General features: G+C 38.3%; 19 protein-coding genes across 27 annotated transcripts in view; 15 read left to right on the forward strand and 4 right to left on the reverse strand.

Annotated features, from left to right (window-relative positions):
- The window catches only part of LOC122003051 (uncharacterized monothiol glutaredoxin ycf64-like), a 2,111-nt gene extending 1,818 nt beyond the window's left edge, over positions 1-293 (forward strand). Inside the window, exon 3 of the mRNA XM_042558482.1 lies at positions 15-293. Within this exon, the coding sequence (XP_042414416.1) occupies positions 15-70 (56 nt within the window). The 3' untranslated portion in view covers positions 71-293. The remainder of the gene's footprint in view (positions 1-14) is intronic.
- A 2,975-nt stretch (positions 294-3,268) lies between these two features.
- On the forward strand, positions 3,269-9,534 carry LOC122003052. Its single transcript, XM_042558483.1, has 11 exons — positions 3,269-3,448; positions 3,767-3,955; positions 4,079-4,320; positions 4,405-4,551; positions 5,713-5,929; positions 6,152-6,283; positions 6,350-6,493; positions 6,672-6,752; positions 6,837-7,010; positions 8,927-8,986; positions 9,065-9,534. The coding sequence occupies exons 1-11, from the start codon at positions 3,365-3,367 to the stop codon at positions 9,137-9,139; spliced, it is 1,545 nt and encodes a 514-aa protein (XP_042414417.1). The 5' UTR covers positions 3,269-3,364; the 3' UTR covers positions 9,140-9,534.
- Positions 9,535-10,811: 1,277 nt separating this feature from the next.
- LOC122003053 (mitochondrial uncoupling protein 1-like) lies at positions 10,812-17,166 on the reverse strand. 3 transcript variants are annotated; one of them, XM_042558484.1, is made up of 9 exons: positions 16,886-17,166; positions 15,850-16,068; positions 15,682-15,760; positions 15,401-15,534; positions 15,223-15,321; positions 15,032-15,136; positions 12,753-12,827; positions 11,846-11,932; positions 10,812-11,098 (listed from the first exon to the last, which is right to left on the reverse strand). In XM_042558484.1, exons 1-9 carry the CDS (start codon positions 16,955-16,957, stop codon positions 11,063-11,065), a joined length of 906 nt encoding a protein of 301 aa, XP_042414418.1. In that variant the 5' UTR covers positions 16,958-17,166; the 3' UTR covers positions 10,812-11,062. The 3 variants fall into 3 exon arrangements, 1 of the variants encoding a protein (XP_042414418.1); XR_006117763.1 differs by lacking the exons at positions 10,812-11,098; positions 11,846-11,932 and adding an exon at positions 13,994-14,085 and having other exon boundaries at positions 12,772-12,827; XR_006117762.1 differs by lacking the exons at positions 10,812-11,098; positions 11,846-11,932 and having other exon boundaries at positions 12,772-12,827; positions 13,994-15,136.
- Positions 17,167-21,076: 3,910 nt separating this feature from the next.
- LOC122003054 (LIM domain-containing protein WLIM2b-like) lies at positions 21,077-23,879 on the forward strand. Its single transcript, XM_042558485.1, has 5 exons — positions 21,077-21,412; positions 22,429-22,528; positions 22,620-22,651; positions 23,249-23,338; positions 23,486-23,879. The coding sequence occupies exons 1-5, from the start codon at positions 21,272-21,274 to the stop codon at positions 23,699-23,701; spliced, it is 579 nt and encodes a 192-aa protein (XP_042414419.1). The 5' UTR covers positions 21,077-21,271; the 3' UTR covers positions 23,702-23,879.
- A 997-nt stretch (positions 23,880-24,876) lies between these two features.
- On the forward strand, positions 24,877-26,786 carry LOC122003056 (proliferating cell nuclear antigen-like). The gene is made up of 4 exons (XM_042558487.1): positions 24,877-25,365; positions 25,836-25,988; positions 26,074-26,171; positions 26,352-26,786. Exons 1-4 carry the CDS (start codon positions 25,047-25,049, stop codon positions 26,571-26,573), a joined length of 792 nt encoding a protein of 263 aa, XP_042414421.1. The 5' UTR covers positions 24,877-25,046; the 3' UTR covers positions 26,574-26,786.
- Positions 26,787-26,937: 151 nt separating this feature from the next.
- LOC122003055 lies at positions 26,938-31,140 on the reverse strand. The gene is made up of 3 exons (XM_042558486.1): positions 30,798-31,140; positions 27,501-30,007; positions 26,938-27,426 (listed from the first exon to the last, which is right to left on the reverse strand). Exons 2-3 carry the CDS (start codon positions 29,859-29,861, stop codon positions 27,148-27,150), a joined length of 2,640 nt encoding a protein of 879 aa, XP_042414420.1. The 5' UTR covers positions 29,862-30,007; positions 30,798-31,140; the 3' UTR covers positions 26,938-27,147.
- Positions 31,141-49,614: 18,474 nt separating this feature from the next.
- On the reverse strand, positions 49,615-52,038 carry LOC122003057 (60S ribosomal protein L7a-2-like). The gene is made up of 7 exons (XM_042558488.1): positions 51,969-52,038; positions 51,720-51,767; positions 51,418-51,619; positions 50,430-50,599; positions 50,185-50,313; positions 50,006-50,098; positions 49,615-49,926 (listed from the first exon to the last, which is right to left on the reverse strand). Exons 1-7 carry the CDS (start codon positions 51,969-51,971, stop codon positions 49,795-49,797), a joined length of 777 nt encoding a protein of 258 aa, XP_042414422.1. The 5' UTR covers positions 51,972-52,038; the 3' UTR covers positions 49,615-49,794.
- Positions 52,039-52,262: 224 nt separating this feature from the next.
- Positions 52,263-54,447, forward strand: LOC122003058 (60S ribosomal protein L34-like). Its single transcript, XM_042558489.1, has 4 exons — positions 52,263-52,442; positions 52,669-52,748; positions 53,957-54,066; positions 54,174-54,447. Exons 1-4 carry the CDS (start codon positions 52,364-52,366, stop codon positions 54,268-54,270), a joined length of 366 nt encoding a protein of 121 aa, XP_042414423.1. The 5' UTR covers positions 52,263-52,363; the 3' UTR covers positions 54,271-54,447.
- Positions 54,448-56,716: 2,269 nt separating this feature from the next.
- Positions 56,717-59,022, forward strand: LOC122003061 (60S ribosomal protein L7a-2). The gene is made up of 7 exons (XM_042558492.1): positions 56,717-56,763; positions 56,982-57,029; positions 57,131-57,332; positions 58,055-58,224; positions 58,336-58,464; positions 58,545-58,637; positions 58,721-59,022. Exons 1-7 carry the CDS (start codon positions 56,761-56,763, stop codon positions 58,850-58,852), a joined length of 777 nt encoding a protein of 258 aa, XP_042414426.1. The 5' UTR covers positions 56,717-56,760; the 3' UTR covers positions 58,853-59,022.
- A 292-nt stretch (positions 59,023-59,314) lies between these two features.
- Positions 59,315-60,896, forward strand: LOC121999802 (60S ribosomal protein L34-like). The gene is made up of 4 exons (XM_042554433.1): positions 59,315-59,412; positions 59,752-59,843; positions 60,491-60,593; positions 60,776-60,896. Exons 1-4 carry the CDS (start codon positions 59,315-59,317, stop codon positions 60,894-60,896), a joined length of 414 nt encoding a protein of 137 aa, XP_042410367.1.
- Positions 60,897-61,332: 436 nt separating this feature from the next.
- Positions 61,333-64,144, forward strand: LOC122003060 (mitochondrial dicarboxylate/tricarboxylate transporter DTC-like). The gene is made up of 6 exons (XM_042558491.1): positions 61,333-61,527; positions 61,667-61,750; positions 62,369-62,430; positions 63,055-63,416; positions 63,552-63,766; positions 63,844-64,144. The coding sequence occupies exons 1-6, from the start codon at positions 61,408-61,410 to the stop codon at positions 63,898-63,900; spliced, it is 900 nt and encodes a 299-aa protein (XP_042414425.1). The 5' UTR covers positions 61,333-61,407; the 3' UTR covers positions 63,901-64,144.
- A 404-nt stretch (positions 64,145-64,548) lies between these two features.
- On the forward strand, positions 64,549-68,770 carry LOC122003059 (dol-P-Man:Man(6)GlcNAc(2)-PP-Dol alpha-1,2-mannosyltransferase-like). Its single transcript, XM_042558490.1, has 10 exons — positions 64,549-64,892; positions 65,942-66,029; positions 66,140-66,299; positions 66,512-66,732; positions 66,811-67,106; positions 67,304-67,415; positions 67,489-67,627; positions 67,985-68,181; positions 68,266-68,355; positions 68,423-68,770. Exons 1-10 carry the CDS (start codon positions 64,615-64,617, stop codon positions 68,570-68,572), a joined length of 1,731 nt encoding a protein of 576 aa, XP_042414424.1. The 5' UTR covers positions 64,549-64,614; the 3' UTR covers positions 68,573-68,770.
- Positions 68,771-97,617: 28,847 nt separating this feature from the next.
- On the forward strand, positions 97,618-102,597 carry LOC122003062 (stearoyl-[acyl-carrier-protein] 9-desaturase, chloroplastic-like). Of its 3 annotated transcripts, none has more exons than XM_042558494.1 (7): positions 97,618-97,785; positions 98,237-98,744; positions 99,001-101,101; positions 101,181-101,535; positions 101,803-101,862; positions 101,954-102,016; positions 102,184-102,597. In XM_042558494.1, the coding sequence occupies exons 1-3, from the start codon at positions 97,670-97,672 to the stop codon at positions 99,565-99,567; spliced, it is 1,191 nt and encodes a 396-aa protein (XP_042414428.1). In that variant the 5' UTR covers positions 97,618-97,669; the 3' UTR covers positions 99,568-101,101; positions 101,181-101,535; positions 101,803-101,862; positions 101,954-102,016; positions 102,184-102,597. The 3 variants fall into 3 exon arrangements, with proteins under 3 accessions (XP_042414428.1, XP_042414427.1, XP_042414429.1); XM_042558493.1 differs by having other exon boundaries at positions 99,001-101,083; XM_042558495.1 differs by having other exon boundaries at positions 99,001-101,083; positions 101,181-101,479.
- Positions 100,861-102,087, forward strand: LOC121999803. Its single transcript, XM_042554434.1, has 6 exons — positions 100,861-100,877; positions 101,019-101,083; positions 101,181-101,479; positions 101,803-101,862; positions 101,954-102,016; positions 102,061-102,087. Exons 1-6 carry the CDS (start codon positions 100,861-100,863, stop codon positions 102,085-102,087), a joined length of 531 nt encoding a protein of 176 aa, XP_042410368.1.
- A 4,677-nt stretch (positions 102,598-107,274) lies between the features above and the next one.
- On the forward strand, positions 107,275-111,720 carry LOC122003063 (stearoyl-[acyl-carrier-protein] 9-desaturase, chloroplastic-like). Of its 2 annotated transcripts, none has more exons than XM_042558496.1 (6): positions 107,275-107,645; positions 108,118-110,229; positions 110,309-110,663; positions 110,931-110,990; positions 111,082-111,144; positions 111,312-111,720. In XM_042558496.1, exons 1-2 carry the CDS (start codon positions 107,418-107,420, stop codon positions 108,682-108,684), a joined length of 795 nt encoding a protein of 264 aa, XP_042414430.1. In that variant the 5' UTR covers positions 107,275-107,417; the 3' UTR covers positions 108,685-110,229; positions 110,309-110,663; positions 110,931-110,990; positions 111,082-111,144; positions 111,312-111,720. The 2 variants fall into 2 exon arrangements, with proteins under 2 accessions (XP_042414430.1, XP_042414431.1); XM_042558497.1 differs by having other exon boundaries at positions 108,118-110,211; positions 110,309-110,607.
- Positions 109,989-111,215, forward strand: LOC121999804. Its single transcript, XM_042554435.1, has 6 exons — positions 109,989-110,005; positions 110,147-110,211; positions 110,309-110,607; positions 110,931-110,990; positions 111,082-111,144; positions 111,189-111,215. Exons 1-6 carry the CDS (start codon positions 109,989-109,991, stop codon positions 111,213-111,215), a joined length of 531 nt encoding a protein of 176 aa, XP_042410369.1.
- Positions 111,721-114,660: 2,940 nt separating the features above from the next.
- On the forward strand, positions 114,661-117,472 carry LOC121999805 (stearoyl-[acyl-carrier-protein] 9-desaturase, chloroplastic-like). Its single transcript, XM_042554437.1, has 3 exons — positions 114,661-114,785; positions 115,677-116,184; positions 116,685-117,472. Exons 1-3 carry the CDS (start codon positions 114,661-114,663, stop codon positions 117,243-117,245), a joined length of 1,194 nt encoding a protein of 397 aa, XP_042410371.1. The 3' UTR covers positions 117,246-117,472.
- A 10,235-nt stretch (positions 117,473-127,707) lies between these two features.
- Positions 127,708-131,044, forward strand: LOC122003064 (probable glucan endo-1,3-beta-glucosidase A6). The gene is made up of 4 exons (XM_042558498.1): positions 127,708-127,816; positions 127,920-128,052; positions 128,153-129,475; positions 130,796-131,044. Exons 2-4 carry the CDS (start codon positions 127,992-127,994, stop codon positions 130,831-130,833), a joined length of 1,422 nt encoding a protein of 473 aa, XP_042414432.1. The 5' UTR covers positions 127,708-127,816; positions 127,920-127,991; the 3' UTR covers positions 130,834-131,044.
- Positions 131,045-131,995: 951 nt separating this feature from the next.
- Positions 131,996-133,866, reverse strand: LOC122003065 (RHOMBOID-like protein 13). 4 transcript variants are annotated; one of them, XM_042558500.1, is made up of 3 exons: positions 133,684-133,866; positions 133,258-133,306; positions 131,996-133,088 (listed from the first exon to the last, which is right to left on the reverse strand). In XM_042558500.1, the coding sequence occupies exon 3, from the start codon at positions 132,981-132,983 to the stop codon at positions 132,171-132,173; it is 813 nt and encodes a 270-aa protein (XP_042414434.1). In that variant the 5' UTR covers positions 132,984-133,088; positions 133,258-133,306; positions 133,684-133,866; the 3' UTR covers positions 131,996-132,170. The 4 variants fall into 4 exon arrangements, with proteins under 4 accessions (XP_042414434.1, XP_042414433.1, XP_042414435.1 ...); XM_042558499.1 differs by having other exon boundaries at positions 131,996-133,159; XM_042558501.1 differs by having other exon boundaries at positions 133,194-133,306.
- Between the last annotated feature and the right edge of the window lie 4,541 nt (positions 133,867-138,407).

Consider the following 138,407-nt stretch of genomic DNA (forward strand, 5'->3'; position numbering starts at 1 on the left):
ACCTCCTGTAACAGAATCTTACAAGGTCGGGCAACTGCAAGAGGTATTAGAGAAAGCTTTGCAATCTTGATGTCTGTCTATCAAGTTAAAGATACATTTCATACCCTGTTTTGCGCTTGAGTTTAGGTTTTGTCTCCAAAAAATGAATATTTCTTTGCCATCGTCGAGTATTACTTGTCTTAATGTAATATCAGTTTACCGGATCATTTTATGTTTGTATCTATTACAATTGTGTGTTCTATGTGACAATCATAAAGCAGTGAGCTATACGAAAACACTATATTTGGTTTGTATGAGATATTTGTTCTGCAGGATATGGTGAATCTGTTCGATACAGACTCAAAAGATAGCGATATATCAATTTGCTTTCGACAAGTTGGTCTCCTAGCAAGGTATTTACTCATCCATAGACTCTAAATAGGTCGAAATGGTATAGTCATTTCGAAAGGTGAAAAATGAATTTATCATCGTCTTATGCTTCTATGAGTTGTGTTTGGGCAAGTGCTTTATCAAGTTAGCCATGAGTACGAGATTAAGGACTCGATATTTGACACGATCTTACGAAGATAAGTTCTTCGATATTTGAGATGATGTTATAAACATAGGTTCTTCGAGTCGTGTAATTGTAAATAGAAAATTTTAGTTTTAAATTTTATTCGCTTTCTAGAAATATTTCGTTTGAAATTTTAAAATCTTTGAAATGTGCTATTTCCTGATTTTAAAAATTAATCGCATGCTAATTTTTAAAGTCAATAAATTTATGAAATTACAACTATCATTAAACTCTAGAGAGGCATTTTACTGTCTTAGGCTATACTATCATGATAGAATATTCATATTGTCATCATTTAGATATTTATGATTTAAATGTCATATATAGTATATTTATAGGATTTTTTTTATTTAAATGGAGGGCATAATAAAAGAATACTGGACTTTTGGATTGACTGTCCCGTGCTTCTTGATTTATCTTGATGACTAGTGGAAAATTTTAATGGAATCGGATCGATTTTTTTAGAGATAGTCAATAAAATTAATTAAGATTATTATTATTTTTAAAAAGACGTTCTAAGGGGCAAGGCATAGTTGAGATAGTAAGTGTGAGATATATCAGTAGAATTAAACAATGATTGATTTTCTTAAAATATCTTTTTAATTGATGATTTATTTGATTTTTTAATTTACCTATCTATATATAGCTGGACAACTTATTTGAGATATGAAGTGTTGCCACATAAAATTTTGAGGTCAAAATTCGACGTTTTCGAGCTATCTTTCTTTATATCTTGGCCACCTATATTAATGATTAGTAGTTATTCATGATTTATCTCCTCTGTGTTGACTTAGGAACGAATTGATATAGACGTTATGGACAAGCAAATCTTCTTTTACCCTATGTGAGGTCAATCGTGTGAGGTGCTTGAAGTCAGCATGTGACCTTTGCATAATGGTGAGGTATTTTGAAGGGCATGACTTCTCAGATTAATCACTTAGCCAGATGGATGGATGTCCATAAAATAGAAAGGCATTTTGAATCCTTTGGAGTAAAATAAAATTTATCAAATATACAACATGCTACCGAAAACTCTCTAATTCAGATTTCTAGTTTAACAATAATTATTTGGAAAAATTTAAATGACTCTTTATTTTCATTATAATAATTTGAAAAAAATAACAAAAGAATATCCTATTCTATTTTTTTATCACAACAATATTATTATTTTAGCATTGTTATGGTTAATACGAACTAAATGGTTGCTATATTTTATAACAGTTGATTGTGATTAAATTAAAATATTTTTAATTTAATTTAAAATAATTGAGGGCCCTTTTATATTTATATATATTTTTTTAAAAAAAACAAACTGTTCTTTTTTACTACAATATTTTTTTTTAAAAAAAAATTTTGGTCCATGATTAGTTTTGAATCTTGGAATTTATTGTTGAATCTTTTAAATTTGTTTTATCAAGAAACAAAAACATTTCTTATTTTGTAGGAATCATCTTCGTTGAGAAACCCGATTCCCGATTCAATGGGAGAATTTATACCGCTTTAAATCCTCGCATTCCAGGAATTCGTCCGGATTCGAAGAAATATTCAAGCTGGCTCTGCAATCGCTCCCGCTACATGCTCGCCAAAGGATCTTCCACTTTTGGCTCTTTATTTACTGCCAAAATCTCCAGATTCGGCGGCGGAAGCGCGCGAAACGACCTCGTTATAGAATCTGAGCTGTTGCTGCGGGTGCATTTTGCTACTCCTGGTTCGTCGATTTATTTCCAGAGGATAAACTTGGTATCTTGACAGCTAATGCGCTCTCGATCGCCTCCTCCAACCCACTGGCGAAACTCTATCCTTCTATATCATCCCGCCCGATTCAGAGCGCAGTGGGAGGCTTCTGAATCTTCGCCTGGTAAGCCACCAATCGAGGCTTCCTTTATCTGTTTCTGCTCTCTTTGTTATTCGATTTGTCGTCGAAGATCTGGAGTTTTGATTCCGCATTGCTTTTGAGATGTCTGGTAGTGTATACCCAAGAGGAAAGCTTCTACATTTAGGGATAGATTTGCAGTGAAAGTTCCCTATTTTTGATCAAGAACTTGTGTTGTTTATACAATCTTTAGCATGAACAGCTAACAATTCAAACTGCATGTCTTGCCCTTTCATCTTCTAGCAGTCCTCGATTATTGAATTAAAATGTTTAGGGTTTAGTGTGAACAGTGAAAATTTGGAGTTTTGATGCCGCATTGCTTTTTGAGATATCCTGTAGTGTATACCTTAGAGGGAGGCTTCTACATTTGGTGATAGATTTGCAGTGAAAATTTCCTATTTTTTGATTTGTTGTTTGTACCATCTTTACCCACGAACAGCTGTAGGTGATAGTATATTGATTAATTCAGAAAGTTATCTACTGTCAAATGTGCTGTTCAGGTTACTGTCAAGCTGATTGTCATGCTTGTATCCCAGCATTCAGGGTAGTTTAGTGATTTTCTTTTTGTTCAGGATCTAATATGATTTGCCACACTCCAAATTCTTCTTCTCAATGCATCCAATAATTTTGGACACTTTGTACTATCTAGTTCATAGGGTATCACACAAATGTAAACTGTGTAGCATGTTCCTTAGTTTCTTACATCTAAAACTACCTGACCTCACATAGCTGAGACAAACAGTTCAATGATGTTGATAAGTTTCTGGCTTGTAAGCATTATATATGTACTTAATCTTTTTGCTGCCTTTTGACCTTGTTTTGATCCTTTTTTTCCCCTTTGTTAGACATGTCTTGTTGGAGCTGGTCCAGAAGGGAAGCATACTGCATTGGAAGCGGTAACTATTGTTCTTGACCTTCCACCACCTCAACCTGGAACCATGTCAGGACTTGCATCTATTGATAGAGTGTCTGCGTCAGATCCGAAGTCTGCTTTGGCATTGCAGAGATTAGTGCAGGCTGCGGTAAGGATATAAATATTACAGATTTATGCAATTTAATGTGTATCTTTGGAAATTAAGTGAGTTTTAATGCTGTTGTTACTATGCAACCTACATAAGTAGGCTTCAAATCAACTTCTATTGAGCACGATGAGTGATGACCATCTCTTTTTAGATCTTGGATTTTATGAAAACCAACTAACTAGGCTGACCACCCTATATATGTCCATACCTGTGTGCTTGTCCTGTACCATCATTGCTCTTTGTTGGAGTAGGCAAATTGGGTGCTATATGCATTTACTATGAAATCGAGATTTTATGTTTTGATAATTATCAATGCAGGTGTGGTTTTTGGGTGAAAATGCAAATTATGCTGCTTCTGAATATGCTTGGGAGTCAGCAACACCTCCTGGCACTGCACTTATGATGTTAGATGCTGATAAAATGGTGGCAGCTGCAAGTTCTAGAAATCCTACACTTGCTGGGGCTTTGACACGGCTTCAAAGGTGTGCCTTTAGTGGAAGCTGGGAGGTACCTTTTGACTTTTGACTATTATACATATTAAGATTTTTTAAAAGATTCTTCTCTCCATTACCAATGAGCACTTAACATTGTCTTGTTTTCATGTGAATCTTGCTCATTGATGATGCACAGGTTCGGATAATTGCTGCTCAAGCCTTAATCACTATTGCAATCAGATCTGGAGAGCCTTATCGACTACAGATATATGAATTCTTGCATGCTTTATCTCTAGGTGGTGTTCAATCTCAGTTTTCACAATCACAACTTAGTAATGGGGAAGATCAAGGTGCTAGTGGTATTGGTATTGGGTCTTTAATTAGTCCTATGCTAAAAGTACTTGATGAGATGTACAGGGCACAAGATGATTTAATCAGGTAACTTATGACAAACTTATTACAAGCGAAGAAGTTAGAATGTTTATTTTATGTTGATCTATGCTTGTGTCCTTTGATTTCTAGAGATATGCGGAACCATGACAACAACAAACAAGAATGGACAGATGACGAACTAAAGAAACTTTACGAGACTCATGAGCGACTTCTTGATTTGGTTTCATTGTTCTGCTTTGTCCCAAGGGGAAAGTATCTTCCTATTGGTCCTACCAGGTAACTCTGACTTGCATCTTTTGGTCATCGTAAAGCACACTTGTATTTGCATAGTGCGGAGTTTATGTTCATACCCAATCCGTTATATCATACTAATTACATGTCATGTCCTAGGCCCTCATGTGAAATGTGGATGCAGAATGCTAATTTCTTGTGGAGTGGGAGATCTGTATCAAGTGTCTAGTTGGTTGAACTTTTCATTCATTGCTTCCATATTGTGTTCTCGTTGGGTTTAACAATGTGGCAATTGATGCTTTGGATATTGTGAAGACCCATTTCTTCCTTGTTGGCGGCCATGTATTTGTTAAATTAGGTGCTACAGAAAATTATTATAATGACGATGCATATAGTTCTAAACACATTACATTGAGTGGAGGTTAAACGAGAATAAATACACACCACTAGACCTGATTAGTCATCTGTGCTGAAAAACAACAAACTAGTGGTTGTTTCGGGGTCAGGGCCACTACAACACTAGCTCCTGACTAGCTGTGGGAGCAGGTAGAGGACCGTCATGACAATGATTATGCGACTGATAATGCTATTCAAGTAAGCATAATGCAGAACTATATGGCAAAAGTGCAATATCAATTTTGGTTGTAACTAACGCAAATAAGAAGATCTAGCATACCTTTTTCACATATTGTAGTAGTTGTCTCCAGCTAATTCCCTTCTTGTTGCTTGTAAGGTCGTAAAACAGCCAAAGAATTGCCAAATCTGTTCAATTTGGCTGAGTTGAACTAATTTCACCATCTTTGACCAATTCCCTTCAAGATTGAGAGAAGAAAATTGCTTACAATCATCTTGCAATGCCCATCAAAACCATAAAAAAAAAGGGCATATGATTTCGTTGAGTTTTTATTGTGGATCAATTGAGATATAAAATCTCATCTGCCAACAAGTATTCAAGTTCTATACTTTATTTCTAGTGAAGCCACGAGCTAAAATCCTCAGTTAAGGATGTTGCCTTTTTATTCATCATTGCAGTTGAAGGCTTGGGTGTAATTATTTTTCTGCATGCAGTCGCAATTTGTATTTCCATTTACTTTTAAGTTTGATATCCGGCTTCAGTATGTGAATGAGTGTCCAGGTTTACTTGCATTAGCTATGAACAGATTTAATCATCTATCAACTTATTATTTCTTGGCTTTTGATATGCAGTGACAAACTCATTGACATATACCGTGACCGACATAACATTAGTGCATCTTCTGGTTTGAATGATCCAGCTGTAACAACAGGGATATCTGATTTGGTGTATGAATCTAAACAAGTTGATGTAAAGCCATCTAATGCTATTGATCCTGAATTGGCAATGGCTTGGGCAGCAGGTTTAGATGATGGTATGTGGGAAAATAATGCACCAGCAATGGAGAAGGTAAGATGTGTACTTCTACAATGCCGGTCTCTTTTAGTGATGATGTTTCCATAATTTTAAACAATCATAAATACAATTTGCTCAAATGTAGAAGATATGGCTACTTTCAACTGTGACTGCAGATCATACTGTTGCTCAGCTTACATAGCTACATATTTCCGGTTTTTTTATAATCTTTGCTTAATTGCTGAAGCCATGGAGGGTGTAATATGTTGTTGCTAGGTAAATGAATTTCTTGCGGGTGCTGGAACTGATGCTCCGGATGTTGAGGAGGAAGAGAATTTAACTTCTCGGCCATCAGTGACATATGACGACCTATGGGCTAAGTCTATTCTTGAAACTTATGAAGCTGAGGTACTATAACCATCAATATAATTATTAATTGTGTTTGTGGTCTTTATATTATAGCATTTATTCCAGGGAGATGATGCGAGATCGTCAGGGTCATCGTCTCCTGAATCAACTGGCTCTGTGGAAACATCTATATCATCCCATTTTGGTGGTTCGAACTATCCGTCATTGTTCAGTTCACGTCCATCAGGCTATGGGATTTCACAAACTTCAGTATGTATCTTTAATTTGCTGAAGAAATAGCCTACGTAATTGCCTTAGATTATTCATATCATTTGACATGAGTTTATGGATCATTTCTTCTGACTGAAGTAGCTTTTTCTCTCTAATTTTTATGATTCAAGTGGAACTAAAGTAATAAGCATTTTTTTTAATCTGGACGTATTATCAGGAAAACAGGTCAGGAACCAATGTGAGGCGGTTCAACAACACATCTACTGGTGGTGCAGGTTTCGAGGGAATTGGATCTCCGGTTAGCCTGCTGCTTTCTACAAAGCATGTTGTTGTTTTCATTATCTGGATTATACAGCTCTCATGTTCCAGTTTTCATATTTAGGTTAAGGAAGAACCACCATCGTACTCATCTATGCTTCAGAGATACGAGTCCTTCGAAAATCCTTTAGCAGGGGCTGGTGCACGGAGTTTTGTCTCACAGGATGATCACACAAGTACACAAAATCCACAATTTGGGAAAGCCTTATATGACTTCACCGCAGGTGGTGATGATGAGGTACTTTGTGGTTTTTATGTTAATTGCTATTCTTTTTTCAACTGATTGCTACTTAGATCTTGTGCCTCCACCGGCAGTGATGAATGAGATTCCTTTTTGCTTTCCTATCATTTTCTTCTAAACAATGGTGAGACCATGGGCATCTTCTATTTCTCTAGGATGCATTTAGGAAATAGCTATTATATTCCCTAGGAATTCTCATGCAATAAGTATTCTTTTATTTCATTACAAAAATAAAATTGAAATCCTAATTTACATGTAATTATGAGTTTCTATTTGTAAAAAATAGTTAATTTTTACTCTATTACAATATTCTTGTTCTATTCAATTGATCCGGTAGTAAGAGCGGGCCCCCCCCTTCTCTTGCAAAGTCAACGCCAAGTGGAAGTCACCGGAACAGCCGCCCACCCAGAGGAGAGTGTGGTCCGACCGGACGGACGGCCATAGATGGCCGGTCCGACTGGACTGCCGGCCGGCCGATGTCGGGGTTCCGACGCTCAGTTAAAAAGGTCATGGACCGAGCTGACCTTTTGACCGATCACAGTCATAAAGCACCCCTGTTTGTTAGTCTCCACAAAGCACAAGTAAACCACTGCGGATGTCCGGTCGGATGTTTAGGTATCTTTCCGCTCGGACTACAAGTTGGGAGCAAAGGAAAGGGCCAGAGGATTTCTTTCTCTGACAACCTGTAGGTTTCACGTGTGTGTCATGCTCCAAATCTTGTGACAGGTAAGCTTTCTGACAGCCGCATACCTAGGATAGGACAGGGGACACTTATGCACCTTGGTACGCGTGCCCAAACCTTTCACAGCTCTATATAAAGAACCTCAGGTTTCATCGACAGGGGATGATGGTATGTACTCTGAGACTTCTGGAGCCACCTTGTTCATCGTGATTTACCTGACTTGAGCGTCGGAGGGTCGTCGCTGGGAATCCCCTTCCCGGCTCGACCTCTGTGCAGGATAGCCGGAGCATCTCGACACTAGTTGGAGACCTACATCAGCGAGCCTTGGAGCGTCACGTGCCCAGCGTCTGCTGACTTCTGGTTCGGACAGGATCATCAATCTTCCAAAAATGTATTATTATGGATGAGCAAGCAGATTGGACGACTTGATCAAGCTACACAAGTTGAATTGACTAGATTCAATTGGGTCACCAAGTCTAGTCAGTTGCCCAACCTAACACGTGTGACTGATAAAGCTTGTACCAAATGGTTGGTCTCGTCAAGGGGTAAGTGGGGTCAGATTGGATGAGCTAGATGGGTTGGTTTGACTAGATGAGTTAAGGCATAACGAGTAGACTGAATGGGCTAATTGGATCAAGTAGATCTGACATACCGAATGGTTGGTCGCCTCAAGGGGTCAGTTAGATTGGATGGGCTAGGTAGGGTGGTTTTGATTGGATGAGGTAAGGCATGACGAGCAAACTAGATAGGCTAATTGGATCAAGTGGAACCCACTAGATCAGGCTAGTATGACCGGAAGGGCCAATCAAGCTAAGTGAGTCGATTGAACAAGTTGAACAGGTTAGACCAAGCAAACAACCGAGCTGATCAGGCTGAGCAAGTAAATCAATCAGGTCGCTCAGGAAAGGCAAAGAAAGTCTAGCTAGTCGTATGGGTTGTTCAAGGTTGGAGCGCAAACAACCGAGCTGATCAGGCCCCTTTTGGGTCGGATAGATCGGTCAGATCAAATTCTATAACTCTTACAAAATAAGTGAATCGCATGACATTACTCATGTAAAGAATATTTTATCATTGTGAGTAATATTCCTTTTCTATTCCCAGCCAAATGAACTAATGTGAAAACAAATTCAGAGATATTTGTCAATTTTGATGACCAAATGCATACAAATTTCCTGACAATCTGCCATGATATATTCTATTTGAGTCGCTAATCCGGATATCATGCCTTCAGTTAAGCTTAACAGCTGGAGAGGAGGTGGAAATTGATTACGAAGTCGACGGTTGGTACTATGTAAGTCTCCTTGACAGAAACCTGTCTTCGATGTATCATAACTCGAACCTAATTCCTTATCTTATTATCCATGTTCAGGTGAAGAAAAAACGACCTGGAAGAGATGGGAGAATGGGCGGACTGGTTCCAGTTCTCTACATCAGTTCATCTTGATGTATCCGATAAGACACAATCTGTTCAGCCTTCATAATTTCTCTTCTCCCATTTGAGAAAAACTGCAGATCTTTTTTTTTGGGCTCCATTTCGTTCTTCCATACCTGGTACGACATTTGTGATGAAAGAAGCCCAGCAGAGATCCATTTTGGCTCCCGCATTGTAGGCCTGCCTACCTGCCCGCCCGTTTCTGGATTTCCATTCCTGGTATGAGCTCTATTCGATGTTGTATCCAAATACATGTGTTTGTTCATTTTTCATATTTCATTCTCATTGTTTTCGTATGGCTGTTTTTGGCCATTAGGTCATGTAATTTTACCGATCGCGTTTGTTTATTGCCTTTGAATTCTATGATGCAGTCTTTGTAAGAGTAACGCAAGGTTTTCCTCTTTTTTTGTTCTTGACCACTAATTAGTCAGTCGTCTACAACTCTACATCCATTCTACTCGAATCCAATGGTTTGAGGGGCCTCCCAAGCAATCATGAAAACTCCCCTCATTGTAGTTTTGTTCCCATGTGGTACGGCAAAATTCTTACAAGTAAATAACGCTTAATTTTCAGAATAAAAAAATGTCTCAGTGAAGACGGTAGTTGTGCTATTTTATCAAATAAACTCGATGCTTATTTTTATTGAGGCGGGATCTTCTAGATCATTTTTGTGATCTAAAAGATATTTCCTTTATATATATTGATGGAGATAGATGGTATTTATTTATTTTACAAGTGGAGATTATCTATTTCCATCAATACATGCGAAGTCGCGGTCCAGAGGGATCTCCTTTAATTTTCATTCAGTGGGTTCATAAGTGTTCACTGGCCACCCAGCTGCCCGCGTGCGCGCCTGAGTGGGGTTGCCCACACGCGGGCCGCAGCAGGGGTGGGCAGCGTAACAGCACTGTCATGGGCATATTGAGATACAAACCCCGTGAAAAGAACTACAGGGGCCTTTTTTTTTCTCTCTCTAATCATCGATTTAATTTTTTGTATGAATACCCCTGCGCCTTACAAAACTACTATTTATCCCGCGTGATGGGATCCTGCGCGATGGGGTTACGATGGCATCGACTTGTATCCAAATATAAAAGTAAATAATAATAAAAAAGTGAAATAATAAAATGATGATTTGTTATTTTTTTTAGTTATTACAATTTTAAATATAAAATCTATGGTATGTAAGCACTCTATTACAAAAAATTTTCATTTTAAAATTTTTATTGGGCTTAATACTATATTTTAACTCTTAAATGGTAAAGTCAAAATTTGAATAGCATAATCAAGAATTTAAAAAGCATAACTTATTTTTTTAAAATTTTTTTTTTTATATTTCTGATTATACCAATTAAATTTTATTTTTCAAGTTTAGACATTGAATTATAATATTAATATAGAAAAAAAATTAAAACAAAATTTTTTTAATGTGTATATATGGTGTGTGACTTAAAAGAGGTGATATATCAAAACTATATATTAAATCTTAAAAGCATCATAATACCTTCTGGACCTCTCACAGATTTCTATTAATTTTACCTTGATTATTAATCTTATTATTTACTGAAAAAATAACACCGATGCCTAGCAGTAGCAGATGAAGTGATATAGCATTTTGGGAGAAACAAAAAATATATAAATTACAAAGCAGAGTGAAATTTTCCAAACGACTTGTCCCTGACCGTTATTTTTAACTTATCTAATACAAAATGTTATATTATCGGCAAATTTCTAATTACACACTGAAATAATAGAGTTCAACGATTTCAGGAAATAAGAGATAAATGTGGCAATAAATTAACACGAACAATGAATATATTTGTATAGCAGGTTTTTCACTAACAATCACATCTGCCACTATGTATTCCTCAATTTCCAGTGTAGAATCCGAAAGGTGAGCAATTAAGAGATAATGAGGTGTCCTTTCTTGCAACATCAAAAGGGCACCTGGCTTACAAAAACCTTTGATACCTGTTAATTGCAACAAAAGGGGGGAGTTTATAGTGTCTGTTTCCTTTAGAAAAAAAAAAAACAAACTTGTTTTCCATTTTTTTTTTCAAAAAAAAATCTAAAAATTTTCTTAAACAACATTTTTTTTTTCGTCAATCACACAAAAGGTGCTTCAGCTTTAAAAAAAAAAATGAAGAACCAAAATTCAGAACAAACGCATTGCAATTTACATTGATTTGGCGATAAAAGTTCTAAAAAAAAAGCAAGCTATTTGTTTTTCTCTAACAATTTTTAATTATTACTTATCCATGCCTAAGGAACACCAGAGCCAATGGGGGCATGAGACATGCAAGCTAGACCTGGAGCTGGACAGGCGGCTGATTAAGGCTGGCCGGACCATCGTCTATCAATTATAGTGAAACTATATCATTGTGAATATTCCTTATCTATGTTTTTCACTTATTCCTGTAAACCAAACGAAACCTATGAATGTATGAGAATGATCTCATCTATCCTTTTCTTTTCCCTCCTAGCTTTCCACCCATGTCCTTATCTATTTTGTACTGCAAACTAAGTGCAAGATAAATGAACTCTCGTACTAGAATAAGTTCACCAACTGTTTTAAGCAATCACTCAATCGTATCGCCTAAATTGAAGGATAGTAAGATGCCTTGGGAGATGTGAATTATCGACTTACGTAGACAAGTAGTTGGTGTTGGATGTGCATCTGAAAAAAGAGTGAGGAAGTTACCACCATGTAGTGATTACCTGCTCCAGTGTCAAGAACATTATCACATTCCAGGATCCAAGCCGGGCAAAATTTGGAATGAATCCTTTATAAAAAGCTAGAGGTCCCTGCAAATAGATAATTTCTTTCTCAGTGATAGATAAATGAATGGATGTAACAGACAAGTTGACTCGCAATGCTACTATAGAAAGAATTTAAACAGATAGTATCATTGGACTTTTGTTCAGAAGATCAAAAGATGCGAAGGAAAAAACACAACTGCATATGTTCATGATCTGTTGAAATTTCAACCATTTGTGTCTCTCTAATACCTCTAGCCAACCTATTAGAGGAGCAAAAAATGCATAAATTTGTGCAGACAAGATCAGCAAGTATGACAGCGTTATGATTAAACACTAAAATTTTGTTTGTTTAGCATTTGAGTTCGTGAAAAATCATGACTAATAAAAAAAATTCTAGGCCGATAGAAATGTGGGTATTTGGGGAGAAAATGACCATGAGCCCTAAGTCATCGTTTCCTCCTCTGTACATCAAAACAACAAATACCTTTTCTATTTAAAAATTACTTACGCCAAACAAATGCATATCTGCAGATTTGATGTTCTTGTTTAGGTTCATGAAGTTAGACAAAGTCTTCTTATTTCTAATTATTCAATTTTCATTAACTCTAATATTATCCAAGGAGACAGAACATTTATGAGGTGAGATTTGTTAATTTGTAGATGATTAAATTCCAAGTTAAAGCATGTTATGAGAATATAAACCAAAATAAAAGATCCCGAATTATTATTTTTTTGTTGGAATATAATGTTCTCTATCAAACCAATAAGATTTCAATTTGAGGAGATCATGAAATTTATCACCTAAAACCCTAACTGTACTAAGCACGTTGGAAAGCAGAAAACACGAGAAGGATTTATAAATTACTTCATTTTTAAGTGTCTTGATGAAGCAATCGAGTGTGTTTTTATAGGATGGATCCCCCATCATTCTCGACTTGACCTGCAGAGAGGAAATTCAACTGATAATTTAGGACTATAAATATATTTATGCAAGTTAGGAAAGGGTGGTACTATTTCGAGCTAGTTGCTCATGATATGAAAGAATACAGCAATCCAAAAAAGTAACTAATTTGTGTTCAGCATCAAAATATTGAACAATATAATCAATCGTGCACACCATAAATGGAGAATGGTCGCAACTTTTATTCAGACTAGCAAAGGAGATAGTATCAAAACATTGAAACTAGCAGCTAGATATTCATTGTGGCCGTTTCATTTTTTGAGATTAGTCTACTACCTGTCAAATATGACCTTAGGAGAGAACATGGTCAGAGGAAGTCACGTTGGATGATATTTGGTCTAGTCTAGAATTTAGATTATTTCAAGTGTCTATTCAAACTGGAACTAATCGGCGGCAGAAATCAACATGTAAGGATGAGATGATTGTCAATTTCCCCAAGTTACTTGGAGGTATCATTCAAATTGTTCTAAAATGATGAAAGTTGGGATGAGGTGAGCAATTATGATGGCCAAGTGGAGTTTGGTTTAAATGGTTTTGTCTCGAGGGTTAAGTGGGGTTAAAAGTATGTTATATCTCTAAGTGAGATTAAAGAGTGTCTCAGCTAGGGATAACTTTGTAGCTTTACACAGTGTATAAGACTGTCGTTGCAGTTTCTTGCCTTTTATAGAATCAGCAGGGAGTCTTCATCCAATGGTCTTCTACCATGTCCTTTGACCATTGGAGGTCCAATTGTTTTCTGTTGTTTTAATTTTGTTCCATCTAAACTTGTGTTGCCTTAGAATCGACAATATGTTGATTCCTCAAATCAGCTCCTATCCACATGGTCCATTCACTGCTTTGCACACATTTCTTCATCTAATAATTCATTTTACTTGGTGGATGTTTTACCCACATTATATGGCAATGGGATTACCATTAAGATAAAGATGGCTAAACTGTAGAGGATCATCTTAAATAGACTTTCTGCTTTGCTTCCCATTAGCAATGTATGTAGCAAAAATATAAGATTAAAGGCCAAAAAAAGTAATTTAACGATTAATGCTTTAGGTATATACTAATAAGCAGCAAAATGCAGTAAACCACACATGTGCTTGCTCAGATAAAACAAATGAAGAATAATAAATCCTGAGATAAAATGGTCATACCTACAAGTAGAAACCGACCAACTGTCGGAGTTGGCAAAAAACTTGCATGTGAAGTGGGAAAGGAGAGAGCCAGCTAATCAGCTGTCACCACTCTTGTTTGGAGAAATAAGAGAGACTGTTGATCAGACTTTCACTTAGGGCTAGTCAGTACAGCAAAGATGTTAGCAATTTGAGTGCAAGGAGAGTAAATCCAAATTCAAAGTAGTTTTCTCCATCATCCATATACAGCACATGCTTACACACCTTCTATGTATGCTTCTAATCCTTACCTCATGTCTGCATTTATAGCAGGCACATTTAGTGGAAACTTGGAATCCATTTCCAGTAATAATGCTTGTAGGCACAATGACGATCAGAGAGTTTGGACATTTTTGTTTCAACTATCATCAAATCCTACCTTCAACATCTGTTTAGTCAAGGCTTAACTCAGTAAGGTTGAAACCTTCATTAAGGTCAATGTTGTTAGGCTAGATCAATCTCATCTACATCCTCAACATTTTCAGACCTACACGTGTTCACACAGTTCCTTAGGTAGCTCTGTATGGAAATGGTTTGTGTATTCACTGCACCAAGAAGGGAGTTAGAGGGCTGAAGGCTACTCACCAAATCCAACGGTGTTGTGTGGTGACAAGAATGCAGAGTTAAAAATTTGATTTGGTTAGAGAGGTGAAACATCCTGAATCCTCAAATTGCTAATTGCGCAGACCTATCTTCGTAGCTTTATCTGCTCACTTAGGTTGTGTGGTGTCATATAACTCTATGCTGCATTCCCATAGGTTGTATAGGGTCATACAAATTGATCCACCTCTTAGTCTCTCCACTAAAGAATGTCAGGACCATAGAATAGAGAATAATCATCAAAAGAAGTTGAGTGCTTCCCATAATATGTAATCCAACCATATTCTGTTTATTTATTATATCTTAACAAAAATTATGTATTATAAAGTAATTTAAGAAGATTTTAGAAACAATCATTCCATATTTCACAGTGAAAACTACATCAATCAATCTAAAAATGAGTAGAATAGAAAAATATACCACATCAACAGGAGAACCAACACAAACAGCAAAAAACCCAGCAGCCAAACCAGCTAAAAGATGGGTGAAAATGTCGTCTGAAAATCCAGGGATTCTCAAGATCATCTGCGTCCAAAGGAGGGTGAATCATATATTTAAACAACTAAAGGCATGATGAAGGGGTAGAAATAGATGGTGAACTGAATTTTGACCTGTTTTATTTGATCATAGCTGGCTAATTCAGCAGCATTAACAATAGCATTTCGTACAATATTAGGACCAACACCAGTCCACAGAGCCCCAAGTCCTTCCTAGTTTGTAGTTGGTGAGAATCATAAATTGCATAAGCTTTTTGACACTACCTCTAAATACTTAATTCTAAAACTTTACCTGTTTGATTATTTTGACATAAGCATCCAATGCTCCTAAATAACGCCTTGGTACACCAGGTGGAAGTTTCCCTTCGACTTGGAGGCGTACTTTTACAAGATCAGTTGGATTTGCGATGGTGATTCCCAGAGCACCTAATTGAGTTGTAACAATTAGGCAAACATGTGAAAGCAATCAACGGTAGCAATAGTCTATCATAGAGAACATAATCGGCCACCACAGTTATCAAACATTTAACAAATCAATAGTTCATCTCAGTTGCACTGGTCCTAGAAGCTAACCAGCTGTAAGACCAGCAAGAATTTTCTTGAACAAAGGAATATCTCCAACAAAACTATCACCAACATAAAAGGCTTTCACCTGAAAGACAGAAAAGGGTTTTGTTAGTATTTTCCATAGTGGTGATAAGGTTTGAAAAAATCAAGTATAAAACAGGGATTTAAACTTACAGGTTCATACAACCCAATCCTCAACCCACCGAAAATGCATTGACGATGAAGCCCGGGCACCAGGCCTTTCCATAATGCTACCAAACCTTCCTCACTAAGTATTGTTATTACAGTCCCTAACATTCCCCTATATCTAGAAGTACTCATTGCATCCCCTGATGATGCTTTCTTCTGTAGTTGAAGCCTGACTTTTGCAGTATCCAAAGGAAGCGTGGAAATCTACATAAATAAAATACATATTACATGATGAAATCAGTATTATTGCACGCTGAAATAGCCAAAAAAAAAAAAAAAAATGCTAGCAAGGCACAAGTTCTGACTGTATCATTTGCTGAAATTTCATAAGTTCTACAAATTCGTTTAATAGATTACCAAACAAACCACTCACTAAAGCATGCTGTTTCACAGATTGGTAAAAGTGAAAAAAGAAAAAGAAAAATAAAAGAGTAAGCTAGCTATAAATTATCCAGCCTCATCCCCATGGTTGCTAAGATCTGGCATCAATGTGTTTTAAGAATCAAACATACGGAAATAATTCAGGGTAGTCGAAGCAGATTTCGACCTTGAAATCAAGGAGCTGAAATCACTTATTAGCGAAATAAACATTAGCCAGACACAAGTTGGGACTGTAGCGTTTGCTGAAGTTTATGTCGTTCTACAGATCCGTCTGACGGATTATCAAGCAAATCACTCTATAAAGAGTGCTGTTTCCCAGATTGAGTAAAAAATGGAAATAAAACTAAACTAACGAAAAATTATCCTGACTTCATCCCAGCGGACGCTAAGATCTGGCATCAATGTATTTTAAGAATTAGAAAAACTAATACCAAAACAATTCAGAATGGAAGTGGATTTAGACCTTAAACTGCTCTACTCCCTCAGTAACAAGCACTCTTGTCCGTTGACTTAATTCGCTGCAGGTAGCGAGGCTAACGGTGTCAACGACACATCAATCACTCTATCATCGCATTGCGACATGAACGGGTAGGAAAGGAAGCAAAACTAGGATGCGATGGCGAAAACAAAGTAAACCTACCTCGGCGACGCAGGCGGCAATGGCGCTGCTGGCCAATCTGCCGGCGAACGAGATCTCGGTCCTCTCCGCCATCGCGAACCGAGATCCGCTACTGGCGAAGGGGGATCAGAAAGAGAGAGTTAACGACGAGGATTGGGGATCTCAAAGAAGCGAAGCGAAGCGAAGGAATCGGCGGCGACTACTTGCTCTCCCACCTTCCGGGCAGAGGTGATTAAAAAGGGCCACTTCCGCACCGGATCGCAGGTAGTTCCGATGTCGATCGTAGTCGCATCGCGTTCGAATACACCGACATTAATAATTATCAATTCTTGACCATACGAGCCACGTGTCGGCAAACGAAAAGTATAGTTCACCTGTTTTTTCACACCGTCCCTTGGAATTTTAAAAATATCAAAATTTATCATTTTTATTTACAAATTAAGGAGAAAAAAATTAGAAGGGTGTCTTTTTTTTCAATAAAGGGCGTCTCATTTTAATTTATCTGCTCATCTTATAAATGACTTAATTATCCTAAATCGTAATATTTTTATTATTATAATCTCCACCCTATATTTTTCATCCCGAACTAGGATTGCATTGCAGCAACGATAAGACAATAACTAATACACAATTATAATAATTATAGTCTCTTAGCTACTATATAATTATTAGTTATTATGATTTAATAGCTGACACCAACTGAATTGTCACATAAACTATGTAATAGTTACAGTTTTATATTTGTTATAATTGAACTGTCATACTACTATTATAGTAGTTATAGTTTTTTAATTGCTATATAATTATAGTAACTAAAATTTTATAGATGTTACATATTTAATGAATCTATATTATTAATTAAGATGGGATAGGCAACTTGATTTTTCTATATATTTTATGTCTAAATAAATTCATCATCAGTAAATTTCTAAAAATAAAAAATAAAAAATAAAAAATTTATACATAAAATAAAAGGTCGGATTCAAGTAATAATAATTATAAAATCATAATTACTATAATATACTTAGTATGATTTTATAAGTTGATATAATGTACCAATCAAGTTAAGAATTATAGGAAGGATTTATATAAAAGATAATAATATTGATTAGTATTGGAGGATAATTAAATAATTACACAGCTAAATAGTGGTGGGAGAAGACATTTTTTTATTAAAAAAACAAAATAGACGTTTTTTTTAATGATTTGGAAGGGGGGAAAACGCCTTCTTACTTTTTATTTTCCTCAAATTCAGACACGGCACTTATTTTTTTAAAATATATAAATATATCTCGTACCAGTTATAAATTTTAAAATATCAAAATAATGATTTTTAAAAATATATAAAAGACCAATGTGATATAAATATTCTTATAATTTTTTTAAAAAATATTACATCAGTTATAATGTAATCGAATTACATTATAATATTGATTATTTTATTTAGTATCATTATAAAATTATAATATAATTATATAATCTAAATTATAAAAGATAATAAATTTCTATAATCTAGATTATAAAGTCAACACCATGTAATCCAGTCTGAGAGTTTGCGGGATGAATCACTGGATGATGATGGGTGGTGATAAATAATAACTTCGGATGCCGACGAACAGAGAAGGATCCGAGAAAATCACAGCGGACCTCACAAGAGCTTGAATGCGGAATAATAGATCCGAGAAAACCAAAGCGGATCTGTGAACAATACCTCACAAAAATAAACTCCGATGAGGTACCTCGTGGAGAGGTGAACTCTGATGAGGAATACCGTGGATCAACGAAGGTTTGACGATCCAGTGGATGATCTCCTCTTCCTGTACACTATGAGACCAACCGATAAAGCGTTAGCGACCTAAGACTGGGATGAGAATCCCTGGCTAGACCCTCTGATACTCAAGTTAATCCCTCGGAGAAGAAGAAGTACCGAAAAATGGGATTAGAGTTTGATTCTAATGCAATGCGTATGTTTGCGTACCTGGTCAGTGGAGAAGATTCCCCTTTTTATTCCACCTCATCTAACCTCCACAGTCATGAGGTGGACCCCGGTTCGTTAGAGTTTGTTAGGAGATGACGTAAGCCAAAACTGCAATAATAGTTTAAGGAATCTTTTTCTTACCCCAGATGTACGTTCTTTATCGTTTAGCATACCTATGGAGACTTCTAGAAGCTATTTGCCGCCAAATTAATTAAGCTGTCATATGATCACATATTCTTATGGTTCACCTGTCACATACACTTGGTTAGTCACATAAGCTTATTCTGTATACATAAAGAATATCTTTTGTTTTATTAGTTTTGACCGGTATTTTATACTAGATATGTTATTTATACTCGATCGGAACTCTACTATTATAAATATGTCAGAAATCGTGTAAAATTGAAACCCTTTATGTTTGATCGACTTTCCATGTTTGGCGAGTTTATTGTGCCTGGCCGATCATACATTATCGGTCGAGCATAACTAATTGGGCGTGTGCAAACCCTATTGCCCGATCGACCTTCCCTCGGTCGGCTGTATGCTAAGGGTTGTGCGAGACTAAATACCTCTGTGCTCGGTCGGTCTATTGCACCCGACCGATCGTACCTTATCGACCGAGATTAACCAATCGGGCGTATATAAATATTCTATACAGCTTAAGGCCGAGCGCATCTACGCTTGGTCAGTCTCTTCCACTTGACCGATCTTTACTTGCCGAACTCATATGCTCGACCAGTATTATTACGTTCGACCAGTCTTTATCTGCCGAACATGTTAATTATGTCTTCATTCTGCATGAAGATAAGTACTTCTATACTCGGTCGGCTATTTATACTTGACCGATCTTTGTCCGCCGAACTCATATGCTCGCCCAGGGTTGTTCTATCGACCATGTTAAGTCGAGTCCTTTCTGGCGCTTTAGGTCCGTACGCCTGCTAGGTCGCCCGGGATTACATTACCGAGCGAGTTACATATATGTCCGTCCAGGCTTGTTCTACCGGTTGCGCTAAGTTGAGTCCTTTTTGGTGTTTTAGGTTCGTACGTCCACCCCGGATTACATTACCGAGCGAGTTACATATATGTTTGTCCAGGCTTGTTCTACCGGCTGCGTTAAGCTAGACCCCTTCTGGCGATTTAGGTCCGTACATCTGCTCGGTCACCCGAGATCACATCCCCGAGTGAGGTAATCTTGACCGAGCCTCCTTACTTCTTCTTTCTTCTCCTTATATCCCCTTTCATATTATTACACGGACTCCACTCCTTATAACCCATATCAGATTATATTATAAGATTACTGTTTAACTAAAATTTAAATATTAAGCATACTCCTAGTCCATTTTTTGCATCAATCGATCACCGACGTCGCTTCTGCCGTCGGGCACCGCCACGGGCCATCGTCGTCGGGCGTTGGCACTGACCAACGTCACTGTCGGTCACCGATGTCGCTATCACCGGCCACCACTGGCTATCACCTCCGACTTCGATAGAGGTGCGACAGTTGTCGTCATCGGCCATCGCTTTCCACAGAAGAAGTCGTAAGATATTTTCATTATTTTATAATAGTACGAATTATTTTTATAAAAAAGATTAAATATCAAATAAAGATGTAATCATTCTTATAATTAAAAATTATATATATTATTACATCACCAAATATAATAATATAATTAAAATTATATTATATTACATTAGCATTTACGTCTAACCAAATGTAACCATAAATGCAATAACTAAATTGTAAATTCATCTAGTGGTGGCCCACATCTGTGTTCACCCATTCCACGGACGGGTCTCAAGTTGGTCACGTCTTTGGGTTCTCAAAACTTTACCAACCCATGTCATCCAATCAAATTCGTCCTCGCCCAACAACCGATTACATCACCCCCCTTTTCTCCATGACACTTGATTTTCTCCGCACGCGGGCGGGCGATGTAGGAAACAGAAAGTTTAAATTGGGAGTAGTTATAACAACCACTCTTTAGTTCATAAACCGCGTGAAATGATTAAAAAAAAAATACCGCGTCCGTATGTCTAAGGATAATTGACAGGACGTTGGGACAAGCTAATCTTATAAACCACGCGAAATGAGTGGTCGATGGACTTGATAACCAGGGCCCACGACGAAAATGAGAGAGAAATAGGAGACGTGTCATAAGTTAGTGGTTCGCTTACTCCGTCCATGGCCTTGCCAGACAGCCAATCGAATCAAAGTGTGCGTTTATATCTACTTTCTCGCGTGGCATCGACGCCTTCCTCAATCGCGACCTCCGGTCGCTTTCCCTTCCCTTTTCGTCGGATTCATAGCCACCGGCCGCGGAGAAACGACGAGAGATTTCGGTTTGTTCCTTCTGTCACGAGAGATTCAACAGCTGATCCGTCGGTGGTGGACCTAGAGTAGTTGGATCGAGAAAAAAAGGGGGGAAGAGATGGCTTTCAATTTCACCGGCACGCAGCAGAAATGCAAGGCCTGTGACAAGACTGTCTACCTCGTGGATCAGCTCACCGCCGACGGAATCGTCTTCCATAAGTCCTGCTTCAAGTGCAATCATTGCAAAGGAACCCTCACGGTATCGTTGTTTGCCTCCCTGCGTAGTTTTTTTTTTTTTGCTGTTCTGGGGGGTTTCAACTTCGTTTTTTTTATAATACTCAAAGTAGAGAGTTTGATCAAGATGGGTACTTCCAATTGTACTGAATAATTTGGAAGATTAGGATTCCGGGTCAATGGTCGATGCTGTAGAGTTGATATTCGAGTTACTCCTGCATAGCAACTATTCAATATGCTATTTTCAGATCATGATAAAAGGATAGCGATTTTGCCTCCATCCATTACCCGAGGTCATGCAATCCAATAGCCGATTGCTTTCTAAATCTGTTGCTCTGAAATGTTGGTTTGTCTATTGTTTATTTGGTAGGGCTAATCACAAACCACAAGACAGAATAAGTCGGGAGTGATTTATTGATTGATGATATATAGTTAGCAAGATTACTATTGAACTGAGAGCACAAAGCCTGCGCTTTGAATCTTTACCATCAGGATGAATTCTTGCATAGTTTAGAACCCCAAGGACAAAAGGCGAGATTTTTCTCAGAAACCTGTCTCTAGTTTATGCTCTTAGTATGAAGAAATTGTAGCATGATTGCATCGTCTACAACCGCTTGAATGTTGAGGGGCTGGTGATGGGAAGGCCCGCAAAGTTATAGCTCCATTGGGTTTCAACTTTCAATGCCCTTAATTTTGATAGTATCTCGCTGGGAATGATAATTGACCACTCTCAATTTGAGAATTTTACATGTTTGGGTTAATCATGTTGTTTGAGATGGGGCTTTCTATGTTAAACAATGAGAAGTAACCATTCATCCTTCTTTACTATTGAAAGCAGAAAGGAATTGTAGAAATAACTTTTTACCACACAGAAAAGAAAAGGAAAGCTTCTCTGCTCTTCACCTTTTGTTCTAAAAGCATTAGTTAATATGATAAAAATTCATTTAATTTATTTCAACATTATAAAGTTTTTGATGACAATGATAAAATTAAGTTGTGAAAATAGTAGTTTTTTTCTAATTCCTTTCTTTTTCTTCTCAGCTAAGTACATATTCATCCATGGAAGGTGTTTTGTATTGCAAGCCTCACTTTGAACAACTCTTCAAGGAATCTGGCAACTTCCACAAGAATTTTCAGTCATGTGAGGCTTCATTACCATTAAAAATAATCTGATGTGACTTTCTCATAATATCTTGACTAGTAGTCGTCTAAAATGTCCCCCTGTTTTTCAGCTGCAAAATCTGCTGATAAAGCTCCAGCACTGGTTAGTAAAGATCTGCTAAATACTGATTTCTTCAATGCTTATTTTAAATCACTCATCCTCTGTTGTATCAACTAGATTGTAACACCTCCCTATAATTGATTAAATTTGTGTTGTGAAATTTTTTCAACCAGAAGCCACAAGCAGTTTATGTTGTGAAAATCACACATCTACTTCGTATTAGCTTTGAAATTCCAAGTTGAATATTTTAAACTTCGAAGGGTTGAAAAATATATTGTCTAACCCTAAATTTTATCTTCAGCTCACTTGCAGATTAGTTTGCAGCAGATTCTATATCATCTTTTCGCAGTGTAGATTACTTTGTGAAAATCACAATTTTATCTCATCTTTAGCTTCGAGATATTCCAAGTTGAACATTCCAAACTTTTAGGTGTCTGAGATGTAGTTTTTTAGCCCTAAATTTTACTACAAGAAGATTCAGAAACTACCTTATGGTGCTTTTGTCATTTTTTAAACAAAAACAAGCCATTTATAAATTAGTTTTCGCTACGGAAATCACAAATATATTCCATACTTTACTATCTCAAGTTGATCATTTTAGACTCTCCAGTGTCTAACTTTATCATATCTGCTATCCAGACTAGATCTCCTAGCAAAGCTGCCGGTATGTTTTCAGGAACACAGGAGAAATGTGCTACCTGCGGTAAAACAGCATATCCTCTCGAAAAGGTCGGACCGTCTTATGAACTGCTATTATTTTCAATCTAAATTGATAGAGTCAACCCTTAAAGTAGAGTCAAAATATATATATATAAAAACTCTAGATTAATTTCAGTGTTTTGGTCCTGATGATGATCATGGCATGGACTTCTTCAGGTTAGTGTTGAAGGCCAAGCCTACCACAAGTCCTGCTTCAAGTGCTCTCATGGAGGCTGCTCAATCACCCCTTCCAACTATGCTGCCCTTGAAGGGATTCTCTACTGCAAACACCATTTCTCCCAACTTTTCAAGGAAAAAGGAAGCTATAACCACCTCACTAAGTCTGCTTCGATCAAGCACGCCGCCGCCACCGTGACTGCTCCTAATCTGTAGCCATATTGGCTTTTGATGTGTTTGCTTCTTCTTGTTATGTGGAGCAAAACTAACTTAGGAGCAACTGCTCCTGTGCTTAATTTTCCCCTTAGATTTTTTCTCAAGATTCATATTCTCTTAAAATGTTTGTGTTCAGTGTGGGAAATGGGAAATGATTTCAGATGTGAATTATATGTTAGTTTGTTGTGTTTAAAGTTAATCTACACTTATGATAGAATATTGCTTGACAATGGAGTCGGCTCAATGGATCGAGTGATCAGGTGAGCTTGAAAGATTATGAATGATTGTGTTCGATTTGAATTGTACCTGATATTGTGAGTATCCGGTTGGCTCAGGTAAGTAGGATGCACCTACATTGTGGCAAAAGGTGAAACGCTCGTCCTCAGCGTCCTCGTCGTACCCGACCCAAGATCATCACGGGGAAGGTAAATCGTAGCATCCGAGCGGGCATGTGGCAGACAGGGTGTAATACGAGGATAGGAGATTTATTTTCCAGCTGCCCCGAGAATTGACCCTGCCGCCTAAGGTGAAACGCTCGCCCTTAGCGCCCTCGCCGTACTCGATCCAAGATCATCACGGGGGAGATAAATCGCAACATCCGAGCGGGCATGTGGCAAACAGAGTGTAATATGAAAATAGGAGATTTATTCCCCAGCTGTCCCGAGGATCGACTCTGCCGTCTCATTGTGGCAAGTTCCGTCACATATCAATCCGGATGCACCTACATGATTCCACCCTGAGTTGTTGAGTCAGTTGATCCGAGATCCGACCTGTCAAGTCGTTGAATTGTCGAGTCATTAGACCGAGCTTTTCTAAACCATTCGACCTCTTTTAGTCTAGATCGACCAACCACAAAGCAGATTCAGTCTAGATCGACCAGCCACAAAGCAGATTTCTTGCAAGTTTGTAGACTATGCGAACCTATTTTTTTAAAAAATTCAGTTCGATCTACAATTTAATGTCTAAAAATTAAAAATTCAATTTAGCATAATAAGAAATTTTAAAATTAAATCCCATCTAAATTGACTGGTTTTTTTTAAAAAAATATATTTCTGAATAAATCAAATTTAATTTTTAAATTTGATCGGTTTCACTTAACTGCTGCTCACTGCCAGTGGATTGTCACCGCCGGTTCAAGTCGGTTTAAATGTAAAAAAAAACCGCGAATAAGAGGGAGGGAAACGTATTGCATTTTCCCGCCAAATACCTCCCAACGCCTATTTAGCATTTCCCGTGCAACTCCCCTAACCCTAACCCTAAACCAGGAGCCCAGCATCGACAGCCTCGTGTAAGAAGCAGCCGACCGAAGGAGGGAGAAGAGGCGAGGGGAAGTGGAGAGGTCAAGATGTTGGAGCTCCGGTTGGTGCAAGGAAGCCTGCTGAAAAAGGTGCTGGAAGCCATCAAGGAGCTGGTCACCGATGCCAACTTCGACTGCTCCGCCACCGGCTTTTCGCTCCAGGCCATGGACTCCAGCCACGTCGCCCTCGTCGCCCTCCTACTCCGATCCGAGGGCTTCGAGCATTACCGCTGCGATCGCAACCTCTCCATGGGGATGAACCTCGGCAACGTCTCCAAGATGCTACGGTGCGCCGGCTCCGACGACATCATCACCATCAAGGCCGACGACGGCAGCGACACAGTCACCTTCATGTTCGAAAGCCCAAGTACGAAGATCTACTACCCTTTCTGATCCCATTCTAATCGCTTCTAATCTGTGTTTGTTTTCACTCTGCGGTTCTTCAATCACATTGTGTCCTCCAAGTGTTTGAGAAAATGTGCGATTTACAAATGCGAATCCATTCTTTTTCATTTTTTGTCAGTGATTTCTTGGATCTGCTGCTTATAGTCTTGCGTTTTGCAAATATATGCAACTTAACAGTGGATTAGTTCCAATCTATTTCCAATGTCTGTGATTCCTTTGATCTTCATTTTATAGTTTTAGAATTTTTTTCTCCCTCACATGTTTAACATGCCCAACTAAAAAAGATGATGCTTTTCCTTAAGATATTACTCTTGCATGTGTTCGTCTTGGTTTTGCCACGGTGAAATTGTGCCCTCCAAGTGTTTGAGATTATGCGTGACTTATATTAGACGATTTAATTACTCTGTTCATCCTGTACCTGATTCTGATTAGATCAAGACAAAATTGCTGATTTTGAAATGAAGCTGATGGACATAGACAGTGAACACCTTGGCATTCCAGATGCTGAGTACCAAGCCATCGTGAGGATGCCTTCTGGGGAATTTTCAAGGATTTGCAAAGATCTGAGCAGCATAGGAGACACTGGTAAATTATAATCTTAGTTTGATTGAATCCATCAAGAATTCATTTGTGCTTTTCTGCTGATTTCTTGTGGTTTGGATCTTGGCAGTGATCATTTCAGTGACCAAGGAAGGAGTCAAGTTCTCAACTGCTGGAGACATTGGAACTGCCAACATTGTTTGCAGGCAAAACAAGACAGTAGATAAGGTACTTCCAGAAAATGAAACTGATGATGATTGATTAGTTTTGGGGTTAGGAACAAAATAACCATGGATTTCATAGTGCATTTAGGTTCAATATGTGGTGCAATGAATATGCTGTGAACTCAATACCTTTCTCTTATAAATGCTTGTAACAATATTTCACACCTGCCTTTGTCTTCTGAAGCCTGAAGAAGCCACTGTCATTGAAATGCAAGAGCCTGTGTCGTTAACTTTTGCTCTGAGGTACCTGAACTCCTTCACCAAGGCAACACCGCTCTCTGAGACTGTAAGCATCAGCCTATCGTCCGATCTGCCGGTTGTGGTTGAGTATAAAATTGCAGACATGGGATATGTAAGGTATTATCTTGCACCAAAGATTGAAGAGGAAGAGGACATGAAGCCATAAAACCTTCCTACTACCTTCAGCTCATGCTTCAGTGTTTATATGAAAAAGCTTCTATTTCTAATGTAAGATTCTGTGTGTGGACTTGAATTATTATTCACTCTGTTACTTTCAGTAGGGTTTCATTTTGTTAAGGTTCAGTTTGGAACTTGAGAAAGTGGTCTTGATTCAATTGTAGTTGACTTTTAATCAGTTAATGATTTTAGCATTGTAAAACTGATCTGAGTCTGTGCCACCCCACACTTTGTTTGAGTTGGGACAATAACTATTTTAACTGTTAGTGTATTCGCTCAACACCTCTTCAAGTCATCAATGTTCAATAGCTCAAAGAGCATGTGTTTTGCTGCTTCAAAAAACCTAAAAGAGCTGCCAAAAGTTCTTATCCACTTGCTTATTGATGATTCTTATCTATGGCTTCCTCACACTGTCTATGACTGAGAAATATGGTTTTCTTTACATGAAAAAACAAGGAGATGATATACAAGTTGCTTAAAGAGATGGAAGCTACCTAGTTCTGGAGTGGTGGTACGATACTGATAGAGTGCTCAACTTCATGGTGTTTGAGAGGCTTGTATTTTTAAGTTCTTCCAACAGGAGAAACAGGAGGATGATTTGGCACATAGCTGTTAGGATTGCCTGCATGGGTGGTAGGATATTTCCCTAACCGATCGTTGACAATATGCTCCTGCAAGCTCTTTTGCGGGGCTGAACTAATGCAGTACCTTTTGCCATGGATGACTGCTAAACAGATTGCGAAGGCCTGAAGTAGAGAAATTGATGATTGGAAATCAACAGTGTAGAGCCCCTCTTGGCAAGAAACCATGCTGAAGGCTTGTCTTGTTTCCCGAGATGCTCCCTGAGAGAGTTTAACCATCAGTTCCTTTTGCTTGAGCACATGTTGCAGACATTATGTTTGTCGAGAAATCATACCTGAGTGAATAGTTCTAACCGATGAGTACCATTGGTAGTTTGACAAGGTTGGAATGAGCCACATGAATTGTGCTCTTGAAACTTGTTGCTAAGAATGTTCAAGGTGCAGCCCTCATCCCAACCTCCGCAATCACAAACCCCTCCAGACCTCCATCTTTCTATCAAACTTGAGGGCTCCCCATCTGTGGCCAAGCCATGAATGCCGCTCGGTATTATGACTGATATACTAGATTGCCCTATCGCATTGTGCTGATCAGAATTTAAACTTTTCTCACCATTTGCTGCACTTATAGTCCATAAATTAGGTTTTCTAGACGGTGGTTTCTGAACAACCATGGCAGCAAGTTCACTCACAGCTCGAGAGTCAACAGACTTGGAAGCATCAAGCAGGACAAACTCTCTTACAGAATCAAAACTGCCGTATGGCAAGCTCTTCACCTCACCAAGTGCAACATTCAACTGACCGACAACATTTGAGATCAACTGATGCTGCTTGCACTTGTTTCCAGAGTTGTGCCAAAATGTGTTTTTCTTCTTGGATCCATCTATGGAGAATATCGTGAAGATGCACTCCAGATTGTCGATGTTGGAGGTACTAGTTGTCGTTATTGCTGCAGCAAGTACTTCACCATCGCACGAAAGCATGAACAAAGGAAGCCCATTCTTCCAAGCCAGATGAAGAAGAGCTTGCTTCATCATTGTGGCATAGTTTTTGTCATTTTGAGTTCCCTTGCCATTATAAGGTAATTCCTTCGAAGTAATAACACTTTCTCTTGTCTGGCACATAGAACGAAAAGTTGTGTTCAATGGCTTGTTCACTCTTGGGAATGATTTATCAGTTTGTAGTTCACCAGAATAGTGACCAGGTAAGTCTGCAACTTTCCCAGTCGAATGAAGGTTGTTCTTTGGCTTCATTATCGGATCTAGTAGCCTCCTCAATGGACTTTGTCTACCTTTACTATTCCTGGTTACTTGCTCTCCATGGGAATTGTAAAGAAACGAGATCGACTCGAATAGTTCTTCCGATGAGCCAGCCTTCAAACTAGAACTCCTGCTCATCCTATTTGCTCCAGTGCTAGATGGATAAACTGTCGACTTCTTCCCTGCTGAAGCAATTGCTTTGGCTTCATATTTTCTTGGTTTCTGGGTGGTACATGACTCAAGTTTCTCACAAGAAGCACTAGGAATGCCCCCATTTCCTTGAACTGGTTTATCAGTTGGTGCCACACCTACTGATGGAACATCGCACGACACATTGGGTTCATCATTCACAATGGCCAGAGGAAGCGGGCATGAGTGAGGAACCTCAGAAAATCTGTAAATGATCTCAAAATCCTCAACCAGATTGCCCGAATGGCTTTTGCTGTTTGAATTGCTTTGCCAGCAGTCAGTAGTTATTGTAGATCCAGAACAAGGCTGTTTACCATCCGCACTATGTTGAAGGAAACCCCAAATCTCTTCATTGTCATCAAAAAGAGGCATCGTATCCTTGGCCAAGGGAATAATGTTCGTCGAGCTACAGTCATGGTCTTCTCCAATACTGATTACAGTAGCCTGATCGGTATTATCTCTTGAAGGTGAAGTGGTAGAATGTGATCCTAGGCGTAATTCAACGGGCGCACCTTCAGAATCTAAACCTGTACAGATATCTTTGTCATTTTTGTGGCCCAAAGGATCAAAAACCACATCAAGATGATTATCATGTTGACTAGGAAGCATAATCGAAGAGAACCTTGAATTAGAAAAGGCTTCTATCGGTCTATATACTTCCTCTTCTTGCATCATAGTTGGGCTGCTCGGGAATGAGTGTTTCTTATGATCAAGAACAGAAGATTTCTTCCTTTGATAGAGAGGGCTAGAAAAATCATATGTAGAAAACATAGTGGACTCAGTACACTTAGAGGAAGAATCACCACCCCTTGCATCCGTGCCACATTTCTGAAGGTGTGTCCATCTCTCAAGAAGCCCCCACTCGAGAACTCCAACATTCAGTGCTTTCTCGTGGATACTATCGCCTTTCTCCGTGCGTTGAAGATAAAAGGGCACATTGGACATGTTCTTAACTGTTTCATCCATCTCAGGAACCTTCCTACCAGGCCATGGCTTTTGAGGAGTCCCTAAAGATGATATAACTGAGTTCTTGATACCTCCCCTATCTTTAGCAGTTTGTCGAGGGAGCTTTTCTGTTTTTAGTGCCCCAACCTTCTCTAAAAAGTCAATATTCTTTATTCTACTAGGGGAGGATGACTTGCTGGGGGATTTTGAGGAATGAATCTGAGTTGTGATTCTTTTCTTCTGCTGATGGAATTGTTTTGTTTCCGGCATGCTTTCATCTTTGGCTTTCAGCATTTGCGATGCCATGATTCTCTGACACTCTTATGATAGTACGAGCAATGTCATTGCCTTGATCGCAGCTTGAAATTTTCAATAGCACAGCTGAAGTAGTTGTCTAAATTCTCTTATCAGCTTGAGGAAAAGAAGACAGAAACTTCACATCTGCACCTTTCCTGCACACGTGAAGAAAAAAAAGAGTTAACACTCTGTAAACTACCCTTGCAGCAAGTTTATAGCTGGTGCTAGTGAAATGAAATGCATCTAGATCAGAAGCATCAGTTTCGACAAAGTTTTTGAGCAGACAAAGTGAACAGGAAGAAAGTCTATCACTTTAGAAATACTGGTAACTGAAGCCTGGAAATCTAATTCAAGCTTGATATATCATTTCATTTTATCCCTAAATGGGAACAAAAAAAAAAATCACTGAGCGCATGATACAAGGGAGAAGAACAAGGCATGATCTACCCTGCAGAATCCCAACGAAATTGCAAGCACACGCAAATCTTGAAGCAATCAAATGGAGAAAGCACGCAGTTTCACTAATGGCTTGTTCATCCCTTCCTTTGAATCGCAACGACCAACACAACAACAACAGGAATCCAACTTAACGCACAAGAAAAGGGAAAAAAAAATCGAACTAAAGCAAGAGACTGAAGAGACTACCAGCCGTCAAGTTCAAGAATGTAGTAGAATGGCTGGAGTTTTTTAAAATCCTCTTCAAGGTTTAGAAATTCCACATTCCCGTGAAATATTGCACGAATCCTACTTCAAATTCAAAAAAATTGCCCCCTTTAGAATCTGAACAGCCAACAAAATATCAAAAAACCCAGCGAAATTCAAAATCTTAGCCATAGACAACAATCTCGGCAGCGTTTTTATGCAATGGTTAAACGAACGAACAAGAAAGGCGAATGGAAAAAGGGGAAAGTCGAACTGATGCAAGAGACTGAAGAAGCCACCAACCGGAAAGTGCCGTCTGGCCAGAGATTTCAGATCTGCTTCGCCTCCTCCTACGCTCGCTCAACACAATGCAGAGGCAACTACGAACAGCAACATCTAGTACGAACCCCCCACAAAGGAAAATGCCGCACCGCCTCTCGCGTCACCGACAGAGAACTTACTCCGAGCTGCGACGACCGCGCTCTCCCTGTCAGTACAGATGATGATGACGATGAGATCGCGGCTATGAAGAGCGGAGCTGTGCACGACCTTTGTCTTCTTCTCCAGTACGAGGCGACCAGCAGAGAGAGAGAGAGAGGGAGAGATGGAGATGGAGGAAGCGGCCAAGAGACAGAGGAAGGACAGAGGGTGGAGAAGGCGGGTCTTCTGAGTTGTCCGTAATTAATTATCTGGTAGCAAAGGACGCGCGAAGGCCCCGCGTCGGCGAAGGTGACACGAGAGACGCGGACCCACCACCTTCATCCAATAGAAAATATGGGTAACTTGATGGTCTGAGTGTTGAAGTAGTCCAGCTCCTTGTTGGGACACGCCGCGTCTCGACATTTCGTACTCTTTAGCGATCCACCCCGCGCGTACCCGAGATCCGCACTGCGGATGTGACGTATGCGATCGGCAGTGGGCCAGCGTAAACTGGAATCGATATCCAATTGTTAGGCAGAAATGACGCACGCATAAAATTCCGAGAAAATTTTTAACCTCGGAAGTTTATTTATTCTCTAAAAACCCCTTGGAATTACCAATTCACTTACGAACGATATCATACTTGTGCTAGAATCTCCATTTGTAAAGGGCGCCTAGTTGATTAGTTGATTGGTAGATATTAGATTTATTACAATGAAATAGGAATTAATTTTTAACTCTATATGTCTTAAGAAAAAAAATTCCTTCCATTCTTAATTATTCGATGATTGTTATAAATTTGATATTATGATTTATTTTTCTTCACATAATATGAGGATGAATTGTTAGAGACATCTGAGATGAGTATAATCATGTTTTACTATAATAGATTGTCTCGTGCAACTTCATAATATACTTTAGAGTAAATTTTTTTTTTTTTAAATTGGATTGTTAGACCGTCCATTGCAAGTAGATTTATTCTAATTTACCCTGACGGTCAGTTAAAAATTTCTATGAAATCATTTGGATTGGTTTCTTTGCATTTTTTTTTTCAACATCTCTCTAATTCTTCGACTAATTTTGATACGATTGATTCAATCCTATGATGAAGATGTTTATAATGATCTATTCAAGTAACCCGCTTTCTTAGAAGAAAAATTGCCTGTAATTCATCACAACTTAATTTCATCTCAAAATTGTTGAGAAGGTGTGGCTCTCTTTGCACCTGAATCATTGCTCTTTTGGCATTTATGCGTTTACTTGAGAAGAAGAAGCAAGCTTAGAATAATAGAATTAAGGAGTTGGCCTACAAAGGTGTGTAATCAATGACTTCCTTAGGTTAATTTGGTGGAATGCGAAGCAAAGCAACAATTCTAAATTAAAATAATTTTGACGGTAAAAAAATATTTTAATATAATAATATAATAAGTTCGATCAGTACTGATTATATTAGAGTAGGTATGATTGATACTACGATAATACAAAAAAATCAAAAGGGCATCTGAAAATATAAACGAATACTTTTTAAAATAAATAAATAAATAAATAAGCGCTCTATTACTAATTTTATCTTAAAAATACTTTGAGTCAGTGCAATTGTAACATCTATCGGTAGCTATTACAATGTATAAAAATAATCGTATATCTACTATACCGTATAGAAACTATCAGACAGTTGTTATTATTTATAAAAGATAATTAACATCATCTACTATACACTGCACAATTACCTGTTATCTTTTACACGGTCAATCATAATCAAATAATATTTATTTTGACATATAGTGGGTGTTTTAACTAGACTATCACTCTCCAATAAAACAAAATCAACATAAGATAAAGATATTAGTGCAAAAGCTAGCAACCATTAGTTACATGTTGTAGCAGTTACTTGCTATTTTCTACATGGGCGATCGTGATTAGATAATATTCATTTAAAATGTAATGAATGTCATGAATTCCTCTTAATTTAAAATATTATTTTAATCGGGTTATCACTCTCCAATAAATAAAATCATCATAAAACAATAACATTATTGTTGAATCCAGCTATTAAATAATCAGAACCTAAATCTAATATTTTATTTTGTCAACTCGTTATTTTGTATTTTTTTTATATGCATGTTATTTACTACTACTAACAAGTATATCTAGACTACCAGTAAATTTACTACTTGATTCTATGGATAACTTTAAAACTTTAGGTAGATGTAAATATATAGTTGGTGTAATGTTGTATGTGACTATATCACCCCATAGATGGAGGGAATTGGTGTGATGCACTCACTCAGGACAAAGCCACCGGACCTTGAGAGAAATCAAACTCCAATGCTAAAAGGATTTACACACTTACTTGCTGTAAGTTGTTAAATTTTACTATAACTTCATTGCTTCAAAATTTATGACTATACTTATTATATTGTAGGTTTAGATGTGTGAACATGTTAGAATCATAGAGTCATACAAGAACTTTGTCCTTCCAAGAATATGCCAATCAAATTGGGCAATCTCATGTATATCTACAATAAAGACCATGATTGCCCAGCTGCCTTCATCCAAAATAATAGCAACTTTGGTTCTATCAAATTTAGAGGAAAACATGCTATTAATTGATTTCTTAGAAGATGTGAAAGAGCAAATTAATGGTTAAATTGCACAAAACTTTATCAATGTGTCTTTTCTTAAGCAATCAGAGGATGTTCAGAGAAAGTTGAATGTCAATGCTGCAAAGTAAAAGATGATCAACTTGCTAAGGTACGAAGTTTGGTTGCTAAGTTGAGCAAGGATATAGACAAAGATTTATTGAATATGAGTGTCATTAATGTTGATATTAGCAGTGTTGAGAAGACAAAACTATAGGTGAAAAGAACATAATTTTGGTTGTATAAGACACAATCATAGTTGAATAAGAAAATAAAATCGTAGAGCTCCAAAGACTACTGCAGAGCAAGGTATCAGAAGAACAATCAACAACCTTACCCAGGATAAAAAAGCCATAGAGCCTCATGCACCAACATATACAAGAATAAGGAGGTGTGTCAAAAAGAGTATTGGACCGCTACCCATAAAATTTAAACAAGCCCCCAATAGAAAAAGAACTGCTAGAAAATAGACAAATAAGAGGAAAGAGAAAAATAAGGAGATGGTTCAGTATGAAGATCCAGAAGCCCCTGTCCCATCAAAAAGTGAAGCGACAATTTCATCAATTCAACAAATCAAACTTGTTGAGATTCAGAAGCTCAAAACCAAAATATTGAAAGTAGACTTGACAGTAGTTAATTATTACTATTATTAATCTTCAATGACATGTTTGTCTATGTATTTGTTCAGCTAGAGAAGATATGTTTTAAGAAGAATAAAAATATTATAGTAGCAGCTGCATCATTGACGAAGCTCAATCAATTAAAGAAAGTTGGTAGCGTAGTTACACAAATATGTAAAACAATGATGATTAATTTGCTAAAGTCTTGAAAGTGTATATTAAACAAGAATAATAGTGTTTTCATTTTTTTTTAAGTTGTATGGATAATAATATATTTGAATGTTAAATTTCACTATCAATACTAAAATCAGTTGAATGTTAAAATTCACTATTAATACTAATAACATTTTGATGTAATTTTTTGTATCTATTATAATTATAGTAGCTGTGAATATTATTTAATTATAATAATAGTGATAATTTTTTATTATATTTTTGTTTGTTTATATAGGCTTTCAATGCTTTTATATGCTTCAACTCTATTTTCTCATTATAGTTGGCATCTTTTATGATGGTATTTGATTAGATTCAGTACACCCATGATGATTGCATAAATGTATATTTTACAATTATAGCAAATGAAGCCAAAATCTCTAACACACCATACTACCCATCCATATTTTGTGGGGTTGGGTTTAATGTAAGTATTTAACTATCTGAGCTAATCTTATTTATTTTTTTGGATTTAGTTAACTAAAAATTATTTTTGTTTATATAGGATATGTTTTCAATGATGCATGTTGACGTATTGCACCAATTTGTGAAAAGTCATGAAGATAAGATCATTAGATATATCTTCTATTCTCTTAATAATGATGATGATCACTTAGATCTATTAGTTATAGATCTAGATGAAGGTTAAATAATTCATTATAACTTTCTTGGCGTTATAGGAAATTACACTGTTATCTTTGAAAAAAATTGTAAGTATTAAGTTCTACATTATATTACCATAAACTTTTGATATGTTTTGATTATTAATGTCATTTATGTGTAGGTGGAGTTTTTTAATAGTCTAAATTGGTCATACTTTCACATATGACATCGAGGTTTAGCATCTATTTTCGATAGGGAGTTTGAAACTATTCGAGTAAGTGTTTCTACATAAAGAAAATCGTAAGTATTTATTTATATATCATATTTTGATTTCAATTATATTCTTATAAGTTAAAAAACCTTGCATGTTAGATTGTGTGTTTTTGTGATGTGCTATACAGAGGATTTAATGTTTTAGAGACCAACTGAATTTACACAATCTGAAATGAAAGTTTATAGGTTTAGGATTGAATATAAAATTATGACAGACAAAAATTAAAAGACTGTGTTTATGTGATGTTGTTTTCTATATAATATTGATGACAAAATTCAATTTAATATTTGTATTAAAAAAAGTGTGATATGATGTTTACATGATGTTGATTTGGTTGTATTAAATTTTAATTTTTTATTTGTATAATTACAATGTAGCAACTATGAGTTTGTAGTTATTATAACATTAAGTCTGTATTGTAGCAGTTACGAAACTGTAACTGCTACAATATTGTCCTATAATAGTGTTCAATAACGCAGCTATGAGTCCGTAGTTGCTACAACGTTAAGCCTATGTTGTAGGAGATACTAAATTGTAGTTGTTACAACGTGCTCCCCTGATAGTATTCAATCATGTTGTAGCGAGTTCATAGCTGCTACAACTTTAAGTCTGTGTTGTAGTAGCTACGAAATCGTTGTTGTTATTGGTATAGTTAGCACCAATGGTCAAACTTAGATTTTAATAAATGACAAATGAATTAAAGTTAGGTGTTGTGTAATCTAACTTTATTACCAAGTGTGCATAACTTGACGAGTATGGAGGACCTAATACCAGGCTGAAATTCAGCTAGGTTTGTTGAACCTAATAGTTGGTAATAAGTCCATATAGGTCTAGGAGTGAACCAATATTTGGCAAAAAGTTTGATTGGGTTCATAGAACCTGATAGTTGGCTGAACTCCAGTTGGGTCTGTGGATCTGACAACTAGCGGGAAGACCTAGTAGGTTAAAAGAGAGACAAGAGATTCTGCATGATAAGTAAGATAAGTCACTGGAGAAGAGTGATCCAGTGAGAATAAGTCACAATTATGGACTTTAGACACTGGTTCAATTTAGGTTCATTTTGGATGTCTAAAGTGAGACTATGACTAGATTCTAGTCTTGGATAGACATGATCTAATAAATAATCACTTCGTTTTAATTGTGCTAACTTCATTTGGGAGGGTATCTTTTGTTTTATGTATTAACTCTTTTTTACAAGGTTAAATATAAAAAATCAGCCTCAGATGAATAGTATCTGAGGCACTTCAAAGTACTCGGAGGTGCCTTAGAGTAGCGCTTGGGGGCGCCTTGGACCAGTGAGAGGTGCCCTCAAGGAGATAAGATTGACAGATAAAACTTCATGGTGCGAAGGCGATCTAGAGGCATTGGAGGCGTCTTAGAGGTGCATTGGAGGCGCCTTAAATGCACATTGGAGGCACCTAAGAGAGCTTGGAGGTGCCCTCGTGTAGATAGAAACCGAAGTTGGTGGAAGTGATCGAGTCCAAATCTTTAGGGATCATTTTTGAGCTTGGAGTCGCCTTCCACACTCTCTAAAAGAAGTATTCAGCCAGCAGAAAGAACACAACTTGAAAACAAGCTATTGCGACTCTTTTGCTGCTTCAAGATGATCTACTGTTGTGCTACAGCTCTCGACATCCGATTGCTACCAGAGGAGTAACACCAATACATGAGCATCCTACTTTGTGTTTGGTAACAAGTTAATTATAACATTTTAATTTATTATTAAGGGAGTGTACTATCCTTATTTTGTGTTTCTATACTCGATTCACCCTTCCGACGTTACTGGAAGAGGTGTTTAGTGGATTTTTCGACTATACGATCTGAAGGGCCATGGGTCTTGAAGTCAGAGTCACTGAAGGTTTCGAATCAAGTAACCAATTTTGTTCCTTATGTTCTTTCGTTTTTGTTTTTCCACTGTACACTTCACACTCTCTTTTAAGTTTCTAAAAATAAAAAGTTTTTAAATACACATGATTTACCCTCCTCTCAAGTGCCTCTATCCTACAACTACTACAATGTGGTCGCCTGATAGTGTTCAATTATGTTGTAGCATCTACAAGTCTATAATAGCTATAACGTTAAGTTTGTATCACAGTAGCTATGAAACTGTAGTTGCTATAATGTGATCCCATAATAGTGTTCAATCATGTCATAGCAGCTATGAGTTCATAACTGCTACAATGATAGTGTTCAATTATGTTATAGTAGTTATGAGTCTGTAGCTGCTACAATGTTAAGTTTGTGTTACAGTAGATACGAAACCGTAACTGCTATAACATGATCATGATTTGTTCAATTACATTGTAGCAGTTACAAGTCTATAGTTGCTACAACATGGTCTTGATTAATTAAATTCAATCAATTTCTCTATTGTATTTAATGAGTTATAACTCTGGAAACGATGTTTCAATTTCCTTAATTAGATTTCACCAACTGCTCTCTAGTATTCAATGGGCTATAACTTTGGAATTGATGAGATTCACACCACTATATAGATGAAATCCTAGTGTATATTGACCCTTCACTTTTAAATCATGGCACAAGACTCTTCGCAAATCATGTTGCATTTGTCACCTTAAACCAAGACCTTCTGCTAGTCCCTTGATAGTGTTGGATCGATTACGCACGTGGACGGGAGGGGGTGAATCATGTGGTTTTCAACAATTCTATTTTTTGTCGTTTTAAAATTAGAGTGTGAATGCGGCAGAAAAGAAAACACGAAAAGCAGACACGAGAGGAACACAAGCGATTTACTTGGTTCGGAGCCTTCGATGACTCCTACTCCAAGACCCAGGTCCCGCAGATCTATCGATGGCCAATTCATTATAAACCTCTTTCGGTACCTCCGGGAGAGGGGATCGAAGTACAAGTAAAGTCAGAACAAGTGCAACACCCTGCACTTATCCTTTTGTAGTATTTAATTACAAAAAAAATTACCGACACTTTAGAGATTGAAGTGGGAGCGCTTGTGTCGATGTCGATCTGCCGACCACAATCGGAAGTCCTCGAAGTAGTCGTCGGGCACAGCAGCTTTGCAGTAGAGTCGTAGCAGGAGTTCAGAGCAATAGGAACCTCAAAAGAACATGTAGTAGCTCGTATAGTCATTGTTGTACAATGCCTTCTCGTGACTGCCTTATAAAAAACATGGAAGGCGCTTTCCATAGCCATGGAAGGCGCCTCCAATGAGGCAAGTTTGATCCTGAACTGCTCGATACTTATCAGTTGCGACGTCAAAATTTTATCCTGTGGAAAGCGCCTTCTATGACTCTATAAACAGTACGAAGACGCCTTCACTGCTTGAAGGCGCCTTTGGACACTGTTCATCCGAAGACAATTTTCTTCTCTGCAAAATAATTTTAGTCCAGAAATACCCTGTAAAACAAGTATTAGGATAGTTTAATAATTATACATAGTAATAATTAGTTTATGTCCTTCCAGGAGCAGGAACTAGCCAAGGTCTCAGCTTAGGGATCCCAAATGGAACTAAACTGGACCGACACCTACTGTCCCTTCAACTGGGAGCATCCTCACTTGGTCACTCTCCTCCAGTGACTTACCTCAACTTACCAGTTTACCAGTCATTCGGTAAGTCCGTCGACCTGTTTGGACTTCGTGCTAGCTATCCAGTCGATCCGTCGACCTAGCTGGATTTTATACCAGCTATCCGGTTGGCCCGTCAACTTAGCTGGATTTCGTACTAGCTATCCGATCGACCTGTCGACCTAGCTGGATTTCCTGCACAATTAATCAAGTGATTAGATCACAACAAAGCATAACTTAACTTACTTGTCGTTCATCAAAACCCAAGATAGACCGTTAGTGCAAACCGCACCAACAGATAGTGCTAGATGATTCAAGCTATGACACTTCTATGGGTCTTGAGAAGACTCTTCTCCCTCCGTACCTTCGAACATCTTGGCAAGACTTTCTACACTAGAGGATTCTCAGCGGGATCAAGTGGTGAGGGAGTTGAAGGCTGCCCTTTAAACACGGGAAAAGACCCATGCCGCACTTGCCAAGTTAAATGAGCAAATAATAGAGGTTAATACAGCTCTAAAAGAGGCCATTGATCTGCTGGAAAGACGTTAGGATTATTTAGTTGATCTTCCTTTTGGTTTATGTTATAATGAATATTGTGAGTCATCTTTTGTATGTCTTATTATTTTCTTACTTTTAATGTTAAACGGTGGGTATTAAATTTTATCTTATCATTATACAAAGAGGTTGTATTCGCTACAATACAACCACAGATCTATATCGGCTACAACACAAGTTTGAGTTTGTATTAGCTACGGTTTCATAGCTACTACCAAGTGGTTCTTAGCCATGCACAAACACATTGTAGCAGCTACGAACCCGTAGCTGCTACAACACAAGTTTTAGGTTGTTGCAGTTATGAAATTGTAACTACTACAATGTAGTTTACAACCTTGTAGAGACACGTTGTACTAGCTACGGATCCATAACTGCTACAACACAAGTATTTAAATAGTAAAACATAGCCATAGAACAAATATTCAAAAGAACCATCGAGATCAAACAACAAAACAAATGACACTAATTGCATAAGAAAATACATAATTGATTACCTCAACAACTTAGACAATTGACATTAGGAACTAATTTTAACATATTATAATTAACTAAACACAATCGCACTGACCACAATACAACTACTCAGGGCATCTTAAATGTATAGACTCTAGTATAATACGGTAATATATGAGAACTCGACCAATACAACTCCAAACAAGTCATGGTTGTTTGCTAAATATTCATTCATCCAAGCACATGTTGTTAAAACCTGCAATAATAAAAATAATTATTAACTTCAATTCCTTATTCGGCCATTATAATTTTATAAATAAACTTGATAATACCAGCTATATATGTCAAATCTTCTTCATATACGTTGGCATTGCTGTTATGATAATTATCTATAGTTGATTTGGCAATCAATACATCGTCATATTTTCAAAATTTAATAAAATTAATTAGTTTGTAAACAAAAACTATAATACAAATACAAAATTAATTGACACAAACCCTTGTAAAATTGGACAGTTACACTTATCATGTGACACATCTCGATGTCTGCATCCACGATATAGTCGGGACTTTGAGGTTGACTTTTTCTTTGATGATTTTAATTTCTTCTCACATCTCTTTGTTCTTATAGAAGAAGGATCAAGAATAACATGATCAAAAATTGTGTTCCCTCAAAGCATACATTGTTCAACCTTTGCATCTTATGTCCATCGTTTGAGTATACTTATCAAGCAAATAAAACATTTGGTTGATTCAAAAAAAAAGAAGCTAACATATGCCTACATGAAATGCCATCGAATTCAAATTCCTACAACTATGGGATATATAGTCCCTTTGTTTATCATGCGTGAGGACCCTTAGTTTAGAGAAAGAACAACTTTAAAAATTCATCATATGATAAATCACTGACTCAACTTTTATAGATATTTGTTGCACATAATAGAGGAAATTCTTGGTTCAGTCCCAAATGTTTGGGCACTTTTCCGGTTCAGTTCTAATTATTTTAGCATTTCCGGTTTCATCCCAAATATTTTTTAAAAATGCTTGGTTCGGTCTTTCCGTCTATTTCATTGTTAAAAGTAACAGAACAGGCTCATGTGCAATTCACATATAATAAAAGACCCAAAATCCCAAATGTGAAAACCTAATTTCTTTCTTCCCATCGTTCTTTCTGTCTTCCCATCCTTCTTTCCCCAAACGCATACATCATTCTTTCTTTCTCTATGCTTTTATAACTTATTCGTTCTCCTGTCAACCTAAAGCTGACATAACGAAAATTCTTGCTGCTTGGAATGAAATCAATGGTGTTCTTCTAGTAGGTACGTATCTCCAGCTTCCTTTCTTGTATTTTATGTACTTGGTGTTGGTTTGGTTTGTTTTACCGTGAACCATTGCAAAATTGTGATGTATTTGAGCTGAAAGTAAACTCCATTCTTAGTCTTTCCTTGTGCTGATTTTGAATTCTCCAAGAATGTCTGTAGTTCGATTTTACATTTCTACAAGTATTCTTTGATGATGCTAAAAGTGTATCATTAAAGGGTATTTTTTTATTTCGATTTTATTGAAATTTCATCAGTAATGGCGACCCTTCATTCATTATTTGAGTAGTAATTCTGATTAACAGTGATCTTTTTTTAGGTAGAATTTAGAATTTTTTATTCCAAAAAAATGGTGAGGCCTCATTATTTGAGCAGTAAGTTAACGACACTATCACATTCACATTCCATAATATTTGTTTGGAATGATATTTAATATTTAAATGTTTCACTTTATGGCCTAACATAGAAGAAAACGTATATTAATTTTGTTAGATGTCGACTAGGTGTTTATGATGACAAAAAGTGAATATGCTCATCTTTAGTGCTCCCGTCAATCCGTTCTAGCTGGGTCAACACGGAGGAGGTAAATCACGGACGGCTACTAATCTTTGGAATAGTGACTAATACATAAAAAAGATATTTACCTCAACTTTGTCGATCATGTGTTTATGACTGTTAGCAAGATGCACGTGATCAAGTAAATGATTTCAGTGGTGTTACCCACAGTCTTATCAGAACAGAGACAATGCCGTAAAGGATTTTAATTTGTATATGCATTAACAATCACCTTCCTCTACATCAAATGCGAGTAGTGCAACTTGCAGTGGTGTTTCAACACAAATCTTGATCAATTTGAAACACTGATGAAGTTGAATGCTTTAATGTTAGATTTAGAAAATGAGAATCGCAGACATGCATCAATTGTTGTGATGCTGATCAAGGAGATTAGCAAGATGACCATTAGCAAGATGCACGTGATCAAGTAAATGATTTCAGTGGTGTTACCCACAGTTCTTATCAGAACAGAGACAATGCCGTAAAGGATTTTAATTCGTTTATGCATTAACAATCACCTTCCTCTACATCAAGTGCGGGTAGTGCAACTTGCAGTGGTGTTTCAACACAAAATGTTGATCAATTTGAAAAACGGGTGAAGTTGAATGCTTTAATGTTAGATTTAGAAAATGAGAATCGCAGACATGCATCAATTGTTGCGATGCAAATCAAGGAAATTAAAGAGCAAGTGGATTCTCTAAAATGCAGCGATGATGATTAGGTAAAGAATGTACGTAGTTGATTTCTGAAATTTGATGGATATGTTTTTTTTTATGTGTTTTGGTTTAATTCAAATTGTAGGCTTGTATCTTTATTGGTGAGCAAAAAACTATAGGAAATCGTTGGCAAAAAATATGCATCATACATTAATCAGTATGTACTTTGGCATAATAAGTTAATTGATAAATTATCATAATTTAGAGAAAGAATGATGGGATATTGGGATGAATGAAAGAACGATGGGAAGATAGAAATTAGTTTTCATATTTGGGATTTTGGGTCTTTTATTATATGTGAGTTGTACGTGAGCATGTTCCGTTACTTTTAACAATGAAATAGACGAAAGAATTGAATTGGAATTTTTTAAAAAATATTTAGAGTATAATTGGGAATGTTAAAATAATTAGGATTGAACTAGGAAAGTGTAAAAATATTTGCAACTGAACTGAAAATTTTCTCCACATAATAACTATGACTTTCACTCATTTGACTTAAAAACTCCATCCATTTTTTTCATGTACAACTTAACCATTTGAGTTTTCATTGACCAGTTTGTCTTAATCTTTAGATGCTCATTCATATCAATATGGTCAACAACTAACTCATTATTTCTTTAGTGTCACATTGCTCTATTAAACCCATTAATAAAATCCATCAATGAGTTCTTATTTGAAACATATCTCTTGAAAATGAATGTGAACCTTCATATCTTCGACTATTTCACATTTCATCACAAAATACATGGTTAAAATATGCTGGCACACACTTACGTCGCAATTCGTACATCAATGACAATCAATCATTTTTCTCCAAGTCGCACAATTGATAACTTGTTCCCATGATTTCTCAAATTTATCGGGTGTTGTAGACTTTTCAATAACATTCTTTATGTTTTGATAGTAGTCATGAAAAATTAAAGAGTTTAATTTATTTGGTAATTTATTATGTGCCATAAACAATATCTATGCACTGTCTAAGGGAAAAAATTGAGCAATGACTTTCATCATAGCAAGATCCTGTCAATAATGATCATGTTTAGTGTACCTTTACCCTTTGTTTGGATGGGTGAGTGGAGGTTCATTAACGGAAGGAGAAGGGATGAGAAGTAAAGTATTTATATTTTTCTTGTTTGGGAGGGGGGGAAGATAGACCCGACCCCGGGCCGGGTCTGGCCCGGACCCGGCCCGGGCCCGTAACCGGGTCAACGGGCCGGTTGCCCGTTGACCCGGTTCGCCGGGCCGAATCGGAAACGGCCCGGCAAGTTGCCGGGCCGGTTCCGGTTCATTAGATGTAAAAACCGGCGAACCGCCGGTTAACCGGCGGGTTGAACCGGCGGTTCAGCCGCAAATTTTTTTTTTTTTTTTTTAAACGGCTTGAACCGCCGGTTAACCGGCGGTTCATAGCCGTTGGAACCGCGGGTTAACCGGCGGTTCGTAGCCGTTGGGAGGGTTTTTTAGATATTTTTTTTCAACGGTTAGGATCATTTGACCGTTTTTTGATCAATGGCTATGATTTAGTGTCCGTTACCATCAAAACTCTATAAATAGAGAGCTCATTTCATCATTTTTCACACACATCTTCTCTACTCTTAATCTCATTTTCGTATTCTCTAATCTCTACGCGCTTTCGTTTTCAATTACAATGGAAGGAGGCCGCGGAGGTGCATCATCTCGAGCTCGGAAGGGAAAGCAAATAATGAATCCGCGGGAGGAGGACCCAACATTCAATCTACCGATGATGAGATCGAGCATCTTCCGAATCTGACACCCGAAACACAAGGAAGTACCGATGCAATTACTTCTAAGGTTCGGGAACTTCCTCCTCTAAAGTCTTCTATTTTTACTAAACATTTTGAGAAGGTCACTCTTCCGTCGGGAGAAATGCGTGCAAAATGTAAGCACTGCAATGCTTCCTACAAATTCCAAGCCGGCGGCGGCTATGAGTCGTTGAAACGACATGTAGAAACGAAGCACCCGACGGAATATGGACTCGACCGTTCTCAAACACAATTATCAAGATTTTCTTCAACTAGCGGTAGTACCGATTCCTGTTTATTTTTATATTCGGATAATAAATTAAGAGAATCATTAGCTAAATTTGTTTCCGTAGAACATCTTTCTTTTAGTTTTGGATCTAAATGTACATTTGAAGATTTTTGTAAAGAATCTCTTAATCCATGTGCTAAACGTGTTCCTAGGACTATACTTACTCGTACAATTAAAAAATTAGTAAAACAAGGAAAAAAGAATTTAATTGATGAATTTAATAAATTAGATAATAAAGTTTCTTTATGTTCCGATATTTGGAGTGATCATTGGCAAACACATTCGTATATGGGTGTGACTTGCCATTGGATCGATAACTCTTGGAACCTCCAAAAAAGATTATTAGCTTATAGAGTTTTTGATGAATCACATAATTCTCATAATATCGCATAATTATTATATTTAATTTTAGAAAAATATGTATTAACTTATAAAATATTTTCAATATAATTATATAATGCTAGTTCCAATACCACTTATATAGATGATCTAAAATTTATTTGTCAACCTATTATTGGTGGTTTCTGTATGTCATATTTTAAATTTAAGTGTTCAAGATGGATTAAAAATTTTAAAAAATTACATTAAACCAATTAGAATTACAATTTCTTATTTATGGTCGCATCCATCTAAAATAGAACAAAGGTTTTGTAAAACTAATGGAATATGACCTAAAAATTTTCCGTGAGATGCACTAACACGTTGAAATTCAACATACCAATTATTACAAGATTAATTTCAATATAAAGAATTATTATTATGTTCATTTTTTACAAAATACTAATACTATGTATATTTATTTTTACAATAATGGAATATTTGTAGTAGTATTTGAGAAATTTTAAATATATTTAATGATGCAACTGAACTAACTTTCCAGTGTTTATTATCCCACTAATTTTAGAAATCTTTCTAATATAATATTACTTTTAAATGAATATATTAATAATAAATTTTTATCTTTTTGTATTTATGAAAACTAAATGGGAAAAATATTTTTATTTAATTCCTGAAATTTATTTAATTGCATTTGCTTTAGATCCTAGATTTAAATTAGAAGTTTTACAAGAAATGTTAACTTTATATTATGATGCTTTAATTCCAATTAAAGATTCTTCTTCCCCTGATCCAGCTAATATTATATATAATGTTAGAATTTATTTATATGATATTTATAATCAATATTATGCAAAATATGGAACACAAATTAATATTTCTGAAATTCAACAAACTACTAGTAGTAATTTAAAACTTACAAAAGCACAACTCTTATTAAAAGAACGGACAAAACGTCCACGGGGATCCTCAAGTTCCACACAGGAACTTGAGAATTATTTTACGACTTCTTTTGATTTTAATGAAGCAGATAGCGAAAACTTCGATATCTTAAAGTGGTGGTCACAGAAGGCTCAAAGCTTTCTCGTTCTCTCCGTGATCGCAAAAGAAATTTTAGCTTGTCCAGTGTCAACTGTTGCTGTGGAGCAGACGTTCAGTGCCGGCGGCAACATATTAGATGAACGACGATCAACTTTGTCTCCCGACTCATTGGAAGCCCAAGCATTACTGGACGATTGGACCAGAGCGGAGAAAAGAATCCAAGGATTGAAGATTTTGATACTGAAGGAACAAATACGACAGGAACAGGAAATGGAAGTGAATGAAAATGTAAAAGGATAAAAAATGTAAAAGAACTACGTGGGCTTTGATTCCCCTAAAGGGATACGTAGGCAACTTAAATAAGTGCAAGCCCTTTGTTTAATAAATTTTAATTTCTAATTTTTAATGTTTAATGTTTAATTTTTAATTTTTAAAATTTTTAACATATTAATCTTGAACCGTGACGAACCGTGAACCGAACCGTGAACCGGAGGTTCTGAACCGTGAACCATAACCGTCTTGGGCGGTTAAGGTTAAGGGTTGACCTGCCTGGAACCGTCGAACCGGCGGTTCTGAACCGTCGAACCGTCGGTTCCGAACCGTGGTCAGGTCTAAGGGAAGATTCATTAACGTAACATGTGTTATTGTGTTAAGAGGAGAGTGAGGATAATGAAACTTAAATATATAAAGTTATAAAATTACCCTCATTTTTGTTAAAGACTTATGCATTCAAGAACCTAGTGCAATGTCAAAGTCGGTGTCGGCGTCGAAGTCAGCGTTGGAGTGAAAGTCGACGTCTGAGTCGAGGGTGTGCGAGCGTCGGGTATTGTGAGTCAGGCGGTGTGAGTGTTTTTCAACACAACACAAAAAACACCTAAAATAATGATTTTTGGAATTAATTTAATAAAACATGGATAAAATTATAACATAATATTTTAAATTCCCTTTACCTTCCTTACACCCCAAATTGGGTGCAAGAAATTCTTTCATTTTATGGATAAAGAAAGTTAAAGTTTATCCTTCCTTACATTTCCTTTCCGTAGCTCACTTTCTCTCAAACATGATTTCAAGTTTCCCTCCCCCTTCTTTACCCTTCCCTCCTCTTCCCTCACCTCCTCCCAAATAGTGAGTTAGGCATGTTAAGCAACCAAATAAAAGATTCAATTTTCTTATCAATTAAAAAGTCACAATAAAAAATAATTATCTGATCATGATGATTAACTCATATAAATGACTTAAAAATTAACTCATATTTGTTAGTGTTATATATCGTATCAAATACAACTAAATCACCAAATATACTATATGACGTCCTTGATATATAATTTGTCCAAAAAAATACATACTAAATTTATTATCTGAATCAATCTCGTAATCAAAGAAAAAAATTTTAATTATTCTATTTCTTATATTCAAATAACTAAATCAGTATTTCAATATCGATACCCTTTTATTCATCCCTTAGTTCTTTTTAAAAATTTCTAATATCTTTTTTGCTGTAACCTACTTGTTCAGACCCTCCATACTCTATTTGTAATAATCGCATTTGTTGACAAGTTGACACATTGACCTCTCAAAACTATTGAGTCAAAGCTTTCTTTGCTGCCGAAACATTACGATGTGAGTATAACAAATGCATCTTTGAAGGAGTCGAGAGTGGTTGATTATGACTTTTCATACTCTCAAAACTGTTGAGTCAAAGCTTTCTTTAATGTTTATTCTATCGCATTTTATTTGTATGCCCTTTTTAAAAGCATAAAAATGTTTTCCATACAACGTTATTTGTTTTCTTATTTTCTTGCTATTGTATATCCTTACGTTAAATCTAACTTCTTAACTTCTTATGTATATTGGTTATAGAACAAAAATATATCATCTATTAATAAGAATTCCATCTAATTTTCGATTTTCGATCATCTGCAACTTGGGGAATGTATAATTATCCTTCGCCACTATTTTTTTCCATTGCTGAGGAATGTCAGATTCTTTAATTATCTGAAGTTCTCAACTATGTCTTGTTGAAGCATAGATATTCAAGCTTGTTAAGAAAAGTAGAGATTGCCCTGGATTACCAATCAGATTTAAACATTACATGACAATAGATAACTTAAACAATAACATATCTCTTATATTGTGCAAATTATCAGAAATTAAGATATTGCTTAAGTATTTCAATTTAAAGAATTTAAAATCTTATCTAATAATTTTTTCAAAGTAATTTTCTCTAACAGCATTATAAATGGACATACAAACCAGAACATTGTAACAGTTAGGGTACCCTACATGCTAGTCTAACCACATTGTAGCAACTAGGGTACTGTACCTGTTACAACATACTGGTCTAAAAATATTATAGCAGCTATGATTTCGTAGATGTTTCATGTGCTGATCTAGTCTAAGCATGTTTTAGTAGCTATAATATCGTTGCTGCTACAACGTGCTAGTATAAGAATGTTGTAGTAACTATGAAATCATATTTGCTACAGCATGTTATCCTAGAACGTTGTAGCATGTATGATTTCGTAAATCGTAGTTACTACAATGTGCCTACCACTTTGTAGTAGCTACGATTCCATTGCTGCTACAACGTTCTAGTATAACATGTTGTAGCAAATATAATTTTGTATTTGTTACAACATGTTATACTAGAACGTTGTAGCAGCTATGATTTCGTAAATTCTAACTGCTACAATGTGCTTATCACTTTGTAGTAGCTACGATTCCATTGTTGTTATAACATTTTGGTTTAAGAAAGTTATAGTAGCTATGATTCCATTGCTGTTACAACATTTTGGTTCAAGAAAATTGTAATAATTACGAAATCATTATTATTGTAGCAACTAAAAATCATAATTGCTACAATATAATAGTAGTACCTAAACAAGATCGTTATAGCATGGAGTTCGAGGGATGATTCGAAATATTTAAATTTGGAGAGGAAAAGAGTTTTTTTAATTCTCAAGTAGCGCGGCTCCAATCGGAAAATAAAAATTAATGAAAGAATATTACCACGGTGAAGTCGCTCGCACAACCGGATTCAAGTGCGCATCTAGGGGTGTCAAAAATGAACCCGACCCGACGACCCAACCCGAGTCGACCCGAAAAAAATCAAGTTCGGGTTGGGCATTTTCGGGTTCGGTTCGGGTTCGGGTTGGAGGGTTGGAGAGTAAAAAATTTTCGGATTGGGTCGGATCGGGTTCGGGTTGACCCGGGTTGACCCGGGTTGGCTTAAATATAGGGTTTTGTGGGTTTTTTTGAGGTTAAATCAAATTTTATTTTAAAAATTTAGATATTTTTATGTATATTTGTATGATAATGATGGAGTATTGAGATAAAAGTGAAGAATTATAGAGAAAATAGCCCAAAAAAGTCGTTTTGAATCGAATTTTCGGGTTATATGGATTGTGTTCGGGTTGATCGGGTTGGTCGGGTTCGGATTTAGGTCTTTTGGGTTGAACTCGGGTTCGGGTTGGGTTAAAAAAAAAAAAAAAACTCAACCCGACCCACCCGAATTGACACCCCTATGCGCATCAGCTTATGCGTGTATATATAAATAAATAAATATTCCTATCCATTGAAATTTATTAATTAATTTTTTTCTGTAAATATAATAAAATTTAGTAGATTTTAAAGCAGTTATTGTAGAACAGAGTAACGATCCTTTTTACCATTTTAAATTTAGAGATATATTTAATAATTAAAAAAAGAATGCCCCTTACCAAAAGTATATGGTAAAATAAGCTTTGTATTTTAAATTCTGCAAAATAAGCTTTGAAAACAAATATCCCAAACCAGAAAACAATCCTCAAAAAACTGACATCACGTATGTAGCAGTAAGTTCACAGAACCCTTAGAAGAGAATGATGGGAACACTTCAGTGACACCTAATGCATTTGCCAATGCGTTAGGCTAACAAACGAACTCAACGTAAAACCCTACATGTCAAAATATGGCAGTTGAAAGCCTAAGTCATCCTCTGAGCAGTTTCCTTTGCGAGCAATTTCTCCTTGGCCTTGGCCTTTGCTTGAGACTTAGAACCCATTATGCCGCCGCCCCACTTCCTCCTGATCTCGTCAAACTTGTCGTTGAAGTTGGCCTGAAACGATATTAGAATAAGTATCGACTATACAGCAACGAGAAGTCGGTCAGACAGAGAGAGTTGATCCCATATTCACCTTGATGGCTTCGAGAATTTTACTGAAATCCAATTTGTCCTCGTTCTTCACTGTGGTCAAACATAGTGCAGTTGCAGTTTTCTTATGCACAATCTGTTGTGATACAGCAACAAGAGAAGTATCAGCATGTACAAATACATCGCCATAAGATAGACGGTCGACAAGAAGAAGGAACCAACCGCTCCCAAACGGGATTTTCCTTTGACGATACAGTAGGGAATCTCCATTTTCCTGCACAAAGCTGGTAGCCAAACAACAAGCTCAACTGGATCCACATCGTGAGCTATAACCACCAACTGTGCCTTGTTCTACAATGAGGTCGAGTTGAAACAAAGAAAGCAAAATGCCACATGAAATAATTCACTCAGCGAGGTTAATGGCTGAAATAAAAGAATAAGAAAAAGTGGGGAAAAAAAACAGATACCTGCTCAATAAGGTACGTAATATGATTAAGCCCGTACTTCACAACAATGGGTTTCTTAACTTCAAGAGTCTTTCCCTCGGCCTCAGCCTGTGCCCTCTTAAGGAGCCTTTCCCTCTTAGCAGCTCGGTCTTCAGGTCTGTACTTGAGAAGTAATTTGAACAGATTTGTTGCTGCAGTAGAATTATTAAAATAATTTCATAAGATTAGGAAGTAGATAGCCAAAATAATCCAAACAATCAGATCACTCAACAGTATAAAATGATTTATATGTAATTTCAATGAACACTTGGTTGAAATGCAAATGAACATTCAAGAGTCAAAACATTTCTTGAAACACAAGTATCTTTTTAGGCTCTGAGAACAAATGAGCTCTTAAAAAGCTGAATGAAATAGAACAATTGAGAATCTGTCACCTTTGGTAACCATAAAATGACTTGGCTACAGCTATCAATTTACAGAGCAAATGAATGCTACAGACTAACAAGGAATGATACACTCCCTCTATAAATCTGTATATTTTGTATCAACTCTTGTATTTTCATGCGACTGAAAATTCAAACACACTTAACAGTTTGAACAAAAGAAATGGCATTGCAAATGATTCGGTAAAGATAATAAATGAAATTATAAAGAAAGTGTGCAATGGTGATTAGATCACAAGCAACTTCAACTGAACTGAAATGGAAACCAGAACAATGTTAAGCAAAGCTAAAATTGACAGTGATGTAATGTAAACATGATTAAGCAACGTATCAGATTGTGAAGGTTGCCTAGATTTGTTATCAAATTGAATATACATATGAAATTAGTTGTTAACTTTTTTTGGATAGATAAAGTAATTGAAGCAAAGCAACTCCTAAACAATTGTCAGTTCATGAACCAGCTCTGGGCAGAAAAAGAGATAGAGCAACTCCTAAATTATGCTTGAAGGCTTGACTCTGCCAATCAAGTCAAAACATCTTAAAATAGATCAGAGATTTCCAATTACCAAGGTTCTTGTCCAATGTTCGAGTGAACTGATTAAGAGCAGGAGGAACCTTCAACCGCTGCTTTAGAATCCTTTTTTGCCTCTGAATCCGGACAACCTTCGGCCATTTGACAAAACGACGCACATCCTTCTTCGGAGGCAATGCTCCGCCAATGCCGAATTGCTTCGGGCGCTTCTCAAACAAAGGATTGACAACATTCTCCTGTGTAACGACCACGGCAAGTCAGTCAAAAGGCGCAAATAACACAACGAGAGCAACGACGACGGAACAAAATACAAATTTTATAGTAAAAATAGCTTACCCGTTTCTTTTTTGCTGGGACGGGGGCATTTCCAGCTCTTTTCGGCGCCTGTAGAGCCAAAGATCATGACTTTAATGGTCCTTAAACGTAATCAAATGGCATTAAAAAGGAACAAAGAGCTCAAGCGGAGCAACGATGAAGCGAAAAAAAAAAAAAAAGAGGTTTCTCATCGAATTCGAAAGAAGAAGTTATCAGATAGCTAAAACAAATTGGATTCATTAAAGTAGAAGATGGCTAGAGAGGAGGTACCATTTCTTCTGTCCTCGAGATCGAGAACGAGGGTGGAAAGACGGCTGTGGAAACCCTTTCGGAGAGGTCAGCCATTTAAAACATCGAACAGGCCTTTTATATACAACATCCTCCGTTAGGGTTTGGCACGTGGCTGGCACGTGTTTTTTACTTATGTATTATAGTGGGCTCCGACAAATGGGCCTGTTCACTATAAGGCTTAAGATCACAATTATTACGACCGTCTGATGGAATAATTCATTGTGACCGTCCGATCTAGGTTGCTCTCAAGCAACCTACCGCTCCACTATAAAGCCTCATCCCACGAATGCGGTGGCGGTTCTATGCGTCTTGCTCGCCCTCTAAGCTAAGCTCCTGCGAGGCGCCGACGGAGTGAGATCGGAAGAAGAGGCGGGATGGTGCAGAGATTAACCTACCGGAAGCGGCATAGCTATGCCACCAAATCGAACCAGACGCGTGTCGTCAAAACACCAGGTAATAAAATCCGACCTTTGCTGTTTTCTTTCTCGCTCTGGCTTCTTCAATCATGTTTTGAGCAAGCAGTTTTCTTGTAGATCGATTCGAGTCTCTCTTTGATGTCCCTTACTGACTCTTGTAACAGCTTTTCGTTTTTCTGATTTCGTAAGTTTGATTCTGAAAATGTAACATATAGTTATTCTGATGTCCCTTATTTTTGATTTGGTTTGATTTCAAAATGTAGGTGGGAAGCTCGTGTACCAGTACACACACAAGAGAGCTAGCGGACCTAAATGCCCTGTTACCGGAAAGAGAATTCAAGGGGTAAGTGAATCGTTGCTTTTGATGCGCCATCATTAATTTTGTTAAAAGTTTATCTCGTTATAAATCTCGTTTTGGTGGTAATTATATTGTTTTCAAAACTTCCTACAGCTTACTATTTCAATGAAGCATATCTATTCTAGTTTTTTTTCATTTATAAAATAGTCTTCCAACTCAAATGCTACAACTTAATAAACAATTTGTAAACCTGATGACAACAAATACACATCAATTGATATACTACATGATTATTTTTTACATGTTTGTTCTTTTTTTGTTTATATTTGATTATTGTTTGTAGTACATTTAAAGACAATTGTATCTTACTTTGTTGTATATAATTGTTTAACCGGATAGGCTATAGTTTTCTGGTAACCTTTATCTAGTCACCAACCTTTTTTCCTTTTTTCTTTTTTCTTTTTTGCTTCGTTTGGGACATTTTCTTCCTGCAGTTAGTACCTTGAGAAGATTGTATATATTGTTTTGAAGATTAAATGAGCAAGTTGTTGCTACGATTTAATTGTAGATTGAATTCTTTTCTTCTTCATTATTATGGAAATGATACCTATGATCTGTGTAAGTATCTCCAATATTTAGATTTGTAACTTTAATTTCTGTTCTTGTAGCCACCTCAAAAATATTTTGTTTCATATGTGTAGATTGGTTTGGTTGTCCAAAAGGCATAGTGAGTGACATTATTGTTCTATTGGAATGTTACCTATCTTGCTGGCCATCAAGTTGTATTGTCTATTGAGTATGAACTACTTTCATATCCCCGTTACAATTTATGCTAGTGCAATGGTAAAATTCTTAAGATGCTTCAAAATGATCCTTTGCCAAGCCACTTTTAAGGAACATCGTTGCTCGCCGCTTAGATGTAGCCTGGTTTCAGTCATTCAGTATGTTTTACTTCTCTGTAGTGTTCATGTCTGTTGTCATTCTTGTGGCCCAGCTTTCCCTGCTTTAACTTTTCTTTAGTAACTTTTATTCTTGATCTCAAAAACACATTTGTATGCTGGTGAAGCTCTGTTGTGATCTTTTTCCCGACTCATGCTTTCTATTCATTTGTGCTATTCTAGAGTGAACTAATATGTAGTGTCCTTAACATGCTATGTTTAGTGTCTTAAACATTAGACTGTAATTGTCACTTCATTTTGCGGTATTTAGTCATTTTCTTTATTATAACAGTTCCACTGTCTTCTTGTTCACAGATTCCTCACTTGAGACCCACCCAGTACAAGAGATCCCGGTTGTCCCGAAACCGGAGGACTGTGAACCGAGCATATGGTGGAGTGCTTTCTGGAGGTGCTGTTCGTGAGAGGTTCGAACTCGGTCCTTTGTCACCTTCATTTAACCAGTTTCAGTCAATAATGATTCTACTTAGTATTGATTTATCTACATTTATGCATATGTTGGTTTGACTTGCAGGATCATTCGTGCCTTTTTGGTCGAAGAACAGAAGATTGTGAAAAAAGTTTTGAAGATCCAGAAGGCGAAAGAGAAGCAAACTACTTCCAAAAGCTAAGCCGAGCAGTAAACCAGTGACTCTAGATGTTCTACTGCCATTTTGAATCTAGTCTTTTTGTTTTCACTCAAACAATATGTTTACTACAACTTCAAAGTCTGTAATTGGTTGAATTGTTTGTGTTTACGTTCATGATTCTCCATGTTCATCTAGTGACTTATTTTTTGTTTCCTGAAATACTACCCAGCACTAGTTTTGTTTACCTGATTTTCAAACTTGATTTCAAAATATCATTAAAAAAAAAAAAAAATTTAAAAAGTCGTTTTTTTCTTTTTGCCTTGTTAGTATTTTTGCAGTCAATAATTTAAGACAGTTTAGGGTTTTAAGGTAATTCATCTAAGTTATTAATGAAAATTTTATTTATCTTGATTATTCATCTAAGTTATTATTAAAATTTTTGTTTAATTTAGTTAATCGATAATTTTCAGTAATATTCTATGTTTGACATGCCAATAAAAGGAATATGCAATTTGAAATCAGAAAATTTAAAAAAATTAATTCTGGTTAATAAATTTTTTTATCTAAAATATTTTTGAATATAAGAAAAATAGGATAAAAAAGAAAAATAAAAAATAAAATAAAAAACTTTAAAATATTAAAAAATAAAATATTAGAAAAAAACATAAAAATTAAAAAAATATATATATAATGGAAAAATAGGAAAAACATAAAAAAAAATTTCAAAAAACGTAAAAAATAATAGAAAATGTAAAAAATTTAAAAAATATATAAAATAGAAAAAATGAAAAATAATAAAAATAATAAAAACCCATAAAAATTTAAAAACTTAAAAAAAATTAAAAAAGAAAAAAAGGAAAAGAAATAAAAAATAATAATAAAACACATAAAAATAAAGAAAAATGTGAAAAAGAAAAAAAAAGATAGAATTTAAAAATAATAATAATAATAATATATATGGTTGATTTGTAACTAAGAATAATATAGTAAAATATTAAATTAGGTAAATTTTCAAACAAATAAGTTTTTGTTGTGTTATCTAAGTTGAACCAAACAATATTTAGTTATGTTTTATTTTTATAACCTTAGTTATATATAATCATATAACTAAGATCATATATGATAATTTAAACTAAACATACCCTAAAAATTGTTGAGAATACAATCCTTACTCAAATGTATAATAAAAAGACCATTTTATTAAATTTGAATATTTACTTTTTATTTTATAATATATTAGTTTTTAGTTATCTATTTCTTTAATACTAATGTAAAGGTTTTTTATTTTTTATAAATAGTAGTCCCCTAAATCGTATTTCTCTCTTTTTTTAAAAAAAATTATATATAAAAAGATCTCCTATCCTAAATTTAAAATATTAGGTGAGGATTCCCATAATGGTCTAATGTTTAGGAAATATTTTTTTTTTAAATAATGATCATAATAAAATTATCGATTCAAACGATGGGCATACGATATTTCTAATTTAATCAAGAGTGATTTTCAAAAATTGACAACATAAAATTTATCCCATAATATGTCATAGGGATATCAATTCAGATGGATCAGATCAAATTCAGATCGAGTTGGGAATTATTTTAAGTTCCAACCCTGACCTGTACTCAAATTGAACCTAAAATTTTTAAAACTGAATCCGACCAACTTAAATCTGACTCGAATAACTTAGAACCCAATTCAATTTTTTTTTTACTACTTTTCCAATAATGATTCAATTTTATCTCAAAATTTTATCATTATATTATTATACATAATTCATCTTGTTTTTAAAAATAAAATTTAATTTAACAAAAATAAATATTCTAAATCCTAAAGGGTAACCCGATATAAAAAATTTCAACTCAAAATTCCTTCAATACGAATCTAAAAATTTCTAATCTAAACTTAAATTTTATAGATTGACTTTGTTCGGATTTATTTTTGACACCCCTAATTTAATATTTATGTATATCTCTTTATATTAAATCGGTACAAGGGTTGTTAAGATAGTGAATGTATTTTTTTTTAGTGTAGGGAAATGTTTTTACATATTTATTTCCTTTTTTTGAATTAAGGTGATTTTTAAAATCGTTAAATGCTTTTAACTTAAAATTCTTAATGGATAATGTTGTTCTATTTATCTATGGATTTAAATTCCATTTAAATATTTTTTAAAAAAAAGGTCTAATTGATTGAATAATCAAAAGACGATCTAATTGTACTTTTATATGAATTTAAATGAATAAAAGAAAAAGAATTTGAGGTAACCCCTTTGTTTTTTTTTTTTTGTGTAAATGAACAAAAGTGTATTTTTTTTTTTTAAATGAACACAAGTGTTAAAATAAAATAGTATTCAATTTCAACGAAAAAATTATGGAATACTTATTTTTAAAATAGTTTTTTGGGAAAAAAAGGTCGCAGGCGCTAGTCACGTGCCTAACCCTAAGGGAGAATGCTGTCTATAAAAGGCCTTGTTCGTTGTTCGCGTCCATCCCTGTGAGTGTTTACCAGCCGTCTTTCCAGCCTCGTATCCAGCAATGGTACCTCTTCTCTACCCACCATTTAGTTTATGAATCCAATTTGTTTTAGCTATCTGCCGACTTCTTCAATCGAATTCGATGAGAAATCTCTGATCTTTGCTGCGTCTATCTCTCTGTTTTTTTTTTTCGCTTTTTCGTTGCTCAGCTTCTGTCATTTTTTTGTACTGTAATTTGATATGTTCAAGTAACCATTAAAGTCATGATCTTTGCCTCTCCAGGCGCCGAAAAGGGCTGGAAATGCCCCCGTTCCAGCAAAGAAAAAACGAGTAAGCTATTTTTTACTTTCAATTTTGTATTTTGCTTCGTCGTTGTTGGTCCGGTTAAGGTATATGTGCCTTTTGAGTGAGCTGTGGCGTTTGTTCCACAGGAGAATGTTGTTAATCCGTTGTTTGAGAAGCGCCCGAAGCAATTCGGCATTGGCGGAGCATTGCCTCCGAAGAAGGATCTGCGTCGGTTCGTCAAATGGCCGAAGGTTGTCCGGATTCAGAGGCAAAAAAGGATTCTAAAGCAGCGGTTGAAGGTTCCTCCTGCTCTGAATCAGTTCACTCGAACACTGGACAAGAACCTTGGTATTTGGAAATCTCTGTTCTATTTTAATATGTTTTGACTTGATTGGCAAAGTCAGTCCTTCAAGCATAATTTACTTGAATTATTGAAGAATGAATGGCACTCCATTCAAGCCATATGAAGTTTCATTTTTGGTCTGTGTTGCTTTGCATCAATTACTTTACCTTTACAAAAAAATTTAAGAACTAATTTCACATGTATAGTCAATTTGATAACAAATCTAGTCAACCATTTTTTGACTCTTTGTCATACCTTCACAATTTGATTTGTTGCTTAAGCAAGTTTGCGCTACACCACTGTCATTTTTATCTTAGGTTGACATACTTCTGGTTTGTATTTTAGTTCAGTATATGTTTTCAACATGCTGTTAACATCTAATCACTACAGCACAATTTCTTTTTAATTTTATTTATTATCTTTGCCATATTATATGATTTGCATTACCATCCTCAACATTTTTCATTCAAACTGTCTAAGTGTGTTTGATTTTTCAGTCACATGGCAATAGATAGTTGATACCAAATTTTTAGGTTCATTTGTTCTCAGTGTCTAAAAAAGATTTATCTTGTATCTCAAATGTGTTTGCTTACATTGAATATATACATATATATATAGACACAGTCACACACATTATCTTTTTATACAATCAAGAGACCTGATTGTTTGTATTAAATGATGGTCTATTTCCTAATCTTATGAAATTATTTTAATAATCTTACTGCAGCATCAAATCTGTTCAAATTGCTTCTCAAGTACAGACCTGAAGACCGAGCTGCTAAGAAGGACAGGCTCCTTAAGAGGGCACAGGCTGAGGCAGAGGGAAAGACTCTCGAAGTTAAGAAACCCATTGTTGTGAAGTACGGGCTTAATCATATTACATACCTAATCGAGCAGGTATCCGTTAGTTGTTACTCTCTTATTCTTTTATTTCAGCCATTTACCTCCTTGAGTGAATGATTTCGTGTGACATTTTGTCTTCATCGTTTCAACTCGACCTCATTGTAGAACAAGGCACAGTTGGTGGTTATAGCTCACGATGTGGATCCGGTTGAGCTTGTAGTTTGGCTACCAGCTTTGTGCAGGAAAATGGAGATTCCCTACTGTATCGTCAAAGGAAAATCCCGTTTGGGAGCGGTTGGGTCTTCTTATTGTCCACTGTCTATCATTTGGCAATTTATTCTTACATGCTGATACTTGTTACTGAATCACAACAGATCGTGCATAAGAAAACTGCAACTGCACTATGTTTGACAACTGTGAAGAACGAAGACAAATTGGAATTCAGTAAAATCCTCGAAGCCATCAAGGTGAAAATGGGAGCAACCCTTTGTGCCTGACTTCTCGTCTTCTAGTCACTGTATATTCGATACTTATTCTAATGTCATTTCAGGCCAACTTCAACGACAAGTTTGACGAGATCAGGAGGAAGTGGGGCGGGGGCATAATGGGTTCTAAGTCTCAAGCAAAGGCCAAGGCCAAGGAGAAATTGCTCGCAAAGGAATCTGCTCAGCGGATGACTTAGCTTTTTCGTGTCATTGCTGTGCCATGTTTATCGTATTTTTGCTTCTGTTCCATAGCCATCTTAGCGCTTGGTGCTTTTGGAGTTTCCCTTCAGGACAATGTGTTTTTAATATCTATCAGACAACCTTTGATTCTCACAAGTTAATGAAACTAAAATGCTTATTACTGAAAGCTCAAGCTTGAGTTTTTGCTATTATTCTTTTTCGACTAATTTTGAATGTTTGTTGGATAAATTTGAAGCATAATTTATATTTAATGCATGTTTTGACCTTTTTTTAACAAACTAATTTTCTTTATTTATCTTTCTTAATCTTTTTACTCTTTTAAAGAAAATATAGTGTAAGTTTAGTTTTCTAAAGAACAAGTCAATTTTATATTTTTCAATAGTCTTACAAATGTTTTGTGTATTTATTTTGGGAGGAGTTTTACGCATAAATATGTAAGGTTTATAATTATTGGTCGGATGGAGTTTATGGAGACCGTCCGATCTAGGTCACCTCTCTCTCCAGCAGCTTGCTGCTCCCTTGTAAAGTCTCTTTCCCCGACTGTTACGCCGTTTCGGTGCGCGTTTTGGTCGTCTGCTAAGCTCCTGTGAGGCGGCGCCGGAGTGAGATCGGAAGAAGAGGTGAAACGGCATAGCTATGCTACCAAATCGAATCAGACTCGTGTCGTCAAAACTCCAGGTAAAAGATTCGATCCTTGCTATCCTCCTACTCGCTCTGCGATTGTGTTTTGCATTATTCAATTTTCTTATAGATCGATTCTTTTTTCTCTTTGATGTCTTGCTGTCTCCTGTGACAGATATGTATTTTTTGTGATTTCGTTAGTTTGATTTTAAAATGCAGCACACTGTTCACCATGGATTATTTTGTTTTGATTCTGTTTGATTTCAAAATGCAGGTGGGAAGCTCTCGTGTACCAGTACACGCACAAGACGGCCAGCGGACCGAAATGCCTGTGGCTGGGAAACGAATTCAAGGGGTACGCAAATCGTTCCTTCCGATTTTCTATTAATAATTTTGTTAATTGATTATCTTGTCGAATCTTTTTGCCTCAAGAAGCTTGTATAGACTGCTTTAGGTTAAATGAGTAAGTTGTTGAACATGTGAGTTGTCTTCCTTGGTGCAAAATGATACCTACAATCTTTATAAGCATCTCCCCCATGAAACGGAGTTGGAAAAGTGTTATATATTTTGGCAGTCTGTTTAGACGAAGAACCGTTCAGGTTGATCCAAGATGGATGAGTGATATTATTGCTCTCATAATATCTGTAGGATACTGGTGCAGTTTCTTCTGGTGCTACTGTAAATGTCTGAAGAAGATTCAATTAGGGAATCTTTTGACATACCAATTTTCAGTGACATGGTTGCTTACCGTTCCCTTCTTGGATTGATCAATTTGTTTACCACCCGTTTACCACCCCTCTCCGTTGTGAACTTGTCGTCATATCACTTCTAGGATGGCAGTTTTACCTTCTACATCTCAAAAATATGTTTGTGTTTTGATGAAGCTCTGATGCATGTTCCTCTCCCTCGCTCGTCGATTGTATCCATTTGCACTAAGTTCTATTATTATGTCATGTTTATTACCGATATAAGGTGAGATGTTCATTACATGCTATACTTGTGCCTGTTTACAGATTCCTCACTTGAGGCCCACCCAGTACAACAGATCCCGCGAAACCGGAGGACTGTGAACCGAGCTTATGGAGGAGTTCTATCTGGAGGGGCAGTGCGGGAAAGGTTGGAACTCCGGCCTTTGTCCATGATCTAGCAACTCATTCGATCATTATGTCGTTCAGGTTAAGTATATGTCGGTTTGACTCTCAGGGTGCGAGCATGGAACATTATTTAGGAATCATCAATTATCTAAATCAAATAAAATTTTTATTGATAATCTTAAATGGATAATCAACATTATCAAGGATAATCCTTAACCAAACACACCTTCAAAGTATTCGAGCCTTCTTGGTTGAAGAGCAGAAGATCGTCAAGAAGGTGCTGAAGATCCAGAAGGCGAAAGAGCGGCAAGTCTCCAAGAGCTAAGCCATCAGTAAACCGGAAACTCGGAATGGTTTCTGTTATTTTGAATCTAGAAATTTTGTTTTCACTCTGTTGTTATGTTTGCTACAAACTTTGAAGGCACTGGTTGGTTAAAATGCCGGCGTTTACCGTGGTGGTTTTGTATGTTCATAAATGGAATTGTTATTTTTCCTGAAATCTTGGTTTAAATTGGTTTATGTTCAGTTTAAGTAAATTAATTTTTAAAAAATTTTAAATGATATTTTTCATCGTAAAATTTTGAAATGAAGGCAAACTAAACTCAAACTAAAATTTCAGTAAAAGTATTAAATTTTTAGTTATTTTGCTTGTGAAAATTCATTTTTATATTATGGATTAATATAAAATTTTGTATATTTTATATGACAAATCTGAAAAAAAAAAAAAAAATCAGAATAAACGTATCCCCAATAAATATCATGGTTGGTCTAGGATTTTTTTGGTGCTGCCAAAGCTTCGCTATTGGTGGCCCTCCTAATTCTTCTCTCGAGCGGCCATGGCGGAGGGGAATCCTAAGCCTCAGTCGGGAGTTTGGACTGCTGTCAAGCCTTTCGCCAATGGCGGCCTCTCCGGCATGCTCGCCACCTGCGTCATCCAGCCCATCGATATGGTCAAGGTAAGTCCTAGATCCGAACGGTCTTTCTTCTTCTTCTTCTTCTTCATCATCATCCTCCAGTTCTACAACTCTTAGTGGATCTCAGATCTATGTTTGTCTTTAAGATCCGCGTCTTTGATGGAGATTCCATGGGTTGCAGGTTAGGATCCAGCTGGGGCAGGGGTCTGCTGCCCAAGTGACGAAGAACATGCTTGCCAACGAAGGCTTTGGCTCATTTTATAAGGTTTGTGCTTTGTCCTAGCAGATTGCTAGTAGTGGTTGTACTATGAGGCAACTAATTTTCTAACATCTTAAAGTCTACTTTTGAGTGTAAAGAGTATTTGGAGGAACTCTTGAATATTATATTAGGAAAGGTGGTCTTGGTTCAGACGTAATGTATCCGACATCCTTGAAACTGTTGTTGTTTTTCCATATTTTGTTGATTTAACTCAATTTGATGTGCATTATATAGCAATTGTTGTTTATCAAACTAATTTTGTATGGCAGGAAGAATTGTAGTTGTAGTGAGCAACAAGCAGCAATTTCTTCCTACTTAGCACTTCAATTGAAGTAAATATGTCTCACAAATTCTTGGCAAACAAAGAATTGAAGTATCTCTTTCTTAATTTCTTAATTTTTTTATTTCCTATGAATTACATTATTCACAATTTGGATCAAGTTGTTCCGTGGTTACATCTACTGTAGCTCTCCAATTTTGATTTGTATTTTTACCTTATATACTTTGCATCAATGCTATAATAATCTGCTCGAATTGCTTTGTTCATAGCTTAAGAGAAAAATAGTTATCTTCTTGACTGAATTCTGTTTCAATTTTTGGATTGGCCTTTCCATCTTTAAACAGGGGCTGTCAGCTGGTTTACTTAGGCAGGCTACTTATACAACTGCAAGATTGGGATCCTTTAGGTATGTTTATCTTTATTCTTCAAGTCCATTTTGTAAAATGTGGCAGTTACGTGCATATTGAAAGCTGGATCATTTTACTAGGTTTGGTTTCAATAAGGATGAATTTTTGAAACCGAGAATCTACAAACCTTTTATAAGCTCAATAACCTTTGAGGAAAATTAAATGATTGAGCTTCTGTAATTCACAATTAGTTGAAATTTCTCCTCTCCACACTCTAATTGTTATGTGAAATTATTGAAAATGCAAAATAAGTCCTAGGTAAAGTTTTCCAATATAACTAAACCCGTTCTTCAGATTTGACTTGCGAAATGGCTATTGGAGATATGAGATCTACGTTTTTATAAGAAAAACATTTAATTTGCAAATAACTCTCCTATTAGTTTGCTCAAATAGGTTTCTCTTTAGTAGTTTCTTCTGCTTCTTTATGATCTTAGGTGCAGTTACTTTATTGGGTCATATCTGTTTGTGCTTTCAATTTCATCTCAACATTTCTGTTCTGGGTGATGCACATAGTCTTGCACAACTGCTTGTTTGCGAATTCATTGTTGAAAGTTTGTGAGTTCTTGTTCTTCTATCTCAAATTAGACAGAATTTTGATTATCGGTCCTTGATTATTTATTTAGGGTGTTGACAAACAAAGCTGTTGAGGCTAATGATGGCAAACCACTACCGTTGCTCCAAAAAGCTGCTATTGGTCTTACTGCAGGAGCAATTGGAGCATGTGTTGGAAGCCCAGCTGATTTAGCCCTCATCAGGATGCAAGCTGATGCAACTCTACCAGCAGCTCAGCGACGCAATTACAAAAATGCTTTCCACGCTCTATACCGTATCATCTCGGACGAAGGAGTTCTGGCTTTGTGGAAAGGTGCAGGTCCCACCGTCGTTAGAGCAATGTCACTTAACATGGGTATGCTTGCATCGTATGATCAGAGCGTCGAGCTGTTCAGGGATTCCCTTGGCTTTGGCGAAGTTAGCACTGTGCTTGGTAAGATGCTAGATAATATTTAAATTTTCCTCTATGTTTCAATGGTTCCACTGGTTCTCGATCTGAATTCTGGAAGATAGATTCATTTGAGCAGGATTACAGTTTCTCAATCGGTGAATAATTTTTTGTGTTCAGGGGCAAGTGCTGTTTCAGGGTTCTTCGCATCAGCTTGTAGTTTACCATTCGATTATGTGAAAACACAGATACAGAAGATGCAGCCTGATGCCAATGGGAAGTATCCCTACACTGGATCATTGGACTGCACCATGAAGACCTTAAAATCTGGTGGTCCTTTCAAATTCTACACTGGATTTCCTGTCTACTGTGTGAGAATCGCTCCGCATGTCATGGTAAAGCTTTGTCGCTTCCTCAATCCCGTTTCGTTGTACATACTTTTTCGATTCTTGAATGCCATGTTATTTCGCAGATGACATGGATATTCCTCAACCAAATTCAGAAGCTCGAGAAGTCGATAGGCTTATAGAAACTCTAGTGTATTACTGGAACAATATAGATATAGTTTTGTGGGCTGGTTTGGGTAAGCAACAGCCTTCCCATCTGCTTCATTCACATTGCATTCCTGATTGTTTAAGTCGATACACTTTTGTATGCTGTTTTGGTTTTAGTTTGGATCGTTTATGAAGATAATTATGATGGATAATTCATGATTATAGTTTGTATCTGGGATTGTAATTGATTATTAAACATAATCAGGTATTTAAGTGCAACTCAAAGGTATTTCAGATCTTTAAACATGGTGTCTCTTATTCAAACTATGTTTTTTTAAAAAAATAATTTCTTTACTTTGTTTACTTTGAAGGGTGGATTATTGAAGAGATGATTGTCTGGCCACAATAGCTCGACAATTGCTTCTTTTTGATTCTATCTCTCATGGTCATCCATTCGCCGAAGTAAACAAGACATTTTTGTCTTTTTGCAAAAGAATAAAGAAAAAGCAGAATTTCAATGCTGTCTGAAAATAAAAAGTTGTCACGTGCGTAGCACGTTATGTCAGGAGAGACATCGAGCCGTTTAATCATCGATTATGATAATACACGTGTCGATTAGACACACGAATCATCAGTTTCTTCCTGGTGAATCGTAACACTATTAATGTGTTCCGGCGGACCAACTTAAAGTAAAGTTCCCTTCCCCTTTCTCTTTCGGCGAGCAGTGAGTTCGGAACGAGCGATCGGCGATGGCCCTCTCGGTGACGCGGCAACGGCGGGCGCACCTGGCGGATCAAGGCGCCTCGTCATCTTCTTCGCCGTCGGATCGGTACTCGAAGGAGGATAAGGGTGAGAAGAAGGAGAAAGGGGCGGGCGTGGGATGGCTGCTTCCGGCGCTTGTCCTTGGCGTGTTCCGTTACGGGAGTGCATCCTCCAACATCATCCATGACTGCGACGAGGTTTTCAACTACTGGGAACCCCTCCATTACCTCCTTTACAAATCTGGATTTCAGACATGGGAGTACAGGTACGCCCTCCTCGAAATTGTTTACTTCAGCTCTCGCTTAGAGAAAATGGTGAATTGATTTTAGATTTCCAAATTGATTCCACGTGTTTGTCCTATTGGTAAAGGGTGAAAAAAATTACAATTTTGAACTTAGGCTGCTTCTTTTTTTCTGTATATCTTAGCAATTTGCATTCAAGCCTTAATAGTTATGATTCGTTGGCTTAAACAGTATTTTGGAGTTCAGCTTGGACCATCATTAAGTAGGTATATGGATTAACATGATTAATTGACATATGCATTACATGCGATGGCTATCTATAACATGAAATCTGGATAAGTATTATCAACGTTTATTTCCGTAGCAGACAACTAAGATCGTTGGCCTAGGTATATACAATAACAACAAAAAAAAAAAACAACCAAGCTTTTATGGGTTGGCCATGGGGGGGGGGGCTGCCGATGGCGATGACCGCCCCTTCTCAATTTTCAAGTATAAAAAGTGTATGAGGTATAGGAATAGGGGGTGAAAGAAAGGCGAATGGGAGGCAACGACATGGTCGCCTCCCCTCAACATAAACACATATATTTCGCCCCCTCGATATGAAATTCTTGGCTCCGTCCCTGTCCTTGATTAACTCCTCCATGGTTGGTCCTAAGTTCGGGTAAAAGAGGAGAGTTGCGTTAGCTTGCCAGCCAACATTAAAACACATGCAGATATTATGTATGGCCTTTGTATATACACATAGCTTAAAATGAAAACATTACAACGCCCGTTGCTAGTGATATTTCAAAAGTTAACTTGTTAAAGTATATCTAGTTATAAATATGAGGAACCCTTGATGGATGCAAGTTAGTTTAAATTCATGCAGTTATTTGAAGATGAAGTTTCTAAGTAGATTTATTCGTTCACCTTACCATTTGATGCTCTAATATATTAGGTCCCTAACTCTAATTAGATGTATTTGTTCACCTAATTGCTCTAATATATTAGGACCCTAACTCTAGAGGTTACTATATATTATTCTGAATATTCTGTTATCACAAAATTACTCGGTTTCTTTCTTGTGCAGTTCTGAGTTTGCATTGCGGTCATATCTATACATCTTTTTTCATGCATTGATGGCTGGGCCTGCTTCGTTAATGTACATTGACGAGAAGGTGAATGTCAGCACAGTAGATTTAATAGATTAGTAGACTTTGCAGTATTATGCCTAATTGCAAAAGACAGCATAGCTTTTGTTCACTTACTTTTTGCAATAAACTTTCAGGTTAAAGTCTTTTACTCAGTAAGACTCTTTCTTGGTCTTATCTCAACTATCACCGATACATTTCTTGTGGTTGCTCTTTCAAGAAAATATGGAAAGAGGCTTGCATGGTATACACTTGCTATGCTATGCCTAACCAGTGGTTGTTTCTTTGCCAGTACAAGTAAGCTGCTTCTCCTTTTCTGTTATTTGTTGTCTGTTAGTAACAGTTGGTTTCTTTTCTATAGTTTGTTCACTCTAGAGCACGATGCCCACCTCAGCTTAAGTAATATTTGTCATCTTTGTATTGTTATTTTGAGACAACTAAGGCTGATTAATTTCATTGTTATTTTTTCTCTATATTAGCTTCTCTCATTCATAAATACTCCTTTTCAGGTTTTCTTCCAAGTAGCTTCTCCATGTATGCAGTTACTCTTTCATCAGCACTTTTCGTTCTTCAGAAGCATGCTGCAGCTGTTTCTATTGCTGCTGCTGGAGTGATCATAGGCTGGCCATTCTCTATTATAGTTTTTCTTCCAATTACATTATTTTCTTTGACAAAAGGAAGATTTAAAAGAGTATTTTTATCAGGGCTATTAACCTCTGTGTTTGTTCTTGTAAGGACACTGACTATTGACTGATGTGTCATTTCAACAATCTTTCACATTGGTCACGACTTTTTCTTTTTTTGCCAGGCTATTTCATTGTTTGTCGACTATTACTGCTATGGGAGATGGACGTCCTCAGTATTCAATCTGCTGAAATATAATGCTTTCGGAGGCGGTCAGAGTCACTTATATGGAACTGAAGGACTCTCATTTTATTTCAGAAATGGATTTAATAACTTTAATTTCTGCTTCATCCTTGCATTAATTTTCGTGGCATTTGTCCCAATTGCAAGGAAGAAATATGGCCTAGAACTGTTGGTTGTGGTCTCTCCAATATATATTTGGCTGGCTTTTATGTCATTGCAGGCTCACAAAGAAGAAAGGTAATATTTCATTAAGATTGCTTTATTGATCTTGTTAGAAAATTGTTTCGCTACAAGACTTATCACTTAATGATTCCTGAGTGGTCTTAGACACGATTTGAAGAACTTCGGTCTTGTCTGACACCATCCATCTCAAGCAAATTACAAATGCACATGTTAATTTCAGTCTTATGATATGTTATCTTGCTGCATCACAGATTTCTCTATCCGATATATCCACTTATCTGCATTGCAGCAACAGCTGTAATTGATAGTTTCCCTGATCTTTTCCGTGACAAGTATGCAGTGGAAGATTCAACTCTTGTTATGGTATATTCTCTATATCCTACTATGTAAGGTGATTGATGAGGCAATTAACTGTCATATGCTTGATTTCTTACAGATTGCTAAGGGAGTAAGGCCAGTTTTTCTCGGCCTTATATTGTGTGCATCCCATAGCCGGACATTCTCTATACTTAACGGATATTCTGCGCCTTTGGAAATATATAAACACTTGGACCATCATGATGCCGTTGGAAATGGTAAGCTTTCTTCAATTTAAAACTAGAATCATCCAGTTACAGTTCTATATGATATATCAAGTTCCTAGTGTTTAGGATACAAGGAAACAATAAAATGAAAAAAATTTAGTGTCTCATAATTGCTCAAGGTGATTAAAATGTTTAGTTACAGTTCTATATGATATATCAAGTTCCTAGTGTTTAGGATACAAGGAAACAATAAAATGAAAAAAATTTAGTGTCTCATAATTGCTCAAGGTGATTAAAATGTTTAGTCAACAACTATATTTAATATTCCAGTTCTTATAGCGATACTCGGTAGTACCCGGTAGAATTGATTATATACATGAATTTGATGGAACATTTACTTTATGACAGAGACAGTGCTTTGCGTCGGAAGCGAATGGCATCGTTATCCTTCTTCATTTTTCGTGCCTTCATACATTAAGGAAGTTCGATGGATAGATGAAGGATTTAGGGGTCTTCTCCCATTGCCTTTTAATTCAAGTTTGGGAGGCATGGCAGCTGCCCCTCCTTATTTCAACGACAAGAACAAGGCTTCCAGCGACCAATATGTAATCTCCCAGTCGTCGTGTCTTTTAATTTGATTTTCCGACATGTTGCTTACGATGCTATTCTACTTGTGACCGCATTCACAGCTTAGAGACATCGAACTCTGCACTTTCTTTGTGGAGCTAAGTTTGCAACGGCCATTTCCCGCTCGAGGAAGTGACTTATCGACATGGGAGGTACACGAGTTCTCAAGCTCCACTTTTGACCCAGTATCCATGTTCTAACTGAAAATTGTGGTTTCAGACGCTTGCAGCCATACCTTACCTGGATAGAGAGTTGTCGCCCGCTATGTTTCGGTCATTCTTCATCCCCTACAAATGGACACACGAGAACACTTTCGGACTGTACAAGTTGCTAAAGAAAATACCCAAGAGCACCGGAGGGCATACTTAGGTAGACAGGTATCGTATGTTTTGTATCATCGCGAACACACTGCATTGTTTTTCTTCGTGATCGGACAGCGAATGCATTCTCGCCCTCGAGTTCTTACGGACTGCTGCTCCATCATTCTACATTTAGGCAAAAGCAAATTTTGTAGTTAAAACTTGTTTGGTCCTAATATCAGTTTGGGTGCTTTGATGGTTTATGCAAGCCAACTTTCGAATCCCAAAGGTGGTGTTCTAAGCTTTAGAGGTAAGGTATCTAAAAATTTAAATGATGTCGAGTTGACTTAACTACTATGTACTCAGCCTGTGTGGGTTCGTGCTTCTTGTGCCGGCTCAAACATGACTCAATTAAACTCAATCCGTGCTCCGGCACGGGCAAACCTTAACCAACATGGACCCGGCCGCAACTTATTGTCGCCGCACATGTGGGCGGCCACTCGAATGACTTGTACAAATGAGAGTCTGAGAAGATGTTGCCCTTGAAGGTATAAAACTTCGCTATCGGTGAAATTCTATTTTGTTTTATTTTTGCTAAAAATGCCTATCTACGTAAAAGGAGATGGGGCATTTATTTTTTAGATCGAAAGATAATTTTAATGAGCATTTATTTGATAGCCAAATCAAGTTAAACATCTTTGAAAATTGAAGGGGAGAAAGTTTTTTTTATTTTTCTTGCAAATCCAGCATGTCGTACAAGGGGTTTAATGAAAACGCATTAGTTGAAACACAAGGCGATTTATTGTTCTTTTAGCAAAATGCCTTTTCAAAATAATTATTATTCCATAATAAAGTATTTTCTTGTCCTTAAAAAGACATTTCATTTGTTTTTCTTTACTTTGTCGTAGCATTTGCAATTTTATAACTGATAGAGATGACATGAAATGTTTATATTATAACAGTTATAAATTATAATTGTTATAATATAATATTGATTAACACTTATCTACAACAATATCAAACAAGAATATTATTGGGAATAATATTATTGGTTAAAAAAAAATAAAAGGGTGCCCTCTATTTTTCTTGTCCTACAACATCTTATGTTTTTTCTCGATTTTGTTATAATGGTTGTAATCTTATAATTGCTATAATATAATAATGTTGATGAGTATGGATTAAAAATAAAATATTTTATAAATGGTAACTATTATAATATAATATTAATTAAAATACAAGTATATTAATAAAACTAACAATAGACTGAGGTGGAATAGGATGTTGTTTTAATAAATACAAAAAAGCTGTTTTTTATTTATTATTATTTTAATTTGATATCAATATTAATTCTAGGGGATTGGTATCATCCTACGGAAGTTTTTTACCATAAAGATAAATCAAAATGTACTCGCAACAAATGATTTATTAGCTTAATGTTTTTAGATGAACTACTTATTAGCCCCCGGGACTATGGTGCAACGGTAAGATATTCAGGTTGTCACCCATACATTTACGGTTCGTGTCCCAATTATGATGAATTTGTAAAAAAAAATTCCTCCAAATAGGGCATGCAGCTAAAGGATGTTGGGATGTCTGCTACGAGCGCTTTCCGATTTATCCTGGTGGTCGGTGGAAAACTTCCGTGGGACCGAGTCGGTCACTCCAGACTCAACGTTATTCAACTTGATTAATCATTTTTTTAAAGTCAACTAATTATTTTAAAAAAATATCCATTAATTCATAGCGACTAGAACTTAATCATTATTTCAAAATTGCTCTTTTAATTTTTATCTTTAGTTAATATATTTTAATTTGATCAAAATTATTATAATAGTATTAGAGCAATTACGAGCAAGTTGAAATAGATTTAATCACCGCGCGCTAGAGTAATTTTAAGTAATATAGTTTTAGTCCAATTTTTTTGAATGAAAACTTTTATATATTTTTTAATATGGGTCTTCTTTTTGACAATAACATTAATAAAGAATTCCTTTTAGGAAAAAAAACCATTAGTTAGATGTTAATTAATTAAAATTAAAGTAATTTAATCTTAGTTATCAATTTTAATACATTTAATTTATTTGCTTTCAACAACCAAAAGCTTGTAATTAATGTCACGTGGATGCATTAATTATTAACTCGTAGGGCAAAACAAAACATTGAAAGCGACTTTTCCTTTAAAAGAATTTCACTTCTATGAAGAAGAAGAAGAACTAGTTTAATATTGTAGCATCAATTCACATAAACATACCTTCATTTCATTCAGTTCCTCACATAATTATAACCTCGTAGGGTTTCAAGATTCAAAGTTTAGGGTTACTGTGTGTGACTACATTTGGAAATGCGAAAATTATGTTGGTTGAATTTTGATACTTATTCGATCCATTTAAATTAGGTTCGAGCACTCGTCAGATATAACATATGGTCAAGTTGGATACGAGTACTAAATGAATCTAGGTCATAGTTTTTTATTGCAGATATATTTATTGATGTTCAGGGGTATTGAAACTCTCATTTGTCTGTCAATTGGAGTTAAGTCTTTATTGCCTGGTAGCGTTTCAAGATTCAGAAGTTTAGGGTTTTTGTGTGGGACTACATTTGGAATTGCGAAAATTATGTTCGTTGAATTTTGGTACTTAATCGATCCATTTAAGTTAGATTCGAGTGTTGGTCAGATATAACTCATAGTCAAGTTTGATACGAGTAATAAATGAATCTACAAGAGTAAAAAGTAAAGTTCTCATCTTAGGGATCCCTTCTCCGAGATGACCTTATACTTTCTGAAAGTGATAAATCATATGGATTTACCTTAACTCAGCAGCGATTTTTTAGACATTCAATGAGACATTTTACATCCATTAGAAATTGACTTCAAGATCTATTAGAACAATCACTCATATAAGTGCCAACTATGTCAATCCGTGAGAACGAGTAATAAACAAATCTAGATCATAGTAAAGATTGATCGAGTATTAAATGAATTTTGATAACGAATGAATTTATTTACGTAAGGGGTCTTGAAAATCCTATTCGTATGTCAATTGGAGTTAGGTCATTGTCAAAATTTATTGCATTGTAGGGTTTGACGATTCAGAAGTTTGAGGTTATTATATGGGACTACATTTGGAGACGTTGAAATTATTATTTGATCTATTTAAGTTAGATTCGAGTACTAATATAACATGGTCAAGTTGGATGTGAGTATTAAGATTAATTTCCGACAGACATACGACCTAGGATAAAAAGTCTTTCATATCTCTTAGTCAATTTGACGATCGACTATAAATTAACTTTATAATTTATCTTTTTTTATATGACTTGAGAATGAACTATGAGGAGCGTCTCAATGGATGCGATTATTAAATGAATCTAGACCAAAGTGAAGATAATAGATTCGAGTATGAATTGAATTTTGGTTGAGGATGAATTCATTTACATTTAAGGGTAATGAAAGTACTATTCGTATCAGTGCCCGTTGGAATTAGGCCATGGGCAAATTTATTCAAATTTAGGAACCTGAATTATGAATTAGGTCATGAAATATTAAGAATTTGGGAAGACGATTAAGCGAGCATGTAAATTTCTGTAATGTGACATGTTAAAAGCTTCGAAAATATGATTTGTCTACTAGACATTCTCTATTGTCGACGGTATAAATTTTTAAAAGAGTATGATAAGACAAGCCTGTGAGTCCCACTGTAGATCGTCCGGGCGCCACTCGATCGAGATATCACCATCCCGCCAATACAACATGGAATTACTAACATGTCCTTCACTCGGCTTTACAATCGTCAGATGGGCATGTTATGTTCAATCGGACTTACAGTCCGATCGATGAGGGTGATGGGCCAGATAATTTAGTATTTAGCTCTTATCCTCAGGCAAGTCATGTACGATGACCGTTCAGGTGGTTTGGCCGACCTTTCATGTCCGACCAGCTCTAGAAGTCCGCTTGGTCATTCGCAGTTCACTGTCTCGTAGTCCATCCGATCCTACGATTTTGATCGTTTGACTTTAACTTCCATGTCAGCTAATTTTCGCTGCTTGAATCTACTTTTTGGAGATCTCTCTTTATCACTGTATCAATATTGATTAACACTCATTAATCGATAGACAATATTAAATTATACTAGTTACAAATCATAATAGATATTTTATTTCTAATCAGCACCCATTGATAATTTTTATTGTAGAAGCTCGTAGCTATTATAACTAATTAACTATACAGTTGTAGTTTTAGCATCGTAACTACTATACTTATGCAATAGTTATTTGATCGTAACAATACTAATTGTGGAGAAGTTTTCATTGTTATAACGACAATAAAAATAAGTATAATGAAATGACACCCATTTTTATCTTTTCTAATAAAAACAAGGCGTCCTTTTTATTTTTACCCTAGATTTAATAGGGATGATAATTTTTGACCCGACACGAAAATACGATCTGAATCGAATACGAAAAAAATTAGATTAGGATTGGATAGTTTCGGGTTCGGGTCGACCCAATTAAAAAATAGGTCAGGTTTGGATCAACCTGAAATGACCTAATTACAACCCGCGAACCCGTTTATAAATAATTATAAATTTAAACTAAAATTATAAATTTAAAAAAAAAATTAAAAACTCTAAACATAGAGATATGCTATTGATTGCAATGTTGCTATGACTTATCATTTATGATATGGATTTTCAATTTGTGTAGATAAATATTATTTTTAATTTTTAATTTTTAATTTAATATACAAAATTTCTTTAATGAATTTAGGTCATGTTCGTGTCAAACAGGTCAAACGGGTCAGGTTCGAGTCAAGTACAAATAAACAGATCAGGTTCAGGTTGAATAGTTTGACCTGAATTAATAATCAGGTCGGGTTCAGGTTGTCATTTGCTAACCCGCCAACCTGTCAACCTGAACCTAGACCTGACGACGGTTCGAAATCGACGGTTCGATGGTTCGGAACCGCCGGTTCGACCGTTCCAGGCAGGTCGATCCTTAACCTTAACCGCCTAAGACGATTACGGTTCACGGTTCGGAACCGCCGGTTCACGGTTCGTCACGGTTTGCCACGGTTCAAGATTATTATGTTAAAAAAATTAAAAATTAAAAATTAAACATTAAAAATTAAAAATTAAAAATTAAACATTAAAAATTAAAAATTAAAATTTATTGGAAAAAGGGCTTGCACTTATTTAAGTTGCCTACGTATCCCTTTAGGGGAATCAAAGCCCACGTAGTTCTTTTACATTTTTATCTTTTTACATTTTTATCCTTTTACATTTTCACTCACTACCATTTCTTGATCTTGTCGTATTTGTTCTTTCAATATCAAAATCTTCAACTTCGTCATCTGAAAGTTGTATTCCTTGGATTCTTTTCTCCGCTCAGTGTTGGTTGCTACTCTGAAAGCCTAGAGGTTCCACTGTACAAAAATTTTGTACAAAGGTCTGAACCTTTTCCTAGCTTCCATGTGTTCTTTTAAATTAAATTTTGGATCGCCTGCGGAACTTAACACGTTTGATCCAAAACTTAATCTATTCGTTCTTTTAGGTTTTGACTTGGGTCTCCTGCGGAACTTAACACGTTCGACCCAAATCGCCTTAAGTTATTAATTCCATTAAATATTATTTTCCATAATTGGTTCCCAGTACTGACGTGGCGAGGCACACGACCTTCTTGGATATGGGAGCAACCACCACCGACTAGACAAAACCTTTTATGGAAAGCTAATATTTAATTTCCTAAAATAACTTTAGGTTAACCGAAAAGAACAATCAAATCACAAGGAAAAATAAAACAAAAGAACACAACATCGAAAAACATATTCGAAACACTAAAATCATATGTCTCTTGTATTTGGTATTATTTCCAAAAATAACTAGTATGATGCGGAAAGGAAAAATACTAGTTATACCTTTTAGAAAGACCTCTTGATCTTCTACCGTATTCCTCTTCTAACCTCGGACGTTGTGTGGGCAACGATCTTCCGAGATGAGAACCACCTTTCCACCTTCCTTCTTTCTTCTAGATTTCGGCCACAATAAACTCCTCCAAGGATGAAGAATTTCGACCACCACCAATGCTCCAAGGGATGCTAGAGACGAGGCTTGCTTTCTCTCCTTCTTCTCCTTCCTTGATCCGGCCACAAACAAAAGCTCCACCAAGAGATGAGTTTCGGCCAACAAGAGGAGAGGAGAGAAATAGGGCCGGCCACCAAAACCAAAGAGGAGAGGAAAGAAAAAGAATAGAAGTTCATCTCATGAAGGCTCCTTTACCTCCTCTTTTATAATCCTTGGTTTTGGCAAATAAGGAAACTTTAATAAAAACTTCCTTAATTCCTTTGCCATGAAAAAGAAAATTTAATTAATTAAAATCAAATTCCTCTTCTTAATCAACATGGCCGGCCACACAACAAACCTCCAATCAAAGGAAATTTAATTCAATCAAGAATTAAAACATTCCTAATTTGTTTCCGGAAATTTATAAAAATTTCTCCAATAATTTAATCCCTTCATGATTGGTTTATAAAAAGGAAATTTAATAAATTAAAATCTTTCTTTTAAACATGTGGATAAAAAGAAAATTATCTCTAAAAATTAAAATCTCTTTTAATCTACAAATAAGGAAAGATATCAAATCTTTTCTTAATCTTTTGTAGAAACTAATAAAAGAGAATTATTAATTTTTTAAACTTTCTTTTAAATCATGAACATGGTTAAAAAGGAAAGTTTTTACCAAAATTAAAATCAACCTTTTAATCTACAAATAAGGAAAGAGATTTAGCTCTTCTCTTAATCTTTTGTAGAATCTTATAAAAGGAAAGATTTAAATTTTAAACTCTCTTTTAAAACATGTTATCCACATAAGAAAATTTTAAAAAATAAAAATCCTTTTTATTTTAATTTGGGCCGGCCACACCAAGCTTGAACCTAAACTAGGGTCGGCCACCTTGAAGCACCCATGAACCAAACTTTGGCCGGCCCTAGCTTGGTCTCCAAGCTAGCTTGGCCGGCCCCTTATGGGATGGGTAAGAAGGTGGGTATAAGTGGGTATAGTACTCTATAATTAAGAGGCTACGATAGGGACCGAGAGGAGGAATTGGTTTTGGTCTCCCGATAAAATTAAGCATCCCGTGTTCACCCCGAACACACAACTTAATTTTATCAATAATAATTCATTCCACTAAAGAACTATTATTGAACTACCGCACCAATCCCAAATTACATTTTGGGCTCCTTCTTATTATGAGTGTGTTAGTCTCCCTGTGTTTAAGATAACAAATGTCTACTAATTTAGTAAGTTACTGACAACTCACTTAATTAATATCTAGCTCCAAGAGTAGTACCACTCAACCTTATGTCGGACTAAATCCACCTGCAGGGTTTAACATGACAATCCTTATGAGCTCCTCTTGGGGACATTCTCAACCTAGATTACTAGGACACAGTTTCCTTCTATAATCAACAACACACTATAAGTGATATCATTTCCCAACTTATCGGGTTTATTGATTCATCGAACTAAATCTCACCCATTGATAAATTAAAGAAATAAATATCAAATATATATGCTTGTTATTATATTAGGATTAAGAGCACACACTTCCATAATAAATGAGGTCTTTGTTCCTTTATAAAGTCAGTATAAAAGAAACGACCTCTAATGGTCCTACTCAATACACTCTTAGTGTACCAGTGTAATTATATAGTTAAGATAAACTAACACCTAATTCACTACGACCTTCCAATGGTTTGTTCCTTCCATCATGGTCATGAGCTACTGTTTATAATTTATAAGGTACTGATAACATGATCCTCTGTGTGTGACACCACACACCATATTATCTACAATATAAATTAATTGTGTTAGAGTGTATACTAAAAGCCTAGCTTTTGGTATAAACATTTATTTAGAAATAAGAATCACATTGGTCAAATGTCTACATTTGTGATAAATGTAGTTGTTCAATTAATTTATATTGTAGATAACATGGTGTGTGGTGTCACACACAGAGGATCATGTTATCAGTACCTTATAAATTATAAACAGTAGCTCACGACCAAGATGGAAAGGAACAAATCATTTGAAGGTCGTAGTGTAATTAGGAATTAGTTTATCTTAACTATATAATTACACTAGTACACTTAGAGTGTATTGAGTAGGACCATTAGAGGTCGTTTCTTTTATACTGACTTTATAAAGAAACAAAGACCTCAGTTATTATGGAAGTGTGTGCTCTTAATCCTAATATAATAACAAGCACATATATTTGATATTTATTTCTTTAATTTGTCAATGGGTGAGATTTAGTTCGATGAATCAATAAGCCCGATAAGTTGGGAAATGATATCACTTATAGTGTGTGTTATTGATTATAGAAGGAAACTGTGTCCTAGAGATACTAGGTTGAGAATGTCCCCAAGAGGAGCTCAAAGGATTGTCATGTTAAACCCCGCAGGTGGATCCGACGTGACGATGAAGTTGAGTGGTACTACTTGAACTAGATATTAATTAAGTGAGTTGTCGAATTTACTTAATTAGTGGACATTTGTTATCTTAAACAGTGAGACTAACACACTATAATAAGAAGGAGCCCAAAATATAATTTGGGTTGGTGCGTAGTTCAATAATTCTCTAGTGGAATGGATTATTATTGATAAAATTAAGTTGTTTGATAGCATGTGGATGCTTAATTTTATCGAGACCAAAACCAATTCCTCCTCTCGGTCCCTATCGTAGCCTCTTAATTATAGAGTACTATACCCACCTATACCCACCTTCTTACCCATCATATAGGGGGTCGGCCAAGCTAGCTTGGAGACCAAGCTAGGGTCGGCCATGTTTTGGTTCATGGGTGAATTCATGTGGCCGGCCCTAGCTTGAACTCAAGCTTAGGTGGCCAGCCCTATTAAAATAAAAAGGAATTTTATTTTTAAAATTTTTCTTATGTGGATAACATGATTTAAAAGAGAGTTTAAAAATTTAAATCTTTCCTTTTATAAGATTCTACAAAAGATTAAGAGAAGAGTTAAATCTCTTTCCTTATTTGTAGATTAAAAGGTTGATTTTAATTTTGGTAAAAACTTTCCTTTTTATCATGTTCATGATTTAAAAGAGAGTTTAAAAATTAAATATCTCTTTTATAAAGCTTCTACAAAGATTAAAAAAAGATTAGATATCTTTCCTTATTTGTAGATTGGAAGAGATTTTAATTTTTAAAGATAACTTTCTTTTTAATCCACATGTTTAAAAGAAATATTTTAATTTATAAAATTTCTTTTTTATTGACCATCATGAAGGGAAAAATTTTTTAGAGAAATTTTTTATAAAATTTCCGGAAACAAATTAGGAAAGTTTTAATTCTTGATTGAATTAAATTTCCTTTGCTTGGTTTAAAGTGGCCGACCACATTGTTGATGAGGAAAAAATTATTTTTAATTAAATAAATTTTCCTTATCAATGGCAAAAGAATTAAGGAAATTTTTATTTAAATTTCCTTATTTGTCAAGGCCAAGGATTATAAAAGAGAGGGTAGAAGTGCCTTCATGGTGAACAACTCTATTATTTTTCCTCTCTCTTTTTCTTCCTTGGTGTGGCCGGCCATCCTCTCCTCCTTTCTTCTCTTTGATGGCCGAACCTCATCCTTCTTGTGGAGACTCATATGGTGGTCGGATCGAGTTTAGAGAAGAAGAAGAAGAAGGAGAGAAAGAAAGCTTTGTTTCTAGCATCCCTTGGAGCATGGTGGTGGTGGCCGAACCTCTTCATCCTAGAAAAAGTTTTGATGGCCGAAACTTGCAAGGAAGAAGAAGGTGCTTGGTGGTTCTCATCTCGGAAGATCGTTGCCCACACAACGTCCGAGGTTAGAAGAGGAATACGGTAGAAGATCAAGAGGTTTTTCTAAAAGGTATAACTAGTAATTTTTCTTTCCGCATCATACTAGTTATTTTTGGAAATAATACTAAATACAAGAGGCATACGATTCTAGAGTTTCGAATTTGTTTTCGATATAGTGTTCTTTTGTTTTTCTTTTCCTTGTGATTTGATTGTTCTTTTCGGTTAACCTAAAGTTATTTTAGAAAATTAAATATTAGCTTTCTATAAAAGGTTTTGTCTAGTCGGTGGTGGTTGCTCCCATATCCAAGAAGGTCATGTGCCTCGCCACGTCAGTACTGGGAACCGATTATGGAAATTAATATTTAATGGAATTAATAACTTAAGGTGACTTGGGTCGAACGTGTTAAGTTCCGCAGGAGATCCAAGTCAAAACCTAAAAGAACAAATAGATTAAGTTTTGGATCAAACGTGTTAAGTTCCGCAGGCGATCCAAAATTTAATTTAAAAGAACACATGGTAGCTAGGAAAAGGTTCAGACCTTTGTACAAAATTTTTGTACAGTGGAACCTCTAGGCTTTCCGAGTAGCAACCAACAAATTGAACAACTACATTTAACATAAATGTAGTCATTTGACCAATGTGATTCTTATTTCTAGATAAATGTTTATACCAAAAGCTAGGCTTTTAGTATACATCCTAACACTCAGGTCCAATCGTGCAGTAATGCTTGGGCTTCCAATGAGTCAGGAGACAAAGTTGATCGTCGTTCATCTAATATGTTGCCACCGGCACTGAACGTCTGCTCCACAGCAACAGTTGACACTGGACAAGTTAAAATTTCTTTTGCGATCACGGAGAGAACGGGAAAGCTTTGAGCCTTCTGTGACCACCACTTTAAGATATCGAAGTTTTCGTTATCTTCTTCATTAAAATCAAAAGAAGTCGTAAAATAATTCTCAAGTTCCTATGTGGAACTTGAGGATCCTCGTGGACGTTTTTTCCGTTCTTTTAATAAGAGTTATACTTTTGTAAGTTTTAAATTACTACTAGTAGTTTGTTGTATTTCAGAAATATTAATTTGTGTTCCATATTTTGCATAATATTGATTATAAATATCATATAAATAAATTCTAACATTATATATAATATTAACTGGATCAGGGGAATAAGAATCTTTAATTAGAATTAAAGCGTCATAATATAAAGTTAATGATCCGGCGGTTAGAACAGGGGACCCCCATTTTGAGGGGTCAACGCCACGTGGAAGTCAAAGGGCCAGGTGGCCGACCGGAGAAGGGCGGACCGGTCGGTCGACCGGAGAAGGATGGGCCGACCTCCCGGTCGGTCGACCGGTGAATAACCGATGGCAAAAGGCGCCCCGACAGGGGTCGGGGTTCCGGCGCTCGATTGAACAGTAACGAAGGGCCAAGTGGAAGTCATGCTCGGCCGTAGACATAAGGTAACATACTGCTAGCAGTCCCCACATAGCACCTTATCGAGGATCTCCCCAGCATACCGATGCATATGGAGGGCTGGACGTGAGATGAGTGTCGGCTGGCCGGACGGGAGATGAGTGCCGGCCGGCCGGACGGGAGATGAGTGTCGGCCGGTCGGACGCCCCGGCATGGAGTAGGGAGAGAAGGACAAAGAACATCTTATGACAGCTGTCAAGTCCTATGGCTAGGCCATACTCCAAATCTGGCGGCAAGGTGTTCTACTGTCCCATCGAAGACGTGTCTGGACTGTAGCAGTATGGTGTCAGGTAAGCTTTCTGACAAACACATACCGAGGTATGGACTGAGGACACGTATTTGCCTCGGTAGGAGTGCGTGAGCTCTTTCACTACTCTATATAAGGAGCCTTATACTTCGCCGGAGGTACGCGTTCTACAATTTTGGGAGCCACTTCTTCACTGTTAGCTTGCCTGACTTGAGCGTCGGAGGGTCGCCGCCAGGAACCCCTTCCCGGCCCGACTTCTGTGCAGGTTCGTCGGAGGTTCGTACGATCAGCTGACTATCTACGTCAGCGACACGGAGAGCGCCACGCGCCCAGCGTCCGTTGATTCAGCTTTCGGACAGGATCAATTTGGCGCCGTCTGTGGGAACGCTCCTGCATCCGAACGGAAACAATGGACGAGGCTGGACGACAGCACACGGTGACGCTTTCCATGGAGGAACTTGACGCTCTGATCGAGTTGAGGGCCGCTAAGCTTGTGGAACAAAAACAGAAGGCACCAGCCGAGCGACCTGAGCAACAAGCCACATCAGCATCAGGTGGCCGAGCGGAAGCACCACATGCCACGGTTCCATTCCATCGAGCTCTCTTCCGCACTCCTCCCGAAGCCGCAGCAGCTAATCGCGATAAAGGCTCTTCGTCAGATGAAGTACCAATGCGGGATAACAGAAAAGGCAAAGCCCCCCGAGCAGACACCTCGCCCGAGCGGGTCAATCGTCAGTTCTCAGAGGCCATCTTGAAGGACCCTCTGCCAAAGCACTATGTGCCCCCAGCGATCGGTGAATACAATGGAACCACCGACCCGGACGATCACTTGGGTAAATTTGACAATACGGCTACCCTTCACCAATATACAAATGGGGTGAAGTGTCGAGTTTTTCTGACCACCCTCTCTGGATCGGCTCAACGGTGGTTTCGGAGGCTGCCGGACGGATCCATTACAAGCTTTAAAGACTTCCGTACGACCTTCCTCCACCACTTCGCAAGCAGTCGGCGCTATCAAAAAATCAGTGTTAGTCTGTTTGCCATCAAACAGGAAGCCCGCGAATCGCTCCGAGCCTACATCCAGCGGTTCAACAGAGGGGTCATGGACATTTCAACGGCCACCTCGGAGACCATGATGAATGCCTTCACACAAGGCCTCGTGGATGGGGATTTCTTCCGATCACTCATTCGGAAGCCGCCCCGAGACTACGACCACATGCTACACCGGGCCAACGAATATATCAACGTGGAGGAAGCGCAAGCGGCCCGGAAAAAAGAAACTCCAGCCGAGCGGGCTCCTCCTGCCGAACGGAAGCCGCACGCTGCTCATCAGCCACCCAGAGGACCAAGGGCCGAAGCAATCCGCTCCCCCCATGCTAGGTCCCACATGCAAGAGGTAGCTGCCGCGCGGCCCAAGCCAAAGAAGAGATGGACCCCAATGTTCTGTTCCTTCCACCGGACGGACACACATAACACCAGGGATTGTCGTAGTCTTCCTCTAATCGCCCACCCCGTTCCCAGAGGCGGCGGTCGTCGGTCGCCATCAGCCGACAGGCGAGAGAGGCCTCGTGAAGCCGATTGGACGGTAGCTGACAGACGACAACAACAGACTCCCGAGCGGCATCGCTCTCCGAGGCGGGAGAATCTCCGGATGTCTAGGGAACGTCCCCGACCGTCCGCTCGGGAAGAAGAAAATAGAAGCAATACTTCCCGAGGCGAGATCAACATCATAGCTGGTAGGCCAACCGGAGGAGACTCCAACCGAGCAAGGAAGGCGAGCGTCCGGCAGCTCCAGATCCATGCAGTCGGCTGCAGCCAAGAGCGGGCTAGTGGACCCGAAATCAGTTTCGGGCCCGGGGACTTGGAAGAAGTTAAAGTGCCCCACGATGACGCTCTGCTCATCAAAGCGGTAATAGCCAACTACACTATTCACCGCGTTTTTATTGACACAGGAAGCTCGGTCAACATCATATTCAAAAAGGCGTTCGATCAACTGCAAATTGACCGCGCCGAGCTGCTGCTCTACGGATTTACGGGCAATGAAGTCCTGCCGGTCGGACAAATCCGGCTGGCTATCTCACTGGGAGAAGAGCCGCTCAGGAGGACGCGGACAGCAAATTTCGTGGTGGTCGACTCTCCCTCATCATACAACATCATTTTGGGACGACCGACGCTCAGCGAGTTCCGAGCGGCCGTCTCCACCTTCCACCAGAAGATCAAGTTCCCCGTCGAGGACAAAGTGGGAGAAGTACGGGGAGATCAACTAGCAGCTCGGCGATGCTACGTCGAGATGGTCCGAGCAGAAGTCAATTCCGCTCGTAAGGCGCCACGGATCGAGGTGAACGCTATAACTGAGAAGCCTCCCTCTCTAGTTTATGAAGAAAAAGAGGAAGTGCAGATTCACCCGACCCGAACGGAGGCCACAAAGTTCGTTACGTCCGACCTGGAGGCAGGCCAGAAACAGGAAGTGATCAAATGCCTCCGGAGAAACTGTGATGTCTTCGTCTGGTCAACGCACGAGCTGCCCAGAATTTCACCGAGCATAGCGCAGCACGAGCTACATGTCCGACCGGACGCTCGGCCAGTGAAGCAGAGAAAAAGGGATTTCAACGCCGAACAGAATGTCATCATCCGGGCGAAAGTTAAGAAGCTTTTGAAGGCCGACCATATACGCGAGGTTCAGTTCCCGAGCTGGCTGGCGAACGTAGTATTAGTGTCCAAGCCGGGCAACAAGTGGAGAGTGTGCATAGATTTTCGGGATCTTAACAAAGCTTGCCCGAAAGACTTTTATCCTCTGCCGCGAATCGATCAGCTGGTGGACTCCACCGCAGGCTGCGAGCTGATATGTATGCTCGACGCTTACCAAGGCTATCATCAGGTGCCGCTCGCCCGTGAAGATCAAGAAAAAGTCAGCTTCGTTACAGCCGACGACACCTATTGCTATAATGTGATGCCGTTCGGATTGAAGAACGCGGGAGCCACATATCAGCGGATGATGAACAAAGTGTTCAAGGAGCAGATTGGGTGAGATCTGGAAGTATACGTGGACGACATTCTTATCAAGTCCGTCCGAGCGGCCAATCTCTTCGAAGACATGGAGGAAACTTTTCGAACGCTACGGAAATATGGAGTCAAGCTAAACCCCCAGAAGTGTCTGTTCGGAGCAAAAGGAGGGTGTTTCTTGGGTTACATAGTGACCGAGCGGGGTATCGAAGCAAATCCCAGCAAGGTGAAAGCTCTACAAGATACGCCGCCTCCAAGAAATCTGAGGGAAGTGCAGCGTCTGACCGGTCGGATAACTGCTCTGTCCAGATTCATCTCCAAGACCGCCGACTGGAGCCTGCCCTTTTTCAAAATATTGCGCAAGGCCACTAAATTTCACTGGGACGAAGAATGCGATCGGGCGTTCGAAGAACTGAAGGCATATCTGAATTCTCTGCCTGTGCTAGTCAAGCCAACCGTAGGTGAGCCTCTTTGTATCTATTTATCCTCAAATGAGCAAGCAGTCGGCTCGGCATTAGTGAGGGCAAGCGGAGAAGAGCCTGTATATTTTCTGAGCCATATTTTAAAAGATGCTGAATCTCGCTACACTGGACTCGAGAAGTTGGCCTTCTGGTCCTCGCCGCTCGGCGCCTTCGTCCATACTTCCTGGCGCATACCATCATTGTCAAAACTAATAGCCCACTCGGACGAGTATTATTGAATCCAGAAGCGTCCGGACGACTTATTAAGCGGACAACGGATTTGAGTGAATTCGACATTCAATATCAACCCCGCTCGACAATCAAAGCGCAGTTCTTGGCAGATTTTGTAACTGAGGTGCAGAATTCGGAGCCGGAAGCTATGTGGAAAATATTTGTGGACGGATCATCCACTCGGCTCGGAAGCAGGATTGGACTACTGCTGCTCTCTCCCCAAGAAGAAAAGATGCACTTATCCGTCCGGCTGGATTATAGAGCTACAAACAATGAAGCTGAGTATGAAGCCCTCTTAGCCGGCTTGCAGGCAGCTCGGCATGTGCGAGCCAGATGGGTGACTATACATTCAGATTCTCAGTTGGCTGCTCAGCAGCTCTCTGGTACTTTTGAGATTAACAACGCTCGGCTCAAACTCTATGCTGAAGCCTTTGAGAAGCTCAAGGCCAATTTCAGAGAGGTCATTATCCAGAAGATACCCCGAGCGGAAAACCAGGCGACAGATGAGTTGGCCAAACTAGCAAGTTCAATAACGTCGGTCGTCATCCAACAACCAATTGAACAAGTATCTTTGGTGGCACATGTCAACCGGATGGAGGGTCTCGCGTTCCCGAGCGACTGGAGGACAGCCATCATAGAGTTTCTACGCACGGGTGCGACACCGTCCGATCGGGAAGCTGCCCAGCTATTAAGAAGGAGAGCCGGTCGGTTCACACTTATTGAAGATCAACTCTACAAGAAGGCTTTCTCCCGCCCGCTGTTGAAATGCGTGAGCTCGGAAGACGCGGCGTACATCCTCCAAGAAGTGCACCAAGGATCATGCGGAGGACATCCGGGCGGGCGATCATTGGCTAAAAAGATACTGCTGGCCGGATACTTCTGGCCAACCCTGCAAACAGACGCCAATCGGACCGTCGCGACGGTGCCTTTCCTGCCAGAAGTATCACAACTTCTATCACCGACCGGCGGAGGAAATGAAGGCAGCTACCGTATCATGTCCGTTCAACCAGTGGGGAATGGATATCGTAGGTCCGTTTCCTATGCCGACCGGTCAGCGGAAGTTTTTGCTGGTGGCTGTCGACTATTTTTCCAAATGGGTGGAGGCCGAGCCATTGGCCAGGATCACCGAGCAGATGGTTAAAAAGTTTATATGGCAACACATCATCTGCCGATTCAGCATCCCTCGTCGACTTGTTTCTGATAACGGGCGGCAGTTCGCGGGAAAGTTGCTCGAAGATTGGTGCAAAAGCTACGGCATCGAGCAACACTTCACGTCTGTGGCGTATCCCCAAAGCAATGGTCAAGCCGAAGTAGCCAACCGGAAAATTCTTCGCATTCTGCGCGCTCGGCTCGACCATTTAGGAGGAAGCTGGGTGGATGAAGTGTCTGGCGTCTTATGAGCCATCCGCACGACCCCAAAGGAAGGAATGAGCGTCACGCCGTTCCATCTGGTGTACAGCGGCGAAGCGGTTATTCCTGTCGAAGTCGGCGTCGAGTCCGTCCGAATCCAGAACTATGATGATGGCAACGCCGAGCGGAGAAACATGGAGCTGGATTTGGTCGACGAGGAGCGAGCCAAGGCATCCGTCCGCCTGATGGCTTACCGGCAATGGATGAAGCAAAACTACAACCGGCGCGTGATCCCCAGAGCGTTCCAGGTGGGCGACCTTGTCTGGAAGAAAGTAAAGCCGGTCGGCGACGTCGGCAAACTGGAAGCTCCTTGGGCGGGCCCCTTCAAAATCATCGAAAAGCTCCGCTCGGGCGCTTATTATTTGGAGGATGAGGACGGACGGCGGTTGGATCGACCATGGAGCGCAAATCATCTCCAGCCGTACCGAGCTGGATGAGAGGTGCGCCAATGTAATTTTACATACACTTGGGTCGCCTATGTACTTGTAATGCAGGAAGCAAAAATGATTTAAAGGCTAGCAAATAGCTTCGTCGAACGGAAGTGTTAAAATTAGCCTTGAAGACCGTCGAGCTCCGACGTTAAAAATCGAGAGACGAGCCGACGTCTATAAACCCTCCGAGCGGAAGACCGTCGAGCTCCGACGTTAAAAATCGAGAGACGAGCCGGCGTCTATAAATCATCCGAGCGGAAGACCGTCGAGCTCCGACGTTAAAAATCGAGAGACGAGCCGGCGTCTATAAACCCTCCGAGCGGAAGACCGTCGAGCTCCGACGTTAAAAGTCGAGAGACGAGCCGGCGTCTATAAACCCTCCGAGCGGAAGACCGTCGAGCTCCGACGTTAAAAATCAAGAGACGAGCCGGCGTCTATAAACCCTTCGAGCGGAAGACCGTCAAGCTCCGACGTTAAAAATTGAGAGACGAGCCGGCGTCTATAAATCATCCGAGCGGAAGATGCCCATAAAAGAGATGAGTTGCCCCATAAACTCGCCTTCAAGATCGGAGCGCGCTCATGGAGCCGACGTCTATAAACCCTCCGAGCGGAAGACCGTTGAGCTCCGACGTTAAAATCGAGAGCGAGCCGTCCTATAAACCCTCCGGCGGAAGACCGTCGAGCTCCGACGTTAAAAATCGAGAGACGAGCCGGCGTCTATAAACCCTCCGAGCGGAAGACCGTTGAGCTCCGACGTTAAAAATCGAGAGACGAGCAGGCGTCTATAAACCCTCCGAGCGGAAGACGAGCCGACGTCTATAAACCCTCCGAGCGGAAGACCGTCGAGCTCCGACGTTAAAAATTGAGAGACGAGCCGGCGTCTATAAATCTGGCGAGCGGAAGACCGTCGAGCCCCGACGGTAAAAATCGACGTTAAAAGGCGGGCAACCGGAGCCTATAAAGCCGCAGGACGGGTAGCTCTCTGCGTGGTCCTACTTGGTTGTAAAGGCCGACCTCAGATCGGGCGTGCCGATGAGGCAAGAATAAAGAAAGCATGGGGCCGAGCGGCTCCTTTATCAAATGCACTTGGGACGCGAGAAAACTGTGACCGAGACGAAAGTAAAGATGGGACGCTGGTCGAACAAACAAATAACAAAAGGAGACAATTCACTTACGCCGAGCGGCGGACAGACAAAAGTTATAATATTCGCCCCGAACGGCAGGCATACAAAAGATTACACAGAGAAATTACATAAACCCCTCATTCACTATCATCAAAGTTAAAGAGAGAGTCGGGGATGGAGCCCATCATGGCCGCCAAATCTTCGGGTGGGACGGACAGCTCGGCAGGTATGTGGCCTTTGGTCTTCAGATATTCCACTGCCACTTTGATCGCCTCTTCAAAGGTTAAGGATAGCTTGTCGCTAAACCTTTCGCCAAATTCATCCGAGCGGACGAATGCTTTACGCACCTCCGCCGACCGACCAGGCTCCCCGTCCTGATATTCTTTAAAGGTAGCTTTAGAAGCGCCGAGGGCAGCTTGAAGATCTTTCCGAGCCCCTTCCGCTTTAGCTTGGTCGGCCGAACGGCCCTCCCGTTCAGTCTTAAGCAGGGCATCTAATTCCTTCACTCTCTGCTCTAGCCCCCGGTTCTCTACCTTCATCATATCCATGTCTTCGATGGCTTTAAGTTTCCGGGTGGTCGCGGTCTTTATTTCTTTGTCCCGCTGCTTGACCAAAGCTTCGAGTCGAGCCACCTCACTCGACAAATCGGAGGACTTACCCCGCTAGGCTTCCAGCAGTTTTTTGGCCTTCTCCAGAGCGGCCGTTGACTGTCTGCTTTCTCCCGCGGCTCTGAGCTTTTTCAGCTCGTCCTCCAGTTCGGCTAGGCGATTGCTGATAGCAATCTGCTCCACCCAATTCTGCAAACGGACAGGAGCAAGTTAAAAACTAAATCCAAATAACTAACAAGGCAAAGAACATACCCCGGTCGCCTGTTGTAGATTGCTGTCGCCTATCTGACCGGGAGTCATCATTGTAATTCGGAGCCGAGCATCCTCCCAGGCTTTGGCAAGAGGACCCGTGAGGGTGATCTGCTGCTGGGGCACCACTGGTCGATCAGCAGCCGCCATATATTCCTCCGACGGAAGGCGTAGGATAGTTTTTATCAATCTCGGGCCGCTCGGATCGCCTTGGGACAAAGCCGCTTTACCAGATGGCTCACCGCTTGAGGAAGGAAGGTCGCCCAATCGCCTAAGGCGATGCATGGTTCGAGGAGGACTGGCGGGCGGCACCTCAGAGGTAGCCCTAGGAGAGCCGTGCGGCGTGGGGGTACTCTCTATAGAGACCGTCCCGGACAGCACTGGAGCTTCATCGCCCCGCTCGGACTGCGGTTCATCAGATGGAGTTGGTTGAGAGGCTGGCTCTGGCCGTCTGCGTTTCTGAGCTGCCAGGGGAACTTCGTCGGCCGAACGACCCTCTACCTCGACTTGAGTAGAGGGCTCTATATCGACCGCAGCCTCGTCTAGAGAGGCAGAAGCGTCTAAGGCTTCGGGGATACTCTGGGTCCCCTCACCCTCTCCGCCGGCCGGACCAGCTGAGGCCAAGCTCCGCTCGGCGACCTCCCTATTCTTGGTCGCCTCGATCTCAGCGGCTCGTAGTTTCAGCCGCTCGGTAGCCTTTGCGCACCACATAACTTCGGCTACAGAACCAAAGAATAAATCAGTTAGAACAAAAGAAAGAGGATGATAGGAGAGCTTACCCATGCTGCAAGGCAGATCGGCGGGAATAGAAGACAAGCCAAATATATACATCACTCCCCGGAAGGAGCAGCTTGTCGATGTGGTAGCGCTGGCCGACCAACCGGTCGGCTGCATGAAAGTAGGCCGGATCACCCCTAAACTTGTCGAGCTCCGGTTGCGCTGGCATCGCCGTCTGCCACTTGATTCGGAAGGCCGGTGGCTCGGGAAAGCGCATGTAGAAAAAATGCTCCTTCCAGTGTTTGTTGGAGCTCGGCATATTATCAAAAAGGACGAAACCTATCCTAGATTGGAAAACAAAAGTACCCCACTCGGCTTGCTTAGGGTAGTAGAAGTAGTGGAACACTTTGGGGTATAATGGGATGTTGTTTAGTTTAAAGAGGACTACCACCCCGCTCAGCAACCTAATGGAGTTCGGAACTAGTTGGTCGAGCGGGATGCGAAAATAATTGCACACTTGTAAGAAAAACTTATGTGGAGGAAAGCGTAGCCCGGCTAAAAATTGATCTCGAAAAAAGAGGACAGTGTCGGGCGGCGGTTCATGAGGTCGGTCGGCGGTGGTGGCTAATACTATGTAATGGTCGGCAGGAATTTCATAAGTCCGAGCGAGGCGCAGCGCGTCCTCCTCGTCAAACCGGCTCTCCATGGTCGTGTACCAAAGACCAGGAGCGCCGGCGGTCGGCTGGGAAGTGCTAGTCATGGTCGAAACACAGTAAAGAATTTGAGACAAAAAGAAGGGTTCGAACAAGAAAGAAAAGGTGGCAAACTGAAGGGGACAACTAACAGAAAAAAAGAAGAGGGAGGGAACGAGGAAAAGGAAGGCTTACGAGCAAAAGGGATGATCGAAAGGGGCCTCGGGGTCGTCGGGGAGCTGAGACACGAGGTCGCCGGAGCAGAAAGAACAGCGGGAAGTCGAAGGTCGACGAAGCAAGAATGCGACGGAGAGAAGAGGTCGCGAGATTTATAGCGTTAGCCTCTAACGGCCTCAGCCGTCCGATTCAGGTCGTGAAGAACGAGGCGATCATCCAACTGCTCATTTTAAATGGCGGTTGTCCCATCGGACGTAACGCCACCACCATACGCTGACAGAAGCGAGATCGCCACGTGTCAGCAGGACACGGGTCACATTTAATGAGCGCCCCTTACCGCGCGCAACGCACGTGATTGGCAGTAGGGGAGAGGATTCGGCATGGATTCCAAGGGAATACAAGGCACGGGCAAGACACTGCCGAACGGATGTGCATCCCTAAGCCTGGCCGAGCGGACTAATGCAGCGGCCGTTACTCAGTCTGATCGGCAGTCCAGTCAGTCGGACTTCGCCTCCTTCGACTAGACTTGAGGGGGAGGCAAGTGATCCGGCGGTTAGAACAGGGGACCCCCATTTTGAGGGGTCAACACCACGTGGAAGTCAAAGGGCCAGGTGGCCGACCGGAGAAGGGCGGACCGGTCGGCCGACCGGAGAAGGATGGGCCGACCTCCCGGCGGGTCGACCGGTGAATAACCGATGGCAAAAGGCGCCCCGACAGGGGTCGGGGTTCTGGCGCTCGATTGAACAGTAATGAAGGGCCGAGCGGAAGTCATGCTCAGCCGTAGACATAAGGTAACATACTGCTAGCAGTCCCCACATAGCACCTTATCGAGGATCTCCCCAGCATACCGATGCATATGGAGGGTTGGATGTGAGATGAGTGCCGGCTGGCTGGACGGGAGATGAGTGCCGGCCGGCCGGACGGGAGATGAGTGTCGGCCAGCCGGATGCCCCGGCATGGAGTAGGGAGAGAAGGACAAGGAACATCTTATGACAGCTGTCAAGTCCTATGACTAGGCCATACTCTAAATTTGGCGGCAAGGTGTTCTGCTGTCCCATCGAAGACGTGTCTGGACTGTAGCAGTATGGTGTCAGGTAAGCTTTCTGACAAACACATACCGAGGTATGGGCTGAGGACACGTATTTGCCTCGGTAGGTGTGCGTGAGCTCTTTCACCGCTCTATATAAGGAGCCTTATACTTCGCCGGAGGTACGTGTTCTATAATTTTGGGAGCCACTTCTTCACTGTTAGCTTGCCTGACTTGAGCGTCGGAGGGTCGCCGCCGGGAACCCCTTCCCGGCCCGACTTCTGTGCAGGTTCGTCGGAGGTTCGTACGATCAGCTGACTATCTACGTCAGCGACCCGGAGAGCACCACGTGCCCAGCGTCAGTTGATTCAGCTTTCGGACAGGATCAGTTAACATTTCTTGTAAAACTTCTAATTTAAATCTAGGATCTAAAGCAAATACAATTAAATAAATTTCAGCAATTAAATAAAAATATTTTTCCCATTTAATTTTCATAGCTAAGATGCAAGGAGATAAAGATTCATTATTAATATGTTCATTTAAAACTAATACTATATTAGAAAAATTTTCTAAAACTAATTAAGCAGTGGGATAATAAACACCGGAAGGTTGTTCGGTTGCATCATTAAATACTTTTAAAATTTCACAAATACTACTGCAAATATTCCATTATTGTGAAAATAAATATATATTAGTATTAGTGTTTTGTGCAAAAAATGAACATAATAATTTTTATATTGAAATGAATCTTGTAATAATTGATATGTTGAATTCCAACGTGTTGGTACATCACGTCGAAATTTTTAGGTCTCATCTTATTAATTTTACAAAACCTACCACATTGTTTCATTATAGATGGATGAGACCATAAATAAGAAATTGCAATTCTAATTAGTTTAATATAACTTTCAAAAAATTTTAAACCATCTTGAACACATAAATTTAAAACATGGCATACACAACGAATATGAAAAAATAAACCTCCAATAATAGGTTGACAAACAAATTTTAGATCATCTATATAAGCGGTATTGGAACTAGCATTATCTAATGATATTGAAAATATTTTATGAGTTAAACCATATTCTTCTAAAATTAAACATAATAATTGTGCGATATTATGAGCATTATGTGATTCATCAAAAACTCTATAAGCTAATAATCTTTTTTGGAGGTTCCAAGAGTTATCGATCCAATGGAAAGTCACACCCATAAATGTGTTTGCCAATGATCACTCCAAATATCGAAATATAAAGAAACTTTATTATCTAATTTACTAAATTCATCAATTAAATTCTTTTTTCCTTATTTTATTAATTTTTTAATTGTACGAATAAGTGTAGTCTTAGGAACACGTTTAGCACATGGATTAAGAGATTCTTTACAAAAATCTTCAAATGTGCATTTAGATCCAAAACTAAAAGAAAGATGTTCTACGGAAATAAATTTAGCTAATGATTCTCTTAATTTATTATCCGAATATAAAAATAAACCGGAATCGGTACTACGGCTAGTTGAAGAAAATCTTGATAATTGTGTTTGAGAACGGTCGAGTCCATATTCCGTCGGGTGCTTCATTTCTACATGTCGTTTCAACGACCCATAGCCGCTGCTGGCTTGGAATTTGTAGGAAGCATTGCAGTGCTTACATTTTGCATGCATTTCTCCCGACGTAAGAGTGACATTCTCAAAATGTTTAGTGAAAATAGAATACTTTAGAGGAGAAAGTTCTCGAACCTTAGAAGTAATTGCATCGGTACTTCCTTGTGTTTCGGGTGTCGGATTCGGAAGATGCTCGATCTCATCATCGATGGATTGAATGTTGGTGTAACGTCTGAAAATTCTCAAATTAATTTTAAAAATATTCTATTATTTTTATGGAATTTTAGAATATTTTTATGGAATTTTCGGAGTAGCAGAAGTAGCAAAATTAAATAAAAACGTAAAATAGTCTAAGCGAAAATTGAACCCGAGACCTATTAGACCCTACGATCTATAGATGACTTTAGTAACCAAGGGGCCCCAGCAGGGGTGTGCTGAAAGAAGAGGAGAGAAATTATATTTATGATTGAGTTGGGTCGTATTAATCACTTAATATAAATAGGGAATTTAAGTGGGGATTATTATTTTGGAACGACAATTTCTCTTATTCCTCACCCTCACCCGACACCGCCCCCTCTCCTCCTCACCCTCTCGGCACATAAGCCAAGGAGACCTAGAGTTCCATCTCTAGGGTCGTAGGAGCACCTTCCGGCGACAACTCCGATACGAGGACGCTCCTCTCTACGAGAAGAACGCGTAGACGTAAGAAGATCGTCGAAGAGATCTTCTTCTCCGAAAACTTAGCGATCGGATTGTAAGAAAACTTAGCGCAGGATGTAAGTAACCCTCACCTGCAGTATAAGTAGCTAATCATATGTTTTTATGTTCTTAGTTCGCATTTATGTTCTTAGTGCAGCCACATACAGAGATAGAGTACACCAGGTGCTCGATAAAATGACTAGTATAGTTATTTGCTACAGTAGGCATGTTAATAACTCAGTTAAATGTCATAGATGCATTTTTAAATAGCATACATAGTCTTGCTTCAGTTTATATGGGACTACGGTCCAATGGGTGGGCTCCCATAGTCGCCTCTAGGTTCAGATAACCTAACTCTAGGTTCAGATAACCTGGTAAGAGCAAGATAAGATAAAACAGTTTATGAATGTTATTTTACTTTTATCAGTGGCACTGTATTGGACTCTCAGTGGTCCTTGGGTTGGGCTCCCATAGTCGTCCCCTAGGTTTTGATAACCTAGTAAACCCTACTAGATTCGGGACTAGCTATCTCGGGTCTAATTAGGGATGCACGCATAGCAAGTATAGTTGTCGGACCCATCAGCAGCATGATTAGTATTTTTATCTATTATGAAAATAGTTTTCAAAAACTTCACAAATCAGTTATGTGAATATGGTACAGTTTCAGCATGAACCTAACCTTAATATTAGCTTAGATTATGTATCAGTTTAGCTTCCTTGTTGATACAACAAATAGTTTATGTTTGGTAGTTGATTGCCATGTTTCAGTATTCTAGTATGATTCTCATCATGTATATCCGCATAGCATCTTTTAAAAAGCATGATTTCATCGAATGCATGTTTTGTGAGGTAGATGGTTCTTACTAAGCTCCCAAACTTATAGTTTCATTTTTCCTTATACTGCAGATAAAGGTAAAATGAAGATGGATTAGCGGAGGCTGGAGGCCAATGCGATAAGATGTGTGTGGGAAAGAACTTGGAATAAAGATTCTTGGGGATTAGCCCATCTAAAGACTTAGTATTTCTGATCTTGTTACTTTTCTGCATTTTTAGGATGTTAAATATCAAGAATTGTGAAACTATGTATTATGTCATGCATAGACTGCTAATTATCCTGATATTAGATAGCAAAGTATGAGTAATGACATGCCTAGTAGTAATGTTTATACTTTTAGCTGATTCCTGGAAGTTCTGTTCTGAATTCGTGTGGTTTTCTGAGAAATCAGAAACCCAATCGATCAGCCGATCGATCGGGAGAAACGTCCCGCGAACAAAAGGTTGCTGAATCGATCAACTGACCGATTGAGGAGTCCTCAATCGATCAGCCGATCAATTGAATCGCGACTTGAGCATACAGAGAGCTGTTGAATCGATCATTGGATCGATTAGCCAGACTGGATCGATCAGGCGATCGATCCAGATGATCCTTCCGTGCACAGAAGCACGTTGAATCGATCAATGGATCAATTGATATGTTGCAATCGATTGAGCTCAACCTCCAATCGATTGGGGTCACTTAGATACTATCAGATCATGTTAAAATTCATAGACACAACTATTAAGTAGCTTAGAATGGTGTTTTATGGTATGATAAACATGCAAAGTTTAGATCCCAGATTTTATACCAAGTAGCAGAAATTTTTAATTAGTTCAGCTTTCTGCCCATATTAGTTTAGCACAATGTAAGTAACCCCCGGCCTTACAGCCTAGTCAGTAGAAGGTGGGGCGTTACAGTTGGGGTTCTCCTCCCGCGAATTCATTATTTGCTTTCCCTTTCGAGCTCGAGATGATGCACCTCCGCGACCTCCTTCCATTGTAATTGAAAATTGGAAACGAAAGCGTGTAGAGTCTAGAGATTAGAGAATACAAAACTGAGATTAAGAGTAGAGAAGATGTGTGTGAAAAATGATGAAATGATCTCTCTAAATCATAGCCATTGATCAAAAAACGGTCAAATGATTCTAACCGTTGAAAAAAATACCCTAAAAATCCTCCCAACGACTATGAATCGTCGGTTAACCGGCGGTTCATAGCCGTTGGAACCGTCGATTAACCGGCGGTTCGTAGTCGTTGGGAGGATTTTTAGGGTATTTTTTTCAACGGTTAGAATAATTTGACCGTTTTTTGATCAATGGCTATGATTTAGAGAGGTCATTTCAGGAAAAAAAATTATCGGCTGAACCGGCGGTTCAACCCGCCGATTAACCGACGATTCGCCGGTTTTACAACGAATGAACAGGAACCGGCCCGACAAGTTGTCGGGCTGGTTCCGGTTCGACCCAATTACGGGCCCGGGTCGGGTCCGGGCCAGACCCTGCCCGGGGTCGGGTCTACCTGAACCCGTCAACTCAAACCCGAACCGAATTGCCACCCCTAAGATTTAAGGTGAGGTGTTTTAATTATTATTTTTAAAATAAAGAGAGTTGATCTTGTCCGAAAGTCGAAGAGATGGAAAATTGGGACGTAGCGTTCCCGCTAACCGCCTATAGACTCCACTCGGTTCTGCAACACATATGACGTCAGTGCCGAACCAGGGAAGGAGTCTCTGGCGTTCGCCTTCTGTCGCTTAAGTCAATCACCGACGATGAAATATGACAGAGCAAAAATGAACAGTATAGAGCACAGTGTCTCGCGTATTGCATACCTCCGCCGATATTTGGACCCCCTTTATATAGAGCTTCTGTAGCATGCGTGCACGCTTCCCAAGACAAGCACACTTACGAAAGTTTTCCTTGAAAAGATTTATTAGTAAAGTGTCTCTGATACAGTACCTTAACAGACCGAGCATATCTCTGAGGTGACAGTGGAAGCTTTCGCCGTACGATCTTCTAGATGTCTATGCCCAGTGTCGACGACACTAACTCCCAAAGAGATGTCGTTGGATACCAGAGAGAGAGAGTATGTTGCTGGGTCAAGTGAGTTGGTCGTTTAGTCGGTCACCTCGCTGTTCCTTGTGTCTCGTGCGCTCGACCGGAGTTGCACTGTGGTTACATCACGCCCGCTTGGCCGGAGATCCGATGTGTCAATGTCGAGTCATGCCGCTTGGCCGAGCGGGGTAGCCGCTCGGCCGAAGTTCCGCTTTGCCAATGCCAAATTCTGCTCCGCTTGGACCGGCTTCTGCACACCGTTTTCTCCTCTATCCGGCGTCCCTTACTCCATTGAGCGTCGACTGTTCGGCATCTCCGCCCGACCGGTCAATGAGAATTGAATGTTGACCATCTTGACTTTGACTTCCATCGTGATAACTATATCCTCTGCTGGGTAAGGCCCCTGAGTTTTTTTTAAAAAAATGTTATTCTAAATATACAGTGGTCATTAAGCTTTTTAGTTAAAAATATAGACAAGGAAGAACATTAATAATACACTAACATTCATTTAATTATTTTAAAAACTTAAAATGATTTAAAAATAAATTATAAAAAAAATAATCATCCAATTGCTCTCTCTTTCTATTAGACATATTGTCTTAAGTATGATTTAGATAGCCCCACGGGGTTATCCGAAGTGGTTGGGGCGTAGAAGTTTGTCCAATGAGAACGTGGGTTCGAATCGCGGCGGCAGCAAGGGCGTAAATCCCTTATCCCCGTGTCCCTCAGTCCACTGCGCCCTTAACCCCTTCGGCTATCGTGATTAACCCCCCTCGTGATTGCCTTGGGCAAGGTCCACGGGGGCGATGGGGGCGAGCGTTATCGCCTTTTTGTCCAATTAAGTATGATTTAGATCGCTATCACAAATATAACGCTCTCCTTCAAGAGGTGTCAAATGGATTAAACCAACCATAGACCTACCCAACCCAATATCAAACTGTGCTCGGTCCGATGTTGGTGTGAACCGGTTAAATCGTGTCAGTCGTAACATTATTTGTAAGGTTGTAAACAAGTCGAGCCGAGGTAAACATTGAGATGTTTAAAATTAAGTCTAAAATGAATCAAGTGATTAAAATAATTGTATAAGTTTGACTTGGTTTATTTTTATATGAAATTAATTTTGGTTCAAATTTGACTTGAATTTGATTCGTTTAAATATTATTGAACTCTCAATTCAAATTTCTTTGATTGTTTAAATTTTTTACTTGTTTGATTAGTTATTGATGCGGTGATAAAGAGGGACTCCTCAAGGTGAGCCCAAGCATCAAAAATTGGTTGACATGGAGGACAAAGTCAAATGGTCAAAGTCACACGGTTGGATGGACTACGGATCGTAGAATGCAGATCAGGCAAAGTTAGTCGAACGGGCCTTGAGGGCTAGTTAAATGAGAAGTGTCGACCAAACCGTCCGAGCGGTTGTCCTTCTCACTTACAACCGAGGTTAAGAGCCAAATGTTAAGTTATCCAATCCACCACACCCGTCGATTGGACATAATATGCCTCTCCGACGATAGTAGAGCCGAGTGAAGAATAGGTCGACCGCTTCATTCTATACGGCCGAGATGGTGAGGTCCCGATCGAGCGGCCTCCGATCCGCCTATAGCAAGACTCATATGCACGTCTTATCGTACTCTTTTGGAAGTTTATGCCGCTAACAACATAAATATCCTACAGGTAAATCGTATTTTAGAAGTTTCTAACCTATCACATTAGATATTTACGTGTCTGTTTAAGGAAAGACACCTTTTGACTTATCTTTTCTTAAGAAGTTTTGGAAAACATGCACACGTTTTGAGTTGCGTGCACAAATGTTACAGTGACATTATAAAAGGGGATCTCCGTTTACAGACGAATGTATGTGATATTTCACATTTGAATACATTCATTGCTACAGTCTCTTTACTATTCTTTTTTTCTTCATATACGGATCATTGATTTAAATATCGAAGGGTCAATACCAAAGACTCTTTCTCTAACTCAATACTAACACTTCTGATTTTATAAGACACCATTAAATATTCTTCAGTCAACTTCATAATCATGTTCATGTTGTCATATAGTCGTTTTCTCAACTTTATGAGAGCATCAATTATTGAAGTTGGTAATTTAAATAGTCATATTCCCATATTTACTTTGAATGTTGATAAATAAGTTCTTCTTAAATTGAACACCAAAATTATTTATAAAGTTTTATTCATTTACGGTCCTAAGTATTTGTCAGAGAAGAGTTAGAGCGAAATGGTGATTTCCAGGAACCGCTGGATGCGCCTTTAAATTCCCCGCCAAGGCAGAGCACCGGAAGCAGAGATACCAGCGATGGCGTTCCTGACGGTGGCCTTCCCCTCCCAGCTCTCATTCGCCAGGGCCATGGGAAATATCACCGGCGTTCGCAAGGTCTCCACGACCTCCTCCGTCCACTTCGCCGCTACACAGTGATCTCCCTTTTCTTTTCTTTTCTTTTCTGCTAAGTTTCTCTCTCGCCGGAGCTAGGACTGTTTTCCGGCGAGTAGGATACGGAATCTGTTTCGATGCTTTCATGCATGCTGTTGCTTTTTGATTTTCTTTTACACCTCCCGCCGCCCGTAAGGTTATGTGTAAGCGGCGTTCAGACTATTTTCCGGCGACTCGGATGTTTTGTAACGTTGTTTCCTTTTCCCCTTTCTGCCTCCGCCGCCGAGTCCAGCGGAAGCTTTTCTCTTTCCGGCGCTGGGACTGTTTCCGGCGAACTTCTTGTTTCAGGTTGCTGCTCTTTGAATGACCAATATGCAATGAAGCTCTCAACCTTTCGTCTTCTATCTTTCAGATATTTGTGGGGTTTAAAATAAAATATTTCAAACTTTATGGATATATATGTAATATTTTATTTATTTTATTTATGTGTAGTGTTGAAGCTCCTGAAAAACACAACATTCCTCTGCCGCCTCGCCACAAGCACGAGGAAGTGACGCACACGCTGCCGCCGCAAAAGCTCGAGATCTTCAAAACCCTAGAAAAATGGGCGGAATCCAACCTCCTGCCTCGCCTCAAGCCCGTCGAGGAGTGCTGGCAGCCGACGGACCTGCTTCCCGACCCAGCCTCCGAGAGCTTCCACGAGGAGGTGGGGGAGCTCCGCCGCCGCTCCCGGGAGCTCCCGGACGACTACCTCGTCTGCCTCGTCGGCGACATGGTCACGGAGGAGGCGCTGCCGACGTACCAGACCTTCCTCAACAACCTCGACGGCATCCGCGACGAGACGGGCGCGAGCCTCACGCCGTGGGCCGTCTGGACCAGGGCCTGGACGGCGGAGGAGAACCGCCACGGCGATCTGCTCAACAGGTACCTCTACCTCACCGGTCGCGTCGACATGAAGAAGATTGAGAAGACGATTCAGTACCTGATGCGCGCAGGAATGGTACACAGGCTCTCTCGCTCTCCGATCGATGATTGCCCCCCAATCGAATGATTTTGATCCAAGATTCCGCCCAATTTTTTGATCGTGAACCCTAAAGAAAGATTTTGATCTGGTTATATATATATATATATATATATATATACCCTCGATGGAATGATTTTGATTTGGTATTTTATCTACAAATCTGCCCAAATTCTGTTCGAAAGGAAGATTTTGATTTGGTTGTTGATCAGAGGACTCCGGCCAAAATTTGCAGGATTTCCGGACGGAGAACAACCCGTACAGCGGCTTCATCTACACGTCGTTCCAGGAGCGGGCGACGTCGATCTCCCACGGCAACACCGCGCGGATGGCCAAGGCGCACGGCGACGCGGAGCTGGCGCGCATCTGCGGCACCATCGCGGCGGAGGAGAAGCGGCACGAGGCGGCGTACGCCATGATCGTAGAGAAGCTCTTCGAGGTGGACCCCGACGGAACCGTCCTCGCCTTCGCCGACCGAATGAGAAAGAAAGTCTCGATGCCGGCGTGCCTCATGTTCGACGGCCGCGACGGCGACCTCTTCTCCCACTTCTCCGCCGTCGCGCAGCGCGTGGGCGTCTACACCGCCAAGGACTACGCCGACATTCTCGAGTTCCTCATTCGCCGGTGGAAGGTCGAGGAGCTGCAGGGGCTGTCGTCGGAAGGAAGGGCAGCGCAGGAGTTCCTGAGCGGCCTGGCCCCGAAGATCAGGAGGCTCGACGAGAGGGTGCAGGCCAAGGCCAAGGACACGGCGGAGCACACCATGCCCTTTAGCTGGATCTTTGACAGGGAAGTCCAGCTCTAATCCTTCTTTTAAATCCCCATTATCGATCGTATTAAGACTAAAACACATCGTAAAACAAACAAAAAAAAGGAGCAGATGTTCGTGTATTCTCCTTTGAACTGCAGAACGTGCAATTCGGATTCTCTATATATTCTAGTCGATTCCGTGTATTCGTCTATGGTTTAATCATAAACATGCTGATGTAGTAGATATATATACCTTTATCAAAGGATCCGGCGGTGCCTCACGGTCTCTTGTTTTGGTTTAAAAAGTTCGTTCTTTCTCTTTGAGAAAGTGGAGTCCTTTTGTTGTTTTCTTAGATTTTCTAATCTGCTGGGGAAGGAGTTGGTCTACTATTGGTGCAAGTCCCAATTCAAAGTGATTATGGACCTGTTCAATTGAATTTATTGAATTGGATGTCCATTCTTGAAAGGTGTATGAACTCATCGTTTAGAATTTCTTCCAATGTTTATTCTAGCAGATTAACATCTTGATTTGTGTTCGAGCATTGGAAATTCTGAATATGTTTGGATTTACTTCTTTTGCGTTTGTTTAGCCAGAGAATGATGGGATTTGCCCTTCAGCTTCATCATAAAGATTCAAAGGCTTCTGATTTTGCTTTAAATCATGGATTATAGGTTCATAGCATCATTATCCCTTAGGATAAAGAATTTGCGGGTCTGTTCTTCTGAGAACATATACAGCCAAATCACTATACATCATTCTCGTACATGGGAGAATTAGAATCTTTCATCTGAACTCTGGAATTACTAATTTCTACTGAAGTTATGAAAAACAGATCATGGAAGCCAATCACATAACGATTGTTCTTGTTTGATAACACAAGGAGAACACAGAACATCTTTTTGTAAATTTGCCGTGTGGTACTTCAGAATGGGGAACAAATTTTCCAACTATATAACTTGCCATACAATTCATTCATGATTAACTCCTGAGGAATTACGATCCTTCCAAATTCACTCTCGTGTGTTTGTTTGGAACAAGTGAACGTAGAGCCGGTTTTCTTGGTTCATAGTTCTATAGTGATGATTGTATTTGATTGCAGGCTTTCAGCCTTGTATAACAATAGATTAGCTTTTCCTTTTTTATTTTTTAGTGATTCCTTTGTTCTTTCATACTAAAGCAATTCCTTCAAGTCTTTAGAACAAGAACTTGCAACAATCCTTCAAAATATTTAAGCACATAAATCTTGCAATGCTTCGGAGCTAGCATTCTTTCTAGCTTGGTTTATACAACTTAGTATGTTCATAATGGCAACTTCATAGGAAGTGTGCCTTAAAATTGGAATAACACATGATGTTGAACTACAAGTAATTGAATCATCTATGGTTATCAATTATTGATATGCATGATTCTAACTAGAAGCCTACTTATCTTTTATGCAAAATTGCAAACTAAAACTTCAGCTTTTCCATTCTATTCTTCTGCTGATCTGTGGATTTTTCATGCAGGCAATGCTTTAGGGAACGGCCATGCAGAAATGATTCCTTAAAGGATAATAGACCTATAGTTTCATGTATAATATATTGAAGATGTAAATTTTTTATTAGATAACAGTTCTTTTATTAGTTTGTTATCACACTTGCATTGACTTTGTTTCAATTTAAATACAGATAAACTCCATGCTGAAGACCTTCGGCATAAGCTTCGAAGAAAAGGTCTGCAGCAGCAGCCAGTTTCAAGATCATACCTTCCATGGAAATTGATACCTGGAAGTGGGACTACGCATCAACGATCTGTCAAATTTGAGAAGTTAGCTTCAGCACTTCATCAACAGCCAATTGAAAGCGAGAAATTAGCTGGATATAAGCACCAACTGGCTGCGAGCAGCAATTTACTCAAATATAAGGCAGTAGCTGAACCTCCACTGAATCCTGTCCCAGCCTCATTGAACAAAATCTCACAGAAAGAGGTGTAGATATTCCTTTTTCAATTAAGAAGTCCAACTGACAACTCTTTTTTCCTTTGGTAATTGCCAACTTGTATCCTATTTTGCATTAATTTGCGATAACTAACTATTGTTGTCCTTTTTCAATCAATGTTTGTTTCTTGGACTTCCACTCTTTCATTCCCAATCTTCATGGTTTGCCTAAAGAAAACAACCTGTGTGGTATTATCGAACAATTACATGTCACTAGTCGTGTACTTGTATGCTGTTCGTGATGAATTTTTGTATCTGATTCTTCATCTTATTCTCCAATTAATACTAAGACAGCTTCATTTTTCTCTTTGCAGACGGAACTTTCAGTCGACAGAGGTCTAGAGAAATATTCGATGACATTCAAGGTAGAAGAGGTAGGCATCCTAAATATCTAACTTTTGTTCCTCAGGAACGAACGATATTCTGTTAACTCATGCAGATTTTTTTTAAACATTGCTTGCACAGGTCGATATGCCATCTCTTAAACACATGACAGATGACGATTTAAAGACAATAGGCCTTCCTATGGTAATCCTTTCGTTTCCAGTGTTCTCATGAATAACTTGTTACAGGATTTTCTTTTCCGAATAGACGATTAAATAAAAGAAAATAGACTGAAATTGTGTGATATAAACTATATAAATTTAAAAAAAAAATAAGATTGTTTTATAACTCATCCATATGTACACTTGCAGGGCCCTAGGAAAAAGATTCTGTTGGCTCTCAGACCCAAAACACAGGGCTGCTAGTAACAACTTGGTCATCTCAAATGGAATGATGAAGCCTCCAATTGATCTTTCTGGCTGCTGTGCATGGATATACTGATGATTTCGACTCGGGATGAGTCGATTGTGTTTGACCTCTGCTCATCGCTAGCGTCCCTCCTTTGGCCGCAGCTCTCTGCCAACTGATCCTTGCCATTCCGGCATCGAAAGCCTATACAGCAATGTGCTTGCAGCTGTATCTTCACTTGCTAACACTTCAATTCTCTTAGGATTCGATCAAGTTAAACTGTTGTTAGATCACTTTGCTATATAGAAATTGCAATTTTGATATATTTATTGTAGGATTATTTGTTAAATTATATTTAATTTATTTAAATTATTTCAGCCAGACAATTAATATGGTTGAAGAGAAGTCTTAGCGTAATAATAAAGTTATTATCATGTGATCTCGTGTCACATGTCTGTGTACTCTTTTTCAATATCTAATATTGATGAGAGCTCAACAGTTTTGAATCAGTTAAGATTCAAAACCGCGTCTGTTTTCTTGTCTTTAAAATAACATTTCATTTTCCTCTCTGTTTTATTGTAGCAGTTGTAGCAGTTGTAATATTTTAATTGTTATAATATAATATTGTTTATTATGGACTAGAGATGAAATATTCCTATGGTAATGACTATTATAATGTAATATTGATTAAAATTGAAATGTTTATGTTAACAGTGTAGAACAAATATTATCACGAATAAAAATGAATGGAGATGGAATAGGACGTTGGTTTAATGATAAACAAAAGAAGATGTACTTTTTTATTAACATTATTTTAAGAGTAAATTGCTTTCGTGATTAGGGGTGTAATCGAGCCGAGTCGAGTCGAACTCTTGGATGTTTGAGTTTGACTCGTTTATAATCGAGCCGAACTCGAGCTTTATTTAACGAATATATTCATGATTCACGAGTTTATTCAAGTTTTTATCGAGCCTAAACGAACTTAATAAATATAAAATAAAATTTTAAATATTCATTAAAAAATTAAATTATATATTTTTAAAAATTTATAATATTCTTGTTAAAATTTATAATTTTATTCTAATAAATAAATTTAATAAATTTATCTATATTTTTCATAACTAAGTGTAAAATCTATAAATTCAACATCAAAATTATTATTATTTTTATTTAAAAGTTGATTTATAAACTTAACGAACATGTTCACAAGCTAACGAGCTGAATATTGTGAAGTATGAGCTTGGTTTATTTATCTTAACGAGTCTAGTAAACAAGCTCAAACGAACTTTTATCGAATCGAGTTTCGAATAGCTCACAAGCGACTTAGCTCATTTACACTTCTATTCGTGATCAACAATTGGCACCAGTCCGACGTTTTATCTTTATGGACCGAGGATTGTATCATGAGACAAACAAAGAGGTGAATCTATTTTAAATATATAATATGAATTCCGACAATGCGAAGTTGGTAAATCTCGGCCTACTAGGTAAGAGAGCAAGTCGAAATATAGTAAAGTAAAGAAGAGTATTTTTGGAGAGAAAAAAATTATATGTTATTTTTTTTTTACAATGACAATAATAAAGAGACCCTGTTTTTTTAAAAAAGAAGAGTTAGATGTTATTTAACTTGCAATAAATACCATGTGGATGCATTGATTAGCTTGTAGGGCAAAAGAAGCATTGAATGCAACCTTTCTTTTAGGGTTCGATGTTTAAATAAACTTTTTTTTTTCAGAATTTTATTATATCACATTAATAATAAAAAAATTTATTAAAATATTTCTAATGGTCAAATCTCTAAATGAATTATTTTTATGATTTCATTCATAGCATAGCATAGCATAGCATGAGTTGCATGACTTCATGCATATTACATCAAATTCAAGATATAAAAAAAATAGATTTATGTTTTACAACATGGAATTACTGACGTGTCTTTCACTTGTCTTTATGGTCGTTAGATGGACATATTATGTTCAATCAGACTTACAGTCCGATCAATGAAGGCGGTGGGCCAGATAATTTAGTATTTGACTCCTATCCTCAGGCAAGTCGTGTATGACGACTGTTCAGGTGGTTTGCCGGGCTTTTCATGTTCGACCAAATCTAGAGGCCCGGTTGGTCATTCGTAGTTCATTGTCTCGTAGTCCATCCGATTCTACGATCAGTGGCGAATCCAGGAGTTCAAATATGGAGGGGCGATCATGAAAAACAAGGGGCGGTATCCTCCATCTCCACCGGTAGAGCCCCATAATACTAGGGGTTCCATTGCCGACAAGGGGGGCGACCGCCGATGCCGCCCCCCCCCCCCCACTGGATCCGCCCCTGTCTACGATTTTGACCGTTTGACATTAACTTACACGTCAACCGGTTTTCACTGCTTGAATCCATTTTTGGAGATCTTTCTTTATGATTGTATCAATATTGATTAATCCTCATTAACTATAGACAGTATTAAATTATACTAGTTACAAATCATAATTGGTATTTTATTTCTAATCAACACCCATTGACAATTTTTATTGTAGAAGCTCGTAGCAATTATAACTACACAGTTGTAGTTATAACATCGTAACTACTATACTTATGGAATAGTTATTTGATCGTAACAATAATAATTGCGGAGAAGTTTTCATTGTTATAACGACAATAGAAATAAGTATAATGAAAGGACACCCTTTTTGATCGTTTCTAACAAGGCGTCCTTTTTATTTTTACCCTAAGATTTAAGTGAGGTGTTTTAATTATTATTTTGAAAATAAAGGGAGTTTTTTTTAAACGTTATTCTAAATATACAATAGTCGTTAAGGCTGTTAGTTAAAAATATAGACACGGAGGAAAATTAATAATACACTAACATTCATTTAATTATTTTAAAAACTCTCTCTCTTTCTATTAGACATTGTCTTAAGTATGATTTAGATCGTTATCACAAATATAACGCTCTCATTCGAGAGGTGTCAAATGGATGTAGACCTACCCAACCCAATATCAAACTGTGCTCGGTTCGATCTTGGTATGAACCGGTTAAATCGTGTCAGCCGTAACATTATTTGTAAGGTTGTAAACAAGTGGAGCCGAGTAAATATTGAGATGTTTAAAATTAAATCTAAAATGAATCAAGTGATTAAAATAATTGTAAAAATTTAACTTGGTTTATTTGTATATGGACTTAACTTTAGTTTATTTGATTCTTTAAAATTTTTTACTTGTTTGATTAGTTATTGATGTGATGATAAAGAGGGATCCCTCAAGGTAAGCCCAAGCATCGAAAATCGATTGACATAGAGGACAAAGTCAAATGGTCAAACTCACATGGTCAAATGCAACACGAGACTACAGAATGTGGATCAGGCAAAGTTGGTCGAACGGGCCTTGAGAGCTTGAGAAGTGTTGACCAGACCATCCGAGCGGTTGTCCTTCCCACTTACAACCGAGGTTAAGAGTCAAATGCTAAGTTATCCGATCCACCACCCCGACCAATCGGACCTTAAGTTCGATTAGACGTAATATGCCTCTCCGATGATAGTAGAGCCGAGTGAAGAACAGGTCGGCCGCTTCATTATGTACGATCGAATTGGTGACGTCCCGATCAAGCGACCTCCGATCGACCTATAGCAAAACTCATATATATATTTTATCGTACTCTTTTGAAAATTTATATAGTTGACAACATAAATATCCTACAAATAAATCCTATTTTAAAAATTTCTAACCTATCACATAATGAATTTACATGTGAAAATTGAACACCAAAATTATTTATAAAGTTATATTCATTTACGGTCTTAAGTATTCATCAGAGAACAGTTAGAGCGAAATGGTAATTTCCAGGAACCGCTGGCTTCGCGCCCTTTAAATTCCCCGCCTAGGCAGAGCACCGGAAGCACAGACACCAGCGATGGCGTTCATGACGGTGGCCTTCCCCTCCCAGCTCTCATTCGCCAGGGCCATGGGAAATATCACCGGCGTTAGCAAGGTCTCCACGACCTCCTCCGTCCACTTCGCCGCTTCCGCCGCTACACAGTGATCTCCCTTTTCTTTTCCTTTCTTTTCTTTTTCTTTCTCCTGTTGAGTCTGCTAAGTTTCTCTCTCGCCGGAGCTAGGACTGTTTTCCGGCGAGCAGGATACGGAATCTGTTTGGACGGTTTCATGCATGCTGTTGCTTTTTGATTTTCTTATGCACCTCCCGTCGCCGCGTTCAGACTATTTCCCGGCGACTCGGATGTTTTGTAACGTTGTTTCCTTTTCCCCTTTCTGCGCACCTCTCTGCCTCCGCCGCCGAGTCCGGCGGAAGCTTTTCTCTCGCCGGCGCTGGGACCGTTTCCGGCGATCTTCTGGTTTCAGGTTGCTGCTTTTTGATGCTCCTAAGCTGGATTCGGAGGAAAGACGGAAACTTTTAGGGTTTCGTGAGGTCATTTCCTTCGATCTTCTTCGACATGCCGTTCGAGTCCTCTATCTTCAATGGCTTCTCCAGTTCTTTGCCATTAGAAGAACTTAATTGGGGTGGAAAAATAAATTAATAAAATCAAAAAAGAAAAATAATTCCATTGTACTCCCTTAAGTTTACTAAATTTCAAAACTTCCTATCTATCCCCTATCATCTCGACTAAATGATATAGTTAGTTGCATAGGGAGAAACACTTACTCCTCTTATAAAAATTGTTAAGTCTTAATATATATAAAACGAAGGGAAATTTTAAATTTTAAACGTGCATTTTGACTTAAATAAGAATATATAACTATATATTTAAGATGGTGATGTCGAAATGCTTGACCATTGAAGAACAATATGCAATGGAGTTCTACCGAAATTCGTCTTCTACCTTACAGATATTTGTGGGGTTAAAATAAAATATTTCAAACTTTATGGATATAGATGTTTATTTATTTATTTATTTATTTATTTATGTGTAGTGTTGAAGCTCCTGAAAAGCACAACATTCCTTTGCCGCCTCGCCACAAGCACGAGGAAGTGACGCACACGCTGCCGCCGCAAAAGCTCGAGATCTTCAAAACCCTAGAAAAATGGGCGGAATCCAACCTCCTGCCTCGCCTCAAGCCCGTCGAGGAGTGCTGGCAGCCGACGGACCTGCTCCCCGACCCAGCCTCCGAGAGCTTCCACGAGGAGGTGGGGGAGCTCCGCCGCCGCTCCCGGGAGCTACCGGACGACTATCTCGTCTGCCTCGTCGGCGACATGGTCACGGAGGAGGCGCTGCCGACGTACCAGACCTTCCTCAACAACCTCGACGGCATCCGCGACGAGACGGGCGCGAGCCTCACGCCGTGGGCAGTCTGGACCAGGGCCTGGACGGCGGAGGAGAACCGCCACGGCGATCTGCTCAACAGGTACCTCTACCTCACCGGTCGCGTCGACATGAAGAAGATTGAGAAGACGATTCAGTACCTGATGCGCGCAGGAATGGTACACACGCTCTCTCTCTCTCTCCGATCGATGCTTGCCCCCCAATCGAATGATTTTGATCCAAGATTCCGCCCAATTTTTTGATCGTGACCCCTAAAGAAAGATTTTGATCTGGTTATATATATATATACCCTCCATGGAATGGTTTTGATTTGGTATTTTATCTACAAATCTGCCCAAATTTTGATCGATGCCCCAAAGGAAGATTTTGATTTGGCCGATCGATGCTTGCCCCCAATCGAATGATTTTGATTTGGTTTTTGATCCAAATTCCGCCAAGTTTTTTATCGTGAACCCCAAAGGAAGATTTTGACCTGGTTTTTTTGATAAAAGAAATCCTTCCAAATTTTGATCGAGACCCTCAATGGAATGATTTTGATTTCGTATTTTATCTGCAAATCTGCCCAAATTCTGTTCGAAAGGAAGATTTTGATTTGGTTGTTGATCAGAGGACTCCGGCCAAATTTTGCAGGATTTCCGGACGGAGAACAACCCGTACAGCGGCTTCATCTACACGTCGTTCCAGGAGCGGGCGACGTCGATCTCCCACGGCAACACCGCGCGGATGGCCAAGGCGCACGGCGACGCGGAGCTGGCGCGCATCTGCGGCACCATCGCGGCGGAGGAGAAGCGGCACGAGGCGGCGTACGCCATGATCGTAGAGAAGCTCTTCGAGGTGGACCCCGACGGAACCGTCCTCGCCTTCGCCGACCGAATGAGAAAGAAAGTCTCGATGCCGGCGTGCCTCATGTTCGACGGCCGCGACGGCGACCTCTTCTCCCACTTCTCCGCCGTCGCGCAGCGCGTGGGCGTCTACACCGCCAAGGACTACGCCGACATTCTCGAGTTCCTCATTCGCCGGTGGAAGGTCGAGGAGCTGCAGGGGCTGTCGTCGGAAGGAAGGGCAGCGCAGGAGTTCCTGAGCGGCCTGGCCCCGAAGATCAGGAGGCTCGACGAGAGGGTGCAGGCCAAGGCCAAGGACACGGCGGAGCACACCATGCCCTTTAGCTGGATCTTTGACAGGGAAGTCCAGCTCTAATCCTTCTTTTAAATCCCCATTATCGATCGTATTAAGACTAAAACACATCGTAAAACAAACAAAAAAAAGGAGCAGATGTTCGTGTATTCTCCTTTGAACTGCAGAACGTGCAATTCGGATTCTCTATATATTCTAGTCGATTCCGTGTATTCGTCTATGGTTTAATCATAAACATGCTGATGTAGTAGATATATATACCTTTGTCAAAGGATCCGGCGGTGCCTCACGGTCTCTTGTTTTGGTTTAAAAAGTTCGTTCTTTCTCTTTGAGAAAGTGGAGTCCTTTTGTTGTTTTCTTAGATTTTCTAATCTGCTGGGGAAGGAGTTGGTCTACTATTGGTGCAAGTCCCAATTCAAAGTGATTATGGACCTGTTCAATTGAATTAATTGAATTGGATGTCCATTCTTGAAAGGTGTATGAACTCATCGTTTAGAATTTCTTCCAATGTTTATTCTAGCAGATTAACATCTTGATTTGTGTTCGAGCATTGGAAATTCTGAATATGTTTGGATTTACTTCTTTTGCGTTTGTTTAGCCAGAGAATGATGGGATTTGCCCTTCAGCTTCATCATAAAGATTCAAAGGCTTCTGATTTTGCTTTAAATCATGGATTATAGGTTCATAGCATCATTATCCCTTAGGATAAAGAATTTGCGGGTCTGTTCTTCTGAGAACATATACAGCCAAATCACTATACATCATTCTCGTACATGGGAGAATTCGAATCTTTCATCTGAACTCTGGAATTACTAATTTCTACTGAAGTTATGAAAATCAGATCATGGAAGCCAAGCACATAACGATTGTTCTTGTTTGATAACACAAGGAGAACACACAACATCTTTTTGTAATGTTGCCGTGTGGTACATCAGGGAACAAATTTTCCAACTATTTAACTTGCCTTACAATTCATTCATGATTAACTCTTGAGGAATTACTAACTCCTGAGGAATTATGATCCTTCCAAATTCACTCTCGTGTGTTTGTATGGAACAAGTCAACATAGTGGCAGTTTTCTTGGTTCATAGTTCTATAGTGATGATTGTATTTGATTGCAGGCTTTCAGCCTTGTATAACAATAGATTAGCTTTTCCCTTTTTTTTTTAGTGATTCCTTTGTTCTTTCATACTAAAGCAATTCCTTCAAGTCTTTAGAACAAGAACTTGCAACAATCCTTCAAAATATTTAAGCACATAAATCTTGCAATGCTTCGGAGCTAGCATTCTTTCTAGCTTGGTTTATACAACTTAGTATGTTCATAATGGCAACTTCATAGGAAGTGTGTCTTAAAATTGGAATAACACATGATGTTGAACTACAAGTAATTGAATCATCTATGGTTATCAATTATTGATATGCATGATTCTAACTAGAAGCCTACTTATCTTTTATGCAAAATTGCAAACTAAAACTTCAGCTTTTCCATTCTATTCTTCTGCTGATCTGTGGATTTTTCATGCAGGCAATGCTTTAGGGAACGGCCATGCAGAAATGATTCCTTAAAGGATAATAGACCTGTAGTTTCATGTATAATATATTGAAGATGTAAATTTTTTATTAGATAACAGTTCTTTTATTAGTTTGTTATCACACTTGCATTGACTTTGTTTCAATTTAAATACAGATAAACTCCATGCTGAAGACCTTCGGCATAAGCTTCGAAGAAAAGGTCTGCAGCAGCAGCCAGTTTCAAGATCATACCTTCCATGGAAATTGATACCTGGAAGTGGAACTACGCATCAACGATCTGTCAAATTTGACAAGTTAGCTTCAGCACTTCATCAACAGCCAATTGAAAGCGAGAAATTAGCTGGATATAAGCACCAACTGGCTGCGAGCAGCAATTTACTCAAATATAAGGCAGTAGCTGAACCTCCACTGAATCCTGTCCCAGCCTCATTGAACAAAATCTCACAGAAAGAGGTGTAGATATTCCTTTTTCAATTAAGAAGTCCAACTGACAACTCTTTTTTCCTTTGGTAATTGCCAACTTGTATCCTATTTTGCATTAATTTGCGATAACTAACTATTGTTGTCCTTTTTCAATCAATGTTTGTTTCTTGGACTTCCACTCTTTCATTCCCAATCTTCATGGTTTGCCTAAAGAAAACAACCTGTGTGGTATTATCGAACAATTACATGTCACTAGTCGTGTACTTGTATGCTGTTCGTGATGAATTTTTGTATCTGATTCTTCATCTTATTCTCCAATTAATACTAAGACAGCTCCATTTTTCTCTTTGCAGACGGAACTTTCAGTCGACAGAGGTCTAGAGAAATATTCGATGACATTCAAGGTAGAAGAGGTAGGCATCCTAAATATCTAACTTTTGTTCCTCAGGAACGAACGATATTTTGTTAACTCATGCAGATTTTTTTTAAACATTGCTTGCACAGGTCGATATGCCATCTCTTAAACACATGACAGATGACGATTTAAAGACAATAGGCCTTCCTATGGTAATCCTTTCGTTTCCAGTGTTCTCGTGAATAACTTGTTACAGGATTTTCTTTTCCGAATAGACGATTAAATAAAAGAAAATAGACTGAAATTGTGTGATATAAACTATATAAATTTAAAAAAAAAATAAGATTGTTTTATAACTCATCCATATGTACACTTGCAGGGCCCTAGGAAAAAGATTCTGTTGGCTCTCAGACCCAAAACACAGGGCTGCTAGTAACAACTTGGTCATCTCAAATGGAATGATGAAGCCTCCAATTGATCTTTCTGGCTGCTGTGCATGGATATACTGATGATTTCGACTCGGGATGAGTCGATTGTGTTTGACCTCTGCTCATCGCTAGCGTCCCTCCTTTGGCCGCAGCTCTCTGCCAACTGATCCTTGCCATTCCGGCATCGAAAGCGTATACAGCAATGTGCTTGCAGCTGTATCTTCACTTGCTAACACTTCAATTCTCTTAGGATTCGACTGTTGTTAGATCACTTTGCTATATAGAAATTGCAATTTTGAATATATTTATTGTAGGATTATTTGTTAAATTATATTTAATTTATTTAAATTATTTCAGTCAGTCAATTAATATGGTTGAAGAGAAGTCTTAGCGTAATAATAAAGTTATTATCATGTGTGATCTCGTGTCACATGTCTGTGTACTCTTTCTCAATATCTAATATTGATGAGAGCTTAACAGTTTTGAATCAGTTGAGATTCAAAACCGCGTCTGTTTTATTGTCTTTAAAATAACATTTCATTTTCCTCTCTGTTTTATTGTAGCAGTTGTAATATTTTAATTGTTATAATATAATATTGTTTATTATGGACTAGAGATGAAATATTCCTATGGTAATGACTATTATAATGTAATATTGATTAAAATTGAAATGTTTATGTTAACAGTGTAGAACAAATATTATCACGAATAAAAATGATTGGAGGTGGAATAGGACGTTGGTTTAATGATAAACAAAAGAAGATGTACTTTTTGATTAATATTATTTTAAGAGTAAATTGCTTTCGTGATGAACTATTGGCACCAGTCCGACGTATTTTTGGAGATAAACAAAGGAAAAAATTTTAAGGAAAAATTAAGGATAAACATATAAAGTCGTAATCTATCATTTCATTTTTTTGAGTCACTTTATGTATTTGTCCTTGAATTTTTTTTTAAGCATATCATTTTTCTTTATTTTTATGGACCGAGGATAGATAAACAAAGAGGTGAATCTATTTTAAATATATAATATGAATTCCGACGATGCAAAGTTGGTAAATCTCGGCCTACTAGGCAAGAGAGTAAGTCGAAATATAGTAAAGTAAAGATGGGTATTTTTGGAGAAAAAAAATTATATGTTTTTTTTTACAATAACAATAATAAAGAGACCCTGTTTTTTTTTTTAAAAAAGGAGAGTTAGATGTTATTTAGCTTTCAATAAATACCATGTGGATGCATTGATTAGCTTGTAGGGCAAAAGAAGCATTGAATGCAACTTTTCTTTTAGGGTTCGATGTTTAAATAAACTTTTTTTTTTCAGAATTTTATTATATCACATTAATAATATAAAAATTTATTAAAATATTTCTAATGGTCAAATCTCTAAATGAATTGTTTTTATGATTTCATTCATAGCATAGCATGAGTTGCATGACTTCATGCATATTGCATCAAATTCAAGATAAAAAAAATAGATTTGTGTTTTACAACATGAAATTACTGACGTGTCTTTCACTTGTCTTTACGGTCGTTAGATGGGCGTATTATGTTCAATCAGACTTATAGTCCGATCGATGAGGGTGGTAGGCTAGATAATTTAGCATTTAACTCTTATCCTCAGGTAAGTCGTGTATGACGACTGTTCAGGTGATTTGGTCGGTTTTTCATGTCCGACCGAATCTAGAGGTCTGCTTGGTCATTTGAAGTTCACTGTCTCGTAGTCTATCCGATCCTACGATTTTGATCGTCTGACTTTAACTTACACGTCAACCGATTTTCACTGCTTGAATCCATTTTTGGAGATCTTTCTTTATGATTGTATCAATATTGATTAATCCTCATTAACTATAGACAGTATTAAATTATACTAGTTACAAATAATAATTGGTATTTTATTTCTAATCAACACCCATTGACAATTTTTATTGTAGAAGCTCGTAGCAATTATAACTACACAGTTGTAGTTATAACATCGTAACTACTATACTTATGGAATAGTTATTTGATCGTAACAATAATAATTGCGTAGAAGTTTTCATTGTTATAACGACAATAGAAATAAGTATAATGAAAGGACACCCTTTTTGATCGTTTCTAACAAGGCGTCCTTTTTATTTTTACCCTAAGATTTAAGTGAGGTGTTTTAATTATTATTTTGAAAATAAAGGGAGTTTTTTTTTAAACGTTATTCTAAATATACAATAGTCGTTAAGGCTGTTAGTTAAAAATATAGACACGGAGGAACATTAATAATACACTAACATTCATTTAATTATTTAAAAACTCTCGGATCCCTTTCTATTAGACATTGTCTTAAGTATGATTTAGATCGTTATCACAAATATAACGCTCTCATTCGAGAGGTGTCAAATGGATGTAGACCTACCCAACCCAATATCAAACTGTGCTCGGTTCGATCTTGGTATGAATCGGTTAAATCATGTCAGCCGTAACATTATTTGTAAGGTTGTAAACAAGTCGAGCCGAGTAAATATTGAGATGTTTAAAATTAAATCTAAAATGAATCAAGTGATTAAAATAATTGTAAAAATTTAACTTGGTTTATTTGTATATGGACTTAACTTTAGTTTATTTGATTCTTTAAAATTTTTTACTTGTTTAATTAGTTATTGATGTGATGATAAAAAGGGATCCCTCAAGGTAAGCCCAAGCATCGAAAATCGATTGACATAGAGGACAAAGTCAAATGGTCAAACTCACAGGGTCAAATGCAACACGAGACTACAGAATGCGGATCAGGTAAAGTTGGTCGAACGGGCCTTGAAAGCTTGAGAAGTGTTGACTTGACCATCCGAGCGGTTGTCCTTCCCACTTACAACCGAGGTTAAGAGTCAAATTATCCGATTCACCACCCCGACCAATCGGACCTTAAGTTCGATCGGACGTAATATGTCTCTCCGATGATAATAGAGCCGAGCGAAGAACAGGTCGACCGCTTCATTATGTACGATCGAACTGGTGACGTTTCGATCAAGCGGCCTCCGATCGACCTATATCAAAACTCATATACATATTTTATCGTACTCTTTTAAATATTTATATAGTTGACAACATAAATATCCTACAAATAAATCCTATTTTAAAAATTTCTAACCTATCACATAATGAATTTACATGTGAAAATTGAACACCAAAATTATTTATAAAGTTATATTCATTTACGGTCTTAAGTATTTATCAGAGAACAGTTAGAGCGAAATGGTAATTTCCAGGAACCGCTGGCTTCGCGCCCTTTAAATTCCCCGCCTAGGCAGAGCACCGGAAGCACAGACACCAGCGATGGCGTTCATGACGGTGGCCTTCCCCTCCCAGCTCTCATTCGCCAGGGCCATGGGAAATATCACCGGCGTTAGCAAGGTCTCCACGACCTCCTCCGTCCACTTCGCCGCTTCCGCCGCTACACAGTGATCTCCCTTTTCTTTTCCTTTCTTTTCTTTTTCTTTCTCCTGTTGAATCTGCTAAGTTTCTCTCTCGCCGGAGCTAGGACTGTTTTCCGGCGAGCAGGATACGGAATCTGTTTGGACGGTTTCATGCATGCTGTTGCTTTTTGATTTTCTTATGCACCTCCCGTCGCCGCGTTCAGACTATTTCCCGGCGACTCGGATGTTTTGTAACGTTGTTTCCTTTTCCCCTTTCTGCGCACCTTTCTGCCTCCGCCGCCGAGTCCGGCGGAAGCTTTTCTCTCGCCGGCGCTGGGACCGTTTCCGGCGATCTTCTGGTTTCAGGTTGCTGCTTTTTGATGCTCCTAAGCTGGATTCGGAGGAAAGACGGAAACTTTTAGGGTTTCGTGAGGTCATTTCCTTCGATCTTCTTCGACATGCCGTTCGAGTCCTCTATCTTCAATGGCTTCTCCAGTTCTTTGCCATTAGAAGAACTTAATTGCGGTGGAAAATTAAATTAATAAAATCAAAAAAGAAAAATAATTCATTGTACTCCCTTAAGTTTACTAAATTTCAAAACTTCCTATCTAACCGCCTATCATCTGGACTAAATTATATAGTTAGTTGCATAGGGAGAAACACTTACTCCTCTTATGAAAATTGTTAAGTATTAATATATATAAAACGAAGGGAAATTTTAAATTTTAAACGTGCATTTTGACTTAAATAAGAATATATAACTATATATTTAAGATGGTGATGTCGAAATGCTTGACCATTGAAGAACAATATGCAATGGAGTTCTACCGAAATTCGTCTTCTACCTTACAGATATTTGTGGGGTTAAAATAAAATATTTCAAACTTTATGGATATAGATGTTTATTTATTTATTTATTTATTTATTTATGTGTAGTGTTGAAGCTCCTGAAAAGCACAACATTCCTTTGCCGCCTCGCCACAAGCACGAGGAAGTGACGCACACGCTGCCGCCGCAAAAGCTCGAGATCTTCAAAACCCTAGAAAAATGGGCGGAATCCAACCTCCTGCCTCGCCTCAAGCCCGTCGAGGAGTGCTGGCAGCCGACGGACCTGCTCCCCGACCCAGCCTCCGAGAGCTTCCACGAGGAGGTGGGGGAGCTCCGCCGCCGCTCCCGGGAGCTACCGGACGACTATCTCGTCTGCCTCGTCGGCGACATGGTCACGGAGGAGGCGCTGCCGACGTACCAGACCTTCCTCAACAACCTCGACGGCATCCGCGACGAGACGGGCGCGAGCCTCACGCCGTGGGCAGTCTGGACCAGGGCCTGGACGGCGGAGGAGAACCGCCACGGCGATCTGCTCAACAGGTACCTCTACCTCACCGGTCGCGTCGACATGAAGAAGATTGAGAAGACGATTCAGTACCTGATGCGCGCAGGAATGGTACACACGCTCTCTCTCTCTCTCCGATCGATGCTTGCCCCCCAATCGAATGATTTTGATCCAAGATTCCGCCCAATGTTTTGATCGTGAACCCTAAAGAAATATGTTGATCTGTTTTTTATATATATAAAAGAAATCCGTCCATATTTTGATCGATACCCTCGATGGAATGGTGTTGATTTGGTATTTTATCTACAAATCTGCCCAAATTTTGATCGATGCCCAAAGGAAGATTTTGATTTGGCCGATCGATGTTTGCCCCCAATCGAATGATTTTGATTTGGTTTTTTTATCCAAATTCCGTCTAATTTTTTTATCGTGAACCCCAAAGGAAAATTTTGATCTGGTTCTTTGATAGAAGAAATCCTTCCAAAGTTTGATCGATACCCTCGATGGAATGATTTTGATTTGGTATTTTATCTACAAATCTGCCGAAATTCTGTTCGAAAGGAAGATTTTGATTTGGTTGTTGATCAGAGGACTCCGGCCAAAATTTGCAGGATTTCCGGACGGAGAACAACCCGTACAGCGGCTTCATCTACACGTCGTTCCAGGAGCGGGCGACGTCGATCTCCCACGGCAACACCGCGCGGATGGCCAAGGCGCACGGCGACGCGGAGCTGGCGCGCATCTGCGGCACCATCGCGGCGGAGGAGAAGCGGCACGAGGCGGCGTACGCCATGATCGTAGAGAAGCTCTTCGAGGTGGACCCCGACGGAACCGTCCTCGCCTTCGCCGACCGAATGAGAAAGAAAGTCTCGATGCCGGCGTGCCTCATGTTCGACGGCCGCGACGGCGACCTCTTCTCCCACTTCTCCGCCGTCGCGCAGCGCGTGGGCGTCTACACCGCCAAGGACTACGCCGACATTCTCGAGTTCCTCATTCGCCGGTGGAAGGTCGAGGAGCTGCAGGGGCTGTCGCCGGAGGGAAGGGCAGCGCAGGAGTTCCTGTGCGGCCTGGCCCCGAAGATCAGGAGGGTCGACGAGAGGGTGCAGGCCAAGGACACGGCGGCGCACACCATGGCCTTTAGCTGGATCTTTGACAGGAAAGTCCAGCTCTAATCCTTCTTTTAAATCACCATTATCGATCGTATTAAGACTAAAACACATCGTAAAACAAAAAAAAAAAAAAAAACAGATGTTCGTGTATTCTCCTTTGAACGGCAGAACGTGCAATTCGGATTCTCTATATATTCTAGTCTATTCCGTGTGTTCGTCTATGGTTTAATCATAAACATGCTGATGTAGTAGAAATATATACCTTTATCAAAGGATCCGGCGTTGCCTCACGGTCTCTTGTTTTGGTTTAAAAAGTTCGTTCTTTCTCTTTGAGAAAGTGGAGTCCTTTTGTTGTTTTCTTAGATTTTCTAATCTCCTGGGGAAGGAGTTGGTCTGCTATTGGTGCAAGTCCCAATTCAAAGAGATTATGGACCTGTTCAATTGAATTTATTGAATTCGATGTCCATTCTTGAAAGGCGTATGAACTCATCGTTTAGAATTTCTTCCACCGTTTGTTCTAGCAGATTAACATCTTGATTTGTGTTCGAGCTTTGGAAATTCTGAAAATGTTTGGATTTACTTCTTTTGAGTTTGTTAGCCAGAGAATGATGGGTGATTCCGTCCGGAAGCTGAGTCAGTTGAAGGCGGACCCTGTTGTACTGGAAGCTGACGAAAAGTCACTGAAGGGTTGAATCTACCGGGTACCCCCTGGAAAGGTTCGCACGGGTGGCCGTCGGAGAGAGTTCCACCTGTTGAGCATAATTCTTCCCCAAGAGGTCAATAGGATCGACAGTTACGACTCGACTAAAAAACTTTGGGAAAAGTTTCTAGAGCTTCACAAAGGGACCTCAGAAGTTAAACTCACAAGAAGGGATTTGATCTGGAATCAACTCAGCAACCTCTGAATGGAAAAAGAAGAATTGGCAGCTCATCTACATGCAAGAATCAAGGAGCTGATCACCAGACTTGTGAACCTCGAAGAAATGGTAACGAATCGGGACTCGCTAAGGTATGTGTTAAATGCTCTTCCGAGAACACCTGAGTGGATATCTACAGTGGACTCCTTCTACATCTCCAAGGAGCTCGAGGTAATTGTTAAAGATCAGTGGTCGGCTAAAACGGGGGTTGAATATCTTAGACACCCCCAAGTCGATTACTTCTCTACAATTCGTTAGTTGCGTAGCGAAATAAAAACTAAAGCAATATAAGTAATAAGAATGAACACAAACTCTAATACGTTAATGTAACATGGTTTGGAGATTGCTTGCTCCTACTTCACGGCTTGTTCATGAGGTGGACGGACCCTTAATCCTTCTGTGGATAAGTTCTCGGCAATCTCAAGTTAGAGTTTACTCCTTATCGATGAAGTACAACCTCTCACAACGCACGCTTCTTCTTTTACAAGATGGAGATTAAGAGTAGGAAGAAGAGTATGACTTGTAAGCTTTGGCAATGACTTAGGAGTTTTACAATGATAATTAGTAACATCTTTCATGTCCCAAAACTTTCCTTAAATAAGAGGAGAGAGTTGAACGCAAGGTTAACTCATCTCGACACCGGTCGACTGGTCCATGTAGTCGTTGGGCACAGCCAACGACTCTTCGCAGAATCCGGAATTTTGCCAATGTTCACCAACGACTTTACACCAATCAATTGATATAAACACTAATTGACTGATCCCTTCAGCCGTCGGGCATAGAGACTCTTTGTGCTCTCGTCAAATTGGATCAGTTGATTAGTCTTAGTACCAGTCGACTGATCCCTTACGTTTACTCACACTCATCCTCTCCGAAATCGCCCTTTGAAACCTTTTTCCTCAACATTTGTCCCTAAGATGCACTCGAGCTCGTGGCTCCTCTCCGTGTCATCCTTAGCGTTGCCTTGAAATCCGCTTCCCTTGGCTCTACTTCGTTGCTCCTTGTCTGGCAATCCCTCGAATGCACCATCCTTCACTGATTTCATGGACTTGAGCCATAGGATGAGATTTTCCCATAACTTGGTCGCACCAAGTTCCTCACGTGTTTCACCAATCTAAGTCATGCATGACTTAAAACACATATCAAAATAATATGAAATCTAACTTAAACTCTTTGACACATACATCAAAATCTATGATCGTTACCCGATTAAACCTAGGTCGATTGCTCCTATAGTAATTACTTTAGAAAATTTATTTTCCAAGTTGAAATTACGCAAATCGAGATGTGAAGGTTTAAGAAATAAAGAAGAAAAATGAATTCAGAACCTAACACTCAAAGCCAAGGAGATCGAGCCGGAGTCAGAATTATCGCTCGACGAAAACGAAAAATCCTACATAGTAAGAAAATTTGGTAAATTTTTTACAACTAATAATTTTGATAATAAAAAGGCAATGAGGCAACTCTGAAGTATACATCAAGGACAACTACTTAAAATTGAAGAAAAGGGAGAAGAAAAAGACAAATGGCAAGATGGGCAAATAACAAAAATCTAAAAGTCATTTGGGATAAGTTGTCGTTAGAGTCCAAGATCAAGGCCTAAGCTAGACTTGCACTTATGACAAATCATCAAGAAGATGAAAACAAAAAAAACATATACGAGAAAAGCATCGAGAGCAACGATGAAAGGGGAGTTTTGAACAATGACACGATAAGTGAGGTATGACTCTTACCTCCCGACCATCTTTAAAATACAATTAAGATGTTATCTAAGAATCTATGTAAAAATAGGACTAAATATTGAAAGTCAAAGAAAGATTATGCATGTTTATTAGAACAACTTCAAAATTGAAAGCGGAAATGCTAAACTAAAAAAAGAAATATAATTATTGAAAAAGAATTATGAATACTCTAATTCGAATATTTCACTGATATCAAATTTTAGAAATACTGGAGATTAAAGTGGTATAATAGAAATTATAGGGGTAAAATTATAAAAGTACTAAAAAATTATATTTCTAGAAAATACTTAATAAATTCAGTAGGCAGATTATGCTTAATTTAGTTAAATTTATTTCTTTGAAAATTGAAGATATTATCTGAAAAAAAATTCAAAAATTTTTGCACATCATATTATATATCTTTTATAAATTTATTAACGAAAATCTAATTTTTAAAATTTAAATTATTTTTTGAAAGTTCACTTTTTTAAAAAATAAAATTTTATGGATAAATATTATATTTCATATGCTAGAAAAAATGGCATGATTTTTTAAAGTGTAAAAGAATTTTTAAATACTAAATTTGAAAAAATACGCATCTTTGTCTCAAAATATTTATTTTGATAATGAAAAAAATAATATGTTTGTAAAATTTTTTATACTGATACAAAAACTTATCTTAAACATTGACAAAAATTTCTAATATTTTTCAAAAATTTCTAATATTTTTCAAAAAATTCTAATATTTTTCAAAAAATTAAATAATTTTTAAATTATTTTTGAAAATATGAGACTTAATACTGAAAAAGTAATTCCTTTGTGAATTAATTTCAGTAAAAAAACACAACTTCGGCATGGTTCTATAGGACCCCTAGAAAAAAATTTAGATTTTTTTTTTCTTATTTTGCTTACTTTTCTCTTATTTTTTTTTATGTGATTAAAGGGAAGAATAACTAGATGTTAAGTTTAAAAGGTGGTTTTATTGCATTTAATACTTGCACTTAAATATCATATTTAGGTTATACTTGTTTTTTTACTTGTTTGTTTAACCCTAACCTTAATTCGGGTTGATACATATCAAAAATTGAATATTGTAAGTTCCCTAGGTTAGTTTTGATATAATTAATCAAGTTAAATTAAGTTCTGTATTGTTTTAATGTCTTGTGTCTAAGTGTGCAGGAACTTAGAAACACAATAAGTCGAGCGGAAGACGAGACAAGCGAGAATGGTGGCATTGTAAATGAGTCGATGAGCTCGGTACATCTTTGGGACGAAAAGCTAAGGAAGAATATACTAGTGGACGAGAAGGATGTGCGCGGAGCATTCGAGGGATGAGAAGCTGAGGAGGAGTCTGCTCAAGGAGAAGGTCGTAATTGGATTCGGGTGAACTCAACTCCGGATGACCGAAGCATCATCCACACGGAAGGAAGTTGACTTTTGGAGTTAGCAAGACCCTAGGCATCTCGGCTGTGTGGAGGCACCTCAAGCACAAGCGCTAAGGCGTCTCTGAAGTCCTTGGAGGTGCCTCTAAAGTGGCAAAGTCGTTGGTTGACCATTGCTAAGCGGATAAGAGGCGCACTGCATCCTTTTAGGGATGTCTCCAAATAGTGGTAACTTATCTCAGGAGGTTATAAAATACCACTTGGATATAGAAATTAGACAACAACTGTCATGCCCGAGAGATATATTTGTCCAACGGAATGGGCAGTACTCTCTAGTGACAATAATATACAATACAATATGGTATGAGTGCATAAAACAGATAATTACATAGTGGAAGATAAAATATAACGATAATAATATCGAAAACATAAATGACTATGTGTCGACATGGCTTAACACAACAATTATAAATACACCACAATATTAAAATCCACTAACAAACCAAAATGCAAATACAAAGCAATAAGACAACGTGAAAAACACAATCTCAAGAGTGATGTGAGACTGGCAACCAGGACCTCTGAGCGACACGACACATCTTCTACCTGCTAATCTAGAAATAAAAGGGAAAGCAAGGAATAGTGAGTACAAAATACTTAGTGAATATAAGACAGATAGTGCATGATCAATACAGTGTTAAGAGATCAAAAGAAATATAGTCTCAGGTAAAATACTTATCATAAGTGTAAAAGCACCAATATAATCATCTGCTAATCACAAGTCTAACCAACAACATAAAACTCCACTAACCTACTCAACCAGGTATAACCAACAAATCGAGAGTACATACAATACATCCAAATCTACATAAACAAATACATAATCGATATATAACAAGCATATAACAAACATTGTAAAAGAAACGCTCTACCACGGATGGTCCCGTGGACAGTTAGAGTAAATAACTAGTCACTGTCCGCGGGAGAACGTTCTACCATGGATGGTCCCGTGGATGAATAGGATGAGGTAGCTATCTAGCTCCCCTATCACTGACTGCGAGAGGACACTCTATCACGGATGGTCTCGTGGGATCAAGATATGTAAACAGTCACTATCTAGGGAAGAACGTGTTGGAGCAATCTAGGTGCCCTAGGTTTTGATGTTTAGGCAAAGGTTTAAGTTAGGTCTATTGTTGTATTTGATATGCATTGTGAATGTACAGGATACATGTACACCAAGGAAAGTCCAAGTATAATCTTAGCAAAGGAGAAAAGTCCAAGTATGAGTATTGGCGATGTAAGTCCAAGTATGTAGTCTTGGCAATGTTAGTCCAAGTATGACTTGGCAATGGATGAAGTCCCGGAGGTGATGAGCCTCTTGGCAAAGGAAGACTCGACAATACGGACAAGGCTGAAGGAAGCTCCAAAAGGCAAGACGTGAATGATAGAGAGACATCCAAGCGACGTGAGGCTGATGGAGGAGGCTAGAAGGCTAGGTCTAGGTTGGTCGGGCAAGAATGAGTGCTGAGTGATTGTACTCAGGGCAACATCCTACGGTTTTAGGATTTACTATAGCAGTACAATAGCGACATTGTAGCAGTACTGCAATGACACAGCAACAGTACTGATGTGACATTGTAGCAGCATTATAGCAATCGACTGGTTACTGTAGCAGTCGACCGGTACACTGTAGTAGTCGACTGGTAATCGACCGTTGGATAACGGTCAGCTTCATTTAAAGGACCAGTCGACTGGTGCATACACCAATCGACTGGTAGCATGAAAATAACTTAGTGTTTTTCTCTCGAGCTCTATTTAATAGAGCTCGGGGTGCTTAGGCATGTTTAACGAAATAGAGGTGGTTAACCCTTATTAGTAGTCTTCCAAAGCCTCTAAGCTCTTCTTGTGATCTAAAAGTGTTTGGATCAAGGTTGTAGTGAGGTTTCTCCATCGAGAAGGAGGTTTGAGCTAGCTGGAAATTTTCGAGGAATCATCCACCGACGGATTGGGATCGTCCACCTTACGGACAGCCGTGGAATAGGAGCCCTAATCTCCGAACCACGTAAACGCTTTGTGTTATAGTTTATTTTTTGCTTATTGTTTATAGGGTTTAGTTTTCTTCTTGTTAGTTTGTATTTTGTTTTTCGTAGCGTACTAACAAGTGTAGGAAGTGACGATTTGGATAAGACGCTATTCTCCCTCCTCTAGCAACGTCAAGGTTCCAACAGAACGCTCTACCACGGATGGTCCCATGGGCAGACGAAGTATATACCAACCTTCACTAATAACTCTCTCAACCACGAATGAGAGACAATGGTTGTTAGGACATAACAACGTAACGATAAGCAGAAAATGTATAATCACATCCGATATAACACCTTGGTTTAACCTTACTAGCATATATGCATGAGCTTAAATAACAAGGGTCTAGTAAGATATTTGATATCATATACTACGATATGAAATAACAAACAAAGGTTTAGTAAAATAGTTGACATCTTATACTACGGTATGATCATCCTAACAATAAGTACAAACTCAAATCATCTATCAAGGGTCTAGCAGGATATCCAACATCCTAAATTATGATATGATAATATCATCCATATATAGCAAAATCAAGCATGAAGAATAGTGAAACTACATAGATATAAAATGGATCATCTTTAAGGTCAAGCGACATAAGTATCAAGCTCAAGAAATAATATGAATAGAGTCAAGGTAATAAAACTATCAATCAAACCATAATTCATGTACTAAGATCAAATATCTAAAGAAGATAAGTAAGAAATATCCACTTTTGAACTGTAGAATAGCCAAATCATCTTCAAGTCAAGTCAAAGGGTCTACTTCGACCTCAAATCCTACAAGTATAGGATACGAAGCAAAATTAAGTGATAACATAATTCTAATAGCTAAAAATAACCTATATAGGTTAATCATTTGTTACCCCTTTTTCTAGTAATTGTTTAACCTTTTTAAAAATAGTATGACAAATCATTAATTGGTCCATCTCTGAATTAATTAATAGTATACCTATTAATTATTTCATTGTTCACTTTAATTAATCTATATAATCACACAATTAATTATTAATTCGAATTGATTAATAATCCCCTTAATTAAATTTAGGCTTAGAATCTGATCGTCACCCTATCACAACTGGCGCTATCTTCCTCACAGGGGCTCACGGTAGCTAACAGTGGCGGCCCACGCGAAGGGAGCGACGGTGCTCGGCGTCTGGGCGGCGATAGAGGAAATGGAGTAATTGAGGCACGGTTCAGCGGCGACAACGTGCAACGACGAGCAGTAGCCGACTGCTCCGGCAGAGGAGTGGACACGCAACGTCGTGCTCCACTTGATTAGAGCGACGACGAAGGCAGGTTGGCTGCGACACATAGGTTCGTTAGCTACTCAAGGTGGCAACGATTATAGCACTATGTGGGTTGCTTGGAGAGGGAGACGACCGACGATGACATCAGGAGAGAAGAGGGTAGGGCCGGTGAGGTGGCATGATGAAGGAGGAGCATGCGACTGTTGCTACTTGAACATGCAAGGGTCAGCTACGATGTCGGGGAAGAGAGGGTGTCGGGGTGGGGAGGAGAGAGAGCCACTAGTGTTGGCTGCTTCGCTTGGATGGAGGAGCTGAACAATGTGAGGCGACGGCTACTACGCGTGCACGCAAAGAGTTGGATGAGCGGTGGAGAAATGTTAGGGAAATTAAAACTTAGGGTTTAATATTAAATTTAGATTTATATACTTAATCAATTCTCAACTTAATTGGATATTTCAATCAGACTCCTTTAAAATCTAATATATTTATCCTCTTAAATATATCATACGAACTCCTTTTTAATTCTGAATTTTTTTTAAAAATTTCTCAAAAAATTCTATATAGTTATTTCTCAATTAACACTTATTATTTAAGTGTCATATCTAACAACAACAATTGTATAAATTTCTTAAGTAATTCCTAAGCTTTCAAAGTGTATAAAAAATTACTCCACCTTTTACGAAAGAGTCTTTTTTTACTGAATTTTTTAACTGACTTTGATTAACAATTACATAAGTTATAACTAAGTATATTCTAAACCTTTTTACTTTTTAGTTATTATTTTTATGATAGTTATTTGTTTTTAATTAATATTGTGGCATTGTTAACTTTGAAAGCAAGAGATTCTCTTAACTCTTTTTTACAAGATTATTCACACTTATAATTCACGTTGTAATAAATATAAATAAATGAGTTAGTAGAGGTGAGCAAAAATTTAGTTAAATCGATTAAATTATTTGAATTTTAAAATTTGATTCAGTTTATTCGTAATTTTAATTTTTTTAAAAAAAATTTGTTAATTCAGTTCGGACTCCGTTTCAAAATTTCTTATTTGATTAAACTGAATCGATCAAATAAATTGAATTTTTAGATCAAATTTAATTTTTACACTAAAATTGAATTTTATTAATTTGAACTGAATTTTTAGATTATAATTAAAAAAATTTAGTTAATTGGTGAAAAATTTATCGGTTCGTTTTGTTTTAAAATTTTAAATTCTATAGATAGTTCAAACAAAATAATTCGGTTGGATTCAATTTTATTAATTAAATTCGGTTTGATTTTAACGAAGACTTAGTAGAGACATCATTCTTAAAAAAACTATTTTGATTTTTTCCTATAAATTAAATACACTATTTAATCATTTTCAATAAAGCTGACTGATTAATTTTTTACTAAATTATCGAATTTTATTTTCATATCTAATGGTCCCCTTCTCCTGTCGTTCCATGTGGCAGCATCAATGGAGCGTGAGTACCCTACGGGTATCAGTATATCGAACATCGGGGTGTTCGCTTCCCTTCCTCCCTTCTTTATTCACTGTAACTTTTAGATATATTGTCCCATCGAAACGATCTAGTCGAACATCGGGGTGTTCGCTTCCCTCCCTCCCTTCTTTATTCACTGTAACTTTTAGATATATTGTCCCATCGAAACGATCTAGTGCTCAGAATATAAATTATTATCATCATGAGATATGAAATTCTAATCTCGATATAATTGAGGTAAAAATTTTTCTTATATACTATCACTATTCCAAATGCTAATAATCGTCCGTGATTTATCTCTTCCGTATTGGTCCTGAGAAGGATTGACGGAGGTGCAGGGGGTAGCGTATTCGTTTTTTACTACCACTATAGCCTTTATATTAGTCCCCACAGAGTAACTGAGATGATAAGTGACTGAATTGATACTATATAAGGTTTAGGGGTCAATTTTCAGGATTGTCAGGACGTAAATATCTACAATCCATGTAAACATTACTTCATCTGTTACTTGTCTTCTCAGTCACCGTTATTGGTCCTAAGGCAGGTTGATGGAGACGCTAAGACTAGCGTACTACCTTTTACCACTATAGCCTTTATATTTGTCCCAATGAGTTAGCTGAGTTGGCAAGTGATAGGTTGATTGTCATATGAGGTATTGTGATTGAATCTTGATATTGGCGAGACATAAATCTCTACAATCCGTATAAACTCACTCCACTTGTCACTTGCTTTCTAAGTCACCGCGATTTATCTCGTCTATGTTGGTCCTAAGACGAATTGATAGGGGCACTAAGGGCAAACATATTCATTTTTTACTATTATAGCCTTTATATTCACTCTCCCAAAGTAAAGTCCGAGCTACAGTGGAATGTAACGTTTGCTGTCTCTCGATCCCTCCCTTTTAAATCCTACAAATATTTTCAGATAATTTCATAATTATTTTAATATCATAGAGAATGATCTCTCTAATATTAGTATTATAATATTATTAAAATAATTTTAAATTTATGTGTTCTCTATAAATATTATTTTTATTTGTACTTATTTGTTAATTTTAGTTACTCATGTTTTTAACTTTTTTTTATTAATATTATTTTGATTTAGTGTCTTTGTTATTTTTATTTTATATCTCAGTGGATAATGTATTTTATATTTATACATACAAAATTTTTAATATTTTTTAAATAAAATTAATGATATAATTTATAAATGTAATTATAATTAAAATATATTAAATAAATTAAAAATATTAAATTTAATAAATTGAATCTTTACTAATATACATAATAAAATTTAAATATACTACTAAATATATTTAATTTAAATTTATAATAAATAATAATTACATTTAAATATCTTATAAGTAAAGATAAAGAAAATAATAAGTATAAATTGGTTATTTTGATGGATGAATAGAAATATGTTGATGTTAATTTTATATTAAATTTGATGATGTAACACAAACTGTTCTAGTTTTTTCTCATAAATTAAATACACTATTTAATCATATACAATAGTGTTGACTGATGAATTTTTTTATTAAATTACCGAATTTTATTTTCACATCCAACGGTCACTTTTCTCCCGTCGTTCCACGTGGCGGGGTCGATGGAGCCCGCCTGCACCTTCGGGATATCGAACACCGTGGCGTTCGCCTCTCTCTCTCTCCCTTCTTTATTCGCTGTAGACTTTCTTTATTCACACACTCCCAAAGCAAAGGCCGCAGCTGCAGCTCGCATTTTAAAAGCGTCTGTCTTTCCCCCCTCTCCCTCTCTCTCTCGGCGGTAGATCTGGTAGCTCAACTCACCGTGAATGCTTTTTCATCCTTTTCCTGCTGAGTTATTTCCTGTAAACCCTAAAAGCTCCAACCTTTTCTTTTCTAACGTTCCTCTAAAGGCCTTCACAAACCGAAACGAAGTCGCAGAGAACTAAAGCAGGAGGAAGGAACCAGTGCACCTGTATCTCGCCATGCCGTGGCTTCCCCCCTTCTTCCTCTTCGTCTTCTTCCTCTGCGTCCTTTGCTCCACAGGTACAGAAATGGCGCTCTGTTCTACGAAGTTCGGAATTTTTGTTGCTTCCCGATGTCAAAGGCGTAGTTTTTTTGTTTTTTTTGTTGGTTGTTGTGGCAGCGAAAGGTGGGAGCTTTGCGAGGTTGGGCGTCGACTATGGCACCCTCGGCGACGACCTCCCTTCCCATGTCCGCTCCGTGGAGCTGATCCGGTCCATCGGCGCAGGCGCCGTCAAGATCTATGACGCTAACCCGGCCATCCTACGCGCTCTCGCCGGCACCCGACTCCGCGTGTCCATCATGGTGCCAAACGACCTCATCCCGTCCATCGGCACCAACGCGTCCATGGCCGACGCCTGGGTAGCCACCTACGTCGCCCCCTTCGCCGGCGCCGTCCGCATCCGCTACCTCCTCGTCGGCAACGAGATCCTCTCCTACCGGGACATAGCCAACTCCACCTGGCCCTTCCTCGTCCCCGCCATCGTCAACGTCCGCCGTGCCCTCGTGGCGCGATCCCTCCGCGACGTCAAGGTCGGCACCACTCTCGCCATGGACGCCCTCTCTGTCTCCTACCCGCCCTCCGCCGGCAAGTTCCGCGCCGACATTGCCGATTCCGTGATGCGCCCTATGTTACAGTTCCTCCGCAAGACGCGCTCCTTCTACTTCGTCGACGCCTACCCTTACTTTGCCTGGGCGGGAGAACCTACCGCCATCAACCTCGATTATGCCCTCTTCGCCGCCAATTCCAGCTTAAATTACTTCGACCCGGGGAGCAAATTGACCTATACCAACCTGCTCGACCAAATGCTCGACGCCGTGGCGGCGGCAATGAGTCGGCTAGGGTTCCGCGACGTCCGCATCGCGATCGCGGAGACGGGGTGGCCGAACGGCGGCGACCTGGACCAGATCGGGGCCAACATCCACAACGCAGCGATCTACAACCGCAACCTCGCACGGAGGCTGGCCGCGCGGCCGGCGGTGGGGACGCCGGCTCGGCCGGGTGAAGCGATGCCGGTGTTCATATTCTCCCTTTACAACGAGAACCAGAAGCCGGGGCCGGGAACCGAGCGCCACTGGGGACTTCTCTACCCTAACGGGAAGAGGATTTACCCGATTGATCTCAGCGGGCGGCGGCCGGTGGAGTCGTACCCGCCACTGCCGCCGGCGGAGAACAACGAGCCCTACAAAGGGAAGCTCTGGTGCGTGCTCGACTGCGGGAGGCGGCGGGCGGCGAACGCGACGGCTGTGGGGGAAGCGGTGGCGTACGCGTGCGGACAGGGGAACGGCACGTGCGACGCGATCCGCCACGGCGGCGCGTGCTACTACCCGAACACGCTGGCGGCGCACGCCAACTACGCCTTCAACGCCTACTGGCAGCAGTTCCGGCGGGGCGGCGGCACGTGCTTCTTCGACGGGCTCGCCGTGCAGACCAAGAAGGACCCGAGTAAGCTCCCTCACCCCCTCCACTTTACTGCTCTCCTCGTGTTCGACGTTATGCCTCACTGAAACTAAATACCTGAATTACTCTGCTCATGACCTGTTCGACCAAATGCCACACTGAACTAAATACCTGAATTACTCTGCTCATGACCTGTTCGACCAAATGCCACACTGAACTAAATACCATTCTTTTCATTATAGATTGAATGATGGTTGAAGTCACTTAGAATGAAATCTTCGAGAACGAAATAAATGTATTAATTTTGGGGATGAAGAGAAGGTGAAGTTCTTGAAGTGATTCATTTGTTTACTTGGGTGGAAAGATAGGAGTTGCGGGTTTAGGAACCGGTGCGTGCGGAAGGATGAAAAGAATTAAGTTCTCTAAGTCATCATTCCAATGTATTAGATCGGTCTTTGATTCTCTCCGCTTGAGTTCATTTTATTTGATTTCGAAAACTCTAGATAAGAGGGGAAGTGAAGGAGAAGTATTGGGAGCTTTGCTCGCTCGGAAGGAGAAAAAGAAAGGAATAAGAGATATGAAAGAACTAGAAGAAGTCCATGTGAAAATTTTCTCCCATTTTGTTTGCATCTAAATCAAATTTGAAGTGGGGAAGTGAAGGAAACATATTGTGCAATTTGTTTATTAGGAAGGAAAGAAACAAGGGAATAAGGGAAACGAAGGAATAGGAGAAATCCATACAAATTTTCCTCTGATTTCCTTGCATCCATACCAAGGATGATGGTTTAAGGTTTAAGGAGACGACACATGAACCAGAGTAGATGAAGTCAAGAGAAAGGATAAAGAAATTTCGCTAATGGATCTATTTTGAGAACCATAATTGATCATACAAAAAAAAAAAAAAACTTGTCTACATTTAGCATGGAATGACAGGTTTGGCCTCCTCTTTTTTGATGGATTACTTAAAGCAAATAGAATAGAGGAACCATTTTATCTTCAGTCTCCCTTCCATTCCTTCATGGTTCTTTGAGTGTATGGTTTAGAAAAGAAAGTATTTTCTTCTTTTGAGCATATTACAAGATTAAGAGATGGATTAACTTAATCATTTTTATATTTAGCCTAAATCTTTGACAAATCTCTAAATTAGTTTATTAATTGTGTGCCAAAACAACTTGGAAGGTCAGCAATGTTGATGCTGACACACATTGAATATTTGTGTGTGCTTTTGGCTTGATTTAATGTTGTCATTATTGGTTGGCTTTTTTATGAATGATTGAATCAAATGGAGCCTGATGATGACAGAATAAACTACTATTGCGTTGACCCTTTCTTTTTTAAACTGAAGAACACTGATCATGTCTGCAGGTTATGGATCTTGCAAGTATCCAAGCTCCAGTAATTGAGGAGAGGAAATTGAATGATCATCATCAGCATCTAAGCATTTCTTCTAGTTTTTTTTCCTAATTTTTTTTTCTGATTTAGTCTGCATTTTAAATGTTGTAATACTTGATCATGATCCATTCCTCGAGTGGTGTTCTTTCTATGGCTCTTTAGTTATGCTTTAGTTATTGTCTCATCTGGAATAAAAAAAGAACAAATTTAGAGTTGATTAAATCTTTTTAGTAGTATGAAATTTTTGATTTTTTTTAAAGTTGATTTGAACAGGCGATTGTCGTTCCACCTTGCAGCTTCTTCCACTTTCGGCGGCTTTTGTTTTTTCAACGTTCTTTTATTTCAACTACTACTAGATGGATTCATAAATGTGGAAGAAGTTAAAGAAAAAGTCAAATAAATAAAATCTAGAAGGTCGAAATCGATAGAATTAAAGCTTGAAAGAAATACATGAATATATGTTCAATGTAGATACGTTCCGTGTGTTATATAATATAATACAAATATATACCATAGATTCATATAATATCGTGTAATCAATCCATACAATAATGAAACAAGTTCTGTGTCGGTATCCCACCGTATCTCCATCCTTTTCGGACACAGTAGGAGAATCCCCGCCGATGACACCATCGAAGGGGGCGGTGGTGGAGAGGGCAGCGGAGGAGGTGGGGATACGCGGAAACGGGAGAAACGGATCGGAAGGAGCTCGGCGGAGGGGAGTGGAGGGGCGAAGGGGCGTCGGCGGAGGGAGGAGAGCATATTGGCAAAGGGGTCGTTGAAACCCTTATCGGATCGGATCTTTTTCCTCGCTGCACGATAACGAATCATGTAGGATCTCAAAATCCGACAAATAGATAATTTGGGTAAATATGTGCGAGAATAAAATTAAAATATACAGTCAAATTTTATTATGAAAATTGCTATAATAGTGTGGATGGTTTTTTTTATTAAAATTAGAAGAAAAAAATGTTTTTAAAATAATAAAAATAAAAATCGCCAAACTAATATATACTAGTTCTAATTAAAACTAGTATACATAGATCTTCTACTCAGGAATGACCCGCTAAATATTCATCGGATTGTCCTCCGACGAGAATGCCGGCGAGCTAGTTATCAGTGTCGTGCCCGAGTAACCGGAAAGATATTTTACAAAGAGAACTATCCAATATATACACAACTCCAACATCAAATGACACGATCAGATGAACTTAACAAGTCTTTTGTTCGAAATTCACTAGCACTCCGATAAGACAATCACTTTTCCGCAAGAAAATCAATGAAAACAACACTATACTAGTAGCAATTGCTATGTGATGATCAATCATCTTGTAGTGATATTGATGACTTACACGAGTTCCGCGCCTCTATTAGGTATTACATTCATTTGCAGCGTACGGCCATTACCCGAAAGAAAACCGAATGAGGGCAGCGAAGAATCGGCTATAGGTTCAATCTCGATGAATGAAAGATCAAGAGTCTCCGTTCGCTTTAAGCTCAGAGCCAACAGGAGTACGAGCCACCCAAACAATGAAACAGTCCAGTAATTGTTCATGCCATGAATCAACCCCCAGGCTATTGAGTAGCCGACGATAATACCCGACAAATGGCCTATGAAACTTGCCTGCGGCACAATTATGGACGTGAAGATCAGCGATTCAAAGGGCGCAAAGCTGATCGGCAAAGAGAGAACTCCAAATAGATTCAGACTTGAGGACGGCTGCTTCACTGCGAGGATAGTCATCCACCCGAATACCACACATGAATAACCGACGGCTGTCACTCTTCGGAAATGATCCAACTTGAATTTCTGAATCAAGAGATGGTAAGTCCACAGAACCAGCAATCCCGACACGAGTATCAGAACGAGAGTGTACCGGAGATAGAACCCGATCCCAAGTCCCAAATGGCCTAACTGCTCTACCACTCCTAGGCTCCAAAGTGCACTCATGTTGAAAACCAAATGCACCACACTGATGTGGGAGAATGCAGAGGTAAAGATCCTCCAATACTGCCCTTCAATCGCTGTTTCATAGCTCAATCCCACATTCGTGTATCCAATGTTCTTCTTCTGAATGTAGAACCAAATCGCGGAGCACAGAGTGATGATACAGCTAGTCGCGGGTTTCTCCAATATTTCGAATATCAGCGGCTTTCCCATCCCTCTGTATCAGCAACTCGAAGATATATGATGACCAAGGGCTTGGAGAAAAGAATCCCCAATAACTCAGAATCTATATCACAATTCTCCTTCTGCACCTTTCTTCTGCCAAGGAACAATAAAACAGTGTTCGACCAATCAAATAGTTGATTCAATGTGTTGAAGAAATTCAGAGCCTGATAAGGAAGAAAGAACAAATTTTGATATTACAATTGCAAGATATATGAACAAGGGCTTGGAGAAAAGAATCTATATCACAATTCTCCTTCTGCACCTTTTTTCTGCCAAGGAACAAAAAACAGTGTTCAACCAGAATCCGGTGCCTGATAAGGAAGAAAGAACAGAATTTAATATTAATCGAAGGATCATACAAGCCAAATATCATCTACCAATCCAAGAATCTCAAAAAAGTTGCATCAAAATGAGATATTCAACACCGCAATCAGTAGCGTAGCGAGCATTCAATAGGGGAATCGCAATCACAACAACAGCAAAAGACAAGCAAGATCGAAATCTAGGGTTTTGTATTAGTGAGGAAAAAGAGAAGAAGCTCGGAGCGGCTTTTGCGACCACGATTCGCTCGCCAGATCTGAGCTTCTGCTCGATGGCTCCCGAATCCTCTCTACTTTACGCGACTGTGAAAGTGAACCAATCCATCTACTTTACAGGAAAAGAAACAGCAGAGGGGCAAAGATCGTACCTTTCCGCAGCAGGGAAGCGCGAAGGGGTTGAATCGAAGCAGCCCTTTCTCTCTCGAACACTCTTCTATCTCGCCCGCTTCTCCCCTCTTCGATCCGATTTCTATTCTGTCTCCGTTTTGATCGGTTCGGGCACATCTGGCAGAATTCTAGGGTTCGTGACGCGTGTGGGAATTATCTAGACAAACCATTTATTAAAATGAAGAAATTTTACCATTTATAATGAAAAAATAGGAGGTTTTACCATTTATTAATTCTTTCTCCATTAGTGTTACTGTAAATTCCCAAAAATTAAACTAAAAATTGATTTGATTTAATTTAATTTGTAAATGTTACAAAAACTAAGTGAAATAGCATGATATATCAGACTTTGTGTATACGCTATAAAAAATTAAGGATGGTGTTCATTTTGGTTTAGGTGGAAAGAAAAAACAATCAACTATAGATAATTTTTTAAGAAAAAATGACTTCTTGTATGAGTATTGTCGATTGATTAAAAGGTTTTGGTATATATAAACATATGGAATTGAATAATTATTAATTTATATTTTCATTAGTTCCTTGAGATTTAAATATATTTATTACTTAATGTATTTAACGAGATTATTACTTTAGTCCATTAGCTTAAGTAGTGATCGAAAGAAATTATTATATAAACAAGATTATTACTTTATCAAATATTCATTTATCGAAATTTAACTGTACATTTACATTCTTTATATCTTTCAACTACTTCAAGTTAATTTTGACCGTGCCAATTGATAAATTTTTAGTATTGCTGATATCACTAACAAACAATATGCATTTAAGATGTGGCATTATTTATACGTAAAAATAAATGTTAATGAATGCAAAATGTTAAAGCTACTAGACCATAAATTAATTGTGTGAAATTATAAATATTGAACAAATGAAAAACTACACAATTTGGAGTTAGTTCAACTTGGAGAACAACTACATTAGATTTAGAAGTCAATAGAAATAATGACATTGCTTTCTCAACACAAGAAGAAATTTATATTGTGTCGATTGATGAAAGGAATCTCTCTATTGAAAGGTGAATTGATGGATGGACAGTCAGTTTTTTTTCCCTATTGAATCTTGTCGAGAGGTCAATGTGAATCCATACTAACAAATTCATCAAGGTTCCCTAGAACTGTACCTGGCAAAAACAAGCAAATCAAAAATTGAATTTGTAATAAAATAATAGTTAATGTCCAATATAACAATGGAAATTAGAAAAGTTTTAAGTTTGAAATTGCCCAGTTTTTAGCTAGAGATTTTTATTATACCAAATTTTTTGGTACGATATACAATATAAATTTTGATATGTGTTACTGAATCACTCCTAAAAAAGTATGTCAAAAACAAACATAATGTTAGCCGTGGATATGCAATTTCTGATTTTGACATCTGATAACCATATTCAGATTTCTATTTGTATCTTCTAAATGAATAAAATGAATTAAATACATGAGTATAATTCTAAATATTTGTATTATCAAAGCTATTTAACTATAATAGTTTCTTTCTGACAAGCATCTTGGACAAACTTATATTCATATGATTTTACAACCGTATCTGCCTTTTTGACCCATTAGCCATCAAATAATTGCATTGATGAATCAAGTGTGCATAGGATTGTTACGCTGGGGTTGAATAACGCTCGTGACTTTTACGTTTATTTAAAAACTTTCGAGAGATACGTAGTGAAATTCGGAGTCTGTGACGACTCCTACTCTAAGACCCGTACATGAGAGTGCTTTCGATAGACAATCCACTAGTAAGTTGAAGAAAGATTACAAATATTATATATAAAAACTACAATTATAAAACTGTAAATAAAACTATATCGACAACTTGTAAATATCTGAAGTTGCGAGCCTTCAGTTGTTGAAGTAGTGTTTTGGCATTGTGGAGGCGTTTTCTGAGCAGTGCGCAAGAACGGAAGATGCTTGGAATATTGTACTTGAGGTGTTGGTCGAATCCTCCTTTTATAGTTCATTCCGGGTGCTTGGAACCTCCCCCGGGCACCTCAACAAGGCTGACGTGGCGTGTTATCATCAAAACTTGATCTGCAAAAATCATCCATCTTCGGGCAGCCAGACTGTGACATAGGTCCGCCAATTATCTTGCTCTAGCTCACTGCGAAGATTGACATTTGGTCGTCTAGGAGCTTGGCCAAGCACCCTGCTCCGGGTGAAGGCATCCCGGGCGTCCGGACTCCGAGCGCCGGACCATTATTTTCTGCCAACTTCTTTTTCTACAAAACAAGGTCAGCCCATACAAATAATAATTAAAGAATGACAAGTTTTGACAGTCTTCGGACCGTTCGATCCTGACTTTAAGTTTCGTTGAAACTCTAGGTTAGACCGACGCATACTGTTTCCTCTTAGGACAAATTATCCTTTGCCAAATCGGTCCTTCAGACCGTCTAGACTTCTACTCAACATCCAAGGCTTCAGGACTTTTCCGCTAGACTTCTGATCTCCGACCAGTCTAGTCTTTCGCCTGGTGTCTGCAACCCCCAAGACTTCTATCTAGAATCCACGACCCTAGGATTTCACTTGACATTCTCGACCTGCCAAGACTTTGCCCAGTCCCTCTGATCAGGATTTCATTGCCTAGCCGCAGCTAAGATTTTCCGTTGACTAATATCACTAAGACTTTCCTACACACTTAGTTCAACTTATTAGATCAAAACAACTTAAGTTTGAACCATTTGTCATATTCAAAACTTAGCTTTGATCGTCTGGTGTTTTCTGTACCAACAATCTTTTCCTTTTTTATTATGGCAATACAATTCAAAGTTAAATTAAAATAAGTAAAAACAAGTAAAGCTAAGTATGTATTCTTACAAGTAGATAGAAACTTTTTTCAAAAGCTAAGTTTCAAAGTTTTTGAAATAGAACTAAGAATTCTTTAAATAGTTCAAAAACTCCTCCTAAAACGTTGCATTTTATTAGCTTTTTTTTTAATAAAAACTTAGCTTTATTTTTAGATTTAAAAAAACTTTGTTAAGTACTTAGTTTTAAAAAGTTTTTGATGAAAATAAATTTAAGTACTTACTTTTTTTTTAAAAAAAAACTCAGTTAAGTACTTAATTTTAAAATGATTTATAAAAACTTAACTTAGTTAAGTACTTTAACTTTAACAAGATTTATAAAAACTTAACTGAGTTAAGTACTTAGCTTTAAAAAGATTTTTATAAAAGCTTAACTTAGTTAAATACTTAACTTTAAAAAAAAATTATAAAAGCTTAACTTAATAAAATCTTAATTAGTTAAGTACCTAGTTTTGAAAATATTTTTATAAAAGCTTAACTTAGTTAAGTACTTAAATTTAAAAAGATTTTTATAAAAGCTTAACTTAATTAAGTACTTAGCCTTAGTTTAAGTAAACATTTAAAACTTAAACACTCAACTTCTATTACTCACTTTTGTCATATATCAAAAAGAATTTCAGAAAAAAAGAGAGAAAAAATTAATCTCCCACTTAATGCTTTGCAAAAGTCTAAGTGAATACTTTTAAGTTTGAGGGAGAAGTTCCTGATTCTTATCCTAGAGTCTAAGCATGTAAATTATAAAGTAAATAAAAAATAGAAATTTTTTAAAACATTCATTTACTTTTCTTAGAATAAATGTTTAACCTTTAGCTACTAGTTGTTTACCATAAGATAGTAATATTCACTTGGTTAGTCAAGTTAAATATGTGATCCAGTTAGTTTTGATTAAGAAAGATGACTCAACTTAATCAATTTGAATTAGTATTTATAGCCCAGACTTATGTTGATGTATAGACATAAGCATTCTGAAGTTCATGCAATACCTTATGTATCTCACACCATTCTAAGTATTTTTTTCATTTACAAGCAAGGTATTCCTAGTATGCTTGTGAGATGCTCTGACTGAAACCTATGGGTACATACTTTCTAAGGGGGAAAATCTAAGCTAAGTCTAATTTTTGAAAGCACTGATAAAATTAGGAGTTTTGAAAAAAAAAATAAAACAATTTTATCCTAAAATTTTAAAATCAATTTTGAATAAGTAATTTTAAAAAATCATAACTTTTAAAATTATGAATCTCGAGAACCACCATCACCCTACTTTTATAAATTACTCATAAAAAAAATTCTAATTTTATGATAACTTGCCAAAAGATTTCCGAGCACTTCTTCTAGACTAAGTTCAAACAGGACTCGAGTCAAATAAAATCTTATTTGGTGAAGTAATGAGGTCAAGTGAATTTAAAATGAATTAAGTTATTGAAATGATTATGGCTTGATTTTTTTTTTTATAAGTTTGAGTTTGATTAGAGTTTAATTTGATATTTATTATATTATCAAGTTCTGAATACAAACTTATTTATTTAAATTGTTTATAATTTAAATTTATTTGGTTAGTTATTGGTTTTGATAATATTGATTTATTTATTTATTTTAAAAATTATTTTTGTTTATTTACATACGTTGATAAGAGTTTTATTGTTTACGAACGTTATTCACAATTGTTATTTACGAATGTTAACGAATTGAACACATATATGTTCAGACTTTTGTTTAGTTTAATGAGTTATCTATTTAATTGATCTTATATGTATTTAACAAATATAAATAAGTTCTTGCCAAATCAAATACCAAACTTATTAATAAACATTTGTTTCATTTTAAGCCCAAAATTCAGCTACAACCATGTTTTTAACCAACATAATTCCATGTTTAACTAAG

This window comes from Zingiber officinale, chromosome 7A (assembly GCF_018446385.1).
Source record: "Zingiber officinale cultivar Zhangliang chromosome 7A, Zo_v1.1, whole genome shotgun sequence".
Taxonomy (NCBI): Eukaryota; Viridiplantae; Streptophyta; class Magnoliopsida; order Zingiberales; family Zingiberaceae; genus Zingiber; species Zingiber officinale.

Coding starts and splice junctions, on each gene's coding strand:
- LOC122003062 (XM_042558494.1), top strand. CDS start 97,670: ATGGCGTTCCTGACGGTGGCCTTCCCCTCCCAGCTCTCATTCGCCAGG. Junction 97,786..98,236: donor GTCCACTTCGCCGCTACACA/GTGATCTCCCTT, acceptor ATTTATGTGTAG/TGTTGAAGCTCCTGAAAAAC. Junction 98,745..99,000: donor ACCTGATGCGCGCAGGAATG/GTACACAGGCTC, acceptor CAAAATTTGCAG/GATTTCCGGACGGAGAACAA.
- LOC121999804 (XM_042554435.1), top strand. Junction 110,608..110,930: donor ACAAAATCTCACAGAAAGAG/GTGTAGATATTC, acceptor TTCTCTTTGCAG/ACGGAACTTTCAGTCGACAG. Junction 110,991..111,081: donor TGACATTCAAGGTAGAAGAG/GTAGGCATCCTA, acceptor TTGCTTGCACAG/GTCGATATGCCATCTCTTAA.
- LOC121999802 (XM_042554433.1), top strand. CDS start 59,315: ATGGAGTTTATGGAGACCGTCCGATCTAGGTCACCTCTCTCTCCAGCA. Junction 59,413..59,751: donor CCGACTGTTACGCCGTTTCG/GTGCGCGTTTTG, acceptor TTCAAAATGCAG/GTGGGAAGCTCTCGTGTACC. Junction 59,844..60,490: donor ATTCAAGGGGTACGCAAATC/GTTCCTTCCGAT, acceptor GCCTGTTTACAG/ATTCCTCACTTGAGGCCCAC.
- LOC122003065 (XM_042558502.1), bottom strand. CDS start 132,983: ATGGGAAAGCCGCTGATATTCGAAATATTGGAGAAACCCGCGACTAGC.
- LOC121999805 (XM_042554437.1), top strand. CDS start 114,661: ATGGCGTTCATGACGGTGGCCTTCCCCTCCCAGCTCTCATTCGCCAGG. Junction 114,786..115,676: donor GCCGCTTCCGCCGCTACACA/GTGATCTCCCTT, acceptor ATTTATGTGTAG/TGTTGAAGCTCCTGAAAAGC. Junction 116,185..116,684: donor ACCTGATGCGCGCAGGAATG/GTACACACGCTC, acceptor CAAAATTTGCAG/GATTTCCGGACGGAGAACAA.
- LOC122003060 (XM_042558491.1), top strand. CDS start 61,408: ATGGCGGAGGGGAATCCTAAGCCTCAGTCGGGAGTTTGGACTGCTGTC. Junction 61,528..61,666: donor AGCCCATCGATATGGTCAAG/GTAAGTCCTAGA, acceptor CATGGGTTGCAG/GTTAGGATCCAGCTGGGGCA. Junction 63,417..63,551: donor CGAAGTTAGCACTGTGCTTG/GTAAGATGCTAG, acceptor TTTTGTGTTCAG/GGGCAAGTGCTGTTTCAGGG.
- LOC122003053 (XM_042558484.1), bottom strand. CDS start 16,957: ATGGCGGAGAGGACCGAGATCTCGTTCGCCGGCAGATTGGCCAGCAGC. Junction 16,069..16,885: donor TTGCCGCCTGCGTCGCCGAG/GTAGGTTTACTT, acceptor TTATTTATGTAG/ATTTCCACGCTTCCTTTGGA. Junction 11,099..11,845: donor TGTTCTTGACACTGGAGCAG/GTAATCACTACA, acceptor TGCAATTAACAG/GTATCAAAGGTTTTTGTAAG.
- LOC122003057 (XM_042558488.1), bottom strand. Junction 51,620..51,719: donor TCCCAGCAAAAAAGAAACGG/GTAAGCTATTTT, acceptor GTCGTTACACAG/GAGAATGTTGTCAATCCTTT. Junction 49,927..50,005: donor AAATTCTCGAAGCCATCAAG/GTGAATATGGGA, acceptor ATATCGTTTCAG/GCCAACTTCAACGACAAGTT.
- LOC122003052 (XM_042558483.1), top strand. CDS start 3,365: ATGTCAGGACTTGCATCTATTGATAGAGTGTCTGCGTCAGATCCGAAG. Junction 4,552..5,712: donor CTTCCTATTGGTCCTACCAG/GTAACTCTGACT, acceptor TTTGATATGCAG/TGACAAACTCATTGACATAT. Junction 6,753..6,836: donor TCGAGGGAATTGGATCTCCG/GTTAGCCTGCTG, acceptor TTTCATATTTAG/GTTAAGGAAGAACCACCATC.
- LOC122003059 (XM_042558490.1), top strand. CDS start 64,615: ATGGCCCTCTCGGTGACGCGGCAACGGCGGGCGCACCTGGCGGATCAA. Junction 66,300..66,511: donor TTGTTTCTTTGCCAGTACAA/GTAAGCTGCTTC, acceptor ACTCCTTTTCAG/GTTTTCTTCCAAGTAGCTTC. Junction 68,182..68,265: donor AGGCTTCCAGCGACCAATAT/GTAATCTCCCAG, acceptor CCGCATTCACAG/CTTAGAGACATCGAACTCTG.
- LOC122003064 (XM_042558498.1), top strand. CDS start 127,992: ATGCCGTGGCTTCCCCCCTTCTTCCTCTTCGTCTTCTTCCTCTGCGTC. Junction 128,053..128,152: donor CTGCGTCCTTTGCTCCACAG/GTACAGAAATGG, acceptor TTGTTGTGGCAG/CGAAAGGTGGGAGCTTTGCG. Junction 129,476..130,795: donor GCAGACCAAGAAGGACCCGA/GTAAGCTCCCTC, acceptor TCATGTCTGCAG/GTTATGGATCTTGCAAGTAT.
- LOC122003055 (XM_042558486.1), bottom strand. CDS start 29,861: ATGGCATCGCAAATGCTGAAAGCCAAAGATGAAAGCATGCCGGAAACA. Junction 27,427..27,500: donor GGTTAGAACTATTCACTCAG/GTATGATTTCTC, acceptor AAACTCTCTCAG/GGAGCATCTCGGGAAACAAG.
- LOC121999803 (XM_042554434.1), top strand. Junction 101,480..101,802: donor ACAAAATCTCACAGAAAGAG/GTGTAGATATTC, acceptor TTCTCTTTGCAG/ACGGAACTTTCAGTCGACAG. Junction 102,017..102,060: donor AGACAATAGGCCTTCCTATG/GTAATCCTTTCG, acceptor AACTTGTTACAG/GATTTTCTTTTCCGAATAGA.
- LOC122003056 (XM_042558487.1), top strand. CDS start 25,047: ATGTTGGAGCTCCGGTTGGTGCAAGGAAGCCTGCTGAAAAAGGTGCTG. Junction 25,989..26,073: donor GAGCAGCATAGGAGACACTG/GTAAATTATAAT, acceptor GGATCTTGGCAG/TGATCATTTCAGTGACCAAG. Junction 26,172..26,351: donor AAAACAAGACAGTAGATAAG/GTACTTCCAGAA, acceptor TGTCTTCTGAAG/CCTGAAGAAGCCACTGTCAT.
- LOC122003061 (XM_042558492.1), top strand. Junction 58,465..58,544: donor GAAAATCCCGTTTGGGAGCG/GTTGGGTCTTCT, acceptor GAATCACAACAG/ATCGTGCATAAGAAAACTGC. Junction 58,638..58,720: donor AAATCCTCGAAGCCATCAAG/GTGAAAATGGGA, acceptor ATGTCATTTCAG/GCCAACTTCAACGACAAGTT.
- LOC122003063 (XM_042558496.1), top strand. CDS start 107,418: ATGGTCACGGAGGAGGCGCTGCCGACGTACCAGACCTTCCTCAACAAC. Junction 107,646..108,117: donor ACCTGATGCGCGCAGGAATG/GTACACACGCTC, acceptor CAAATTTTGCAG/GATTTCCGGACGGAGAACAA.
- LOC122003058 (XM_042558489.1), top strand. CDS start 52,364: ATGGTGCAGAGATTAACCTACCGGAAGCGGCATAGCTATGCCACCAAA. Junction 52,749..53,956: donor CCGGAAAGAGAATTCAAGGG/GTAAGTGAATCG, acceptor TCTTGTTCACAG/ATTCCTCACTTGAGACCCAC. Junction 54,067..54,173: donor GGAGGTGCTGTTCGTGAGAG/GTTCGAACTCGG, acceptor TTTGACTTGCAG/GATCATTCGTGCCTTTTTGG.
- LOC122003054 (XM_042558485.1), top strand. CDS start 21,272: ATGGCTTTCAATTTCACCGGCACGCAGCAGAAATGCAAGGCCTGTGAC. Junction 21,413..22,428: donor ATTGCAAAGGAACCCTCACG/GTATCGTTGTTT, acceptor TTTTCTTCTCAG/CTAAGTACATATTCATCCAT. Junction 23,339..23,485: donor CAGCATATCCTCTCGAAAAG/GTCGGACCGTCT, acceptor GGACTTCTTCAG/GTTAGTGTTGAAGGCCAAGC.